The sequence below is a fragment of the Artibeus jamaicensis genome, unplaced genomic scaffold (assembly GCF_021234435.1).
Source record: "Artibeus jamaicensis isolate MK-2021 breed Jamaican fruit bat unplaced genomic scaffold, CSHL_Jam_final scaffold_474, whole genome shotgun sequence".
Classification (NCBI taxonomy): domain Eukaryota; kingdom Metazoa; phylum Chordata; class Mammalia; order Chiroptera; family Phyllostomidae; genus Artibeus; species Artibeus jamaicensis.
In genome coordinates, this window is record NW_026522046.1 from 418,790 (window position 1) to 562,968 (window position 144,179).

The 144,179-nt window shown below is 35.4% G+C and overlaps 1 protein-coding gene and 1 long non-coding RNA gene across 2 annotated transcripts; one reads left to right on the forward strand and one right to left on the reverse strand.

Moving 5' to 3' along the window:
- Positions 1–23,901: 23,901 nt before the first annotated feature.
- On the reverse strand, positions 23,902–82,403 carry OSTN (osteocrin). Its single transcript, XM_037131782.2, has 5 exons — positions 82,369–82,403; positions 60,692–60,790; positions 57,964–58,178; positions 28,774–28,870; positions 23,902–25,025 (listed from the first exon to the last, which is right to left on the reverse strand). Exons 1-4 carry the CDS (start codon positions 82,375–82,377, stop codon positions 28,786–28,788), a joined length of 408 nt encoding a protein of 135 aa, XP_036987677.1. The 5' UTR covers positions 82,378–82,403; the 3' UTR covers positions 23,902–25,025; positions 28,774–28,785.
- On the forward strand, positions 25,113–26,644 carry LOC119039120 (uncharacterized). Its single transcript, XR_005080555.2, has 2 exons — positions 25,113–25,348; positions 26,494–26,644. It is a non-coding gene; the product is annotated as an uncharacterized LOC119039120 (long non-coding RNA).
- Positions 82,404–144,179: the final 61,776 nt, after the last annotated feature.

Here is a 144,179-nt window from a genome sequence, read left to right on the forward strand (position 1 = left end):
CATGTATGTATTACTCTATTAGATCATTCTAAGAGAGTAAACTTTTCGATTCATCTGCAATCCAAATCCAGAGAGCACAGACAAAAGGCACTGAAGTTACAGGGAATATCATAGAAAAATGCTTTTTGCTCCTGAACACCTCTGGGAAGACCTTTGATTCAGACCCTAAGTGAATGTCTGGCTGCCTGCCAGTTTCCTGTTCTGATGTTTGGCTTCAGTACTGTCCTTCCTCGCAGATACTGACATTCTTTCTCAAGCACAGGAAGCATCCTTACAGTGTATTGCCTGGCCTATATACACACATAAAGGTGCTCACATATTATGAGTTAATTTGCCTTTTAAACAAAGTTATGTTTGGTTTCCTCTTCACCTCACTTGCTCAAGGTCAGTTAATTCCTCCACTTCAGAGAAAAAAATTATGCCAGTATCTGCTTTTTGTTGTTCTTTTTTCTCTGGGTACCAAAACTCTGAATTAGAAATCAGCCCTGCCTAGTTTTAGAGACACTTGTCCTTCTACTTTTCTTGAGAAGCTCTCTTCTGAATCTAGAATAGTCAGGAACCTTCTTTCCTCTAGCAGGTGGAATTTGAATTGGTCACAGTCATGGCAGGAACCCAAGCACAAATAGAACTACAATTCCATCCTACTTAGTTTTTTATTTGTTTAATAATTAGAGATTTTGCAAGGGGCTTTTAAGATCCAGGACCTCTTCTGGTTGCTGGGAATATTGTTGTGAATGAGGCCACCAAAAACCATTACATATTGAATCGAATAGTGCAATGGAGACAGACAATGCACAGAAACATATATAATCAATTGACTTTAGATTTGGGACATGAGCTCTTCAGGAAATGCACAAGGCAATGAGTGACAATGACAGGCAGACCCATCTAGTTTGGAAAAATCAGAGGAGATTTTCCTTAGGAAGTGATCATTTTAACTGAGGTGTAAGATAGATTGTTTGTGTGTGTACGTGCGTGTGTGTGCAGAGGGGAGTGTGCCTCCCTACAGGTGCAAAGTCCTTGGGGCAGAAAGTATCTTGACACTTTCGAAAAACTGAAAGGAGGTCAGTGTGGCTAAACTGTGGTCATGGAAAGATGGGTCTGGACAAAATTGCAGATGTAGCTGCAGGCAGATAATTCAGAACCTTATAGACCATGTTGTGACTTTCAACCTTTATCCCAAGTGTAACTGAAAAGAGTTGAAGGGCTTTAAATAAGAGTATTACAGACTGGTATGTACATTTCCAAAAGATTTCTCTAAAAGCTTTATGGAAAATGGATCTAAGGGAAAGAACAGTGGATGAGAAGAGATTTGGGGATATGGATATTTCAATAGTGCAGGTAATAGCTTCTTAATCTAGGGAGATGGCAAAACAGAAGTGAAACGATTAGAAAAATATTTGAGGATAATTGAAAGAACTTTGCAATTGGTTGGAAACAATGGGGAGTTAGGGAGAAAAGGGGGTTTCTTGAATGAATATCTGGGTGAACGGTCATGTTGCTTCCTCAGGTAGTAAATATTGAAAGTGAAGTGAAACATTAAAGGAAAAATGAGTAGCTTAAACTTGGACATGGTTGAGAAGCTAGTAAGTCATATGTGTATAGCTTTTGCCAGTGTGGCCCAGTTGGTTGAGCATCATCTTGTGAACCAAAAGGTCACCATTTTGATTCCTGGTCAAGGCACAGGCCTGGGTGGAAGTTTGGACCCCAATTGGGGCATGTGCAAAAGGCAGCCAATTGATGTTTTTCTCTCACATTGATGTTTCTTTCCCTCTTTCTCTCTTTTTCTCTCCTGTCCTCTCTCTCTAGACTCAATAAAATAAAAAAAGAAGTACACCCCTGGCTGGTGTAGCTCAGTGGATTGAGCGCGGGCCTGCGAACCACACGATCGTGGTTTGATTCCCAGTCAGGGCACATGTCTGGGTTGCAGGCCGGTTCCCTGCAGGCCAGTTCCCAGCAGAGGATGCACGAAAAGGCAACCATACATTGATGTTTCTCTCCCTCTCTCTTTCCCTTCCTCTCTAAAGATAAATAAATAAAATCTTTAAAAAAGAAAGAAGTACAGTATATATTCAGAAGAAGGGTGAGGACATAGGGACCATTTGGGAGTCACTGGCGTGTAGATAGTGATTAAAGTCACGCATTACCTAGAAAGAATTGAAATATGATATGAAAAGAGTATCTGGAACCAGATCTCAAGAAAGTTCATCTTCTAAAGGTCAGGAGGGGAGGCAATTTTAAAAGAAACCAAAAAAGAATGACTAGCAAAATAAAAAAAAACCAGGGGGGTTTTCAGTGAGACAAATGTGGTCAACCAAAGTGATTCATCAAGACATCTAGGAAAACGAGGACTGAAAAGTGTTCACTGGTTTTAGTGTCAAGGAGATTATTGAAAGGACTGTTTTGGTGGAGTTGGAAAGATGAAGGTGAAAATAACATTGAAACAGATAGAACTACATATGTGGTAAAGAATTGGAGGCAGGAAATTATTTCAAGAAATTTGGCCTTGGTGGGATGGAGAAGCTAGAGACAGCAGGAGGAAGACTTCATGGGTAGGTTAGAAAATATTTGTTGTTTTAAGAGAAAAAAGAAAAATGTTTGTTTAAGTGATAGTGGCACGAGGAGGTCTGGATCCTTGATAGAGTGCGGTATCATCTTTACAACCCCTAGCACCAGGGTAGCTGAAGGCAGAAGGTGAGTTCGGAGTCATTTATCACAACCAAGAGTCCCTGTTGGCCAAGGAGCCCATTCTTTAAACTAAGGCCTAAACCTCTTTTCTTTATAGTTTCTTCTTCTGTTCTGAATTCTAAGAGTCTGGCTTCCTGCTGCTTACAACAGCTTTAGACTTAGAGGATCTTTTTTTTCTTACACAGACACTGCTAATTTAATTTTGCATTATCTCTAATAGACACTGAATTTTGCAGCCAGTTTTTCCTCTCTTCCTATTTCCATAGAATGTATTTCAGTCAAATTTTTGCTTAGTGATTTCATATTAGTTATGATTCTGAAAGGTGTTTTGTTTTGTATCAGGTACTGTATGAGAAGAATGATATATTTGATCCTTGAAGTTCCCACTCTGGACCAGAATTAAAGCCACTACTCACTTATACCCAGGCACGTCCATGCTCTCAACCACTGTCAAAAATGTTGCTAGAAAACAGACTAAACTTCCACATTGTAGTGTATTTGTTGGGAATATTTGCTGTCATGCTCATTCACTGGAGTAAAGTTCTTTCTAGATGTCAATTCTTGTTGGTGTTCAATATTTGGTATATATGTTATTATTACTATACTTTACCCTGAATTCTGCCAAATAAGTCTTCCTATCTCATGGCTCTTCATAATAAAGATGTGATAAAATATCTCAGTGTCTTATTTCTAAATTTAAAAATACATGTAATCAAATTTCATGGGACAGGGACATTACTGCTAACCACACAGAAGTAAAAATACTTATAAAAGAATGCTATGGACAATCATATGCCAACAATTAGATAACCTAGGTAAAATGGACAAATTCCTAGAAAAACGCAAATTACCAAATCCAAATTAAGAAGTGGAATAGACCTATAAGAAGTAAGAATATTGAATTTGTATTTTAGAAAATTCCTGAAAATTTCAAGGCCAGACGAAATTACTTTTTACTTCAACCCAATTTTGAAAAACAACAGCAACAAAAAAACAAAACAGCAATTCTTCAGAAACTCTTGAAAAAAATAAAGGAGTAAAAAATGCTTTCTGTTGAGTTTTATGAAGCCAGTATTTGCTTGATACCAAAACTGGATGATGTCATAACAAGAAAGCTGCTGAACAATATTCATTATAGATTTAGATGCAAAAATTCTCAATAAAATACTAGCAAACTGAATTTAGTAACTTGTACAGAGGATCATATGCCATGACCAAATGGAACTAGTCTTAGAAATACAAGGTTTGTTTAACATACAAAAATCAATAAGTGTAATACATCATATTAACAGAATAAAAAACAAAACATTATCATCTCAATGGAGGAAGAAAAGCATTTGACAAATGCTTGTATTTGTCTAACACTCTTATAATAAAACACTCAACAAAGCAAGAGTTGAAGGGAATTTTCTAAACTTGGTAAAGGGCATCTACAAAAAATCCAGACCTAATATCATACCAAAAGGTGAAAAGCTGAAAGGTTTCCCTCCTGAGATCAGGAGCAAGACAAGTACATCTGTTGTCAACATTTCTGTTCAACATTGTGCTGAAAATAATAGACAAAACAATTAGGCTGGAAAAGACACACAGATAGGAAAGGAAAGAGTTAAACTATGTTTAGAGATGACATGGTCTTCCCTATAGAAAATCTTAAAGAATCTGTCTACAAGCAAGCAAACAAGCAAACAATAAAACCTTGGAGTTAATAAATGAATTCAGTGAGGATGCAAGATACAAGATCAATACATAAAAATAAATTGTATTTTTATATTCTAGCAACAAACAATGCAAAATTAAATTAAGAGACAATTTTGTTTATTACAGCATGAAAAGGTAAAATATTTAGGAGTAAATTAAATAAAATTAGAGTAACACTTGTTCACCAAAAACTAAAAAACAGCCTTGAAATGAAAACTTAATTAGAAAGACACCCTATGTTCATGGCTTGGAGGACTTAATATGTTTCACATGGCAGTACTTCCCAAACCCATCTTCAAATGTAGTGGAATCCCCATCAAAATACCAGTTGTCCCTTTTAACAGAAATTAGCAACCTTATCCTAAAATTTAAAGGAAAAAAAGGCAGATCCAAAATACTTTCCAATTTCAAATCTTATTTCAAAGTTAAATGAATCTTGAGTGTGTTACAGGCATAAGGATAAACAAATTAATCAATAGAATACAGAGATAAAAACATACCAGTTGAATTATATAAGATGTTGAGACCATTTAATAAAAAAAGTATTTTTTTTTCAACAAATGGTGCTGGGCCAAGTAAATATCCCCATGTGAAAGAATGAAGTTGGACACTTTCCTCACACCACATACAAAACAATACAAAGTACATCCAAGGCCTATCTTGTAGAGACAAAACTATCGAATTCTAAAAGAAAGCATAGGCATTAATATTTCTGCTTTGGATAAGGCAATCATTTTTTAAGTGTGATACTAAAAATGTATGAAGCAAAAGAAAAAATAGATAAATTGGACTTTATTCAAAGTAAATCTGTGCTTCAAGAAAATATAATCCATAGAAGTAGCGGGATCCAAAGTCAATATTCAGAAATTGATGTCATTTTCGTACACCAACAATGAAGTATCAGAAAGAGAAACTAGAAAAAAATCCCATTTAATATAGCAACAAGAAAAATAAAATATCTAGTAATTTAAACAAGGAGGTAAAAGACCTGTACTCAGAGTACTATAAAACACTCAGCCAAAAGTCTGAGAAGCAATTATTATTCATGGAATTTATTGAAGGAATCTAAAGTTAGTGAAAAGTTTAGTGATTGCACCTCTTTAACATCATCATGCACTTCAGTTTATACATTTGGAACTGAGTCAGCGTCACAGCTAATCCATCTAAAATATTTTGGTAGAAAAAGGAAATGCCAAGGTCAGAGGTCATTGGCACATCTTCAGAGCCATAAAATTAGAATTGGAGATATACTGAGGATTTGACTTAAAAAAGAAAACCATCACAATTAAAGCAATTATTAAAGAGAGTAATTGGTCATTTGCCAACCTTGAATTAATTGGATTTAGCTTTCATTTTTAAAAGTGCTGATTGCAGCAAAATAAAACCACCCTTCTCCAATATAGTGAGACATTAATGTTCCCATTATCACTCATTTCAAATTTGAGCTCTTCCCCACTCTAATCTATTTGGTTGTTTAAAATGAAGGGATGGCTGCAAATAACATCACAGTCAGGAAGACCTCCATCTGGCTCTAAATTAGTCAAATGAAAGGCATGGTTCCCATTTTCACCTGCCTTGCATTCGCTCAGTCTTAGTATTAATAGGTTTGAGGTTAATTACTCCTGGAATCAGGAAATTAAGCAACAAATTTTGAAAATCTAACCAAAAGATTCTACATTCCTAGCTTCTGCTTTATGCTTATGTTTGTGTCTGAGTGCATGGGCATGCATAGGAATGCCTGCTTTTAATAAAATGAGTGTGTATAATATAGATAGATATAGATATAGATATATAGATTAGGTTCTTCCTGTTGTTAATTGAGTAGTACTGTAACTTCTTCAAGTAACGAATCATGTTGACAGAATGCATTATATTTTACAAATGTTTTTTCTTTGTACAGATCATTGTGATTTTTTAATTTATTGTTGTTCAGTTATAGTTGTCCCACCTTTTTCCCCATTGCTCACCCCTACCCCATCACCCCCACTCCCAGAGTCAATCCCCTGCATTGTTGGTGTCCATGAGTCCTCTCTTCATGTTCCTTTGCCCCTTCAGCCCATGTTTGCTTGCCCCTTCTCCTTCTTCCCCCTGTTATGCCCCTTCAGCCTCCCCTCTGGCTACTGTCAGTTTGTTCTTTATTTCCATGTGTCTGGTTCTATTTTGTAATTTAAGCACACTAACCACCATTTAAAAGTGAGCTCTGCAAAATAATTTTTTATTAAAAAAAAAAGTGAGCTCTGCAACATTCCCCAGCCATTAACATATTCATCTTGACCTGGATAATAAATTTTGCTCTGTGTAACCATGAAGAAACTTTATTTCTTTAATATAAACTTTTCTCTTTTAATTGCTTTTGATTGAAACTGGCCTCATCTATCACCTTGCCTCATCTGCCTCCTTCTCCTTTGCATGTCCACTCCCTTAAATCATTGAGCCCTCAGGACTCAGCATCGAATAATTTTAGGAACAAACCCTCTGATCTGATGACCACAGAGACAAATTTTGGTCAAACTAGAGATAAAATCTAGGCCTCAGCAGTGTTTCAGCTCCATGCCCAGAAAAGCAGCAAAACCAGATGAAGTGGCACCAGGGCTAACATCAGAACCGGATGCAATGTTCAATGACCCTCTACCCTAGTGCCAGTCAATCAGTAGGGACCAATACCTGACTGTGACCCTAACTTCCTTAGTCACCCCAATGAATGATTTTTCCATCATGTAACCCATCCTCTGGAAGCCATTGGGAAGCTCACCTGTCTCCAGGTATGGTCCACTTGCTAAAAATAAACCCTTACTTTGTTGCAAACTCCTGTTCATGTCTTATTGGGCTTTGGTACTCACAGACAAATGGATTCTTTTAGTCCAGTAACATCTGCTAGCACAGAAGATGTTTAATATGAACAAGAGCCTTTCAACCACTCTTTGCTTTAGACTCCCAACCTTATTATCTGTAATAGTCTTTCAGAATCAGTGTGTGTATGGCCATATCTTACCCAAGGTACATACATATGAATTTAAAATCCTACAGGTGAGTAAATTAATCCTGATCTTCCTGTTTTCATCACTTTGATTTTTATGCCATTATTGCAATAATGTTTTAAGAAAGTATATAAATCAATCATCATGCCTCCCTTCAGTAGTTGCTGTTTTAAATTAAATGTAATTTGTGATGCTGATCTTTTCGAGTACATTAACTTTAACCAACATTGTGCTAAATCAATGTCAACTACAAGTTATTTTTTCTAATTAGGGGGAACTTGATTCTCATGTCTATTCCATGACCAAAGATGGGGGATGCATAAATAGTAATACAGTCAATTACACAATCTCTGAATATTTCAAAAGTACATCTTGGGGAAAAAAATAAAATTTTAATCCAATGAATGTATTAGTAAATTACTTGTGAAAGAAGAGTGGCTCAGAGACACACATCAAGATACAAACTTGTGTTTAAAGGAATTTGAGGCCAGTAATGCAAGGGCGTGTCTACTCAGCAGTTCCAGAAGGACGAGGAGAACATGCACATTATGCACTGACTGTATTTATCACATTTCTAATATGTGTAGTGGATTTAGGTAAAATGAAATAATTGAGTCCATGACATCTACAAATGTATACCTTGAAAGTCAGAGAAAATAAGTTTCTATTCTTGTACTATTATATTTATCTTTCTTTAAAATGTTCCATGCATTCTGTAGTAAAACTAACTCAATCAGATTCATTGGAGCTAGATTCATACAATACCTCCTCTTAGGCAAGTAACTTAACCTCATTAAAACTTGTATAGATTGCTTTACATTTAAAAAATAGTAACTTAAAATACTATTTACTCCAGTTTGAAATTTTAGAGCTATCTGTCATCTAACTGACCTACATCTTTGTCAGGAAGAGGGAGTTATCTTTTATTTTTGTGTTGTGGAGAACCAACATAGAATGTAATACTGTTTATATGCCACTGGGCTGAGAAAAGAGATCTAGTTTCTTGCTTTTGAATCTAATTCAACTTTACGAGACCATATTCTCTCAAGTGTGGCTTTAAAAGTCAATGAAAATTAAAGCAGTTCTTTTGGCAGTGGAAGTAATGTCCCTTGTTAGTCCCTTGTTACTTATTTATAGGGGTTTTCCTACTGGAAAACAAATTGTCTGAAAAACCTAAAAACCAGCTTGGGAATCAATCATTTTGGAGTTTATCCACGGCACTCACATTTTGTCTTTGACTAGTCAAAGTCATTGCTCTTGGTGGGTTTCTGTTGCTCTTCCTGTAAAATAATGAGATTTTTTCAATGTTCTTAACACAATGTAAGTGTGTGAGGAAATGTGGTCATTCACTGAGGGTTTTGCAAAACTGTGATGTTGATTAATGATAAGGTTAACTTCTGATTTCTGTGCATAGAAAATACATAAAAATCTAACTCCAAAGCATTTTGCTAGATTACAATTAAATAACGCTTCTGACCCAGAGAGGGCCACACATTGATATGCACACATCGCTGACAGCATATTGGGACCCCTTTGATCTCAGTTTTATTATATGTAAATGGGGAAGAATGAATTATTAGTAAGGTTAGTTTCTGATCTAAATTGTCCCAAATTAGTGTGAACCTCTCTCCATGTACACATATTTCAAAGTAAGCAAATGCTTGACTTATATTAGTCTTTAAGCATATTTTTAAATGTGAATTTGTCTACATGCCAACAACAGAGTTAGGGTCACCAGCTTCCTCTATGTTAGACAATACACAAGACAAGTGTACAATGTGCCAGCTTTTACTCGGCTGGATAATAGAAAAGAATGCCTCCGTGAATAATCTGGAAGGTGGGCAAGCTGCCTGCCACAAAATGTGGAAGAGCAAATATCACGACCAAGGTAACTATGGAAATTTTACTTTGTGGTGTATTATTGTTTAGGGGGGGGTTTGGGTATCTTTCTGGCAAAATTTCTTGTTTATATCCAGTAAAAACATCATATTTGAATGATAAGCAAGGAGACAACTATGTTTTTTAAGATTCAATACCTCAAGGAGTAACAAATTAGTATTTTTGGTGTGTATTTGCAAACGCAGTCACTCTTTGCTATCTCCTGTTCTAAAGGTGTTCCTACTATTTACTCCAGTTTGAAGTAAATTTACTATTTACTATTTACTCAGGTATTTTTTATTCAAATATTTTTAGCAATATTAACTTTTAGTTATAAGACAGAAACATATTTAAAATACATGTGGTCTTTTCTTTCAAAGAAAGAAAAGTATCTTTTTTAAAACTAGAAATGAAAACAAGAAAAGAAGACTTTTTCCATTACTTTAATTAACCAATGTCTTACTTTAGAAAACATACACTGATGTTAGAAAACATATTTATATTACATCATAATAATAAAGCACATCTATGTGGGGTGCTGTAAAAATAACCAATAGATTCTGAGTGTTTACATTTAAATGAAATATACTCCGTATCTAAAGCAGTTAGAGAAAATATTTTTAATTAATAAATGTCATCTTTGGTGAAAGAACAAATGCTGATATTTTACTAAAAAAAGGAACAAAAGATTTTAAAATTCTTTAAAAGACTTTTCTTCAGAGATTCCTATAAAAATGGTTTTCTTAAAAATAGTGATGAAAATTTCTGAGGAGAGTTATGTAAATGTAACTGGAAACAAAATGGTAATGAAAGGCATATGTACTAATTTGCTCTTTGAAAAATAATTCACTTAAATATGCAGAGAAGAGGACTATGAATTAAGTAAATAAAAGCTTCATATTGACATTTTCCTAATTACCTTCTTCCTAGTCTTATAAATTCAGGACAATAAATCTGTTTCTCTTGTAGAAGTTCTCTTTCTAAAACATATACTCATTAACATCTGGCAATAAAATGTACCTTATCATTTCAATGAAAACACTTTAAATATAATTTAACATTTTAATATGCAACTATAATAAAATTATATTATTGCATAGTCATATCTTTCTCTTAAAATGAATGGAGGGTCTTTGTATAATTGATTTTAAGTAAAAGTTGTACTGATATTCTATTAACATTAGAATTACTCAACAGAAGAAAAAACAGAATTTCACAGATAATTTCTATGTCTACAAAGTAAAAGGTACTGAAGAACTGAGAAACAATTCAGCGTGTTTGTTCAGTTTGGGGCAAATGCTGTCATCTGCCCCAAGTCACCCATTTTTTTTCTCAGCAACACTTTCATTACTTTAATTAGCTCCTTAAGTTCATTAAGTGACATTTGGTAGAGAAAGAGAAATGATTTAAGGGAAGACTCCAGTATAATTACAAGCCATTTCCCCAGCTGAAACCACAACATTCTCATTCCTAAACATCTATCTTCAGTTGGTACATGACACTCCATCAGTTGGTACAAGGAAATAAAAAGAGGGAAGAATGATTAGATAAACTTATATAATAAAAGTTTTATTTTTTTCAGGCCACTTCAAAAAGTTCATTTTGTTTGTAATAAACTAATTATCATTATTTGCATTATTTGTTCATAGATATCTTCCTGAATCTTCATGTTTTATAGCTTGGATAAAATCTATCGCTGTCATCTCTACTCCAGAATAAATATGTTCAGGAAAATTTGAGTGACGTTTTTGTTTTTAGAGTGCTAATAGAGTTTGGTATATGATCAATGAATGGGTTGTGAGGTAAATAGACACAGGTAGAAAAGATAGATATCCTACCTCCTCCAGAAGTTTTCCTTAGGTAGTGTAAAAGCCATTCCCAGAGGAGAAAATGGCCCATATTTAGATGTGTATATCAAATAAAATCTCAAAATCAAATGTTTTTGTTTTTCTATTAAAATAACATTCAATTTATATATTTTTATGTTAAAGATGGGTACATGCAGAAAAAATGAAACTAGACCACCAACATATACCATACACAAGAATAAACTCAAGAGGAATAAAAGACTTAAACATAAGCTGTGACACCATAAAGGTCCTGTAGGAGACAGAGGAAGGAAAATTTCAGATATTCCACACAGCAATATGTTCACCAATATTTCAACTAGACAAATAAAGGGAAAAATAAACAAATTCAACTACATCAAAATAAAAAGCTGCTGATGGCTAAAAAAATCATCAAAATGAAAAAGGACTCCAAAAATATGCAAAAACATATTTACCAATGATACCTCAGACAAGGGTTTGCCCTCCAAAATATATAAAAAATCACAGGACTCCACACCAGGAAGACAAACAATCGAATTAAAAAATGAGCAAAAGACTTGAACAGATCCTTCTCCAAGGAGGACATACAGAGAGCCCAGAGACATATGAAAAGATGCTCAGCATCACTAGCTATTAGAGAGATGCAAATTAAAATGACAAAGAGATACACCTCACACCAGTCAGAATGGCCATCATTAACAAATCAACAAACAGCAAATGCTGGAGAAAAAGGAACCCTAGTGCATTGTTGGTGGGAATGCAGACTGGTAGAGCCACTGTGGAAAACAATGGAATTACCTCAAAAATTTGAAAATGGAACTGCCTTATGACCCAGCAGTTCTACTGCTGGTATTATACCCTAAGAATACTGAAACACCAATTCAAAAGAGCATATGCATACAACCCTATATTCATGACAGTGTTATTTACGATAGCCAAGTGTTGTAAACAGCCTAAGTGCCCATCTGTAAATGAGTGGATCAAACTGTGGTACATTTACACAATGGAATACTACACGGGAATGAACGAAGGAGCTCTTACCTTTCACAATAGCATGGATGAAATTGAAAAAAAAATATGCTAAGTGAAATAAGCCAGGGGGTGAAAGACAAATACTATATGATTTGATCTCAGCTAAAAGTGGAACTTAATGAACAAAATAAATGAGCAAAATAGAACCAAGGGTGTGGAAATAAGGAACAGACTGACAGTGACCAGAGGGGAGAAGGAAGGAGGAGAAGGGGGGAAAGAAGGGGGGAAAGAAGGGGAAGGGACTAGTCAAAGAACATGTGCGAGTGACCCATGGACATGGACAACAGGGGCAGGGGAAACTAATGGGGAAAAATTGGGACAACTGCCATAGAACAGCAACAAAATATTCAATTAAAAAATATGATAGTAGAGAATTTTGAAAACACAGTTGAAAAAGAAGAAAGTAAAATTTATCTGCAACTTTACTACCCAGAAATCATCACACATTAGCTTTAAGGTATAACCTTCTAGGCATATTCTCTGTTTACATGTCTCTCCCTTACAATCTTTTTTTTAGTGTTTATATACATTCAATGATCTTTGAAACAGCCCATCTCTTTGCATTACACATCTCACTCTCAGCTCCTTTTATTGATGAGTATACAGATTAATAGGTACCTGTAAAGCCTATTTCATTAGAAACACTTCCAGTGACACACACTAAAAATGAAAGTTTCATTACATGAAGTTGATCATTACAGGAAGTGAATTGTTTCTAGACAAATAAGATACAAATCAACAGGAACTACCTCTGGCTCCATTGAGTAAACTTTTTGATCTTCAGAGACGTTCAACATCAGTAAGTTAAGAATGAAGTAAAACTTGAATTATTAGAGGAAATAATAGAATTTATTCTATCTTCTGAGCTGCTTTTTTCTAAACATTAATTTATATTAAATAAAAAATAACCACTCCCTTAATGCTGCATTGAAAGCACATGTGTTTTTGTTTTATATTCATGCTAAAAAATGCACTTATTAAAAATATTAATAGCCTATCTTTTTAGCTAGAAACTCCTAATACAATCAATAACCATCAGATTATAAATCAGTTATCTTTTCTCACATATAAAGCTCCCCACTGCTACAGTTAAATTTTTTTAACTAAATGCTTAAAATTTATTCATAGATTTCAACTACAAATTTCAAAAATTAACTGCAGTTTGTGAAAGCTAAATTAGCAACCTTTTAAATCAAACTTTTTTTCAATTTGGGAAATGGTTGGATTAGAGACCATTGGGAAGCGACGGCTACACAAACAGATGTTTCTTCTTTGAGGAACAGGAGAATCTCATGCATGATCGTGCATCAGATTGCTGCTCTCTAAGAAATGACAGATATTGTCAAAAACTTAGCAAATTTAGTCTAATACAAAATGTGCCAATAGGGCAACAGGGTACCCTTTCAGGAAACATCTGACGTCCTTTTAAAAATTGTCTATCAATTTTTAAATTGATATCAATTGTCCCAGTACACGGGACAATGTACTGATCAAAATAATACCTTAATAAATAGTTTTTAAAATACAGGGATTTAAAATTAAAAATAAGATATTCCCATTGAAGAAAGTGAATGAAATTATAAAAAAGAAAACTTCATACTCAAATTGTAAAATGCAGAAGTAGTTCCTATTTAATATTTTGGAGAATTTTCTTCTCAATTAAATTATCTCAATAAGAGTTGTCTCCTTTTTTTTTTGTCCACTTAATACATTTCATGAAAATGTCCCCATGTTAGTAAAATAGCTTATTTCTAAATAAGAGTTCCTGTTATTATTATGGCCTATTTTAGAAAACTTTGTGTTTATTGTTGGAAATTAGATATTTTCTCATGACCTAAGTGATTACATTTCAATATTATAGACATTAAAAAAATATTGGAGAGTTTATATTAGGGATGGGTGGGTGATCTCAAATCATACAAAAAGACCTCTCCTTTCACATAAGATCCTGACCATGTGTTCTGAAATGAGTTAAATGTTACTTGCAATTTTCATTTTCACTTGACAAATGTATCTTGCAGATAAAGAACTAGCTAACATCAGAAGATCCTAACCAGGTGAGAATGTGAAATACTGTGTGTTCAATTTTAGTAATAAGTATAAAGCAATTATTTTTAATGGCATTTTAAAAAATTATTAATACCATACTGTAAAACTTATAGCTGAAGTGATCATGAGGTAAAATGTCTAGAAATCTGGATTTTGCTCCTAGCTCTCCAATTACCTAACTATGCCACTGTGGCCAAATTAAAATTCTTTAGACCCGAGTATCCTCATTTGCAAAATAAAAAGCTAAAACAAGATTGGTGGTTTTCAAAAGGTATTATTATTTTTAAAAGTAGAAATACTTTTTTTCCAAACAAAATTTTATGTGGTCCTAGTCCATGAAACATTTGGAAGTGAAGCTGTTTGGCTTGAAGCAGCTGGTTTGGGGGACCTGAACTGCTTTGCTGCCTTCTTGACCCTTTTTTGGTCTCCTGACAGGGAGCCCCTCAGCAACCCCATGTCCCTAATTCTTGATAATGCTAAGAACATTTGAAAATCATTGGATTACATTAGTTCTAAACGCTTTCTAATACAACGGGCTTTTGAAATGGGAGAAAGAGTTGCAGCCCATCACTGCCTCTGAGCGTCAGGGCAGGGACACACGCAGCGGTAGCCCAGGCTGAACTCTCCTTCATTTGAGAAGTCTTCAGGTCATAGGCCATCAGAGATCTTACCAAAAGTTAACATAGATTGCATTCTGGGTAGAAACCCTAGGGCTTGAAAATACTTCTTCCTTCCTGTTAGAAAGGACAAATATTTCAGGAAATCCAAGCATTCACATTACCCTTAGCAGCTCCTTGAATAGGACTGCTCAGTATAAGTGACATACAATCAAGTCCAACGATACCAGTTGTGTTTCCAGGCTCCCATTATTTACGCCCAGCGCTGACTTCTTGCACCCTAACGCTGTTTCTTCTGATTTCCTGTTGAGTCGTACACCATTCCCAGATGGTCTCTAAATACAAGAAAAAAATTCTTTTTTTCTATTTAATTATTTTGTTTATTTTTTAAATTATTTTTCTTTCCTTTTCTGTTCATTTTTCTCCTTCCTTTCATCTTTTCTTCTCTTTATCTTGCTTTCACCTTCCCTTCTTCACTAGAAAACAGCATGGTTGCTATTAAAGACTGATAATTACTGTATTTAATTTTTAACAGCTGGAAAAGATAAAACAGCAAACCATAGAGGCAAAGGATGTTGAGATGGCCTGTGTTACAGACTGTCTAACGTCCTCTCATCCTAATAAATAAGGCAAGTTTTCATTTCAAAGTTTATAATTGACTTCTAAAAGATTACTTTTGCAATTATCTCTAAGAGGGAGGAAATTAAGTTGACATTTCTTAATCCTGTAGTGGTGATCAAGATCAAGGCTCATATTTTCAAAAAGGATTCCAGTGGAACTGCTCCTCTATGAGTGCATCCGAGCTCTGTTGTGCAAACAGTGGGCGGCGAGGTCATCTATTCCAGGTTAAAGTGAGACAGGCCCTCACCGTTTAAGACTGTGGCCTACTCTCGCTATTTTGGCATAAACAGTCCATGGATCTGGGTGGACACAAATAAAAATCACAAAGTTTTTAATTAATTTGGAATTTTAGAACATTTCATATAAATGAGGAGAAACCCCATTGCTTAATATTAGGACCAAAGTTTGATTCATCACATTTAACTTTGAAATGACTCATCTGTTGTATACCTCTAACATTTCATAACATTTCCTGGGAAATTTTTGTTTCTTGCTAAAGTCGTTCTCATGTTTGAAAAAAATGTATGTGTTTCTCTGTGTAATGAAGTGAGATTCCCTAAGGCATATTTTATTTTTACTTTTTCTTCTCCTCCCAGATTTGTGTATAACTTCTGCAAAAAGTTATTTTTACAATGCTACTAAGAGGATAGAGATGAGCTAATGTTATTTAAACACTTAGCATATACCAGACATTTTATATTTTAATATCTCAAAATGTCACAGTTCGGCATATAAACTCTAGAGCTAGACTACCTGGGTTAAAATCTTAAGTTAGTTATGTCCTATCTATGGGGCCTTGGGCAATTATATACCTTCTTGTGCTTCACTTTCTTTGCCTCCCCCAACTCAAAGGATAATAATAATAATGTTTATGAGAGTGCTGGGAGAATGTAGCTAATATATGAAAGTCATTTAGACTAGTACCTGACATACAGTAAGTAGTATGTAAGCTTAACTTTTTTTTATCACTTTAATCATTATTTCTATAATTATTATTTTATTCTCATACAGATACCAGAAAATAGCTATCACTAGGCCTATTTTATAGGTGAGAAAATTATGATTTAGAGAGGTTAAATTATATGCCGAAAATAGCCAAATTTCTAAGTGACTTAGCTAGTGCTTGAAGGAGAATGGAAGAAGATGGAGTGGAAGGTGGAAGGAAGGGAATCTTCAGGATGTTTAAAAGGACTTGAGCTTTCACTGGATATCATATGGGAATTCATCGGAAAGTTATGAGCAAGTGGATAATATAAAATAAGTTTTAATGGAATCATTCTTGATGCTTTGTGTAGAATACGGTATAAAATAGGGACAAAGGTGGAAGTAGAAAAATCTTAAATTAAGCAACGTTAATATTCCAGATGATAGATGGTGACTGTTTGGATTAGAGTGGCGGTAGTGAATTGATAAGTAGAAATCTGATTCTGGACTAAGTGTCCACCAAATGTTCTTTAATGTTACATTCAATGTAAAAAAAAAGCAAGGTTCCAAAATGACTCCAAGGTATGTGTTCTGGGCAACAAAGTAAGAAGGGCAATTTCTATTTATTGAGCCAGTTATAGCTGGAGCAGGAGACAGTTTGGTGTTGGGGAGAGTTGGAATAAAAATTTGTTATACCTTTCCACAGTCAGTTTGGCCTAGGCTATGACATACCAATTTTAATCCAAATTTCAGAGGCTTAATATAATAGAATCCAAACATTAAATTTAACTCATGTAGTACAACCCTCCACTATTTTGGCTACAACATCTGGATGTTGCTATACCTTGCTTGTTTCCAAAATTGCCAAGACTAAAGAGAGGGGCAGAAGGCACAGCCTAGTTCTCAACTGCCTCGGTTCACAAGTGATAAGCATCACCTCCACTGAAGTCCATTGGCCAGAATTAGTCACTTGTGCTGCCACCAAAATATTGGCAAAAAAGCCTGGATATTTAAATGTTAGGAAGTACAGATAGTACTTGGGGGGTGCTCCCTCTATCGAAGTCAATCCTTCAATCTCTTCCTAAACACATAGACTCTACTCAGCTGAGTCCCATTAGAGACAACGTTGAATCCCTTTCACTGACTGCATCCAGAACAGAACAGGCTCTCCAAGAGATACTGACTAGTCCTTATCAGATGTAGTGTGACTCCTTTTCATGCACAGACCTGTAACTTTAAAGGACAAGTCATTCATACCACACCAGTTCAATAATAGGCAGGGAAACAGGGTCATAATAACCATCATCAGTATTCCCACTGATAAATGAAAAGAACCAGAAACATACATCTAGAATGCTGACCTCCAGCAGTTCTGAAATCCCAGTGGGCAGATGTAATAAAGATCTTCTACCCTGGGGATGCAGAAGGGTTTCTTGATTAGGGCTATCAGGGTCTAGGCGGAGTCCTTTGCCCACTGTATTGTTTCTGCTGGCTCCACCATTTCTGAAGTTTTTGCTTTTTCATTATTATTCTTGGACACAGTTATGTACTACTTGGGTTATATTTCCTCCCTGAGGGTTGAATTTTTTTTTGAGATCTCATTCTACTCTCATAAAGTTGGAGGCTCAAAGTTCATTTTGTCTCAAAGTGTCAGGCTTTTTCAACCAGCGTTTCTTTGGCAATGATATGATTTTTAAAATCTAGAAAGCTTCTAAACTGTTTGCTACACACAGAGATTTTTAAAAAAACATTTTGATTATTTTGCATCCTCACTCCCCAACTTAGTAGCAATTGCCTTCAAGGTATCCGGAACATACCTTACAGACTACATACTGAATCTGATTTATGCCCTTTATTGCAAAATATTTACTGAGCCTCTCTTACTTAGGCATTTTAAATTTTATTTTATAGTGTTTGGGATCTAAAAGTAGACAGCTCTTTCAACAGTTCAAGACTTTCTACTTCTGAACCCTAGCCCTTTTGTTTGTTTGCCAAGATGCCATTTTCTTCCCACACTCATCAGTCTCTTGCAATACTTTGCTGACTGTGCCCTACATCAACATAACAATATTGCCAATATTCTATTTTCCAATCTTTTCCTCCATATGTTCAAGAGAAACACATCTACATCTGAACTGTGACAGATGTCAGTTGTATCACATATTTTGCTTCTTCATCAAATGTCTCTTTATTTTCACAGCCAATAATATCACAGTGAGTATCTGCCAGCTGCTGAAATTGTGCCATAATTTAGGATTTTCTTAGAGCAGCACTCTACTTCAAATTATCAAATTGTATTTTAGGATAAATTAGGCAAACTACATTAACAAAATAATGTTATAATCTTAGTGATGTAACTTGCTTTAAGACCTATTTTGTGTTTACATGAAGGCTTGTTTACATTAGCATTTTTCTCCTCTTTGTGCCAACACCATATGTCCCTGGGAACAGAATAAGAGAAATGGAGGTGAGCACACTCTTAAATGCCATCATTAGGCACATGATCTCAATCTAACTTAGCAGAGTCAGGGAAGTACCTGGGAAATGCAGAGACACACAGGGATTATTTGGAAAGTCCCATCCTTACCACAGATATTTTGGGCTTGTTATGACATGTGTAACAAAATCTTCCCAGCAGTGATTTGAGTAGACCACTAAATATGTAAATTTGGAGTTTAGAGAATCAGCCCAGGTTGGAAATATAAATTTAACAGTTTTCAGCAGATCCATATTGCTCAGTATTGTGATGACACGGTTTAGGGACCAGCTCTACATAAGAAAGAGAAAACATCCAAGGTTGAGACCCAGGTCACTCCAAGGTTAAAGAATGGGCAGATAAGAATCAGCAAAGGAGACTGTGTGGGAATAGCTACCAAGGAAGAGGGGACAAAGAAAGGAATGCTCCAGAACTCCAATAAAAAAAACTGTCTCCATGAAAAAGTAGTTCAACTGTATCTGAAGGGATCATCGGTCCACTGAGATGAGAACTGAGACTTTCCCGTTTCACTGAGAACATCAGTGAAAAGGTTATTAATGGCTTTGACAGGAACATTTTGATGGACTTTTGATTAAACAGAATGTGGTAAAGCAATAGAAACCACTGACAATAGACCACTATTTTGAGGAATTTTGTTCTGAAGGGAAGAAAAAACAACTTGGGATATGAGCTTGAGGAGCTTGAGGGGATCAGGGAAGATTTTGTTGTTTTTAAGCAAGGAGAAATTAAAACATATACAAAGTAAATATTTGTGGTGATAAACATATGAACCAGATGCCCAGATTAGGTCACAGAAACCATTCACATTACATCTGAAGTGTGGTTCTATTCACGTAACTGGAAACTGTCTAACAATGTATGAAGGTTAAATGGATCCAGAGATTGAGTTGAAAACAATAGTAACTTTTGCTTACTGTGAGATATTGTAAATTTATTTATTTAATATGTAGTTGATAAACACTTGCTAAATTCTTCCATTTGTTAAAAATATAGCTAACACCCAGTGTTACGCTAAAAATAGGAATTATGAGTGAACCAGACAGACACGAAGTGCCACCTCAACGCTCTCTAGGCTTTTCCTGCACGTAAACGATTGAGGAGCTGGCTCTACCGGTGATACTACTCAGGACAGCTCCCTTCATCCAGGTTTCAAATTTTTTCTAAACCGTATTTCATTGCGTACTTATCTGAGCTGCCAGACTGACATATTCAAAGATATCCAAAAGGAGGGAAAAGGCAGTGATGATAACTTTCCAGAGCACACTATAAAAAGAAGATTGGATAAAGGGGTGAAGCTCCTCAGTTTAATGTCTAAAAATAAAATTCTCCTTTTATAGAATTCAAATGTGGTTTTGTTTAAGGGAAACTGTGGCTCTTAAAAAAATGAAAAGTTGACCCTGAATGCTAGCATAACACTGTGTTCATGATGGCTACAAGCATGAAGGTGGAGTCTACAGAGTGAGCAGAGTTAGGGAGGGAAACCTGGGAAAGATAGCTACCTAATCATTCATTTCAGTGTGTTAACTGCACCATGAGTTTTCTTAACACTCTTCCATTGTGCATCCCATTAATCAATAGTGAATCAAACACCCATACCCCTGAGGTCTTAATTTCACAAGCCATTTAGATTAAAGAAAAATTTTAAAAATTATAATTAGTTAAATGAAGCTACAGTGTCAAGCAATTGATTGGGAATGACCTACAGAAGATTTAAAATGATTTACTCATGCATTTAAAGATTAAAACACTGTTAGAGTTGGTTTGAGGTTTCTGAAACATCATTTTATGATCAGAATGAGACTCAATGTGGCCAATTACTTAAATATCATTTGCTGGTTTGCAAAGGGAACTTTAAACTCTTTTAACTTCTCCGTTCCCTAATAAACAGAAGCGTGTATGTCACTGCTTACTCACGTGACTTTCTTTTGAGACTTCAGTTACCCCCAACTATAAAATGAAGGGTGCACCTAACAGGACAACCTACTGTATTTTCTGAACTGTATTACATGTAATACAATGCATATCACACTATTATTAGAATAAAACAGTGCTGTCCAGCAGAACTTTATGTGATTACGTGACCATTCTCTAATTTGCACTGCCTATTATGCTAGTCACTAGCTACAAGTCACCATTATGCCCTTGAAATGCAGCAAGTGTGATGGAGAAGCTGAATTTCCAAATTTTTTTCATTCTAATTAATTAAAAGACCCACATAAGGCTAACAAATACCATACCAAACATCTCTTTTATAAAACTTTCTCATACTCACGCACACATAAAACTATTTTATTCAAATTTAATGTTTTATCAAATAGCCTCCTAATGCAGAATTTGTTTTGTTTTGGTTTTTTTTTTAGTTTGTTTTGGAAATGCTATGTCTAAAATTTGTTCTCTAGATGCAAAAAAAAAGAACATTAGAACAAGACATATATCTCCTTATTCTACTGCTTAAAGATTATAGCTATTTAAGCATAAAGAAATTGTGACATTTATTTTACATATTATACACCTAAGGCTTATGTTGTGATTGGTGACAATCAATTGCAGTTTGAATGGCATGGGGCTATCAAAATGGCTTTGTATACCTGGGGTGGAGTGTGCTGTATCTCTGGTGTGTTTTCCATGAGTTCTTCAGCTGCACTCAGTGTTGTCTGGTGATGACTATACTGTTAAACTATCAATCAAAATATTTTTTTACAGCATCTTGGGAATTTAAAATGAATTATATTGTCTTAACTTGCATGAAAAATATTCTTTTTTTATGATTGTGCTGGATATTTGTATTATCTCTTTCCTGTCAATCTGGACAATTATCACTGAGACCACTACAAATAAATAAATACATTTTTGAGGAACAGGAATATATCATTTATTAAACTCTGAAGAGAGTAGTACTAGATGTCTCAGAGACAGATATTAAGACAACTTTCTTACAAAACAGTGCACTTTTTGGTTTAATACTCAACTCTGCCTCCTCCACAACATCAGAAAATACTTCAGACTGTTAGCAGGTATGTAAGAAGCTAGACTCCATGTGCCTAAAACAACACACAAAACAAAAACTCATTAGCTTTTCCTTGATTATTTATGTCTCCCCACAATTTTACATTAAACTTTTCCTGCTTACATCTGTACAAGATTATTTCATGAATCTAAGACTGGAAATTCAATTTCCATTTTGTCTGCCTCCTGTGCTGGCACAGAAACAGTGTCCAGATGACTATATAATGAAAGAATATCAATGACTAGAATAGATGAGCAGATGAGCTGATACACATTCCCTTACTTCATTAATCGTGTGTTGCTTAAAGGTAAACATATCCCATCATACAAAATGAACAAAGCATAGCATAGACCATGCTGAGTAATTTGTTTGTAGTGCTGTATATACTTGTTAGGAGCCACTCAAATTTACCTAAGGATTGGTTGCTCAGTACTGCCTGTTTATTTACACCAGTTGTGAACACAAACGTTTTATCAGAAAGAAAGACAAAACTCGTGTTTTCATCATCTCATGTTTATTAACTTTGGAGCAGTTGAACAACATTCATGCATTTTGAATCTTTGAGGTGATGCCATTCAAAAAGTATTTGCCACTTCTTCCTTTGAGAAGATTCCATTGTTATCTTTTAATAATTTGCTTTAAGAAATTTAATTTCCCAAAGCTATCTGTAGGTTATGGGTAGAACTTGCTAAACTTGTAGTGTAAATTGTAAGACAGTATAGCCAGGAATCAACATCCTATCATTAAAAATTGATTATGCAATTGATGCCAGAACCCAGAAATCTATATTCACAATTTGCTTTAATAAGACTTCACACAGGAACAAAGAGAGAAAAAAAAAGGTAATGTATTTCTTTGAAACTACATAAAAATTTCCTTCTAATGACTTTTCAATTCAGTATAGCCAGATTTAGTAACATACAATACACTGGACACATAAATGAGATGACTCGTCATATTCTTAACAGAAATTAATGTCTTAATTTTCTGCTACACTAACAGAATGCCCTATTTAAACTAGTATACTACTGACTTATTTTTCTGCTTTGTGTAAAGTAGGGGTAAAAATTAAAACATGAAATAAAATAGTTACGAGTGAAGAAAACATTTTTCTTTTTTCTTCATGGAAGTCTTACGTATATGTTATATTATGAGACAAATGCATTACACACTGGCATAGAGAGTATAAATCAATATATTGGGACCACATACATCAATTAAATTGGATGCCATAAGCATAATTTTGAATTAAAAAATAAAATAAAGATAGAAAAGCAATTGGTTTAATTGAACTTGAATCTTCACCATGAGAAATTTTTAGGCTAAATTAGGTTTGGAAACATTTTGTCAAAGCATGAAGCACTTGTAACCAGTTGGATTGGAAGTTTACGAATTCTCAAATGGGAGAAAGAGAGAATAAAGCACTTCCAAGAAACAGTATACATTTCTATAATGCTTTAGAAGGTTAAGGAAAGGTAGGCAAGAAAAACGATAACTTCTTAAATAATTCTTTCAAATAACGATTTCTGTGGGATATCAGCCCATGTAACACTGCTAATTCTCTAAGGCAAGTGTATGAAAACCGGAATTGGTGAGCTTTCTCAAAATTTGTTTTTCTTTGCTATAGCCCCTCTCTCACAATGAAAAGAATCATTCCTTTATTGTTTTCTTCCTAAACTTAAAGGCTTCAGCAGTTGGAAAATCATCTCTAAAACTAAGAAATTATATATAAAACCATTCTGTATTCTAAGTAACAGTATGTTCCCTTCTATGTTTCTCTTAGTTTGTTTTATATATCACACATTTATACATTTTTAGTGAAGATTGCCCATGTTCATTTTAGTGAACAATGACCCATTTCTCTCTTCTTTCAGTATGAATATGATGTCTTGTAACACTTTTTATCTTACACTAAAATAAACTCTGCTCTCCTGGCCAAACATCTTTCCTTCCTCATATCAGGTCTCTTTGGCAGTGATTACCAGAGTTTAAAGAAGTGTTTTCCAGAGAGTTTATAAACTTCTCCAAACTTACACTAAATCTATGGTCCATGAATAAGTTATATTTGTGTTCTGAAAGGATATCTAATGCACAATGCTTAAATTACAGTAACATATTGCTGAGAATTGAGTTTTCTAGAATACCAAACTTTATGCTTTGATGAGTCAATTAAGAAGAACTTGGATCATTTTAAAGAAACCACTCTCAAACCTATTACACACTTTAATGCCTTATTAAACACAGTGTATAAAATAGATGAAACAGTTTCTTGGGTGAGTTGGTAACATCAAAAAGATTGCTTATTGTACTATGTTAAAATTTACTGAGCTAAAACTATGTGCCTTTAACCAGTCCCAGACTGCTCTGGTGGCTACTACTTGACATTCTTTGGCTTCCCCAAACTTTGATCTCTTACTTCTGTGTGTAGTTTTTCTTTTCATAATCAGCCACTGTGGCTCTTAGTTAACAATCAGTTGTAATTGAGAACACGGAAAGTTATTAGAGGATATGGGACATACAAGCTCGACCAACGAATGCCATCTTTCACTTCCTACTCCAAGTCAATATGTCCTGACTTTCAGGTATTTTCTCAGTTTGGGGGAGGCTAAAATTTATGGACTTAATTACTGCTTTTTTTCTTGTTCAGAGATCTTTTTTCACTTAGTCCTAGAACTGGGGCTGAGTGTTTTTTTAATTGAAAATAACTGAAATTTGAATGTCAGAAGTTTAATTTCATAATTATTACCCAAGAGGCCCACAGACAAAGGATAAGAAATAAGTGAAAACATTTAAAAGAAACACACAGCATTGTCTTCTTCCTTGTTCCCAAATAATGAAGAGATTGTGCTTACATTTTTACAGAAACAAATTAGTCTTCAGTTATTCTCCAGCTGTATAAATGTAAAAGGTAACCACATATAGAAGGCATTTCACTGCATTGTGATTTTTGATTGCTTCTTTAAAAAAGTAAGGTTTGGGGCCAAATAACCATTCCTGAATAACTAGAATGTACTTTAAAAATATCCATGCATTGAAATGACCTGCAAAATTTTCTTGAAGCTGTAACAACACTGTGATGTGATGGCCCTAAGTTCAAGCTTCGGAAAGAATTCTCAGAAGGCCAGTTCCTTTACAGTTTAATCATTAAGGATGATTAAAGGAAGCATCTTCTATGTTTCTGTGACATTTCACCCAAGGAAGTCACATCTGTAAAAATGAAAGTTGAAATGGTTAAAGCTAAGGAGAACTCTGTAGATAGGGGAAATCCGTCAGTGGCAGTTGAGAACAGCTTAAACTCTACTTTCTTGATGTTTCATTATGGCTTTTACACATGTGGCGTATTTTTTACTTCAAAAGCAATATAAAATGATAATTCCTGATCAAATACATTAAAAAAGAGCATCTTTGATATGTAAGTTAGGCGTTTGCGCTCAAGTCACACTTCCTTTAGTTGGGTACCTGCTATAATCCATTCCTTTTGAGATTTTAATCTTGTTTCAGAGGATGCTACCGAGACAAACAAAAGAAAGGTAAGAAAATCTGACTCTCTGTCTACTTTCTGTTTATTGTTATGATAACATGTTGATATTTGTAGTACATTTTGCTCTGTGTTAAGAATCCAACCAAATAGTGGCATTATAACATATTTTTTTATTTGAGGTATGTTAATTTATTTGAATGATGACATATTGATATTGTTCTAAAACAAAAATTGCCAGTATAATACAGCAACATGTGCCTCACATTATTAAAAGTCTTAATGCATATGACAGCCAAGGGGAGCACAATTAATGGTCATATTTCTATGAAAGTTCATCAAGTAGCATCCTTATTTCAATGGCAAAAACCTAGAACTTGCTATTTGCATCTATAGAATTTATGAACCCAAGACAAATATACCTCTTTGAATTTGAGTTACTTAAAACTGAGGCCTATTAAACTTTTAAATCTTTAGTTTTATAAATTAATGATATGAGGAGAATATTGTATAAATATTAGGTTATTGTCCTTTCTAAAACACATATCAGGGAAGAGAGCAGCATTTTCTTTTCTGAAACCTAGATAACACATATGAGCTGTTTCTAGACTTGACCTCTAATGAGGCAAAATTCCACGATCAGTACTAGTTTCACTTTTAGTGTGAACGCTTACAGTGAAACCCAGAGGTGAAAACGCACAAATAAACCTGCTCTTAAATGGTATATATACATGTTCACCCACAGAAGTGAAGCCAAGATTTTCACAAAGTCTGAGTTAGTGTTTCCATTCGTTTTAGAAGTGTATAACCAGTGACATCAGCATAGCAATGACAATTTGGTGCCCACAAGACCTTATGGGTTGTAGAGAGAATGCTGGTCTAGAGGCCAGAGACCTGCTTCTGGATCTTGCTCTAAGTGTCTGTAAAATTTGTGGCAAGTCAATTTCCTCTCACAGTCCCTGTATTCTCATTTGTTAAAAAGGAAAAAAAAGGTTTAAAATTAGATTTATGTTCTTGAATCTCTAAGGACTTCATTTCACAACTAAGTCATTAGAGATTATTATAATGACTCTTATCTATTAGAAGATACATACATCTCCTATTTAATCCAAAAGAATATTGTGACAAAAGAAAGTGGTATACCAAAAAAATTAAATGGAAATTAGTAATATATATGTCATGTCTTTTATTATTCAGGAGCTATCAAACATGAAACTTCACATGAGGAAGTTAAACAATACCTGAGGAAGCTTGGTGAGAATGGCAGGAAATGAAGAATTGAAATGTAATGGTTGAGCAGCTGAACCCATGATGGTCGACAAAATGAAAATAAAACATACGATGTTCAGCTCTTTTCTGACCTTACTTTGCATGTTATTTCTGTCTTGAGATTTTATTAATAGAGACAGTGGTTGTCACAACACCCCACAAAGTCTGTTAAGTGAAGGATATAATATAGTAATTTGAATTTTACCCCAAAACAGTGAGTCTGTAAACACCCCTTTTCATAGTTTAGTAGCTATCTGGAGTTTTTAGGGCCTAAAACTTTACATGAAAATTGACATAAAAATTAATTCCCTGTATGATTTTTTTCTTATCCTAACCTGTTTCGGTTGAGCTCAGAAATACTAAAATGATCAAGTGTGGCTAAGGTGATAGGGTACATGTGGAAACCAATTAAACTTAATTATTTTAATTCCAAGTGTCATAACATTCTCAATATATCAAGAAACTGGAAGATGGTGGCTCTGATTTCAAGGAGTTACTTGATCTTTATTAACAATGAGTTCCTGCTCACATATGATGGGTGGATTTTAACAACCCTTGAAGAGTGACCATATTTCATATATTGCTAAATACAAAGTTCAACATGAGATTTGAAGATGGCCCTGCTCAGAAGTTAGTGTTCTTGGCCGTATTCACTAAGTCCTCGTGTATTTATGAAAGCATACAGTAACTTCATAATAATTTCACTGATCATTGATCCCATAAAATATTTTAACTCAGTCATTCTGAAAGCAAGAAAGTTGAGGTAAATACTGACTTATTGTGGTTTAGAGCATTTGATGCGAAAAACAATAGCATGATTTAAATTAGGTCAGGCCAAATGGGATGCTTCCTGGGCCTCTCTCTGCATCGTTGATCTGAGGATTTTCTTGAGAAAAGCAGAAAGCAGAGTTTTCTTTTCCGTAGCTCGAAGCTGTCAGAGCAGTTCCAGGTGGTCTCATCTGTTTGGGAGGGAAGATGCACCCTCTCTAAGCTCTGATGGCACAGAATTTTTAGACTAGATTTTATACTTCTCACATATTTAGTGTTTAAAACATATACTATGTACAATTAAATACACTGTTTAAAATAAAGCTCAGGATTTAAGATTTCTGGATTTGAATTCTACTTGTATCACTTACTAGCTATGCGGCATTGTGAGTTAATGTAATTAAGCTTTCCACTTATTTGTATAATAATAATTAATGATTATTTATGACTTAATACATGTCAGGCACTATTCTAAGTGGTTAATGTATATCAACTAATTTTGTCCTCAGGACAATGTAACATATTAGAAATTATTGTAATTCTCACTTTATGGAGGAAGACTTCAGAATTTAACAAGGTCTCACATCTAACTGATGACCTGGGATTCCATGGCCTGGAATTTAACCCATAAAGCTTGACCTTCTTACTTGGCACTTTACCCCTTTTATTGTACTACTACTCAATGTATTGGAGATAGTAATAGTACCTATGGAACAAGATGACTAAATGAAGCAATGCATGTCTAGCATTAAGTATAGGGTCCAGCACAAAGTAAATTTTCAGAACTGTTTTATAAGCTGTTACCATATGCGTGTATTATATGCCCAATACCTTCTAGCATCTAATTTAATTTTCACAACCACACTGTGTTATTATCTAAATTTTCAAGCTAAAGAGAAGTAAATTGTCTTAGTGGAAACAAGATAATGAATAAATGATAGAACCAGAATTTGGATTAAGTGCTCTGATTCCATGGCTAGTACTCTTTCTGCTATACCACTCTCTCTCCTATGTTCCGTGTTATCATAATTCTGGTGATGTTATTTGTAATAAATTGGTGTATGCCACTGGAATGTGTCTTTATAATAGAGGGGTTGGTAATTATTATGTACATTTGTGAAGGTAATTTATCATGCTAATTAGAACTTTAACCTTTGTTTGCATATTGACATGCAATAATTATATAGGAATGACAATTATATACTGTCATTCAATAATGACAATATCTAAATCATATTTCATGATGGAGGACATTCTTTTAATTTTGTAACATTATTTAAATTATTTAGCCTCAACATACTTAACTGAGTATGGAACTGTTTGAAAATGTTTATAAGCTAGGAAATCAAAAGAAGGATTTGTAAACTAAGATGGATCAATTAGTCCATTGTGGAATAGTAAAAGCTTGCATGTATTGTTACATATTCAAATTGTACTTACGATTGGAGACAATTAGCCTCTAGAGTTTGAAAGCCGATTTCCACCAATCCGATCAATGGGGATACCAAATCGCCTTTTTGGGTGATCTACTACTTTCCTGAAACAACCAAGGAGAACACTTTTAAGCTAAAGTCCAAGTTACCAATTGTAATTTTTGCTCCTTTATTTTATGCAGAGCTGGGTGCTTTTTCTTCAGAATTGGAATGACCATAATCGTTACCAGCCATTCACACCCACGCCGTGCCAGACACTGCCTCTTACTGTTTGGGCATCATGGAAGTACGTATTACTACATCCTTCTTACCTCTGAAGAAGCTGAGGCTAGGAGAATTTAAATAAATTATCCAAAATCAAGCAGCCCAGAAGAAAAGTTAGGGCTTATCAGCATACCAACTTTCTAATTGTTTAGTCTGGGTGAGATCCTTTCCAGCTCCGGATTTTGGTGTATTTTCTGTTAATTGAGGAAGACTGCACTAGGTCAGTGGTTTTCCCCAGCTTCTGCCTCAGACCGGTTCTTCAGGGAGATTTTGTCTAGATAAGCTTTGTATGTGATGGTCTACATTTGTCATATAGTCTCTGTGTCAAATATTGTTTAGGAAAAAATAACTTGATTAGTGAAATGAAGTTAAAAAACTCCCATAGAAGGCCTTATATAGTTTGTATATTCTATAAATTAGTTCTTTAAAAAAAAGACACATTTTAAGCTGATTTGTTATTACCATCATGTAGGACTATCAAATCAAAATTCTAACAGGAGAGGTCTCAGAACTTTGAGTGAATGATGTTCATTGACATGGAGTTAAGAGAAGTTTTACATTTACTTCATGAAGATAGAGATGGGTATAAAAAGCTAAGAAGCTTATGTAAACAACTGACCTGTCTCACAGATAAAGGTAATTGACTTATCGATTTGTTAGATTTTTTACTGAAATAATAGACATGCTAAAAAGAACACATGTTGTAAGTGAACTATATTGGACATAAGATTACAAGCGCGATAAGCACCCAGATCAAGAAACGAACATTGTCAGCAAATGGTTTTGAAATGGGAACATTAGAAGTTATTCTCCCACCAAATGTCAGAATTCTGCTTCAATTCTTGGACTAACAATGATACAGCTTATCACTTGAAAATATCAGAGACAAAAGGTCAATACCTCACAGGAAAACATGATTTTCAACAGTTTAAAGAGTTAAACAAGATTTGTTGCAGAACTTTTTCAATAGTTTTAGCTCTTTTCTAATCACTTGCATTATATTATCAATATATTCCACACGATATATTAAACACTAAACATGAATGGAAACCATAATACCTAAGATTTTTTCCTATTATCATTTACTATGCACCTATGTAAAGGGTATGTAACATTTACTATGCACCTATGTAATCGTGTGGCTGTACCTAATTGAAAAGAAGACTGAAAAAAGTTTTCTAGAGTGATGTACAGTGACTGGTGAGGATATACTGGACTTCTGGCCTACCCAATAATAAATTTGCACTGTTGTAAGTCTGGAGGTTTGTGGTAATTTAATACCATAGAAAAAAAATACATATGTCTATATGGTTTAAGGTTGATGTCTAAGTGTTATGTGGTTAATATGTAAAAAACCTGATGTGATTTTTATCCCTTGAACCCTTAAACTCCTTCCCTGACTACCACCATCCTAACTCCAGGGAAGGGTAGGACAGGAGTCACCTCAGGATGGGGGCGAGTACTCAGGGGAATCCCAGACCAACAGAGAGGAAGTGAGAAACCAGCCCCTTCCAGATGGTTAAATGACCGGGGAGAAGAGGAAGGCAAGGGCACCTGGAGAAAAGGGCAGCACTTCAAACATGTGCTCACAGCCCAGAGCTCCTGTAAAATGAGTGGTGCCGTGAAAAAGAATCTTTTTAGTGTATGAAAGAGAAGTAGGATGGCCCCACGCACATTATTAATTAGAACATAACATTTTTTAGTCCATACTGCCAATCCATTTTTGTTCAAAAATGAAGGCAAAATAAATGAAATTAACATTTTTCTTTCTTTACTATGGTTAATCCTTTTTTGCTCAAGTATATGAGAGGCAGTTGTAGAATAGAGAAAAACAAAATAAATTCTCTTTTTCTTTCCTTCTTTCCCTGTTCCCTGTTCTTTCCTTCTTTTCTTTTCCCCAATTTGATCCCCAAAGTATTAGGAACCAGGATGTGGTAATCTTGGATTATGTGTGTAAGTTTGTTGTCATTCTGAGCTTCTCTTTCTTTTTTGATAAAAACCAACTAATACCTGCTTTGCCTATCTTCTGGAGTTGTTTATTCATTTAAGACATGTGTTCATTATTTTAATTGTTTTATTGCAGAACCACATGCAATTTGTTCTCTGCTCTGGCTACAGTGGTGTAGAAGATGTGTATTAGCTAGTAGAGCTCACATTTTACTTGAAACTAGCTAATAAAGTAACACACTGGAAAATATTTTATAAACCTTAACTGATTTTACTATCCTGTCTAGGCTAGTGACATTCAAACTATTTGAAGCTTACTACGTCTATAAATAAAAGCTTTATAAAAGAAAGCAATATCTAAGAAGTTAAGTGAAGAAAGCAATATCTAAGAAGTTAAGTCTCAGTAAAGTACCCCACCTTCCCCAAATACTGTGACTGTGAAAGAGTTTCCAGGGACACTTAGGATCCTCAGAGCAGGGTTTAAAAACCACTGGTTAAGTGGACAGAAATCTAGGTCGTGAATACTGTTGGATCTTTTGTTTTAGCAATAAATCCATAATCAGTCTGAGTCATCAAATTTTGGATTGGTTGCAGATGCTTACATATATCTTGAAATCAAGTAAGAAAAATAAATAAAACAAATAGATATGAAAAAATCCATTCAATATTTAAAGTGTTAAGCACTAATAGAAAAAGGAAAACAATTATTGCCATAAAGCAGATAAACCAAAAAAAGATCATAGCTCAGTAAGGTAAATAGTTTCTGAACAGTCTTCTATCCATTAAGAATTAAAATGGCAAACTATTTTAAGGGAGTATTTATCTTAAAATTTTTGTTGATATAAAATATATATAGCAGTATTACGCTCTATAACATAATAAACTGACAAGAATACACAGTGTAAAACATAAATGTTAAGACAGAAATATTCTCGAGGCCAAAAGAGAAAATTGTACTTTCTGACTATGTAGTCCCTCTTGTGACAAATAATGGTATAACATGTTATATATGTGTATGTATATATATACATATATACACACAAATTCATATATATATATGAATACATATAGTTTATCCATTTAACCCAATCCATGTTTTCCATTCTAAAAATATTCTGAAAGTAATTTAAGGATAAAGAATATCTTCCAAACTAATAGAAGAGACTAGACTGTTTATTTTAAATATAACTTTAAACTTCACACTAAAATATAGACTTCCTTTTCCTAATATGATTTTTTAAACATTTATATTCTTTGATAATTTAATTACAAAAAATGTTTTATATCCAAAAACAAGTTATAAAAACTGTATTCATACTTCCAGAAGTAACCTGTAGACTGAATTTTGGCCTAAAAATTCCTTTGATTTTCCTTATAATCCATAGGTATTTTTCAAAACTCTGTAGTTGAGATCATTCCAATATTTAATTTTAAGGTATGTATTTAGAAGTATTCTTGACTTCTTTCAGTAAATATTATGAGATTAGTCTATATTGACATGCACAGCTGCTGTTACTTTAATTGTAAAATATTTTACTATATGAATATATAATAGTTTATGCATTCCATGGTGGATGAAAGTCTGAGGTATTTTTTGTTAAAATTGTTATGTGATGTTCAGCTGAAAATGTTGTTATACATACCTGCAAGTGCCCACTTAAGGATTTCTTCATAGTATATTTTTTTAGTAAAATTACTAGCTATGCCTATACAGAATTTTATTACATAGCACCAGACTTTTCCAAAGTTGTACCAATGTATGTGTCTAAGCATAGTATAACAGCATTCTTAATGTTTCAAATTTATGCCAACCCTTTTACTGTGGATTTTTAATTTTTCCAGTTTTGTGCTTCTATAATATCTCATTGTGGTTTTACTTTGTCTTTGCTCAATACGAATGAAGTTGCTCCCCTTTTTATTTGTTTAATGACCACTTGAATGTCCTCTTTTGGAAGTGCCTGTTCAAGTCTGTTGCTGTTGCTTTATTGTTCTGTTTTTTTTTAAATAGTAATTTTAGGAGGGTTTTATAAACTGTGAAAGTTAGACGGCCAGTTATATGCAAATATCCTTTCCCATTTGTGGTTAGTCTTCTTAATTGTATTTTTAAGATTTTCTTCTTAAAAAACATGAAAATCTTTAATATTGTTTTCATTTTATTTTTTTCATTTTATATTTGTTATTTTAAATTTACCAGGGTAGCACTGGTTAATAATATTATATAGGTTTCAAGTGTATGATTCTATCATGCATCATTTGTGCATTGTATTATATGTTCACCAACTGAAGTCAAGTCTCCTTCCATCACCACTTACTCTCCCCTTTGCCCTCATACTCCCTTTCTCTCTGGTAACCATCATATTATTGTCGGTCTCTGTGAGCTATTGTTTTTTGTTTTGGCTTAGTCCCTTCCCTTTGGTCACCCAGCACCTCAAATTTGTCACTATTGTGTTTATTAAGTCATTTCTACTCTAACATTGTGAAAATATTCTCTTATGTTATCCTAAAATATTTTTGTAGTTTTGTCTTTCACATATATATTTTTAATCCTTTTGAAGCTATTTTATTTTTTATTAATGGGATGAGATAGGTGACATATGTTTCTTTTCTTCCCTATATTCATACTTAATTACTTATAAATTTTAGATTACTTTGTCAAGATTTATGGAGCATCCTTTTTGTAGTTTTACCTGGAATTGTATTGAATCTAAAGTATAAGTCATTTTAGAGAGAACTGAAACCTTTATGGTATTGAATCTTACTACCCAAGATCATTTATTTAGGTTATATTTTAATTTCTCATGCATTTTAATAATTTTCCCCATAAATACCTTTCATAATTTCTTGGATTATTTTGTTGCAAGTGATACCATTTAATAGTATGTTGTAAGTTTTTCTAGTAAGTGTTCCTTACTAGGTTAAAAGTTTTTATTATTAGTTTACTGGTAATTTTGGTCATTAGCCAATGTTTAATATTATTGCATGCTTTTTCTGAATCTATTAAGATAATGTAAGGACTTCCAGCCAAGATGGAGGCATAGGTGCCTCCATCACGCTGCCTCCTCCATACTGTACCTCCTTACACAACCAAAATTAAGGACGACAAAAATTTAGAAACAAAAAAAGCACTCAGAACTGACAGAAAATCGAACTGTACAGAAGTCCAACAACTATTCATCCAGACCGGTAAGAGGGGAGGAGTCGGTGGCTGGTAGAGAGGGGTTGTGGCAGGTAAAAGCTGTTGCTCACAGACCAGGCCCACAGGTGGCAGATGGCAGACCCCGGGCACAGGGTGGCAACAAGCAGACCCAGTGAGGCATGCAAGGTGACTGGCTGACTACAGTCACACATTTGCATGCAGATAAACCAGCAAAAATGGGCAGCGAGACAGACCACACAAACCGGGGCCCCAGTGCCAGGAAATAAAGCTTAAAAGCACTGATTAAAAAAGCTTGTGGAGGGTGAGGTGCCTGGAGAGACTCCTAGCCTCACAGGAGAGTTCATGGGAGAGACCCTCAGGGTCCTAGAACATACACAAGCCCACCCACCTGGGAACCAGCATCAGAGGGGCCCAATTTGCTTGTGGGAAGCAGCAGAAGGGACTGAAATTTGAGAGAGAGAGCAGAACAAGCACCTCAGATGCACAGTTCAAAGCACTGGTGATCAGGATGCTCACAAAATTGGTTGACTTTAGTCACAAATTAGATGAAAAAATGAAGGCTACACTAAGTCAAATGAAGGAAAATGCACAGGGAACCAATAGTGATGGTCAGAAAACTGGGATTCAAATCAATGGAGTGGACCAGAAGGAAGAAAGAAATGACCAAACAGAAAAGAATGAAAAAACAAGAATTCAAAAAAATGAGGAGAGGCTTAGGAACCTCCAGGACGTCTTGAAATGTTCCAACATCCGAATTATAGGGGTACCACAAGGGGAAGAGGAAGAGCAACAAGTAGAAAACTTATTTGAACAAATAGTAAAGGAGAACTTCCCCATTCTGGCAAAAAAAAATAGACCTCCAGGAAGTCCAGGAAGCTCAGAGAGTCCCAAAGAAGTTCGACCCAAGAAGGAACAAACCAAGGCACATCATAATTATATTAGCCAAGATTAAAATGAAGGACAGAATCCTAGAAGCAGCAAGAGATAAGGGGACAGTCACCTACAAAGGAGTTTCCATGAGACTGTCCTCGGATTTCTCAAAAGAGACCTTACAGGCAACAAGGGGCTGGAAAGAAGAATTCCAAGTCATGAAAAGCAAGGACCTATGTCCAAGATTGTTCTATCCAGCAAAGCTTTCATTCAGAATGGAAGGGCAGACAAAGTACTTCTCAGATAAGACCAAATTCAAGGAGTTCATCATCACCAAGCCCTTATTATATGAAATGTTAAAGAGATTTATCTAAGAAAAAGAAGATAAAAAATATGAACAGTGAAAGGATAGCAAACTCACAATTATTAACAACCACACCTAAAACAAAAGCAAAGTAAGCAAACAACTAGAACAAGAACATAACCACAGAAATGGAGATCACATGGAGGGTTAGCAACCGGGGAGTGGGAGGAGGAAAAAGGGGGAAAAGGTAAAGAGAATAAGTAGCATAGACAATAGGTACCAAACAGACAGTGGGAGGGCAAGAATAGTATGGGAAATGTAGAAGCTAAATAATTTATGACACATGGACATTCCCCACATGGTGGGGAATGTGGTGGGAGGGGATGTGCAGAGTGGAGGGGAACGAAGGGAGGTAATGGGATAACTGTAATGGCATAATCAATAAAATATATTTAAAAAGATAATATAGTTTTATTTCTTTAATTTGTTATTCACTTTCTAAAAAGCAAGTCATCCTATACTCTATTTTTGTGTTAAACCCAATATTATAATGGTATATAATCTTTTTGATACATTACTGAAATTGTTCTACTAATTTTTTTGGTAGTAATTTATATCTATAGTTATTAATAAAGTTGTACAATAATTTTCTTGTTCTTTCTGTATATGGTTTTTGTGTCCAGACAATGCTATTCTAAGGAAATTAGTTAAGAATCATACCTTCTCTTCTGGTTCTGCTTTCTTTTATTTAATTACACCATGATGTGAGAATATGTAAATTTATATGATAATCAAGCATTTAAAAATTTTAAGGCTCCAGCATAGATTTATAATAAAAACTCTCAGCAAAGTGGTAATAGAGGAAACATACCTTGACAAACCCACTGCCAGAATTATACTCAATGGACAAAAAACTACAAGCATTCTTCCTAAGATTGGGAGCAATATAGGGATGTGTGCTTTCACCACTCTTATTAAACACAGCACTGGAAGTCCTAGCCATAGCAATCAGACAAGAAGAAGAAGTGAAAGGCATCCAACTTGGAAAGGAAGAAGTGAAACCATCTTTATTTGCAGATGACATGATACTGTGCATAGAGAATACCAGAGATTCCACCATGAATCACTAGAACTGATAATTCAGTAAAGTAGTGAATACAAAATTAATATCCAGAAATCAGTTTCATTTTTATATGCCAATAATGAACTATCAGAAAGGGAAATTAAGAAAACAATCTCATTCACAGGTGCTTCAGAAAGAATAAAATACCTAAGAATAAATGTAACAAAGGATGTAAAAGACCTGTACTCAGAAAATTATAAGACATTGAAGGAGGAAACTGAAGAATATACAAATAAATGGGAGCACATACCATGTTCATAGATAGGAAGAATTAACATTGTTAAAATGTCCACACCACCCAAAGCAATCTATAGATACAAAGCAATTCTTATCAAATTACCAATGACATAGTTCACAGAACTAGACCAAATATTTCAAAAATTTATATAGGATTACAAAAGACCCCCAACAGCAGCAGCAATCTTAAGAAAGAACAAAGTTGGAGGAATCATGCTAGTTAATATCAAACTATACCATATGCTGTTGTAATCAAAACAGCATGGCACTGGCTTAAAAACAGGCACATCAATCAATGGAACAGAATAGAGAGCCCAGAAATAAACTCAAGTGTTTATAGTCAGTTAATATTCAAAAGAGGAAGCCAGCACATACAATGGGCTTTAAATAGTTTGTTCAATGAATGGCATTGTGAAAATTGAACAGATAATGTTAAAAAATGAAAATAGACCCTTCTTATGCTACACAGAAGATTAAATTTAAAATTTAAATGTTAGACCTGAAACCATAAAAATAGTAGAAGAAAACACGGGCAGCAAAATCTCAGACTTTGCTTGTAGTGATATTTTTTCTGATAGATCTTCTCAGGCAAAGGAGACAAAAGAAAAAATAAATGGGACTATAAACTAAAAAGCTTTTGCACAGCAAAGGAAATCATTAACAAAATAAAAACACAACCCATGGAATGGGAGAACATATTTGCCAATGATAAAAATGATAAGGGGTTAACATCCAAAATTTATAAAAAACATAAAACCCAACACCAAAAAACAAAAATCCAATTAAAAAACAGGCAAAGGACCTGAATAGATACTTCTTCAAAGAGGACATACAGATGGTCAGTAGACATATGAAAGGAATAGTCAACATCACTAATCATCAAAGAAATGCAAATTACAACCACACTGAGAGATCATCTCACACCTTTCAGAATGGCTATCATCAATAAATCAACAGATAAGTGGAGGGTGTGGAGAAAGAGGAACCCTACCCTGGCTAATGTGGCTCAGTGGATTGAGTGCTGGCCTGTGAACCAAAGGATTCCCAGTCAGAGAACATGCCTGGGTTTAAGGCAAGGTCCCCAATAGGGGCACTCGAGAGACAACCAACCACGCATTGATGTTTCTCTCCCTCTCTTTCTCCCTCCCTTCCCCTCTCTCTAAAACTAAACAAGTTACACCTTTAAAAATAAGAAAGGGGAACACTTTTGCACTGTTGTTGGAAGTGCAGGTTGGTGCACTCACTGTGGAAAGCAGTATGGAGATAACTCAAAAAATTAAAAATGAAACTGCCTTAGGACCCAGAGATTTCACTTCTGAAAATTTATCCAAAGAAACCTGAAACACTAATTTGCAAGAATATAAGTACTTCTGTGTTCATTGCAGTGTTATTGACCTCAACAAAATTTGGAAGCAGTCCAAGTGTCTATCAGTAGGCGAGTGGATAAACCAAGTACGGTCATTTACACAGTGGAATACAACAGGGCCACAGAAAAGGAGAACATTTTACCCTTTGTGCCAGCATGGATGGACCTGGGAACACTACACAAAGTTAAATAAGTCAGAGAAAGACAAATACCATATGATTTCACATAAATGTGGAATCTAAGGAACAAACTGAACTAATAAGCAAAATAAAGCCAGACTCAGAGATGGAGAGCAGGCTGACAGCTGTTGTGGGGTGGGGGAGACTGGGTGAGGAGGTACAAGGATAGAGCAAAAAAAATTAAGGATTATTTGTGGTTAGGAACTTTATTAATTTTAATAAGTGTTTCATGTGAACTTAAGCACTTTCTTCCCAATGGTTGGATACACCCCAACTTTTATTTATCTTGCTGATAATTCTGAGTTTCAAGGAAAGAAATTAGGGTATGGAGAGTGTAACCTGAAACAAATAGTCTGTTTTGCTGTTACATCTTAACAGGGCAATATAATGCCTGCCTTTTTTAAAGAAAGGCATACAGCTTCATGAATAATGAGTTATATGCAAAAGGAGAGAATATGGTAATGGCAATGAAAGATATTCTTTTAAATAGTTTAGTAATTTAGATTAGTGAAATATGCAATTAAATTTGTATTCTATAAATCTTAGATAAGTGTAGTGGCTAAGCTCCAATACTTTTACCTTAATGCAGTCTCCTTTCACATTTAATCAGGGATGGTCTCTGTAACCAATAGTAAATTGTGGAATGAGGATGTATGACTTCCGAGCCTAAGTAATAAAATTTATTGCAGCTTCTGCCTTGCTTTTTGGATCAGCCACTCTAGGAGAACTCAGCTGTCATTTCCTAAAAACACTTTCACAGTCCTATGTAGTGGTTTACATGGCAGTGAACTAAGGCCTCCTGCCAACAGCTAGTGAGGAGCCGAGACTTCCTGCTGTGAGCCGTGAGTGGGCCATTTTGGGGATGGATGCCCTCAGCTCAGGTATTGCCTGCAGACGGCCACAGCCTTGGCCAACATTTCACTGTCGTGTTGGAAAGACCCTGAGCCAGAAGCACCCAGCAAGTTTTTTAATGGATTTCTGATGCACAGAAACCATGCGAGGACATTAAGTACTTATTATTGTCTTAGGCTCCTAATTTCTAGTCAACTTGTTTGCACAGCAGCAGATATTTAGCGCAGTGACATTCAAAGTGCTCTGGGATTCCACGGGAGAAGAGATCGCAGCCAACTTGGGGGTTCCAGGAAAATCTTATGGAGCAAGTGGAAATAAAACAAATGGGGACCCTGAATCCTGCAATTCTGATTGTCCTAATTTAAAATTAAATTATAGAATTAAGAAATGACTGTCAGAAGACAGAATATATGCTCTTGGAAGGACAGATGTGTGAGGACAGACTGAAAAGGACTCAGCATGGCCCTGTAAAGAGTGAAAAGGAGCCCTGGCTGGTGTGGCTCAGTGGATTGAGTGCGGGCTGTGCGTCAAGAGTTGCTGGTTTGATTCCCGGTCAGGGCACATGCCTGGGCTGTGGGCTGGGTCCCCAGTGGGGGGCGCATGAGAGGCCACCACATATTGATGTTTTGCTTTCTCTCTTTCTCCCTCCCTTCCCCTCTCTCTAAAAATAAATAAGTATAATTTTTTTTTAAAGCCCGTTCTTTAAAAAAGAAAAGAATGAAAAAGGAAATAATCAAAGTCCACAATCATGTTTAAATTCAAGTTCCAGAATGTTGGGATGAAGGACATACTTCATTAAGTCTGAGTGACAATGTAGTTTTTAGGGGCCAGTATATATTATCCTTCGATCTGAAGTTCACATTGAAAAACAATAGAGAAATAAAACATGAATGATCCATGTACAGAAATCAAAATGACATTTTGATCAAGCTGAGTATAGAGTATGACTTTAATGTGCATTTAAAAGGACTTCCTTACATTTCCACCCCTGGATTAGATAGATTTACAAAAAGTATTCATAGTTATCCAATAAAACAGGAAGAAAGGGGATGAGCTGGACATGTTTGGCTACTCCTCCCCAACTGGCCTACCAGATAAATGAGTACTTCTCCTTTGGGAAGCAGGGAATAAGAAGGTGGGGCAGAGTTCAGTCTTTCCCTAACTGCAGCTCCTTTACATGGAAGTATGAGGCTGGGAAATATGAGACTTAATAAATGGGATACATTTAGAATGAGGAAAGCACATGCTCCTTGATAAGGAGAAAGTTGACTTAGGACGTTGGGACTTCTATCTCAAAAGTGGTCATTCAATGTTAAAGAGATTCTATTAAGTGTATGATAATGGTGCTGACTAGGCACAACATCAGCTTCTAGAGTTTTATTCCAAGGAACGGGCCATACACACGGGCATTCTGAAGCAAACCATCAGCACGGGAATCGACCAATGAGACTGACAGGGTTTAGTGTAAAATCACCCCGGTTCAGTTAGCCTGAAAACTGCTGTAGAGCTGTAGGAGAGGGCAGAGGAAATCTTCATTTGCTTGGTTTGTAAACCTCTTTGAGGGCCTAATGAAATTTCTGAAACTTCTGTCCAGCAAAAGGATTTACACAAAAATGTCTTCTGGAATTTTTTTGGGGGGTGTGTGTGAGGGGAAGTGGATAACTCACATCTCAGAGCCTGTATATGGAATCAAGTATTATCCTTTTTAGGGGAAAGTTTAAAACCTTTATATATGAGTCAGGGAAGGGAGCAAAAGCAAAGGGACTTTCTTGTTCTGTGGTGGCATGCTGGAGTGCAGAGGGCTGTGCTGTGAAAAATGGCCCAAGATGGTTTTCCCCAAGTGAATTTCCTATGGTGCAGCCAGGGTTTTCAGAGAGGAGGAGGAAGGAACCATGGAAATAGGGCCCCGCACTGTGAATCCTTTCTCTGTACTTCATGCTCTGAAATGGGGCCCATTTTGAACTACTCCCTTTAGGTATTACCAAATAAGAACTGGAAAGAAATAGCAAACATCAGGAGATACCTAGGCTGGCCTTGGTCTGTGGCATTGCTTCACAATGAATTAGAAAGGAAAATGATATGTTAGGACTTTCGCCTTTACTCTTCGGGGCTGTCATCAAGAAGGGCAATCATAACTGACAAAGTAAAACTAGACCTGTTATTCCCAACTCTGTCTGAACTTCATGTCTGGCTTAGGATTGAAAGTCATACATCATTAGTACAGTTTTTCCAAAACTATTTATTCGATGCACACGTTGTCAGGAACCTCACTGCTCCTGGACTCAGACAAGTGCCTTATTCTCACAGAACTTTAATTTCTTTATCAGAGCAGCTCACTTAAATGTAAGCCATTGGAATTAGAGTTAAGAAACCTGACATTCTAGCTAGGGAAATAATTTTATCTCTCAAAACATACCAATAAAATGAGGTAAGAGTTTCCTAGGTTATTGTAGAGATTAAATAAAAGCTGTACCAAAATGTTAAAGTTGCATTCTTTCTACCTCTGTTTGGTTCTCTCAGTTTTGAGTGTGGCTCAAAAAAGTTGAAGGAAAAAAAAGTATTATTTCCTCTTGCATTCCAAAGTAAAGTGCTAGACTTACACAGTATTTGCAAAGGAGGTTGCTATGAACTGTTGTTTTTTTTCTAATTTTGATCCCATAAAAGAATTGGTGTCGAATAGGTAAAGAAAGAAAATTTCTCTGGAGTAAGTTGTTAGAAAACATCAGCATTTTCCTTCCTCTTTTATATAGAGGAAGGGCTTTAAGAAAACTATTCAGAGAGCTTCACATACGTACCTCTTGGAGCAAAACAGACCTGACGGAATGAAGTGTGTGAGATCTAAAAGGCAAGAAGCTGTGAGAATGGGCTGTCTGCCAGAGTGCAGAGATGGACATGTAAAAAGAACAGCTCACTTTCAGTGACCTTCCCACATCATGGATGTGGGTTTTCTGTGGAGCTGATGTCAAGCAAGCCTGTGGGAAGAGTTGACCTAGGTTAATGATAAAAAGAACCTTCCCCAAGGGCTTTCTGCCAGGGGTTATGCATAAGGCAACTTTAGCAGGATGCTGGTGGGGGTGACAAATGATTTTAGAGGGTGGGATGAGGATGAGAAGCAAAATTCCCCTGCTGAAATAGAAGCATGCCAGGGGGCAAGAAAATTGATCAATTTATATCAGGGTTTCCAAGGTGGTTATGCAGTGATCCTACGAAACATTCCATGATAAAGAGTCAGCTTTGAGCATTTCCTGAAGCCAGAAAGCACTAAAGGTCATGGTAGTATCAGTTAAGCAAGACTTTCTGTACCTCTCTGCACCCATCCCCAACATGGGAGGGTGCAGAGGCAGCTAGCTCACTGTGATAGGGGAAGGGAGGAGGGCAAACTGACTGCAGCCCCTTCCAACTGCAGCTCTCCAGTTTGAAAAGGAGAAACCTTCATAATATTTGTGATTTGGGCTATGACATAAGAATGATTATTTTAATTACTGAAATATGGTTGCTTTTCTAACAAAAGGGACCAAAGAGATATGTATTCTTTCAATGTGACCAATAGAGTTACATGGTACCTGCTTTTGTCTGTATGCAAGAGACAGGCAGAAAACAGTGACTACTGAATGGGTTTGAATGCCTCTGGGTGGGGCTTAGAACTGTGTTCTGATTTTGTCTGAACGAGTCCCCCTCTCTCAATTTAGTGGTGATAATAGCAGTGTTATGAAGCAAAGTGTTTATTGACCCGAATCTATGGAACGTGTTTACTTGTGCCAGGCATCTTCTATCAGCTTTCCAGATCCTCTTTTGGTTTTTTCTCACCCTGAGTTCGGACTGGGAAGGTGACCTCTCTGCATCACAGAAAAGTTCCTGTGCTTTCTGGCCTTGGTTTGGGGCAGGTAAACAGTGCCTTTGGCTGGAAAGACTAAAAGGAAAAAGGAAGTGAGGGTGAGAGCAGAATAAATTCCACCTAGCTCCCTCTTTGCAAGATCACGTCCCTCTGACTGAAGGTCACTGATCTGCTCAAGGCACCTGACTCTTCAGACCGGGCCCCACAACGTTGTGCCATTCACTAGCATTTGTCTGTACCCATTTCTCTCTTTTTTTTGCAAATAGTCTTGCTGTGAATAAACCCTCTCAAATTGGGGATGGGGTGGGCTGGGATGGGAGTAAAAAACAGAAAACTGTACTTGAACAATAATTAAATAAAAAATATATATATTTAAAAAGAAAATTTTTTCCACTTCAAATGGCTGCCTGTTTCCTCTAGGAATGCTAATTGACGAAAGGACATGATCTACTTTGCTGATCTCAAAATATTAATGAGAGGATTAAAGCAGTAACAGTTGTGAAATGTTTACAGTGATGAAATTCAAATATAGAATATTATTGTTATTGTTTTTGTAAGAGTATTTTTGGTATTGTGTGCAGGACTGAGGGAAACCATCCTATAGAAAAATTTCAGGCAAATCATTAATATCTTTTAATATTAAATAATCATCTAGAAATATTGCCAGAAATATCATCATAGCTGCTTTTTTTATTTGCTTAAATGAGTTAACCATTCATTTCCTCTTAGGTTTTAATCAAGTGAAGTGAATGGAGACAATGTTTTGGACTTCAAAGCATAAATGAGTTGATTTGCTCTGAGAATTAATTTGCATATCCATCTGAAATCAAAGCTAGTGTCAATACATATAAAACAAACAAACAAAAAAAAACCGATCAACTGTGGCCCCTTCCAAGAAGTTGCTTTTTGCTTCATTTTAATATCATGTGACATAGACTATGTATGCCCTGTTTAACCTTTTATGTTTGTTTTCACTTTTATTTTTCCCCAGCTTTATATTCCTTCTTCCATATCACCTCTTATGGAGCTTATCAAAAGCAGAGTTCAATATTTTTCTTTTCTGATTATTTTATAGTAATTGAAAATAAAATAATGTGTTTCTTATGCTTGAAACTCAGAGTTTTAAAATCTGGAGTCATGTACCATTATAATTCAGGCATCCATAAGTGTGGATGAGAAAATATTATATCTTTAGTTTAATTACTCTCTAATTGAAATATAACATTTGCTTCAATTATGAATGTACAGAACAAATCACAGTAGTGATACAGGGTGCAGCCAAAGGGGGCCCCCCAAAAAAAGATTTGGAATGGTGTCCAGAATTCAAAGTGTATGGGAATAATGGAGAGACATATAAGATGTCCTCACCCCACCCCCACAGGTGTGAGTTGGGGGGGGAAGGGACAGTTTTGCACAGCCACAGCCTTGCAGCTAATCCATGGCATTGTCTTTTAACATATCTATAGCCTCTGGCGGTCACTTGGATATGTTAAATGGCTGTGGCCAGGCTTGGAGCTAGGGGGATGAAGTCACTTCCCCCCAAGATGTAACTGGGGGCAGGTCCCCCCAAGTTACAGCACCTGCGTAGGGGCTTGGAGAAGATTGGCTCGAGGACATGGGATGATTACTGCCCAGACTAACGATGGCAGCCCAGTAAACTTGTATTAATACAGAATACTGGCAGGTGTAACTGATCTTGGGAGGAGTCGGAAATAGGGGTACAGAGGAAGATGGGTGCTGGGATTTAAGAGCCAGGCACGGCAGCCATTGAGAGAGAGCCACGCGGTTTCAGCAGAGTGAGGACCCCCTCTCGGTGAGGTGAAAGAGGGAGCCACGTGGTTTTGGCAGAGTGTGGAACCCCTCTTCCCCAGGTGAAAGGGAAAAACCACGCAGCTTTGCCAGAATGGAGATCCCTGCAGCCAGGTGAAGAAGACAGCCACATTTGGTGGAGTGCGGACTCCTGCAGCTTTGGTAGAAGAGGCCCACGCGGCTTTGGGGTGCCCCCTTTGGCCGCAGGGCCTGAAAAGCAAGAGAGACTTTGACTAGAACTGGGTACAAAGGACTCTTGCCAGTGGACCGTGAGAGGGTACCACAGTACTTTGGATTAACTCGAGATCCTGCCTGCACGGTGACACAGCTGACGGTGCCAGCGGCCTGAAAAAGGGACGTGTGCTCTTTTCCTGATTTACGGTACCCGGAGTTGGGACAGTGGGAGAAGGGAGCGCTGTGTGGGTGTAGGTGTACAACCTAAAGGACTGATATTTTAGTGGTGGCATTAGGCCTGAATAGCATTAAATAAACATTTTGTTTCCTTTTCACAAATCTCTGGCATTAAGAGATGTGTTTCCAATTGGCGGCGGACAGAAGGGCCCAGTAGATTTTAGTATTTTGGTTTTTGGGAGGGGCCCCTGTTGTATAGCAGTTTTGGGCATCCCTGGATGGGCCAAATATTGTATTGCCCCTCCCTCGGACCACCTCCTGTTGTTTGGTAACAGTAGTATTAGTAATACCCAGATCTTTGTCACTAATAAAAATCACATGTACATTTAGATCACATTTTAGTCATTGTAGATAGTTTGAAATTGTTTTCTAGTTCCATACTACTTGAAATTATAGTTTTTTTTTCAGATCCATTTTTTAGATATTGTTATTTCATGTTACTAAAGAAACATATATTGTTATAATCAATTTTAAAATATGTTAATAATTGATAATCCTTGAACTCTTATCTGTTTTATCCAGTTAAAAACAATATTCTATAAGGGATTCTAGGTTTCACCAAGTGCCAAAGCCATCCATGACACACATCGGAAAAGCTTATGAATCTCCAGATTTAGCGATGGATGAGATCTTTAGAGTTACAATATGGCAACTGGATCTGAGGCCAAAACCTTCTTGCGGTGAGTATGGGAAGACAGGAAGTGCATATCTGACAAGGAGAAAGATTGATGGCATGTACGCGAAAGTCACAGAGGTTTATAAGCAACAGAGAAAATATTTTGTACATTCATTCACATGAAGGTAACAAGAAAATTCCTGGCTATGTTAGAAATTCAAAAATAAATAAAGAAGAAGTAAAGCTTTGTAGACTAAATGATCAAAACTTCTGTCTCATGTGATATGATAATAAAGCAGCACATAACTTTGGGTCCAGCTTTCCAAAGCAAAACTACTATAATTTTTATGAAACTTCTTTTTATAAAATAATTGTAGAGCTCTAAACTGTACATTCTTCCTACTAAATATGTGAAATATTTTATTTTAGTTCTGTGATTTTATTAGATATTTAAACAGTGCTGAAATATCTTTTAATAGATAATAGAAAATTTAATCTTAAACTCTGAGTTACCATTATACTTTGAAAGATATCTAAAATCATTTTTCTACTAAAATGCAAAGATGTATATAAAATATTTTATGCAATAGTTATTTCTTATCTCTCACTGTTTTATAATATACAAAAATTTAACATTTGTTTTAAGACCAAGAACAGGAATACCTGTATAAAATATAAATCCTTAAAAAAACTTTTCCAGGAAATGCCCTTAGAATTTAATCTGAATGAGTAAAACATCAACTGTCATTTTTATTCCATGTTGTGTATCCCAGTTCTTACTAGCTCCAGAAATGACAAAATTACAATATCAAAAGCCCTGGCTGGTGTAGCTAACTAGATTGGACATGGGTCTGTGAAACAAAGGGTCACTGGTTAGATTCCCAGTCAGGGCACATGCCTGGGTTGCAGGCCAGGCCCCAGCAGGGGACACATGAGAGGCAACCACACATTGATGTTTCTCTCTCTCTTTCTCCCTCTCTTCCCCTTTCTAAAAATAATAAAATCTTTTAAAAAGTGCTTATTTGATTTTCTTACAAAACACCATCAGGCATCTTAGATAGCAAGACCCATAGTACCACCAACAATATCATTTCTCAAAAATAATTTTAAGGTTTGTTTCACCTACTTTTTTTTCTTCATTTATTTCACTAGGGATATATAGTCAAAGTATTTTATTTCACTACTTGCAATAATTCTTCATTGTACAGCAATACTGTTAACTAGAATACATTTTGTTGTTTCAGTTATTTTTATTACTTAGGTATAAAATGTTAATATTTGTTGTTATATAATATGTAAAATATTTAAATGGTTCCAAAGACAATACCAAGTGTATTCAAATAAGTCTAATTTTTACTTTTGATCCCTTTACACTGTTTCTATCTCTTATTATAAATAACCATTAAGATATTTTATATTTATTCTTTTACTTTTCTAATCTAAGTATTTTTGTTCTTGTATTGCCATTTTTAATAGTGACATACCACAGTCACATGCATGCATTTTTCCATTACTACTACCAATGTCATAAATCTCACTCTATGGTAGTACATAGAGATAGCCCTCATTCTTTTTTAAAGATGATAGTAATACTTCATTTTTGTGTCATAGTTGAATTAACCAATCCCTTATAGATTTGTGTATTGTGTTGTTACAGATAATTCTAAAATGAACAGCTTATACACAATATTTTTTTACTGTTTTTGCCTGTGAGATTTTTAGAAGTCGGAATGCTGGGCTAAATGCTAAGCACATATCTAATATCACTTGATGTTGCCGTAATCACCTCCGTCTGGGTTCCATTTTGTATTCTGATCAGAAACATATGGGAAGGTCTTTTCCTCATAGCCTCACTAATTATTTTTCCTTTCTTTTTTGGAGTTTTTCCATTTTAACCTACAAAAATCAGCGTATTGGTAAAGTTTAATATGCTTTTTTTCTCATTCTGAGAGTGGCTGGCATCTCACTCAATGCTCAAGAGTCATTTGCATTTCTTTTTTCGTAAGATATTCTTTACTTCATTTTTAATAGCTTTGTCCTTTTTCTCCTCTATTTTAAAAGTTCTTCATATATTAAAGATATAATTAATATTTAATCTTTTATATGCATTTCAAAGATTTTTCCAATTCATTCCTTTTTCTCTTTACTTTCTTACATGTTAGCATTTGCCATGGAAGCTTCTAACAAATGAAATTAATTTTTTCTTTTTTCTGAAAAGTGTTTGAAATTTGTATCACAACGTTTATCTATTTCTCTGTACAGAACTTCACCAATGTTTTCCTCTAGAGCCTACTTTTAATGATACATAAATAATTGAGTTTATTTATTATTTTATTTTGGTTTGCTCATGGGCTGATAATATATATTATAAACAAGGAAAAATAAAATATTTAAAAATATCTGGTAGGGCTATTCTGTCTTTTTTAAGGGTTTAATTAGCTACATTAGTTTTGATGTATTGCAGATGACCTTTATAATAACTTCTTTAGCCCAAAAAATGGTGTATTTTATTGGGATCATGTTGTTTGTAATTTAGTTTAGGAAGAACTGATGTCTTTCCATTTTTTTTATTGTTGTTCGACTACAGTTGTCCCCATTCCCCCCACAACTAACCTGCCCCACCATACCCACCCTCGCCTGCCACCTTCCACCCTCAATCCTACCTCCCCTTTGGCTTTGTCCATGGGTCCTTTTTACATGTTCCTTGATGACTGACCCTTCCCCTTCTTTCCCCAGTTATCCCCTTTGCCCCTCCCTCTGGTTACTGTCAGTTTGGTCTGTATTTCAATGTCTCTGGTTAGGTTTTGCTTGCTTGTTTGTTTTGTTGATTAGGTTCCTGTTAAAGGTGAGATCATATGGTATTTATCTTTCACCACTTGGCTTATTTCACTCAGCATAATGCTTTCCAGTTCCATCCATGCTGTTGCAAAGGGTGGGAGCTCCTTCTTTCTTTCTGCTGCATAGTACACCATTGTGTAAATGATGTCTTTCTGTTTTTGAATCAGATCCAAGATCATAATATGTGTATCCATTTGTTCAAGTCTACTTTTCTGTTTTAACATTATTTTTATAATTTTTCTCATATGTTGTTTGGACATTCTTTATTAGCTTTATGTATAGGTAGTTTTCCTTCTTTATGCTATTGTAAATGAGGTCCATTCTAGCTTCTACCTGATTTCTGTTTGTACATAGAAGGGCTATTAGCTTTATATGTTTATGGACTTCTTCGTATCCAAGGAGTTTTGTCATTTTAGTTTTTCCATTATCTTAGTTTTCCCACTTGTCTTTTGTAAATGAACATAACTACTTCTTATGTTTAAAATTTTTATATTATTGTGGTCTAAATGCATTTCTAAAATGTAATGTAAGTTCCTCATTTTAGTAAGACTTCCAGTCAATTTCACCATTGAGTAAAATACTGGCCTTTGAGCTGAGGTATACACACACATGCACACACACACAAACCATGTTAAGAAAGTATTTGTCACTTCTTACTTTGTTTACCTTTTTAAAAATGTGTAAATGTTAGACTTCATCAAATACTTTTCTAACCTCTATGGATATGATCATAGGCTTTTTCTCTATTGTTCTGTTAATATGATGGATTACATGAAAGAAATTCCTAGTATTGAATCATACTTACTTTCCTGGGAGAAAACCCACTGGTTGAGACATGTTATATCTTTAAAGTGTTGTGGTATTTCATTTGCTAACATCTTATATATGAATTAATGCATTGATGTTAATATATGAGATAAGTCTAAAGTTTTGTATTTAAAATGTAATAGTTTTAATTGGGGGAGCAGTGTTATATTTCTGGGAATAAACTTGGAAAGTTTACTTTTTTATTATGTTCTAAAATTTCAAATAATATTGAAATTATCTGATAAATTTTAGTAAAATGCTCCTGTGAAAATATCTTGATCTGTTGCTTTCCCCCAGACTGAAAAGAATTCTTCATGGCAATTGAACATTTTTTGTCTTTTTGGGGGAGTCAATGCTTATAAATTATATTGTTCCAAAAGTTACCTATTATTTTCTAGGTCTTCAATTGAGCAAAGTAGTTTCCTATTCTTTTAAAAAAAAGTTCTTTTGTTTTGATGGCTTATATGATTATTTCTGTCTTATCATTTCTAATTTTCTGAAATTGTTGTCTAATTTTTAAAAATTAAGCTAGATAGTGGCTTGCCTTTTTGTTATTTAAAAAACCGCTTAGCATTTATTTATTATATTCTGTTTTGCTTTACAAACTTTTACATTTCAGCTTTTATCATTGTTCAGCATCCCCCCACCCCTTTTCCTGGCTTTATTGTTCCTTCTCAATTTTTTGCTCTATAGTGTTAACTTTATTTTTATTACTAAAATGGTAATTTTTATCTGCCCCATCATATTGCACATATTTCATATCTCCCCCATCATTATTACTATTTTCAATAAAGTATGTAAATTATTCTGTATTCCTCTTTGACCTAACAGCTTATTTAATGACATGGTTTGTACTTCTAGGCAAAAGCGCCTTCTTGCTTTCTGGTTTTATTATGAAATTTTATTTTTATTACTTTTGTGATACATCTGTTTTTTTGAATTTTTTGAGGGTATTTATCACCTCAGATAAGGTGATACCCTCACCTTATTTGTAAACATTTTATATGCACTTGAGAAAAATTATATTTTCTGTTATTGAATTTCAGAGTTCAAAACAGATTATTAAATTCTGTTTTATGAATTATGTTGTGTGTCTTCTATAAATTTTCAATAGATAATCTGTCTTGGATTTTTTAAAATGAAGCAAAGTAACCTATCATTAATATCTTTCTATTTCCTAACATTCCCTGTAGCTTCTCTTTGAAATATATTTTGTACACTTTTTAATTTTTATTCTTTTTCCCTGCAAAATTTGTCCATCCTTTTATTGTCAACCTTTTAAAATCTTCTTATTTTTAGTTGTGTCTCACACACAGAAAAGTGTTACATTTTTCTTTGTGAGTCAATTTGAAATAACCTGTGGAATAACAGGTAAGTTACGTCCATCTACACTTGTTTATATAATCAATACTTTTGGACTTATTATGTTTTAAAAAAAAATATATATATATATATGAGTCTTTATATATAAAGTTTTTCACTGTTCTATTTTATTGTGCTTTCTGTTTTAAAAATTTATTTAATTATTGTTCAAGTACAGTTTTCTGTTTTTTACTCACATCCCAGCCCACCTCCCCTTGTGCTTTCTTTTTTAACAGAGGGATTTTTATTTCTATTCTTATGATTATTTTTATAGTAATTTTAATATCAAACCTTGGTTATCTCTCTTTTCACCTTTTCTCTTTTACTCTTTTGTAAAAGATTCATCAAATTTAGTTAGTAATCTACTTGGCAATCTTTTCTTTTTCTTCTGTATGTCCCCAAGAAACTGTTGCAAAATTCTTTGATTCTTAGTTAATAGCCATGAAGCAATAAAAAACTCATTTTAAATTTTATATGCTCTCATTATTGCCTCTGAATCATTTGAAACTTTCTTGTATCAAATCAGATAACACATGACACTGCTTTTCTTGCATCCATCATTTACTTTAATTCTAAAGTTATGCTCCCACCAATTCTTATAATGATATTTCTCCAGTCATTTTGTTTGCCCCAAAGAACTCATTTAGTAGCTTCCTTGGGAAGTACTCATGAGAACAATATTTTTATTTTTTATAATAGTTTATTTTTAGTCTTTATGTATAAGAATCTGCTTAAATAGTAATTAAATCCTTGCTAATTTCCCTTTATCTCTTGCAAGCTGAGCAATGTTACGTAGCTAGAGTCTATCTCCTAATAAAGTCTCTGTTTATGACACTTCTTAAAGAAATTACTATGATTAAAACTCAATGTAATATATTTATAATATATCATAAATATACTACTTATGCAATATATAGTATATATGCTATTATAAATTCACATATAAATATTTACATACAACATTTATGTATTAATCTTCAAATTATTTAGTAGTTGCAAGACCCAGGATTCAAAGAAATAATGTTTATTAGAAGGCATAATATTCTCTCCACTTACCCCTTGAACTTCCACGGCCTTCTTTATAAATTGCTCTTTACATATGTATTTTCTTGCTTTGTATTACAATTTGTTATAAATACTGCTACATTTCTTATTAGTATGTGGCTTCTTCGAGGGAAGAAGACTAGATTTTTCTCCTCCTTTCCACCATATACCAACACAGTGTCTAGAACATAAGTGGAGCTCATTCGTATTTGTTTCTTTAAAATAGGGTCCGAATTTCAAAGTGCAGATGTGGGATTATTTCTCAAGCATAGGTGGGGTAAATGAGAGTCCCAAAGAGATGATTTTATTTCCTAGCGTAGCTTTGAGAATCTTTCAGAACAGGAGTCTAACGAATTTCGTCCTGTATGCTGGGCATCACTGATCACACAAAGTCACGGAGCCACAAACAGGCGTGACACGTCCTAGAGCTCCAGGTAACCAGGAAAGACTGGAGCAAAAGATATGGAGGTGAGTGCGCAAAGAAATGAGGTGCCAGCCTGTGAAATCCTCTGTAGGATTTTATTAAGTAGTTTGTGTTTACCTTGCAAGCAATAGGGACGTTTCACAAAAAGATTTTTTTTGTGTGTGAAATGATCCCCCTACAGAAGAATAAAAAGTGCATGGGAGATAAATGGGTGGTGATGGTGGTGGAAGTGAAGATGAGAAATAAAAAATCTGAAAAAGATAATTTAGGCCAGAATTAATAAAGTCTTAGAGGATAAGAAATTTCTGGAGATATTTAACACATAAAACAAATATTATTTAGAGAATTTAGTGATAAATGGAGTGTTTAGAGTGAGCAAAATGAATCCTGTTGAGAAAAAGGAATTATTGCAAAGTCCCCAAATACTAGACCTTGAAAAGAAAAAGGAAAAAAAAAAAAGGAGAAAAAGAAAAAGAAAAGAAATATCAGACTTTGGTAATTGAGTGGTCTCTCGTGCCATTGTTCAATGAAATTTTTAGCAGGAGTAACAGATATTCAGGGGATAGAAATGAAGTGTTTGGGGTGACTGTTTTAAAGTACTGACAGTTATCGATGATTAAAGGGAGATTTAATTACTCTAATTCTGTTACGATAATTAACAGCTTAAAAAGTACACATCTGGCAGTCAAGATGGAGACATAGGTAAATGTGGCTCAGCTTCCTGCACAAGAACAGCAAAAATTACAACTAAACTACCAAATAAGTATCACCCAGAATTGTCAGAAAATGGAGATGTATGGAAGTCTGACAACCAAGGAATTAAAGAATTTTTATCATCCAGACAGGTAAGAGGTGTGGAGACACGGAGAGGTGGAATATGCATCCCCACTCCCACATGTGGTGGATAAAATCAGGAGAGATACCTCAGGAGTGAGGGATCCCAACCCCACACCCAGGCCAGGGTTTCAGTGCCAGGAAGATAAGTTCCCATAATTTCTAGCTATGATAATCAGTGGCAGTTGGAGTGGCGGAAGAAATTGCGAAATTCTCAGGCATTGCTTCTTCAAGAGCCTGCAATAGACTTAGGTCTTACTCAGACTCACTCCCTTTGGGCTTTAGAACTGGAGCGGGAGCTACAAGGGCACCAGTGGCATACAGGGGGAAACAGAAGTATCTGGCACCAGGGTGACAGCTGAGGGACAGCTTCTTCCCAGACAAAAGTCCACAGGCCAGGCAGTGGCCACAGGCCTCTTTCTGAGCCCTCTCCTACACAGAGCCCTGAAACAGAGGCACCATATCTGAGAACCCATCAACCTGGTTCACATGGGTTGCCCCACCCTGGTGATTACCTAAGGCTCTGCCCCATCCAACTTACAGGTGTGCTTTTCTACAGTAAGCCATGCTAGTAAGGTGGGAAGTCAAAGCATCTCTATCCAATACATAGAAGCAAACACAAGAAGGCTGCCAAAATAAGAAAAAGAAATATGGCCCAAATGAAAAAACAGAACAAAACTCCAAAAAAAAAAGAACTAAATAAAATGGAAGTAAGCAACCTATGAGCTGCAGAGTTCAAAACACTGGTTATTAGGGTGCCCAAAGAACTCATTGGACACTTCAGTAGCATAAAAAAAAAAAAAAAAAGACCCAGGCAGACATGAAAGATGCACTAAGTGAAATAAAGAAAAATTTACGAGGAATCAACAATGGAGTAGATAAAGCTGAGAATCAAATCAATTATTTGGAACATAAGAAAAATACATCAGAACAGCCAGAAGAGAAATGTATACAAAAAATGAGGATAAGATACAATCCTCAATCAGAACAGATTCATGAAAAGCAAGGACCTACATCCAAGATTATTCTATACAGCAAGGCTATTACTTAGAATAGAAAGGCAGATAAAGTTCTTCCCAGATAAGGGAAAGTTAAAGAAGGTCATCATCACCAAGTTCTTATTATATGAAATGTTAAAGGGACTTACCAAGAAAAAGGAGATCAAAATTCTGAACAGTAAAATTGATACAGGGTGCAGACAGGGGGGGCCCCCCGAGAAGATTTGGAAAGGTGTCCAGAGTCAAAGTGTATAGAAATATTGGAGAGACATATTAAGATGTCCTCACCACCCCCCCCCCCCCCCAGGGGGAAGGGATGAATGGAGCCAGGCCATTGAGAGCTACTTTGCATAGCAATAGTTTTGGAGCTAACCTCCGGAGGAATGGTTATTTAACATATCTATAACCTTTAACTGGTTTCATAGATATGTTAAATAGCAGTGGCCAAGTTTGGAGCAGAAGGCAGAAGGGAGTAGCAGGGCCAGAGAGAAGGTCTGCGCTCCTGAGTAAGGGACTGAGAATGGAACTTGGACTCAGAATGTAACTAAGGGCTGCCCTCCTGAGTGAGTGGACTGGGACTCAGGAGGATGTAACTAAAGTCTGGACTCCTGAGAGAGAAGGAACTAGCGAGGGACTCAGGATGGAGCTGGGACTCAAGATGGGAACTAGGAGCTGCGCTCCTGAGTGAGGAGGGCTTGGACTCAGGATGTAACTAAGGGCTGCTCCCCTGAGTGGAAGGGCCGCTGTGTGGGAGCTTGGAAAAGACTGGCTCCAGGACATGAAGGGTCCCTGCTTGGGCAGATGAGAGAGAGCCACGCGGTTTCAGCAGAGTGAGGACCCCCTGTTGGTGAGGTGAAAGAGGGAGCCACGTGGTTTTGGCAGAGTGTGGACCCCCTCTTTCCCAGGTGAAAGGGAAGAACCACGCAGCTTTGCCAGAAGGGAGATCCCTGCAGCCAGGTGAAGAAGAAAGCCACATGCTTTTGGTGGAGTGCGGACTCCTGCAGCTTTGGTAGAAGAGGCCCACTCGGCTTTGGGGTGTCCCCTTTGGCTGCGGGGCCTGAAAAAGCAGGAGAGACTTTGAATGGAACTGGGTACAAAGGACTCTTGCCAGTGGACCATGAGAGGGTACCACAGTACTTTGGATTAACTAGAGAGAGATCCTGCCTGCACGGTGACACAGCTGACGGTGCCAGTGGCCTGAAAAAGGGACGTGTGCTCTTTTCCTGATTTACGGTACCCGGAGTTGGGACAGTGGGAGAAGGGAGCGCTGTGTGGATGTAGGTGTATACCCTAAAGGACTTTGATATTTTAGTGGTGGCATTAGGCCTGAATAGCATTAAATAAACATTTTGTTTCCTTTTCACAAATCTCTGGCATTAAGAGATGTGTTTCCAATTGGCGGCGGACAGAAGGGCCCAGTAGATTTTAGTATTTTGGTTTTTGGGAGGGGCCCCTGTTGTACAGCAGTTTTGGGCATCCCTAGGTGGGCCAAATATTGTATTGCCCCTCCCTCGGACCTCCTCTTGTTCAGTAACAAAATGACAACAAACTCACAACTATGAACAACTAAACTTAGAAAACAAAAACACACCAAGCAAACAACTGGAACAGAAATGGAGATCACATGGAGAGCTATCAGTGGGTAGGGGGAAGGAGAAGAATGGGGGAAAAGCATAGGGAATAAGAAGCATAAATGGTGGGTACAAAATAGACAGGGGGAGGTTAAGAATAGTATGGAAAATGGAGAAGCCAAAGAACTTATATGTATGGCCCATGGACATGCATTAAGGGGGGATGCTGGAGGGAATGGGGGTACTGGGCAGAAGGGAATTAAGGGGAGAAAAATGAGACATCTGTAATAGCATAATCAATAAAGTATTCTTTAAAAAAAGAACAGCAAGAAGAGAAATAATACATAAAAATGGGGATAAGTTAAGGGAGCCTATGGACAGCATTGAACATACCAACATTTGAATCAGGGGTGCTGGAAGGAGAAAAGATAAAAAATTAAAAGTTTATTTGAAAAAATAATGAACAAAAACTTCCCTAATTTGGTGAAAGAAATAGACATAAAAGTCCAGAAAGCACAGAGAGTCCTAAACAAAATGGACCCAAAGAGGACCACACCAAGACACATCATAATTAAAATGCCAAAGATTTAAAGAGAAAGTCTTAAAAGTGTAGGAGAGCTCCCACTGGGAGATGCACAGGACCCATGCCCACGGATAGGTCCTCCTGTGGGGGATCGGGCCTGCAATGTGCCTAGGCCACTTTGAGTCTTGCTTTTAGCTTAAAATTCCCTCACCCAGATTTGTGGCAAACATTTACTGCAAAGTAACTTCCTGAAACTCAGGCTAAACCTTCCAAGGACCAGTGTAACCAGTTCAACCACTTTTGCCTTTTCATTTGCAAATATCCCTCTTCTGTGATGTGATTAGCAACATTGGCTCCTTTGTTTTCTGTAAAACGTAACCACCTAAAGCTACCTGTGCATAGTAAATGAGGACCATCACATAACAGTGCTGAGAAAACCAATAAAGGCCGGTCACAGCAAGGGCCAATGCTTTTGCTCCCCTCGAGAGAAAAGCCATGCTGTCCCTTTTCCTCTACAGGACTCGGTAGTCCTGTGAATGTCACATTTCATCCATAATGACTCGGACACATAAAAGTAGCAAATGAAAAGAAGATAGTTACCTGCGAAGAGTTCCCATAACAATGTCAGTTGATTTCTCAGAAACTCTGCAGGCTAGAAAGGACTAGGAAGAAGTATTCAAAGTGATGAAAATCAAGGATTTACAACCCAGATTACTCTATCAGGAAAGCTGTCATTTAGAATGGAAGGGCAGATAAAGTGCTTCCCAGACAAGTTAAAGCTAAAGCAGTTCATCATCACCAAGCTATTATTATATGAAATGTTAAAGGGGCTCATTTAATAAAAAGAAGATCAAAATTATGAACATTAAAAAAGCAATACATTCACAACTATCAACAACTGAATCTAAAAAACAAAGCACCAAGCAGAACAGATGTTATTGCTGTCTGTGGAGATCATTTGTGGGGTTTTCAGATGGGAGGGAGAATAGGGAAAATGGGGGAAAAGGTTCAGGAATTAAGAAGGACAAATTGGTTGGTACAGAATAGCCAAGGGGATATTAGGAATAGTACAGGAAATGGAGTAGCCAACGAATGTGTGACCCATGGACAAACTAAGGGGGGAATTGCCAGAGGGAATAGGGGTTCCGGGCAGAGGGGGGCAAAGAGGAAAAATTGGGACAACTGCAATAGCATAATAAATAATATATATAAGAATATTTAAAAAGGCATGCAAAAAATGCTCATTTGATTTTTTACAAAGGTAAATAATTCTCCCCATTTTATAGATAAATGAATTGAGGGTCAGAGGATAAGACTCCTATACAAGTTACATTGCTGGAAATGATCTGAAATTTGACTTAAATATACATGTTCTGACTCCAAGTCCTAAGAAATCACTACCTTTGTATATAGAAGAGTTGAATTATTCACATAACTTACAAAGATTAGTATCATTGGTTTAAAAAATGGTATTCTGGTTACCTCTAATAAATAGAAAACTCAATAAACAATATTTATCTCATATCTTGCTTTCTAAATGCTTTGATGTCTTACTGTAGGTATTTTATATCTGCAAGCAACGGAATCTTCCTCAGAAAACTTTATGGCAAAAGTGTGAGAGCATACATACGTATCAATCATTTTGCTCCTTCAACAATTATATCCAAAATCATACTATTAAACTCACAAGTTAGATAACATGCTGTCAAATCTGTTTATGTACAAGGGTTTCATTGTATTTTTCCCCCCTGTGGAACTCTGTTTTTCTGCACCCAGAGCAGATGAATTAGAAAATAAAAATGTTCCTTTTCCAGGTGTTCACTCACCTCTGTTTACCTTTGTGATCCATAGAGCCAGCTGAGAGTCGGTCCAGGGGAGACCCAAATCCAGAGAAGCTCCTTTTCTTCTTTGTTTCAATCACATCATTCTCCAGAGATACCAGTTCATCAAGAAGCATGAGTTTTGCTGCCAGGTCAGCTGCTGATTTCTCTTCCCTAACTGTGGGTGGTGACTGCACATCTCTGATTGCAGCATCCCAAGCCTGTTGGTCAAGAAAAGTGGTCCCATTCACCTCACATACGTACAATCCTTTGCATTTGGCTTTTGCTAAGTTTAGCTGACATGCTTGTCATGAAACTTGATTTCTTGAGGAGTTATGATACAGAGAGACTTTTGGGGATAAAACACATAGTGGTGATGTACGCTGAGCAGAAATTAAAGACAAAACACACACAAACGCACACACACACATACACACACACACACAAAACCAAAACAGAACTCCACGCCTGACTCCCAAATTTAGTTTATTAACTGATCATTCTTTCAGATTCATTCCCAGTAACAAGTGTATCCCTTCATTGTCATCCCATAGCATTGTACTTATGCTTCTTCAATCCTTACACTCATTGCATTTTCCTTTGTATTAGATTGATTACAATATATTTGTATTGCACATTATATCATACCTTGAGGGCAACAATGATACCTAATTAGTCTTTTATGTGCTCTATTAAATGTCTATCTCAGTATTTTGCTCATAGTTAGTACTCAACTCATTTCTGATAAATATTTACTGAATTAATTCTGAAAAATGCTAAACTCTATGCTATTGTTTTCACCATTCATTCATTTTTTATTGATTCAAGCCACTAGGCATTCATTATGTACTAGGTTCTGCATTAGACTTAAGGGATAAAATGACCAAAATCTAGCAGTCTTTGCCCTCAGGGTGCTTATCATCTTTATCCATGTGACTTATTAATAAATATGAATGCATGTCTGCAATGACTCAGATCTTTCTCAATGACTTTATTGCCCCATGTAAAATTTCTTATTTATTTGTCTGTTGCACACACTGCCCTTTTGTAGTTCATCCAAGTCATGCAGGTATGGGCTCCTGGTTTGTGAATTCTGTCTTTTCTCTTCCCAGGCCCAATCACAGCATTTTTAAAATGCTCCTGTTAATACTTTCAAGTCATTGTGTAGTCTAAAACATACTACTTCTTTTCCAAGAGCCTGAGAATATTTCCCTATGGGAAGAAATTTAGCTCCAAGAATCTCTGCCTTTTAATCACATTCTTTCATGTGTCAGATTCTTGATCTCAGCAAGACTTTTGTTCTTTCCTTCTCGTCCTTGTTGAGTTATTTTTTCCATTCTCTTTATTTTCTTCAATAGAAAAACAGAGTAGCATTTTCCAAGTCTTTCTATCCTTGACTTCAGCAACTGTCTTTGAAATTCTTATAGTCTGACACCCAGACTCAAAGCTCTTTGGTCTATCTTAACTGTTAGGTTTCTTAAGTCTGGTTCTTCCTGGAAAACCTCTCTTCCTTCTGCTCTTTATATGATTCCCATGTCAGGTCCTCTTCACTGCTTATCATCTTACAACTTTTTTCTTTTATCTCCCTCTTTTTTCTATTCTATCCTGAATTCTGCCATGAAGTTAATTATCTCCAACACTCTTCCATTGTATAAAGAATTAAAAATTGTTCAGAGCTCTTTATTACTTACAGTGCAGTCTGCAATATGGTTCCAATCTCCTCTTAAAATCTCAACTTCTATCATTTCCCTATATAAGTATGACAACATAGAAACTGGAGAGAAATTCTATAATCATGAGAAAGAAATTCTAAAGAGCAGGAGACAAATATTCAAAAAGGAAAAAAGTAGGAGATATTTTATTATCTCTGAACATCTTCCAAAATACATTTTTATTTTTCCAACCGACATATGTACAAAATAGTTTTGTTTATTTTTTAAAGATTTTTAAAAATATATATTTTATTTATTTAATTTTAGAGAGGAGAAGAGAGGGATAGAAGCATCAATGTGTGGTTGCCTCTCAAGTGCCCCCTACTGGGGACCAGGCCTGCAACCCAGGCATGTGCCCTGACTGGGAATTGAACGGGTGACCCTTTGGTTTGCAGGCCTGCACTCAAATCACTGAGCCATACCAGCCAGGGCAAAGATATTCTTCATCTTCAAAAAAATCATAGAACTCATACAAAACTTACTTTTTGGTAAATGCATTACAGACTCTTCATTTTATTTAAGTACAAAGAATATTTGTTTCTAATCAATTAAAACAAGTCAAATTAACTTGTTTTTCTGTGAAGATGTGTTCAGATTTTTTTCCTTTGTACTTCAGCAAGAAGAAAACATTTGTATAGTAATAACAAGTTTGGCCAAAACTAGTCAAATTTCACCATATAAAAAACAAATTTTACATAAAAGCACTTCAACTTTATGTTGTAATGTAATTATATATAAGGCTGAAATGATACATTTTCTGTCATGATTTCTGTTCAAGGAATACAAATATTGCTTATTCCAGTTTTTTTCTCTTTCACATTTAGATACCTGGCTTTCCCTGAATGGACAGCGAGGACAAGACATAGAAAAAACGCTAATAACCTTGATTTTGTGTTTTCAAGGCATTCCCCTGTTTGTCAGCATCCCCTGCTTCTGATATTAGTGGAATAGGCTTACATTCATATATATATATATATATATATATATATATATATATATTCCCTTAAGCTAGTTCCCATTACCTCTGTTGCTACATCCACTGAGAGCACCTCTCCTGAGCCCCACAGCATCAATGTCACGGCCAGGATAACATGCGCACTTGCCAATCTCCAGTCCAGCATCTAAGGGTCACACACACCAGGGTTAACATTGTTAGTCTGGCATATAAAGATAGAAAACAAAACTCCTATAAAGCTTATTATATATAGGTGACAAATCAAATTATTCAGCTTCTATATGTCGGAATACACCTTTGCAAAACTTAAATAATAGTTAATAGGAGCTGTCAATCTCCTGGAATGAATTCTATCAAGGTTTCATTTCCAAGGAAATGTAGATTGGAGTTCCACAACTATAATAATTTAATTCGAAATAAGCCAAGACTGAGAAATCACGTTTGTGTAACATTATTATTTGCCTAATTCAGGACTGCAGCCTCGTGGACCTGAGGAGAAATGTGTGAAACTGGTCAAATATGAAGGAATAAAATCTGATGAGGTCTATGGGCGAACCAGAGAGACTGTGCTGTGTCTAAAAGCATTTAAATCCAAAATGTCAAAACCACCACAGATCCATTAGGAGAATATCTTTATGTCCTTGTGATATATAAGGGTTTCTTCAGCAAGATTCAAAAGGTGTATCCCTTATAGAAAATTCTGTAAGAGTTTATTATTTTAAAATTAAAATATTCTGTATAAACAGGTAAAATAAACACAAACAAATTAAAAAGTGAAATATATATCCAATACATGTAAAACAAAAAGATAAGCACTTGAAAAATTTAAATAACTGGCAAAAGTTTTAAAACTAGATGCACAAGTAGAAATGGGCCTGAGTTTATACAGAGACATGTATCTAAAAGTTTATAGCCTCATTGTAATAGTAAAAAATCAGAATCAACCCCACTGTCCTACTCAAGAAGAAATGGATATATCATCTGAGGTATAGTCATACCATAGACAAAGCAAATGACTTAAATATATGTATATACTGTTAAAGCGAATGTCCTAAATGTTATATGTATTTATAAACATGGATTTTAAAAAACAGTTTTGGGGCAAATTATATTTTCTAGAGTACTACAGATACCATACTACCATTTACCTAAATTGGAAATACATAAAGCAATTCCATATATCTAAAAAATCTATACATATAATTAAAGTATACGGTACTTGGTCATATAAACCAGTGATACTCGATCATGACTCTGATTGTCTCTCTGAAAAGTGGGAAGCAAGTAAAATCATGGAGGAAAAATAAGGGTCTCTTTCTCATTCTCTCTCGCTTTCTCTCTTTATATGTGTATGTATACACACACACACACGCCAAATACATCAAAATCACATTTGTTAATTCAGTGTGGTAAGCAGAAAGATGGGTCATTCATACATTGCTTTTTTACATTGAAAACCATCACACGTCCACTTAAAGTTCATCTGTGTCCTATACCAGGCCCGCTGGCTGCCCGCCTGGCCACTGGTACAGGGGAGGGAGATCACACGCTGTGAGTTACGACGGTCATGCGTTCACCACCTAGTATGGCTTTGAGAAGTCCCCCAGTCACCTTTGATGAATGCAAGGTCTCAGTAAACTTCTATTTCCCTTAAAAAATCATTGGGAAGCCTGCTGGGAGCAAAAAGGAAGGGGTTCTAGGGTGGTCTTAGGAACTGGATTTGCGTCTCATTTTTGCTTCAGTGTTACTGTGACCTTGGTGCGTATGATTCAACCTGAATTTAGCTTTATTTTCCATATTTGCGAAGTGAGGCATAATTCTCACCTTGAAGGAGCTTTGAGAGGGTTGAGTTCATCTATGTATACCTTCTTTATCTCATATAGTACTTCTAATTTGTTAGTGAAAGAACATATATGAGACATTACCAAATATTTTTATGCTAATTATATTCTCTTTGGTGTGACCTAAGATTTTCTTTATAACACTTCCTTAAAATACTGTTATTTGAAACTTCAATGTAGATTTTAGTAATACATGCCAACTTCTAGAAAAATAGACAAGTAAGTATTTTATATAGACAAAGTATTTATAGATAAAATGAAGATAAAATGTTTTAACATTGCCTTTAATATTTACTTGTCATATATAATCTTAATTCTCATGCAATGTAATCTATACTAGTTCTCCATTATATCTCTAATTGATCTTTTGGGGATCCTGCTACATAATGTTGGTTACAGCTGCTCCTCTGTATTCTGCCGTTTCTGGAAGGGGTCAGTGAATTCTGTGGTGTTGGGAACCTTACACCTGGCTTCTAGCTAAAAACATTGCATTGATTACAGGAACCTGTGCGCTCCACAAAGCCAATCGGCTACAGGTACATGAGGTGTCCACGAGTACCAGTTGCACCCAAGTAATCAATAAGCGGGCCCTTCTTTGTCTCAAGCTAGCCAATAGCAAGCAACCTAATCTCCTTCCTCTCCCTCCCCCCTATATATATACCCAGTTCGGAAAAATAAAGTTTGCAGCTTGATCAGAATCTTTTGTCTTGCTGCCATTCTTCGCGCCTCTTGTCCCCCCAACTCATTTGTTCTAGGTAGGTGGTCGAGCCCCAGTTGATTGCTCCGCGGGCCGGAGCACTGTGGCTTCTTCCTGACAAGTGGATTTTTGAACTTAGTTTTTTGGTAAGTATCAAAAAACAATAAATTAAGCCCTGGCTGGTGTAGCTTAGTAGATTGAGCGCGGGCCTGGGAGCTAAGGGATCGCAGTTCGATTCCCAGTCAGGGCACATGCCTGGGTTGCAGGCCAGTTCCCAGCAGGGGACACACCAGAGGCAACCATATATTGATATTTCTCTCCCTCTCTCCTTCCCTTCCTCTCTAAAGATAAATGAATAAAATCTTAAAAAAAAACAATAAATTATAATTATGCCTTTATATTGACACAATAGAAAAATAAGAAAGAATGCAACATTATGTGTTAAAAAATACCAACCCCAAACTCCATAACCTATTCCTTGAGAAAATCAGCCACTGAATCATATTTTTCTATCTTATTTTGTTGATTTGTCTTTCATTTTCCTCAATAAAAAGGAAGATATATTAAGAACATTACTATTTAAGAACTGTTTTATATTTCTGGCATCTTTCTTTTAAAAATAGTTCTCTCAATCAAAGCTAAACCACAATTGTGATGTTTTCTTTCCTCATTTTTTATCATGTTAAAAACAGGTTACAAAGTATAAAATCCCCTATTTTATAAGTCTTTCCATGTGGATTTCCTTTAACTATTTTTATGCACATTTTCTTAAACCAGGTTTCTCCATCTCTGCGATCTTATAAATGGCACAGGATGATGGGTGTTTACAATATTGATGATTATGTCTGAGGCATATATTTTTGTACTTGGGTGTATATAGGAAAAAAGTCATAATGTATCATCTTACAGATAACCACATCCTGATTATTTGGAGAGGGAGATGTAAAAATAAATGCAGAGTTTAAATACACACATTTAATGGTTTAAAGCCATGCTCGTAGCCAGTTAACCAAAAGGCCAAGTTCCTAAATATGGCATTTGGTACACTAATGAAAACAAACACCCTGGCACCTGCCACACAAAAGACATTTGATTAACTAGTTGAAACTTGATTGCTACCAAATTAGAAACAGAGGAAATTATAGGGAGGGAAGGAAAAGACCAGGTTCAGCTCCATTTCCCTATTTTGTTGATAGTGGATAAATATAGCCCACAATTTAAAAATCTGCTCAGTCCCATGTACACTCTAGATTGCAGAATAAACACTCAAAGGATGTTCATTGTATGAATATACCACAGTGGAGGTGTTTGCAATTTTTTCAGTATGCCAATAATTTTTATTGAGTAATATTTGAATATTATTTCTTTGGATTGTGAGGATGTTCAAAACAGTGGAGTGTGCATGAGATCTCCCTTATAAAATATGGTGTGCACTTTATCAATTTTGTAAGCAATTGGTCTATGATCTGCATGCATTTTCATTTTTTAAATAATAATGCTGAATAAACAAACATCTTCCACTCTGTAACAATTTAACCTCTGTGTCAAAGATTTTTCACATTTAAGAACTCATTATACCCTGAAATGATCCTCCAAACTGTGAGTGGAATGGTGGTGCTGGAGGGAGCAAGGGGTGACGTTTGCTCATCTAAGTTCGGGAAGCAACATACATTGGATATTCCTCTAGAACCCTGATAGTGCATTGACACTGACTGACTCTAAAAATTCAGTGGCAAAGGAATTGATTCAATTTTATTTAATGCAGTGTTCATTGAGAGGTCTGTGAAAATGGAGAGAGATGTTTGCATTATTGAGAGTCAAGGGCTGCAAAGAGTCATTGTTTCGGTAAAAACAAATCTGTTAAGTAGGTTGGGATGAAAAATAAAAGGTTGAGAATCACTGATCTAAAAACAAAAGAACAAAGTGAGATGAGGGGAGTAAGGGTAAGAGAGGATTAAGCTAAAAAAGTGAAGCAGTATTAGCCAGTATATGATCCAATTTATTTTTAACTGAAAATATTCAACTATCTTCCTTTGAAGGCTGGTGCTGAAGAAAAACAAACTACTCAGGTGATTAAGGAAATTTCAACAGTATCTGACTTAAAGATAGATCTAACCATTAGACCCCCTCAAAAGAAGACTGACTTTAGGGGTGAATCTCGATAACTTCTGGAATTATTTTCCCTAATCTCTTAATCACAAATATTCAAAATGCAATCTACTCACTGCTATGTTCACCAAAAATTAAAAATAAAGGGCTTAACAATAAAAGACTTAAAACATAATTTAAAGTGTTCTTTTTAATCTCCTCTGCCCACTTTGGAGGAGCAGAGACCTTTAAGTGAGACGTGCTATTGATGGTTCCAAGTTCAGACCCGAGGGAACGACTGTGTGTGCCTGCCCACAACACTGTGCGCAGCCTTCTTTCTCCAAAAATGAGGGTGGCTTTCTACACAAGAGTTAAGTCAGATTGGCCCCAAGTAAATCTGTAAGACAAAGTATGTTCTTCAGTATACCCTTTACCCTGTTCCATAGGGTACAGCCACCCAGGGCCTTTTTGATAATAGGGAAAAGCTCCTATAAGAATAGTAGATAACAGGGCCATTGTAATCTTTTTATTTTAAAAGAGAGCTTTACAAGGGACCATCCTAAACACAAACTTGGTATGGGATTCTGTGATAGGAATAGAGCCAATCTAGGATTTGTGAGACTCAGGCTGTGCCCCGGCTTGGGGACTATGTCACTGTGTGCCTCTAGGCGAATTTTCTTCTGTGGACTCAGTAAAATGGGGCCGATCTAACTGGCCTATAAAGTTGTTTCTAGCTTTTTTATGGTCTGTTGGTATATCTGGCTCTTTTCTGTTTGAAGTTCAGACACCACAGGTAATGATAATCATAGGTGAATGTTGAGCTAGGAAAACCTTTCTGCTGTCCCTCATCAGCTCTGTCTATGTATAACAGTGCATCTAGGTTTTGACATAAATAGGTTCCTCTTGAATATTCCACCTGACAAGAAAGGACTTCCAAATCTTTAGTGTAAGATATCATTTTTGGGGTAAGAAAACTCACTTTACAAATACATTTAAGAAAAGAAGAAAGTGTTGCCAATTAAATTATGACATGCTATCAAGTGTAAGTCTCTATTGGATTCATTCTAATTTCAGAAATATTAAATATGCATAAGAATAAATGAAATATGGTATATCTATTTCCAAATGTTTATTCACTCCTTTTTATGTGTTTTTGTCATCATGCTTAAGTCATTGTGCTCAATCTTCCTGCGGTGTCGAAGCAAAATTTGTTGCAGCTGAGAAGCCAGAAGCCATAGCGTGCAGTCGCACCCCTCAGAGAGAAAAAGAATGGCACAGTAACTAATATATCATCACGTAAAGATTTGAGAAGAACATAGTAACATTAAAATTTGTAAGGATTTGGTGGAGTTGCTATTCCCCTGCACTTAGAGTCAACAGTCTGTCTATCAAGGTAAGATAACCATTGAAATATTTGTACAGTAATCACAAACAATAGTATTAGTAGATATAGTTCATACAAAATAGGAATTTTTGATAAAAGGAAATTTCAGCTACCTGAAACCTCCATCGCTATTGCATGTGTACCTACATAAGTACACACATTTTACAGATGATATTACTCCAAAAACTTCTTTAGATGAACTAATAACTACTAAAAAAATAGAGTCCCTTCAGTCAATGAATAGGTATTCAACATAAGAAAATTATTTCTGGGATGGTGAAAGCAACTCAGACTTGAGTGGAAGGATAGGGACAAGTGTCTTTGCTGTGCTATTTATTGGTCTGGTGACCTTGAAAAAGAGGCAAAAGCTGTGTAAAATATGTAATAAAACTCACTTTATGAATTCACAAAATTATAGCTAATTAATTATAGTTAATTAAAATTATGTGATTAATTTTCAATTAGCACAAGTTATTATGGCTTTGGCTTAGGCTTTATAAATAAGAGCAATAAAAATATTTAATTTATATTTAATATTGTTTACTAAAATATATAAAGATATACATCATCAGTATAAACATACTACATTATATATTTTTCTTATTTTATCATAGGTAAAACTTTTCCGTGTGAATTCTAAATTGTGCATGAAAACATTTTGTAAACTATAAGGCAATGTGGAAAGATTAATGACATGTTGTAAAAGTAATTATTACTGAGCTGAAGACTGGTCTTTGGAGCCAAGTCCTTCCAGGGAACATAAAGCTTATACTCGACAACCATCTAGGGAATCTGGGACCATTTATAGAGACAATTTGCAAAAGCTATGTTAAACAACCAAGAGGCTACATTACAATTTGACATTATACAGACAGTCTTGGTATTTCAATGAATGGCATTTAAACTAGGTGTGAAAGACAGTTGTCTCTAGTTTTCTTTGATGAGTGCAACACCAGGGGCCGGAGACACTTGCCTGCTGGGAAGCAGAGGCCAGGGTTTCTCGGTCTCTTCTTTATTGGCACTGCTATTCCACAGCTTTAGTGAACAGTTCCACCAACAAGAGAACTCAGTGTGGCTGTGGCACTTAGAACTTTAGAAGTGGGGAATTAGTTTCAGATCCTTATGAACTCAAATAAGAAATTTAAAATCACTGAAGATTTCATCAAAGAGCAATTGAATTACAACTTGTATCTTCTGTCACTAACATGTACATCACCTCTATCATCCTCACAAAAATATATCTGAGAAATAATTGTGGGGCTTAGTAATTTATTTAAAAATCCCTGTAAAGTGTGTTATTTTCTGTAAATTCTGTGATAGTCATCTTGCTTTATGTTTTGACTATGATACTGAATGGAAAGTCCAAATTGACACTGATAAATTTAACATTTCCCATTTAAAAAAAATTAAAAGATCAGGGATTTCTTTCCCATTTCTCATTACTCTTCAATTGGCAGTAGTCAATTTTCCAAAGTCACAAAGCCAGTTGGAAGAAGAGCCAGAACAACAATTTACGTTCGCAGACACTCGGTTTCATGCCCCTTCAAGTATAACCTATTTGTGGAAGTATAAAACATTTTTCCATCTCAAAAACAAATTGCTTATAAAGTAAAATATTTATGGATGAGGTGTTCCTAATGTGGAAGACACCTGCATTTTAAAATGACTTTCCCTGAATGCTACAAATCAGGAAAAATGATAATTTACTGTTATATATGAGTTAACTGATTTTATTCTATTTGGCACCATTTTCACTCTATTTTGGACAATATACCTTCCAGAATTGTAAAATTTTATGTGCATTTTTTTCTATTTGGAATTTTTAATCATACTACTAGTATCTTTCTTGCAAAAAAATTAAGAAGGCAGAAAGTTACATGATGCTGTAAAGGAAGATCCCATTATTAAAAAGCTTAGGTATGTATGTTTAACAAAGTATTTAGCTGTCACTGTAAACTCCTTGAGGGTAGGGAATATGCCATGTTTATCAGTGTACCTCAGCAATGAACAGAATGCATTTAGGTTCAACATTATGTGTTAAAATGAATGAAGCGGTCTATGTAGCAATAAATAGAAATGCAAGGCAGATATTACCATTCAAGTTTTATTGAGATGGAAACTAAAGCCTAAAGAAGGGGAAAGATTTGCCCAAGTTTTACATTGACAACAATATCCGCCAAAGATCATGTAAAATTCCAGTATGTCCAGTAATGTTTCACATTGCAGATTCTCATTGTAAAGCGAGGGACTTGCATCAATATTCTCCAATAATTATTGCAGTATAGTTTAAGATTAATCCTCATCAAACACTAATTTATGTTGATCCCTGAATTATTACTGTCACCTAGATGTAGAAAAGAACTTTGTGATATGATTGTATAAACTCTGGTAAGGGCATTTATAATTTAATTCTAATATTTAATAATGAGTTCGAATGTTTAAAATTATGAACAGGAAAAAGCTGGCAGAGCTGAACCTGACAGGCTGTTTGGTCATTTAATACACAGGCAATTTTTAGGTAGTATTAAAAGGATTTCAAAAGGTCAAAGTTGGAAAAATGCAGTTAAATACAGCATTGTATGCTTCAGGATAATGTAGAATATCATCACTTCCTTCACCCATTATCCCACTTTGTACTTATATATAATATTTAATTAAATATTGACTTAAATTTTAATTATGCTAAACAGGCCAATATCATCAATGAAAAATACTCTCTAAAATATAAACAAAGGGCCAAAAATATAAATTTAATAGTAATAGCAGCAGGACGCATTCATCAGGCAGACATCGTACATCGGATACCAGTGATGTAAAGGTAGGTAAGACCCTCTTCCTGCCCTCAGCGCTCACGGCCTGGTGGGGAGGAAGGCCCCTCAGCCATTGCCGGCTCAGGAGCTCTCTCCACCAACACCACACTCTTTGTGGAATGCTTTCATCTGCTTCAAGTACAATTTTGTATATAACCTTTTATTTTAACATTTGCAAGTACTTTTATTATTATGAAGTTCATTCCATCTGTCTCCTTTCACCCTAATGACAGTTGTGTTGGATCTACATGGGAAATATTCTAATTCTATTGATTGAACAGATTAACTGACACAACCTGGGGTACTTTAAAACTCTGGTCTCCTAACTTGAGGCAGTGTGTGAGCACTTTCTAAGAAAACAAATTGAATTAGCGGAAAGAATTTGGTTGGCCCTTAAGTTACAGGGACCTAGGTAGCATTCCTGACTGAGCATGTCACTGAGCCTCCCTGGTTTAATATCTCTATTGGGAAAATGGGGCAAAGATTTAGTTTGTAGGTTTATTATAAGGATTATAAATAATATAGGTAAAGTGACTGGTGCAAAATACTCAATAAATAATTGCTATTATCCTGCATTGCCTTCTAAATATGGCAATTTTTTCAAAATATTATTTTTATTTTTTATTTTTATGAAAAAAAACCCATGTTATCCTTGTTCATTGAAAGGAGAAAAATTAGTCCTTAGAATCTGGAATTATAGCAGAGTGGTAGAAATTTAAATTTAATAAAGTAATATTGAGTTAGAGAAGGAAATTTCACTAAAAAAATCTTATAAGTGACAATCACTCTAATATTTGATATTTCCATATGCTACATATTATCATTAATTTCAGCCATAATATTTCCCTGAAAATATTGCATACAACTCTAAAGAATATCATAGTTGTATGATATTCTTATAATATCATAAAGAGAAGAAAACAAAGGGAAGAAACCTTAATTATACTCAAACATAATTATTCTTCAAGTTTTAATTAACAAAATGAATATTTAGTTGAATTTTAATATAATATAATATGAAAAATTTTTTGTTTTATAGTTCATTATATGATATCTTTATTGACCTCATTTTTAAGTCACTACTTTTGTTGTTAAGATCATGATTTTTTCACATAATTTTTGTAATACTGACAGTATGGCATAGTCAGGTGTGGTTCATGGAAGCAGAGCCACCATGGATGTCATGAACATTAAGGGCCTTGTGACAGAAGCTACACTTGACAGAAACAAGGAGGCAGCTGGGAAGGGATGGGCTATGAAGAAAGCCAGGGAAGAGATGACATCACTTCCCAATTTTTTAGAAAATTGGATGAAGAAGCCAGAGCTGGCAGGGAAATGCAGCCACCACCATGGGGCCCGTGGAAGCCCATGGAGAGGTCCACAGGAAGCCACAGCTATGACTTGACTGGTCAGCGGCCAGGGTGCCAGTGGTGAGCTGGATGAACTTTTAAAAATGTACTTTTTTCACATTTATAGAGACTTATGTGTTATAGGAATATAGAATTTTAGAAAGAAAGGGGAGCCCATTAGAAATTGTCAAATTAAAACTCTCATTGGATAAAGAGAGTGAGGCTCAGAGGCAATGAACTTGCCCAAGGGAGAGGAAGAGATGAAGGGTAGATAAAAAATGGATGAAGAGCAGAGGGAAAAGGGGAGTTGGTACTTGGTGCTGAAGCTTGTGTTGGTGAGGTTGACATAGGGGAGAAGCCATAGAATGGGCCACAGCCAGTTCCAGCCAATCAAGGAACCAGCAATTACTGGAAGGTGATGCTAACCCCTGCTTCTGAGAGGGACTCGGATGGTTATTTGGGGAAAGGAGAAGAGGTCTCAGCTTTAAAATGACTCTCATCACAGAGATTGTCAGGCACATGGGAGCTGGCCTGGGTAGGGATGTGCCCAAGGCTAGGGGAGAACTTGTGGCTCACCCCTGGTACCCTACCCTACCGAGGGAGAAAGGAATCCCTCCTGGGCTGAGTGAACTCTGCCCAAGTCAGAACTGAGGTTAGAAGTCTGGTGTCCTGACTCCAAAGCCTGTGCTCTCTGATGGCACCATTGAATCTAAGCAAAAGTTGTCTGGTGGGTAAGGGTCAATGAAGATGAAATATTGGCAAGGAGGTTAAATTAGAGGATGTTTGAAGATGAACCACAAGATACTCTTACACTGGGTGCTCATTTTGTAATACAGGGAAAGTTGCTGAAATGGAGCTTCCCTAGATCAGTCACACACTCAGACTCCCTGGCACTTCTGGTTCTTTTTCTCTCTCTCAATAATAACAGAATATCATTGAACCCCACTCTATGCTTAACACTTGCCTGAAGTTGCACAGAAACATAGCGACAGAGTTGGAGTAATATTTTGGGACTGCCTACTTTGAGTCTATTCCTTTAAGACAGGCTCAATTAATCTAACTTTATTATATACAAATGTTCAAATCATTGAAAGTACTTGACCAAAAAGTTAAAATTATAGCTCTGATGTCCCAAACAAACTCTACTAAACATATCTGCTTCTCTACTGCTTCTTTTCTTTCTAATGACTCATTATAGAAGAATCAATTCAAAATCCTGAGAAATAAATGGAAGAAAGCAAATGTCATCCTTAAATACCTTAAGTAACTTATTGAATGAAACCTTAGTGCAATTCACTTATAAAGAGGAGACTTGAATTCATAGCTACAGGATAAAATTAACTTGCCCAAGGGAGAGGAGATGAAAGAGATACAAAATGGTTGAAGAGGAGGAGGGAGCAGGGGGAGCTGGTGCTTGGTGCTGAGGTCTGAGCCGATGAGGCTGCCATGAGGTAGCAGGCATAAGGCAATCAGAGAAAAGTTCTGATTGCTGAAGGGTAAGCACCAAAACAAAGAAGAGACACAAATATGCCTGGTTTGGCGGGAGAAAATTAATACAGCCTAAATGGGTATTAAAACAATTATAAATCATTGTTAAAATGATTTAATTTCTAGGAAAATAACACAGAAAAAATATTCACAGTTCTAAATCTATAGAATTTATTATTGTAATTCAGAGGAACAGTATTTGCCTTGCTAAACTGGATTTATTGAGTATACACTATTTCCACAGAAAAAACCTAAAACAAAATATTATATTTGTTCTTAAATAGAACTCAAATGTATGTTGCAGATTAACTTTCAATTCAATCACTTAACAGCAAAAGCACTTCATTAAATACCAGAGAATAAATATGATCTGTCTACTCTAAACTGTTATTAATATCATACTCTCATATTTGACTTTCATAAGAAGAAAAACAGGATAATTTAGATTTAAAGAATGTAGCATTTGATTGATTTAGGATGTTCTTTGGCTCCAATTTTGATACAAATAAAGATAAGAGAAAAACTTTCCTTCCTACCTAGGTTGTTATAAGTAGATCTCTTTCATACATTAAAATTTTTTTTCACATTGATCATCTTTGATGGAAGTAAACTAATGCTAATAATACACATACAGAATGTTCACCTTTGTTTTGGAATGAAAAATAAAAGCTAAAAAAGAATGTAATAAATATGAAGTATCCAAGTAAACAATTAGCCGCACCCATAGTTTGCATTACAAAATTATCTTCCAAGGTTTTCTATTCATTTTAGAGATGGAAATATTACCCCCCCAAAAGAATTGCTAATTTTAACAAAGTCAAAATACAACCAAAACATTAAAAGTATGTAAAAATTTATAAAAATAGTTAAAAGGAAAAACACTAAATTGTTATCAGCTTTTATATTTAACTTACCTTGTGAAAAACCAGGAGATTCTAACTTTAGAGTCCTGTCTGTGCAGTTTCTCCCAAACCCAGCCCTGATGGTGAGTTTTCTCTCTGAGCTTTTATAGTCTCAGTTATACACCCCTTACTCCAATCCCTGCTTTGCTCTCTCTTACATCATTTCTACAGATTTTCCACTGAACTTTTCCCCAAGCCTCTCTTCAATATTCCTCTCTCTCTCTCTCCCTCTCCCATTCTTTCCTTTCATATTTACTGTATCTATTGCTTTGATCATGGCATTTTAGTAAAAACAGGACCTTTTGGCTCTGGGAAATTTAAGTAAACATTTAATATTGTGTTGAGCCTTAGATCCATCACCTCTTTCTCAGGTTTTAATCCATCTCAGATCATTACAAATCATGTTAAGGAAATAAAAGGTACTGAGATTTGTTTTAAAAAATCACTAGGGTATTTCAAAGTAAGGTTTTGTGATATTATAATGGGAAACCCAAACTGATGTACTGTTGTATATTTTGGACCCTTAAATTAAATGATCATCTATAGAAGTGGTGAGTAGTTCCAGCCTCGGTCAGGTGAACAGCTCTGTGTCAGTAGCGCCGACAGCTCCTTCATAATTACCAGTGCTATCCTGGGAAGGCTGTCACTAACAACCCTATAAATACTGAAGAGCGACATGCGGGCTATAAATGCAGACGTTGTAATCGTTCTTATCTTGCTCTTGTTCTCCACTATTTTAATTTCCTTTTAATCAAAATATTCCTGCCTCTACCTGAAAGTTTTTTCATCCTCATTTTTCTACTAATCATAATGGCAACTTTGCGTACAAAGTTGTAAAATGGTGCCCTGAAGGTAGTATGCTAATTTGTTAGATCATTATTAGCTCATTTGTTTCATGAAAGCTCCCCATTTGCCAGATAAAGAAACTGAGGCTAGATAAAATAAGTGACTTTATGAGATCAAACAGCCAGAAGTAGTAGCAGAGCCAGATTTCAAATACAGATCTTAATTCCACATCCAGTTCTTTTCCCACGACTTCATTCTGTCTCAGTATTTAAAAAGCTAGAAAAGAGAATCCAAACCATATTGTGTTTTTGCACAAATAGAAATAAATTTCTTCTCTTTGGTTTTGCTTTAAAAGCCATTTAAAATAGTACTCAGTAGTATAGGAACGATTACATGGTTAATTTGGATCTAGATGGGGAACTGACCAGAGCACACTTGAATTGGTGGGACAGTAAATGCTTCATTTTTATGAAGGGTTTCCAGGGATAACATATGTCTCAACAAGCTTGAAATTTGAGTAGTTGGCAGCGATAGTTCACAAGTCAAGATAAAAATACAGCCTAATTGTGGACTCTTGTTTAGACATTACTGCCATAAAATGATTATGTTAGCTTGAATCCACATGATGGAAAACTCTCAATATAGATTTAACGGATGCATCATAATGCTACCAGAAGCCAATATTCTTGACGTACCTTCTAACCTTATTTGAAATGCCTCCCTCAGCATGCTGACAAGTGATATCTGTGGCTGATTTATTCCAGATCTGTCCCTGCCTAGACAGTCCAAAGATTCCACCCTATTTGTGGATTTCGTTGACCTAATTCAAAAGTTTGACTTAACTGTTCTGTAGCAGTAGAAATAGCAACAGTTTATTCCAGGAACATAACCATGGTACATTTAAGCCATTTATACAGGCTTCTGCACATTATATACTTCTATGTAAATTACTTAGGCATTTGTATATAATAGAGAAACTCTGCTATCTAAAAAAAGAGTAGAAAAGGAACCGTGTGAAGAAGTAGAGAAACAACAGTAATGGATGGGAGAGAATGAGATGAGAAAGGGAGAAAAGATTAAGGAAAAGTTTTTCACTTAGTATAGCATTATTTCACTCCCATAACAATCTTGCCAAGAGCGTATTATTATTCACATACAACAGATAAGAAAACTAAAGCTCAAATATGAGAAATGGATAGTCTAGGTGCTCACAGCTTAAAAATGATGGGACCGGGTGTTGGATGTTATTCTATCAGTCGGGATTCTGGGAGGAAAGACATGGCACACTCAAACTGAGTAATTTGGGGAGAATTTAATGTGGGGAGCATGTAGAGGAACCCAGAAGGATAGTGCAGTCCTCTGAACCAATACTAGCCCATTATACCTAATTCTGAAGGGCGAAAGCTGGTTACAGGATGTGGAGACAGAGGTGTGCGTGCAGAGAAAGTTGGCTGGCAGAAGCGTGACCTTTCAGGGAGGAACACAGCCAATCAAGAACCATCTAAAGGGGAGGGACCCTAAACACTGAGGTTTCCCCCTGCCTCCTTGCTGCAGTTTCCTTTCAGGTTTACCTTTGGTCAAATCCAACTAACAAAGGGATTCAAAGGGAGGAGAAAAAAGACCCAGTGCATTTTGTTTACTCAAAATTGTGCTAAGACCAACATGTCTGGGTGTCATTATCTGTATTATTATCTCATACTTACTAACATTTTTTTCCCAGCAAGGTTTATTGAGGTATTTTTACATACACAAAATTCACCCTTTTAAGGTGTATAGTTTCATAAGTTTTGACAAATGTAGAAAGCATGTAGCCTCCACTACAATCAAGATATAGAACATGTTTATAATAGCCCTCCCCCCCAATTTCCTTCATGTCCCTTTGCAATCAAACTCCTACCGTACCCTCTAGGTTCTGGTAACCACCTATCCGATTTCTTTCCCTGTAATTTTGTTTTATTCAGAAAGAAGGCTGTAGGAAATTCTACAGCATGTGGTCTTTGGTGTCTGGATTCTTTTACTTAGATTGCTGCTTCTGAGATTTATTTCTGTTGCTAGAAGTATCAGCACCCTGTTTCTTTTTTAATGAGTGTGTTCTATGGGAAGGATGTACAACAATGTGCTTACTCATTCACCAGTTGATGGAAACGTGTGTTTTTCCCACTGTTTGGTCATTATGAATAAAGCTGCTGTAAACACTAATGTAGAGGTCTTTGGTGGATATATGTTTCCATTTCACTGGGACAAAGTACATAGATTTGGGATTCTTAGATCATGTGGTGAAGTATGTTAACTTAATAGGAATAGCAAAACTGATTTCTAGAATGGCTCCACCATTTTGCATTCCCACCCAAAATGAATGGGAGTTCAGCATCTTTGTTAGCATTTGACATTAACTACCATTTTCAAAAATGTTGCCATTCTAAGAAATGAATATTAGTATTTTGCTGTGTTTTGATTTGCTTTTTCCTAATGATTAACAATGTTCAGGATCAATTTGTGTACTTGTTTCCCATCCTATATCATCTCTGGTGAAGTGTCTGTTCAGATCTTTCTCCAATATCCAGTAGTGAGAGTTCTTCCTTTATATATTCTGGATAAAAGACTTTTATAAGACTTGTGTTTTGCAACTTTTTCCACTCTGGTGTGTCTTTTCATTCTCATAACAGTTTCTTTCCAGAATAGGCATTTTTAATTTTGATGAAGTCCTGTTACCCATTTTCTAAAAAGTGGACCATGATTTCTGTGTCCTCAGAAAAAGGATACAAAAATCATTCCCTCACCGAAGTTTGCAGAAATGTTCTCCTATGTTCCCTTCTATGAGCTTTGCAAAATTCTTTTGGCCATACATAAAATTTAGAATTAGCTTGTCACTGTACACAAAAGAGCTTACTGAGATTTTATTGAAATCTCAGTAAATCTAAAGATCGATTTTGAGAAAATTGACATCAGGAGTACTGAGTCTTCTGGTGTGCAAACATGGGATATTTATTTCTCTTTATTTAGATCTTTGGTTTCTATTTACAATGTTTGTGTTTTCAAAAGCATATGAATCTTGCCTATATTTTTTAAAATTTATACTTAATTATTTTTTGATGCTGTGATAAATTGTATTTTTTAAAACTTAAATTCCTGAGTGAACATCTGAGTATATAAAAGTAAATTGATTATTGTATATTCAGCTTGTATTCTGTGATCTTGGTAAGCTCATTTATTACTTCTAGTCAGTTTTTATAGATCACACAGGATTTTCTAAAGTGTATAAAATCCTCTTACTTGGTAGTAAAACTGTTTTTTATCTTCTGTTTCAATCTGTATGTCTTTTATTTCTTTGTAATTGTCTATTTCCTTTACTTGCTCCTCCAGGGAAATAGTGAATACAAGTAGAAAGTGAACCTCCTTGGCTTGATCTTGACCTCGGGGTGGGGAGGCCATTCATTTTTTTTCACTGTTAAATATGATAATGTAGGGTTTTTATAAGTCTTTTATTAGGCAGAGGAAGTTCCTTCCTACTGTTAGTTTTGTCAAAGCTTTTAAAAAAATCATAAACATTGAATTTGTAAATTAAAATTTTTTCTGCATTTGTTGAGATAATTCTATTTTTAGTCTATTGATATGGTAAATTATAATCTTACCTTCTAAGATAAACTCTCCTTGATCATGATTATTATCCTTTCATATATTCTATTAAAGTACTGGTAGTTTTTAAGAATCCTTATTTAAGAGAGCTATAGGCCTTTTATTTGTTTAAAATATATTTGAGGTTTTGGTATCAGAGTTATGCTGGTCTCATATTATGACTGAGGGGAATTTCATCCTTGTCTTTATCTATTCAGGCTGCTATAACAAAAATGACCATATACTAAGTGACTGAAACAACAAGCATTTATTCCTCATGTTCTAGAGGCTGGGAAATCCAAGATCAATGGGCCTGCAGATTGGTCACTGATGGGGCCCTACTCCCTCTTTCAGAGACAAGAAAAGTGAGACAACTTTCTGGGACTATTTTTAAAGTATATTTTATTGATTATGCTGTTACATTTGTCCCAATTTCTCCCCTTTGCCCCCTTCTGCCCAGTACCCTCCTTCCTTCCTTCAATCCCCCCCTTAGTCTCTGTCCATGGGTTGTGCCTATAAATTCTTTGGCTTCTCCCTTTTGTACACTATCCTTAACATCCCCCTGTCTATTTCGTTCCTACCAATTATGCTACTTAATCCCTGCACCGTTTCCCCCATTGTCTCCTCCCCGTCCCAGCTGATAACCCTCCAAATGATCTCCATACCTGTGATTCTGTTCCTGCTCTGGTAGTTTGCTTAGTTTGTTTTTTTGTTTTTGTTTTTGTTTTTGTTTGATTCAGTTGATAGTTGTGAGTTTGTTGTCACAAATCCAATTCTCCAGAGCTCTGTCTTCATGATCTGGTCAACTCTCAAAGCCCCTACCTCCTAACACCACCACATTTAGGAGTAGAATTTCAACACATTAATTTGGTGGGCACAAACATTCAATCTATAACCCCATCTATTTTGTCAAGAATTTGTGTGGAATTTGTATTATTTCCTCCTGAAATGTTTGGTAGAATTTACCAGTGAAATCACCTGTTCCATTAATTGCCATAATGGAACTGCCATAATTATGGAATTGCCATAATGGGGAGGTTTTTAACTAAAACCTCAAATTCTTTTATAGAGATAAGATTAATCATTTTAGTTATTTTCCCAAGTGAATTCTAATAGCTTGCATCTTTCAAATAATATGTCCATTTCACTAAATTATTAAATTAAAGTTATATTACTCTCTCTGTTCCTTTTTAATATTTGTATGATCTGTGATGACAATCCCTATTTGTCACCAATTTTGTTATTCTTTTTATTCAATCTTTTTTCTTGGTCAGTCATGCTAGACTTTTATCAACTTTATCTGTTCAAATAATTAACAGCTGGTTTCATTGATTTTCTCTACTATTTTTGTCATTTTATTTTACTGATTTTTGGTTTGTATTGTTTCCTTTCATGATTTGGATTTAATTTGTTCATATTTTTCAATTTTTTAAAAAGATGTTTAGATGATTTTAATAGATGTTTAGATTATTGATTAGAGATATTTCTTTTCTTCTCAATAAGCATACAGTGCTACCTATTTTCCCTCAAGCAGTGCTCTAACTATTTCCTATGCATTTTAACATGCTCTGTTTTCATGTTTTATATAATTTGGAACATTTTCTGAATTTCTTGGAAATATTTGACTATGGGTTATTTGGAAATATGCCATTTAATTTTCAAATTTTTGCTAATTTTCTATATATTTCTCTATTGTTGATTTCTAATTTAATTATTTTATAGTTAAGAAACATACTTTGGATTATTTCAACTGAAATAATCTGTCAGGATTATCTGTCAAGATTTGTTTTAGAGAAGACAATATAGTTGTCTACTTTGGTGAAATTTCATGTAGACTTTAAAAATAATGTGCATTCTTATTATTATTAAGTGGAGTGAGCTATAAATATCAAAGAAGTTAAACTGGCTGATAATGTTCAAATATATTTTAATGACTTACGTCTATTTGTTCTCTCAATTACTGAGGGAGAATTGCTGATGTCTTCAAGAACAATTGTTAATTTCTTTATTTCTGCTTTTAGTTCTGTTAGTGTTTGCTTTATTTAGTTTAAGCTCTTTATATAGCCCTCTACCACTATGTAATTTATCTTTTTATTCCTAAAAATTTTGTTTTGAAGTTTGCTTTTTCTCACATTAACACATTTATTATAGCTTTCCTTTGATTTGTGTTGGCATGGTACATATTTTCCCCACATCCTTTTAATCAGCTTGTGCCATTATATTAAAAATGGGCTCCTATAGAGAGCATAGAACTGGTTCTGCTTTTATTCCCCAATCTGTTAACCTTAAATTTCAATTAGTATATCTTGGCCATTTGCATTTACTGCAATTATTCATTTATTTAAGACTACCATCTTAATTTTCTTTCATTCTCAGCTGTTCCTCTGTTTCATTTCCTCTCACTGTACTTTATTTTGGATTATTATTTATCTTTAAGATAATACTACAGGTTCATAGTAAGCATTGTTATATTGCCAACCTTCCTTCAAACAGTATTTTCTCACTTCACATGAAATGTAACAGTGTTTCAGCAATTTGCGTTTGTTTAACCCTTCTCATCCTTTATGGTATTATTGCCACATATTTAAATTTTACCTGGTATAAATCCCACAGTTTTTTTTCTATTTTTGATTTACACGGTCATTTTTAATGACATAAGAGCTCTTTAAAACTTACAGTTTCCTGCATGTACCATTGCTGATGCTGCTCTTTGTGTTTGTTTCAATTTACTTTTCCATGTGATACCATTTTCCTTTTGCTAAAAACCTCCCTTAACATTTTTTAATGTTTTGTCTAAAGTGTTTAATTCACCTTTATTTTTGAGTGTTTAGAATTATGAGATAGCAGCTTTTCTTCTTTGACTCTTTAATGTGAATGTTCTATTTTCTTTCAGATTGCATAGTGTCTGGTGGGAAGTCAGCCATCTCTGTTTTCTATAATGTGCTTTGTTGTCGTTTGCTTTATGTTTACACTGAGGGTCTCTGAGTTTCCTGGTTGTTTTCATCAATTTTTGGTGAAAAAGTCTATTATATCTTCAATTTTTGTATCATTCTGTCCCTTTTTTCTTTCTGTTACCCCAGGTACATGTATGTTAGATTATTTGACTCTGCCCCCCACCTCTTGGAAGGTGTGATTTTCTTTACACTTTTATCCTCTTTGTATTTCAGTTAGAATACTTTCAATTGAGCTAGCTTTAAATTAGTTTATTGTTTTCTGTTCTGAATCCAGTCACTGTTATTGTGTGTGTTTATTTTTAATTTTTATTTTTAGTGTATTATAGGCCTGCCTAATGAATGTGAATTTCACCTATGCTTGGGGCTTCCAGGAGTTCTAACTTCTGGTGCAACCTACCCTTTTACTTTAGAAATTTGTTAAAAATTTAACTTTTTATTTTCTTAATTAATTTTATGGTGGACTCCTTCTTAAATGTTCTACCAAAGGTGAAACAATCTGTGTGCCCTCTTTCCCCTGAGATAAACTGTAACCATTTGGATTTTACTGTCCCTGGTTGTTTATTGACTTCAATTCCCTGATGGGTTAAAAAAAAAGGCTTTCATGCCTTTGTGACAGTGACATTGTCTTGCAACTTACATGCCAGGTGGAAACACAGATCTCCTTTCTTACATTTGTATGCTATTTTTATAGTATAAAAATATTTCAATAATCCCTTTCCATTTATTTTTTCTGAAAATATTGTTTTTATTATGATTTCTATTTTATAGATGTGAAAAACATTTGAAAGCACTTACTATTGTAGAAATGAGGTGTAAAGTATGCCTCTTATCTAAGTTCTGCCTTTCCATTGAATTTTTCCTTTAATAACAAAATATAGAGGTATGAGGATGGCGTAAATTATTCCTTTAATAATAGAATTTAGAGGTGCAAGAACAGCAATCATGAACCTTCTCATATTTTCCCCTGTATTTATGCTGAAGTGAACTCTGAAAGGCTACATTTTCATTTCATCTTGACCTCCCAGGTCAGAAAACTGATTTATACCTCTGGACTTCTATAGACCTCTGGTTTTGTCTGTGTTTTTGATGTGTTCAATGGTTAGGGCACATTGAGCCTGGGTAGTTGCTTGGAACAGGCTTTCATAGCACAATGGAGGTTTCCAGGTCACCTTTGAACCAAAGCGTGTTAGCTTTCATTTTTACTTTATAGGGCCAGCACTGGCCTTATTTCAAGAACTGTTTTCACAGCCACACCTTTTGCTAACCCTGATAGAATGTCTTTGCCATTAGATACCTCCAACCTTTAAACCTTCCCTCATTAAGATTGCCATTATTGGTTACATTGGGTACAGGATTCTAGCTGCTACATTCTAACAGTTTAAATCACTGACTTTATCAGTTTAAAACATGGAAATGCTGGGACAGCAGAAGGCACACTAGAAGATCAACAGCCATATCTATCTATCTATCTATCTATCTATCTATCTATCTATCTATCTATCTATCTATCATCTATCTGTCTATCTATCTATCTACACATATATATCCATATCCTCAATTTTCTCTGTTCCTCTCTCCCTCTTCCATAAACACATACACACACAAACATACATGACCCTCTAAGAAAATATTACTTGCCCAAAATGAAATACTAATCTAATAATAACCTATGCATGTATAGCACTTCCAAATTTACAAATGCCTTTATAATTTAGAGAACTGCTACAGTAATTGTTCTCTTGACACAATAGTGTCCATAAATAACAGAGCAACTATTAATAACACCATTATACAAAGGAAAAAAACTGATGTTTAAAGAATGATATTTACCTGTCCCATTTGATGAACAAGAAATTTTGCTGGGTCTCTGGAAGTTGTGACTCTGCATTCTAGGAGCCTATATTGTAATAGCAAAGACAAAGTTGAAATGCAAGTAAGTCCAGGATGGTCTCCACATTATTCTGTGAAGAAAACACCCCCAATGTTTGGCTTTTATTTTACATCATTTTTATAGGGTTTGTTTTCCTAATGGATAACTGATACTCTGGAAAATTTTCTACCAATTATTGTTATCGAGTATGTTTTTCTCTCATGTTGAGTCAGGAACTATTTGTTTTGAGTTAAAGTTAGAGGACATTTTAGGGGAAGACCCTGGATAATGAAAATATTTATTGATTATCTTCTATGAGACATGTACTACATTATGTTTCCTTACAGCCATAATAATCAATATAATGCATAGCAAGTTTATAATGTGACAGCATTATTATTAAATCCTTACTTCTATACAGTGGCAGAGAAATTATAATTACTATGTTCATTTTACAGAAGAAACAATTAAAACTTAGCTAAAGACAATAAACTAGTGGATGGTAAAGCCAAGATTTCAGTCAGATTTTTCTGAACTTAAAGCATATGTTTTTAACAACAACACACACTCTCTCTCCATCTAATCCTACAAACATCTACAAGGTAGGTCTTACTCGAAATTAAATCACAGGGAAACTAGGTTTGGAATGCATGTGTAAACATGAGAGCTAGGATCTGTGTGCACAAAAAACGATCCAAAACCTTTTTGTTCAAGCCTTCCTCAGCACTGCTTTCCACTGTTCCACGCCAATGACACTGAGAAGTCACCCTGACAACGCCAGTGTCCCTGATACTTCTGTCAGGTGTTCAAACCATGAATTGCCATCATGAAGGAGAAGTAGTGTCTGAATTATGCATCCCTTAAATTCACCTCTATGAATTCACACTTCCAAGGATCTTCAGGCTTAACAAAATAAATGAAAATAAACAAATATGCTGTTGTAACTAAACTACAAACCCTCCGGCAACTAGGAGATGCCACTGACAAGGCTATTAAATACTTTAGGCATCTAGTGAAATAAGGCTTCACCTTCAGTAAACATACCTGGTGCAAATCAGCTGTGCTATGGATGCCTACAAATGTTGACAGTACATTTAAACACAGACAAGATATGGAAAGGATGGAGCTAATAAGCCTACTCTATGCTGGTCAGGTTTTGTCACATCTTAGGAGAGATACAGACATGCTGGAGTCTCCCAAAATGGGGGCCCAGCGTAAGGTGAGGTCTGGAAATCTATTAAATCAAGGGTTATTTAGAGGTATGGGCATGTTTAATTCAAAGGAAAAATTATCTATTGAAAATCCTAATAATTATCTTGGATTATAAAATACAGGAAGAGTATTTAAATTCAATTGGAACAAAAGACAATTGATCAGTAACATTTTGTATTAAGGACATTTTGTTAAAAGAATTCTTTTTTTCAAAGAACAGTTAGTCCCCAGGTCAAAAGGTACTTACACAAAAGTGGATCTGTCAGGGGTGCTGGAGAAAGGGTTGTTACATCGAGAGGGAGGTCAGATTAGGGATTAGTGAGGTCTTTCTAAACTTTGTGATTCTATAAAAAAACAAACAAACAAAAAAAGAAATGTAGATGTACACTTATATTTGAATAGAGTGGTTTATTTTGATAATATTCCATATATTAATCAAAGTTACATAGGAAAGTTTTAAAATATAAATTAAATAACCTAGTGTAACTGCCAAACATATTGAGCACATCAAAATAAATTTTCATTTGATAATACTAGCCTTTGTCATATAGTCAATTTACATCTGGTTATCCAACTATACCAATATACTGGTTGAATAAAACACAGAGATAATATGTGATATTATCATCAATCCTACCTGCTTTAGAATTAGTTCTCTTATTATGTCATATTTGCTCAAAAAGTTATAATATTTTCATTTTAATAACTGTATATAGATGTAGGCATAAATGTAAGTCCTGGGCATTAATATTCCTTTTTAAAATTTTATTCATTTCTCTTTTACCTCTATATATTAAATAATAGTATTTAACCTGAACCATGGGCAAATAGTTCTATAGTTATAAGCATTTTGCATTATAATTTGTTGTTTTGTCAAGCAAAAAAAGTGTTTAAGCATAGTTTTCTGTTTAATAATGAATTCAAATTGGAAAAGGAAATGGACTGACTTGCACGTGATTTGGATGATCTTTTTAAATTTTTTTATTCTTTTACCATTGTTCCATTACAGTTTTCTCTATTTTTCCCATTGCTCTCCTCTGCCCTGCCCATCCTTCTCTCTCACAGTCAATCCCTACCCTGTGGTCAATGTCCATAAGTCATTCATACATGTTCCTTAACTACTTTCTTCCCCTTCATGTGCCCTTCTTCCCTTCCCTTCTACCTTCTAGTCACTGTCAGTCTGTTCCTTGTTTCCAAGCTGTTGGTTATTTTTTTGCTCATTTTTTTGTTTTGTTCATTAGGTTCCTGTTACAGGTGAGATCATATGGTATTTGTCTTTCACCTCTTGGTTTATTTTAGTTAGTATAATACTCTCCAGTTCCAACCATGCTGTCATGAAAGGTTGGAGTTCCTTCTTTGTTTCTGCTGCATAGTATTCCACTGTGTAAGTGTACCACAGTTTTTGATCCACTCATTTACTCATGGGCACTTAGGCTGTTTCAAACTCTGAATTTCCTTTCAAATTTCAGGTTAGGAGCCACATTGAGGAATTCATAAGTCAATATTTAGGAAGTGAAATAATAACATTTATGAAGCATTCACTTTGAATGACATATTGCTCTAAGATATTTTATATACACCAGTTTATATAAGCACTGAAATAGTCCTATGAGGTGAGTCCTTTTATTCCATTAATTTTGCAAATAAGAAAACTGAGATTTACAGAGGTTAGTCAATAGGTTCAGTTAGAATTACAGGTCAAACGCCTGACCTTTACTCTTTATTGATAGAGAAAAGCCTCCTACAAAGGCAGTGACAAATGTCAATCATAGCTGGAATAGCAATAGATTGTAGTCAGAAAAAATAGTCAGGAATTAGTAAAAATAATGTTTTTCTTTTACTTTTTAAAGTAAATATTTATATATAAACATTTCTATATTTTTATATAGTTAATATAGTTTGTGTAGGAATTTTTTTATTCAAAGCTCATTCTATTTCTCTCTCGCAACCATGCAAACACACACACACTAGCATTTTTTAAATGTTTTATGACTTTGTGCACTACAGGTTGATAGTCAATACATAGCAGAGGCAAGCATTTTGCCCTTAAGAAGAATTGTCACATCCCACAGCCTTCTGAAAAACTGGATTTTTGGCTGCCAGCCCTGATTTAATTTGGAAATATTCCACATTTTTTCTTTTTGCAGATTAGAAGTAAGATACTCATTGTAATAATGACTCAGAGGTATCATTTGATCCTCCATGGACTGGGGTACTCAGGTTCCAGAAGTAAGACTGAATCTCCTTCCCTGTGCTGGTCCTGGACAAGTGTCAGGTTTTTTAGGGTCTGGTTCCTCATCTGTGAAATAAGGAGCTTTTGCCAGTGATCCATAAGGTCATTTCCAGTTTTCAAGTGTCTTTGACTTACTAATTTGTGTAACTGCTTATTTGGGAATATGCTACAGCAACTACACTGTTGTGTGTTTTATTTTTTTAGAGTCTTCTGTATACCAGGTCCTGAGCAAGTTAAGGTATAAGATAAAGATTTTGTAAGGGATAGCCACCGATATCCTCCCGTAACTTAAGGTCTTACAGAAGAGTAGATTAATTTGAAACATAATGATACTTTAATGTGACGAGTGCTATACAAATGGCATGAAAAGTAGTGTTATGGAAGCATATTTTAAACATGCTTTGAGAGATTTATATTCTGTCATAATATTTACTTTCCAGGGTGACTGAAGGGCTGACAGATCTCACCCCAACAGTAAGTGTGTGCACACGTGTTGTTTGAATAAGGAGGTATCTTACCACACAGAGGCCAAGACTAGAAGAGGCCTTTAAGGTCCACAAAACTACAATCATAAATGAACAAAAGTAACAATTTTTTTACTCATTTAAGATCCTCTTTCAGCTTTCGTGGATGTAAAAACAACCAGAAGCTATAAATTAGTGTCTACACTAATTTTACATTATTTTAACTACAATTATCAACATAAACTATTATTTGAATAGAAATCATACATGCTTAGCATTGATCTCCTATATTTCTTAGAATATAAAAAATACTGTTTCTTTTTTTTTAATTTAAAAATTTTTTATTTAATTATTTTTCAACTACAGTATTCTGTCTTTTACTCCCATCCCAGGCCACCCCCCGGGCCCCCTCCCCTTTCCACCCCCCTTAGTTGTTGTCCACGTGTCCTTTATACTAGTTCCTGTAAACCCTTCCCCTTTTTCCCCTGAAATTCCCTCCCCTCTCCCCTCTGGTCACTGTCCCCCTGTTTATTTCTCTTCACATTGTGCCTTTGTGTTAGCATTTGTACTGATCTCCCTTCTTACCAAAAATAAACTCACTCATTATCTGTGAAGTTACTAGAATTCGTTGACCTCCAAAGTGACACAAAACTATATATCCCTCATTAACATGTATATGGTAGTCTTACATCTGATGATAAATGTGGAGGCAGTAATATGAAGTTAAATGTAAAGCTAGAATTCAACTTTGTACAGAATTGACGGGTGGAAGAGTGTGTGGCTGGGTGAGCAAGGCCATCCTCTCCCCAGGCTGTCCCTAGTTCCTTCCCGCTCCACCCAGTCCAGTCTCAGAAGCACTGGGGAGCTATTCATCTTGTTTCCCTGTTTTACTTGTGCTTAAAGGCTATCAAAACATAACAACAAAAATAGGTTAAATAATTAGAAGAAAAATTCATTTTATTATTGGCATAAAACAACTGATGAAGTAAAAATCACCCACAGTGATAAACATTGAAGTGTATGCTTAAATTGAAGAGCATAGAATGTAAGTTTAAAGTTGAAAATCAGCACATTTTTTTATTGTCACCCTATCTGATTTAGACCATCTTAAAAATTAGTTTTTGTTTTCTCAAGGGCCTTGTTTTTCTTTTCTATATCAACATACCTTTACTAGGCCACAAAAATAAACTTAAATTCTCCAAGTGTTTGTATCCCCTACAGGAAGAGATTTGCTTTTTAGGAATCCTGTGGACACACCAGGTAGACTTAAGCTTATACATGGAAACTGAAAATAAAAAGGTTGCTTGCTTTCTGGCATTTATTGTTCATAGCTTTTTGTACAAAGGGATGAACATTTTTTTCTTTTCTTCTCAGACTCTGCAGATACTCCTGACTCACAAAACTCTTACCTGGTTGGGTTTGGCTGCTGGAGCCATTCTTACCCCGTTTCATGAACATTCCCAGATCACTTCTTTTTTTGTCCTTTCCACAACTTTCTATCCTCAGTTTTAATGGTTTCTCAAGTCATTGGTTGGGTACTTCACTATTCACTTTGACTATTTGACTTTTCAATTACCTTTGGATTTTACTCTTTGGTGCATGGCTGCTGGCATCTGTTCTCTATTTTTAAATTATCAGGGTGCAAGATCCTCACTTCTTAGGCTCTATTTTAGTCCTATGGGACATAGACTCACTGGAACTGCTTTTCACTCATAACACTCCATCTTCAAGTGCATAAATATCATGGTTTTCCTTTACCAAGACAGAGAAAATAGAGGGGAGGTGATTGGAAAAAGAAGTATCCATAGATTTGGAGTCAGAAACTTCATTTACTCACTACTTATTGAATTAGAATTACAAATTTAGTGATTAGACTTATGGAACTTCATTTAATTCTATTATTAATTTGTATTCAAAGACACAATTCTTATTTCCTATTTCATAGATCCTATGGAAAGAGAAACAAATTATAGTTGTTTTCTATTACAAGTTTGGATGCATTTCAGTAACAAGTCAAAACTTGAGATAAATTCATATCTCTCCAGATTTCACTGCTTTCTAGGGATGTGCTTTTTAGATAAATTATGAAACAGCATTTTATCTTATTGTTTAAATTCCATTGATTAATATGTGTTTTGGTAACATGATAACAAACATCTAAACTTGCCCAGAATTTAGATTCCAGGTTTGGGATACATCCTTTTGATGCACATTAACTACAATACAGCATCTCACAGTTTTCCAAGTAGACTGGATCCTCAAGGTGATATTTCTAAGTATTAATAGAAAATGATAACCTTATGTTTAACATCATTAATTCACCAGCTATCAACTATTACTTAGAATTTATTTATGGGGTCTATTCTCAAAGACACCCTAAATATTATATCTCTTCTGTAAATCCTTTCCTAGTCTTTTCACTTGTTCTTTCTTTCTCTGGTATTTCATAAAACAAGCACTTTTATTCCTTGTTATTCTTAAATTAAAACTTCTGCTACATCTCTGAGTCTTCTATTAGATTATAACACCCTTCACAAAAATTATAGTTTACCTACAAATATTATAGCAGTTTCAGGTATATACCCTAGTGATTACACAACATATAACTTACTGGTGATCATCCTGATAAATCTTGTACTCATCTGACACCACAAATAGTTATTAGAATATTATTGGCTATATTCCCTTTTCTGTACTTTACATCCCCATAACTACTATGTACCAATGAATTTGTACTTCTTAATCCCTTCATCTTTTTTTCATCCATCCTCCTAACCCCTCTCCCACCTGATGGCTGTTAAAATGTTCTCTGTATATATCAGCTCTTACTTAAAAGCTTATTTCTGGTTTATTGTCTTAATCTTATTATTACATTTAATAAAATGTTATAGTGACTGAATTATCTTCCTATTCCAGCTTTCCACTCATTATACAACGAACACTGACCAGCTTACTATACTAGATATATTCTTAATACACATAGACACATGTATACATATCTTTGGGCAAATTTCCTGGAGGAGGTGGATACTAATACTGATCCTGTACTGCTGCATAGATAATTAACTTTAATGATGTATATAAAGCAAATGTAAATGCTTACTATGTATTCAATAATAGTATCAGGTATTCACAACATTCAACTGAATTTTATAAAATAGATTACAATGTTTTGCAAGGTGGTTACAATTATTATCACAATTTTTTAAGTTGAGGTTGTGAGACAAAGTAATTAAGTGCTAGGCTCCAAATCACAAATCCAGTACATTTCTGAGTCTATATTGGACCTTGGACAAATTGTGTACGCGTATGTGTATGTGTATGTGTATGTGTATTTATATATATAGTTACTGGGGTGAAGTATTATGGAAGATAAAATCCAGATGGAAAATTGGCTTATTTAAATAGCATTTTTCTTAATTATGTTCCAGAACTAGCTGAACAATAGAGACATAAAGTGGCAAGACTGTGCTTGAGAAACTCATTATGGGAGAAGGAAGGAAAAAAACAGGCATCTTATTATAAAAAGTGCAATGGTCCCTGTTAGTTCAATGGAAGCGTGAAGGAAGTGTGAAGCTGTCTAACTGCCTCTGGCTGGAGGAGTGGAGGATGGTTTTATAAAGTAGGAGATGTTGAGTTAAGATTTAAAAAGAGTGTAAAAATACTAAGTGATGGGGAAACACTATGTGCAAAAGCATTCATGGATTGAAGTTCATGTTCTAGAAGTATTATATTTGCTGCAAAATATACAATAGTTGTGGATGTGAACTCAACCTTGGAAATGGAAAATTTTTTAAAAATCAATAAATAAGATGATTGCCTTATATTTAAGATAAATTTAATGTAGCTCTCCTACCAAGTTCAGATTTAACTCACCTCATGCCTATTATTAGAGCATTTTACCATGGACTTGCGTTTTTAAACCAACACATTAACTAGTTAATAATCACAACTTGCTTATTTTCAATGATCCATTAAATATACTCCATTCTGAAGCAAGGAGATTAGAGAAGTATGAACTATATATAGTTGGAAAGACTAAAAACCTCAGTAAGTAGAACAGACATTTGCTTATTGGCATAGGTACACCGAAGGATGTCCTCTCCTCACATTGCCAACATGTCAGTATTTTTAACAGATGTTATTAGGACACCACAGCAATGCAGAGATGCATGTAAGCTGAGAGCATAATCACTATGAGGACTGAAGGCTGATGATTTGACTGTGTTGAAATTACTCCGGTGTCCCTCTAATTTGTCACATGACTTAGTGTTTAACTCTGTTATATGGTTTTAAAATCTGGGTTCTTGGTGATTTCTTTTTCTTTTTCTTTTCATGAAGTGGATGACGATTTGTAAACTGATTCTTCATGTTCCTAAACCACTGAGCATTTTAAAAATTAGTTTCCATGAAATAGACGTGGTTTCAAAGGAAGTCTTGGCTCAAATAGCTTCTGCTTGGGGACTTTGACTGCCAGGATATCCATTCAAAGAAAGATGGTGATTTCTAAATTATTCTATTTTTACTTTGATATCCTCCCTGTAACTCTACAGTTTTCTCCATGTTGCTTCCCAGGATCTCCTTCCTGTTTGTCTTCAAGATATGTTACCATTAGCAACTGCTATTACTGGTCCTCCTTGCTCCATTAACTACCAAATCTTAGTGGAAAAGTGAAAACATGTTGCAGATATAATAGTCTAAGAAAATATTTTCTTAAATATTTAACATTCTTTTTTAACATGTTCAGACATGAAAAGCAAGTAAGAATTAAGAAAATGATTTAGCATAAAATAAGTCAAAATGATTTTTATTTTTGTATTTTTAATTTTTTACAGATTTCATTTATTTTTTAGAGAGAAGGGAAGGGAGAGAGAAAGAGAGGGAGAGAAACACTGATGTGTGAGAGAAACACCAATCAGTTGTCTTTCTCCACCTCCAAATGGGGACCTGGCCCTCAACCCAGGCATGTGCCCTGACCAGAAATGAAACCAGCACCTTGTAGTTTGCAGTCCAACTCTCCACTCACTGAGCCACACCAGCCAGGGCAAAAATGATTGACTTTAACAATATGGACAAATCCTTGGATTTTTATGTTGCTCTTTTGACTTAATTCACTTCATTTTCATGTACTCTTGAACAACAAACATTAACTGAATGCTTATTTTTTCTAGGCACTGTGTGGTTGGGAAATAATTTTTAAAAATCAGAAAAAAAAATCTGCTCTTGAGAAATTCACCAACTAGAGAGAGTGAGAAATATATATTAAAAATAACTTTATCTAAGGCCACTAGAAGAATTTACACGATGCAATGTTAAATCTCTATTTTGGGGGTGAAAAAACAAACTTCATTTTTATGTATTAGGGACACACACATTTTAGCAGAAACCATCACTAGAGGATTTAAATGTGTTTGGACATGTTTGGTGGTTCAGCAAGAGCGACTCCTCTGGAATTTTTTTGTACAAAAAATCAGTTTTATGATTTCCTTTCACAGGAAAGAACTCAAAGTAGCAGAGCAGGTTGAAATGCATTAAAAATCAGTTTATATCTCATTGGAAGAAAGTATTTTTCTACAGCCCTTCTCTTGTGGATGTGAGAGGGGTGAAGAAAAAAGAAAGATCTGAATCTAACTTTCTGGTAAAGCTATAGGTGCTTTATGATGCATAGCCCAAGGACATAGTCAACAATGTGATGAAGGCTTTGGGGGTGGGGCTGGGGGACTAGGTAGAGGAGGTAAAGAGGGGGAAAATGAGGGGGAAAATGACACTATCTGTAATAGTGTCAACAATTATATATATTTCATATACATATATGTATATGGTGTACAGCATATGTGTAAGTTATGGTGGTGGTGAATATAGTAGACCAAGTAGGTAACGCTGTCCAGAAAATGGGCCAGAATAAATGTAGGGGAAGATGTCATGCTTTGGCATTCACTGGCAAATCTGACAACAGGAGAGACATCATGTCATCTTCTTCATAGGCAATTTTGGCCTTGGCATTGGAAGCGCTGGTTGCTTTGGTAATGCCTTTGTGGCTTATGATGATTTTAGCATTCTCAGCAGCTAACTTCTTCCCATTTATCTAGAGCAGCGGAGAAGCAAAATGGAAGGTAATGCATGACCACTGAAACAAATTATTTGTGAACAACTGTGTAATATCTTTTAGGGACACAAAGAACTAGCTTGATAGGGTTTGAAGGGATCTAGAAGTATAACACTGAGTAAAACCAGGACAGAGAGCACTGTTTGATATTGTTGTTTTAATACCACATAGGCCTCCTTTTTAATTTCTCCTTTTAGGTTTGATTTTTCTTTAGAGGGAAATAACCTACAACTAAAACTATAATTATTTTTAGCAATATGCTTACAACTCGCTGTTCTATATCTTCTAAACACTACCATGTTATCCACTTAGATTAGTAAGAAGCAGCTAGCTGGTACCTCAGAAATTTAGCCCTCTGCCAAAAAATAATTTAATCTAATCTTCTGATTTATTGAGTCCATTTTTAAAAGAGCCAGATGAGACATTAATGTAGGCTCTGTAAACTTGTTCTTCCCCGTGAGTACCAGTTATCAACTCCCTGTTTCTCAGCTCCATATCTGTCCTTTGTGATACTGAGGCTGAATCTTGTGGACCTTACCAGTTGGTAAAATGTAAGCCCTCATCAATAAGGAGTGAAACTACAAGTTGATGGACGCAGGAAAAATCTTCCCTACTGAGTCCCAATCAGTCCTCCACTATTTTATTCAGCAAGAAAGTTTCATGTACATCAGTAGACTATAAATTTGCAGAATAAACTGCTTCCAAGTAGCTCACTGTTAAATAGGCCAAGTCTAGCCTCTTCAGACCCTTCCCAACGGCAGGGCTTTTCCACAGACCAGCTCTAGGCAGAACTCTGTCAAGTTTCTTGGCCACGCGCAGACTTGTGTGTTTCTGTGGTTGCCATGCTCATTCCAGAGAAGTTTAAATTCCAGTCTTGAGGGCAAGGCCTTTCTCCTGATTCTTCGTTCCTTCATTGTGTGCTCCCTCTTCAGCTAGTTGTAGTAGTTGCTGTTTTTGTACCTGTTACTCGTGGATCTCATGAGTTCTATATATGCTTCTTATAGTAATTAACTACTTTATAATATTTAAAGATTCTTTATATTCATTTGTAGTCATTCAAATGACTGATGAATTTTTTATATCTTGATTGAACCCTGATTAATATATCCCATTTTCTGTTATGCTATTCACACTAACATATAAATATTCAAAAGATAAATTTAGCATTAGTTTTTAAAAAAGCATTACTTCTTTTATTATGTAATGAAAACCTATTGTTTTACTTTTTATTTTGGTGTCCAGGAGACACAGAATGCACAAATATATATTATTGGAAAAATAGTAAACTTCTTATTCTAGGGTTAGCAAATATTTTCTATAAAGAGCCAGATAGTAAAGAGTTTAGGTTTTACAGGTCATATGTTCTCTATTGCAAGTATTTGCCTCTCCTGTTATAGTATTAAAGCAGCCAAAATAATACAAAGATGAAGGAGAGTGACTTTAGTTGAATAAAACTTTATCCACAAAATCAGACATGCAGCCAGATTTGACCTTCAGGCCACAGTTTTCCAGCTCCTGCATTAGATAATAATCTCATTACACAGATACATAGTAAAAATACCACATATAGAAAATATAACTTGTAATATATGATTATGATTTTAAAGCCATTAAATTATAGAAAATGTGTAAGGAGTTGAATGGATTTTCAAGTCAGACATTTTAATCTGTGGGTCTTGGTAGGCAGAGCCTTAGCTATGGAATCAGACTTTGAATACGGATTCTGACATTTCTCACTGATATGGTTATGGATGGTCCGGTTTATGTGCCTAAACTTTGTTTTCTTCTTATTCAACATAGAGCTTTTAAGACTTTACCTCAAATGTGTAACACAATGCCTAGTATTCACAGAAAATTAAGTAATGCCTAGTTTGTAGAGTATATTATTTTAGGCAGAGGAAACAAAAAAGGAAAAATTAGATACAAAGTTTGCACTCAAGGGAAATGATATTCGGAATAGCATAGGTACATAAAGATAGTTTATATATAGGCCTAACCGAATCACACAGGTATATGATGAAGCCTGTTATTTTAGCACTGCTTAAATATTATATACTTTAAATATTTGTTCAATATTAATTTAGAGCAGATGCTGACCACTGCACCAGGGGAGGAATGTAGGCCAAAAAGTTAAGAGAATTAGTGCTATATCCAGTCTAAGTAGCCAACACAGACAATTTTTATAAAGATGAGACTGAGATACCTTTATATGTCAAGGTCAAGAACTATTATCAGTTGTCATAGGGGCTTGATAGTAATTTGATTCAATTAGAGAAAGTAATGTTTTCTCATTATTTCTGAATATATACACACATATTTGTATGTATATATGCAATGATATATTCTCATACAATTATCGTGTATAATACATATATGAAAAAGAATTAAAAACATGTTTACAGAGTTCTGTTAAGCTTCACAACAAACCTACCCATGTAATCATCACTCAGTTCAAGAGGATTATTGACAGCACCCATTCCCCTCCTACACACTATTTATTCCTTCTGAACAAATGTGACTATAGTACCCAATTGTACAATGATACAACTTTTTCACTTTTCCTTCCTTATCCTTTAGTTTTTGAATTTAATGTAAATGGAAACATGCAGTATATATCATCCTTGAATGGGTTCTTTTATTCAATATTAGGTGAGTGACATTCAATACTCAATAAAATATTGGCAAATTGCATCCATCAATACATTAAAAGATCATACACCATGATCAAGTGGGATTCATCCCAGGGATGCAAGGATAGTGCAATATTCACAAATCAATAAATGTAATATATCGCATAAACAAAAGGAAAGACAAAAATCACATGATCATATCAATAGATGCTGAACAAGCATTTGATAAGGTATAGCACCCATTTATGATAAAAACACTCAGCAAAGTGGGAATAGAGGGAGCATTCCTCAACATAATAAACACCATATGTGAGAGACATGTATAATTTGTCTCTTGTACACCCCCAACTGGGGACCTGGCTTGCAACCTGGGCGTGTGCCTTGATTGGGAATCAAACCAGTAACATTTTGGTTTGTGGGATCATACTCAGCGCACTGAGCCACACCAGTCAGGGCACCTCAGTCTAGTTTTTTGAAAGTATTTTATTGTTGTTCAATTACAGTTTTCTGCATTTCCCCCCCACCATCCATCTAGTTTTTTAACACATCCATAACCTCACATATTTACCTTGAGGGCATTACGCTGAGTGGAATAAGCCAGGTAGACAAAGACAAATACTGCACAGTATCACTTATATGTAGAATTAAAAAAAAAAACCCTTTGATCTTATAGAATTTAAATGATAAATTTGTTGTTTTTTTTTGTTTAGTAACCTTTAAAAACTTTTATTTTTATTTTATTTTGATTTTATAGAGAGGGGAAGGAGAGAAACAATCATGTGAGAGAGAAACATCAGTTGGCTGCCTTCCATACACACTTTGACTGGGGACCAAACCTGCAACCCAGGCACGTGCCCTGACCAGGAATTGAACTGGTGATCTTTCGGTTTGTGGGACAACACCCCAAAAACTGAGCCACACTGCGGGGCAGTTCTTTTTTTTTCCAGTTCTTTTTTTTTTTCTTCTTTTTCTTAACCAGTGAGATTATTACTGATCATGTATATGTTGAAAGTTGTTAACAGTTTTTTTTACAACTTTTATTTTACCTTTATTTAAGTAAAAAAAAAAGAATTCACCTTCTTTTTTATAACTGATATACCAGAACTAGAGATTTGCATTCTATGAATGAAATTTTACATTTTGGACACAAACACATTTTGTATAGTTAGGCTTAGTATGACTTGGGGTGCAGTTGGAAGAACTCTGGGTATGGGAAAATTGTGTTTATTCTTAGCTCTGTGGTAAATGTCTGTACATCAGCCACTTTCCCCCTCTAGGCCACAGTTTTCTCAAATGAAAATAGAGAATGGGTCAGGTGGTATTAAAATCCATTCTTGCTCTTATTTCTATGGATCTATAGGCTTAAGGTATAAACACAGCATAGAATACATGCAGAAAATTAAAAAAAATATTTTTCTTGCAGATTTAGTGGCCATAATTTTTATATTGCGTGTACCAGATTTCAAGTTAGCAGACAATTGCCTGGAACATTTAACATGCTGTTTTAGCTATCAAACTTACATGATGAGATTTTCCTGGAATAAAGTCTACTTAAATTCATTTCCAAGGCACTCTATGGGATTCTAATCTGATGTCTATAAATTATTATACAGACCTAAGTGTTTAAGAGTCCAAGTTATTTTTACAAGTTGAATTGACATTCAAAAGCATGTCATGCTTACAAGCCAGTCAGCTCGATGAACATTGTTATTAACCCTTTTAACTCACTGTTTAGACCACCAAAACACTTGTACTCTGAATGTGATGTTTGAAATTGTAAGCCAAGTTAGAAATCTTTTCCTAATAGAAATAATGACTACCCTACCGAGGACATAAAAGTTAAATGGGTTGCATCATAAAATCCCATTCCAGGGTTGACACATTCTTCTGGCACCCAGAGGCTTCTCATTGAAACTGACAAGCAAGACTAACTAGGTATGAGGGATTGGTCCAAAAAGATTTTCAGCCCAAACACTCTAGCTAATTGAAGAACAAGAACAAGGCAACTTCTCTGCTGATTCTAAAATTACTGCTTTATTGTTTGAAAGCTTATACAGGATCTGTAATATGCATCTGGTACAACCATTTTAAAGTCACCTGAGGGGAACAGGAAATAGTGAGTGTAATACCAGGTACTCTTCTGGATTCTCAAACACAGGAAAAACAATAATAAGGTGAAAAAACTTAGAATAGCCTAATTACTGGCCCCCTTTCCAAGGGAATTTCCAGTTCATGTTGCTGTAAGTGATAACAAAAACAGCATAACTGAAAAAAGAAGTTTTGTCAAGAACTTGAGCTTTGTAGAATTTCTGGGCACTCACAAAGTCTTTGAAATTATCACTTTAACTAATGATATGTGTTAGGATTAAGATCTACCACAAATTTGAATAGTTAGAGTTGTGATATAATTTGATTTTGCCGGGAGGCATTCCTGGCCCTTGTAATGGAATAATACTGCCTAAGACCTGCACAGACTTAGGCAACTGAATAGTGTTTTGTTATTCCTTCCAGGCAATTGTTCTGGCGCTTGCAGGTCACCGGCTGGTATCTGCATTGCTTGTTGGATGGAACTCAAGTATTCAAATTTGAGAACCAGTACCACTTACTCATGCCCTTCCCAAAATTTCCTCCAGGTTGACTCTTCCCATTTAGGTCCCCACAGACAAAAGGAATCTTTCAGCTTATTTTCTGCCATCAGGAAGAGGCCCAGCTTGACACCTCATAAAAACTATTGGCCTTCACTCTAAAGTCAGGAGGTCTCATGTTAAAAACACAACAGTGTGCCTCTTCTCTGTGGACAAAAGGAAAATAACTTCTTTCCTGAGCCCTCTGCAAATATACAACTGGGCTGAGATATGATGAGAAGAAATTAGCAAAAAATAGAGAACAGTTCTGCAAGCTTACAGCATGGTATATGTAAATATTGTAAGATGAGAGTTCAGAGTGTGCAGGGGAAAAAGAAATCTACAAGGGCTAGATGAAAGGAAGTGAGGGAAAGGTGGAAGTAAGTAAGTCTGGAGGAACAGTGTGCATGGTCTACATCCTTTGGGGCCTGTTAGAAGAGGGTGAGGATTCATATTTTAGCTGAATTGAAATGGAAAAATTTTGAGGATAGAGGGTGGTGATATGAGATCACTTACAATTTTTAAGGATAACCCTGCTGTGTGAACTTGATAAGGAAGATGAAACAGGAGAAAAGAGAACAATCTTCAAGAGGCTGTCATACAACCTAGTAAAAGGGGTGGTTATGTTCAGAAGACAGAAATGATGGGGCTGAAAAAATGGAGCAAAGTACATATTTAAATTTTTTTTACATATATTGAATGATTGTAGAGAAATAAGAGGGAGAGAGAGAAAGAAAAAAAAACATTGATTAGTTACCTCCCATATGTGTCCTGACTAGGGATTGAACATGCAACCTAAGTATATGCCCTGACCAGAAGACAAACCCCCAACCTTTTTGTATGGGATGATACTCCAACCAACTAAGCCACACTGGCAAAAGCTATACATATGTTTCTATATATAAATGCATCTCATTATAACACTGGAGAATAGAAAACAAATAATTAACTAGTTATAGAAGTTGTGAATTATGGGAAGAGAAAACAGATGCATTCAGAATTAAGACCAAAGAAAACCACAATCCAAAACACACATAAAAGACTACTTTTGAAGAGATAGACAGTGGGGTGTACTCTGGTGAATAAGACATTCACTAGTTTTATAGAATGCTCACTTTAATCTACATTTACTAAAACTGCAGCAATACAAAACAATCATTGTACTTCATGCAAGCATAGTTTGTTTACTTTGTCTGGTAGCAAAATCTGTTGAAAAAACTCTTAAGAAAATCTGTTTATAAAATAGTGGAATACCATATAGTATTTAAAACAACAGAACTACATAAAATAACTAGATATTAAAAATTCAGTATTAAGTTAAAAAGCAAGATGCAAGAGAATATATAGTAAAATGACAGATGGATTTAAAACAAACTCTGTATTGCTTAAGGATACATACCTAGATAAAAGTGACTAAAGATGGCTTCAGGTGATACGCACCTTCCACAGTAGCATTTACCTCAGCAACTGAGGAAAGGACAGATAACTAAAAAGATGGTGATTAGAAGGGACTCCAGGTGTATCATTAATTTATGACTGCAAGTCAACATGACAAAATATTTAATGCTTGATGGGAATATTTGTGTTAGTTATACTTTCCTTTGAACATTTATATATTTATATTCTTGACCCAAAAAACATAGGCTGATTTTTAGAATAGACATAGACTAAGAACAATAAATGACCACAATATAGCCCTCAATGCTAAAAGCTATAGATATGGAAAATATGAGGGAAAAATTAGGAAACATGTACCATAGATCCTGAAACTGCAACATTAGTCAAATGGAACTTTAAAAAGAGATAATAGAGGTAGTGTAGAAAAGGTAATCATTCATTAATAGGGAGAAAAAGAAAAAAAACAGCTGATGACACAAAATGTCAAGTGCCTGGCATAATAAATGACATAAGAATGATGATAGTGAAATCATCATTAAAGTTCAGGGAGCTTAAATGTATGTGCAAACCCACCACAATAATAAATGAAGATGCTAACAATAGGTTACCTACAAAAGAAGCAGATTGGCAGTAGATTTTTTAATGGCAACAATCATTGTTAAGAGAACATGGAAGAATGAGAAGAATGATTTTGAAGTTGGGAGTATTCAGTCAAACTAACATCCTAGAGAAAAAGTAAAGCAAACACATTTCCAGATAATGAAGTGTTCAGAACATTAAAAAAGCCTTGATTGAAATTATGTTTAAGAACATAAAAAGTGAATGCAAGAAAGGGAAGATGTAGGTATAGAAAATGTGATGAAAAACTCAGTAAAATCAAAGTTTGCATATTGCTGATGAAAAAATGTAAATATAAATAGACTCCTGTAATTCAATTTCCAGATTCTCTACAATGAGAGATAACTAAGACAGGAATAAAGGAAAGAAGGAAAATAAAATTGGGCTACATTTTCTTTTGCTCATTAAATGTATACTAAGTAAATCTAGATAACAATAGAAAAAGTTGAAATGCAACCGTAATGACTGAAAAATTAAAACAGGATATATAAATTTTAAATCACCAGAAGTACAAATGTTGACAAAATTCTGTAAATGTTACCATCATACTTAAAAGGAAAAAACAGCCCAGAAACCACAATCCCCATCTCGAAACATTTAGCATATAATTAGGGCAAAAGATGACAGAAATAAGACCAAAAGATAAGGATCACAATAAATACAAAAGGGTTTATTCTCCCCCTGAAAAGATAGATACTTTACTATTGGGTAAAATCAAAGTAACTAATAAGCATATGAACACTGTTTTCGTGAGATACTAACAACAAATCTTTTGAAAAAGTTGAAATACAGTCAAAATATAATATATTCCAGGCAAACTCTAATACACTTTTAACAATTTATAATAAAACATAAAAATATCAAGTGAGGCAAAGATGATATTCTTACTGTATTCTTGGGACAATTCTATTTTTTTCAGGATATATTGCTCTTTAAGTTCGTTGCCTGCCAGATTTTAAAATATATAATTTGAGAGGTTTTGCCTCTGCTTTGTAAAGAGGACTTCGTTTAGTTTGTGTGTGTGTGCATGTCCATATGGATGGGTTCAGTATATAGTTTCTTATAATGACTTGAGTTTTTCATCTACTTTTTATGCTTTAGGAAAGCTTACATAACATAGGGAATATTTGTTTCTCTGGGTCAGAATATGTGTTTGAATATATTTTTCTATTTATTCTATAGTATTGTATTAGATTTTCAGTTTTTCAGCCTTTTCTTGTGTAAACATAGCTCCTTTAAATATAGGTGCATATACCTACATAGATATATATTTTAATAAATATATGTAAAGAATAAATGTTTATATATTTCTCAAGCACCTATTTTTTAGATTTTAAATATATTATAGTTTCTTAGTTGCCCATTTGAAATTTCTATAGAACCAATATTTTAAAGACCAAATCGTGACTCTCTTTTCTTTAGATATATTATAGGATAATAATTTACACATTTTAACTTGTATCTTTAGTTGTATTTCATTTGCATTTCTGTAGGCTTGGGATTTGGAATTCTACAAAAATAAACTGATTCATGAAGTCTTTATTCAGGAGGCATTTGATCTCTGCAACTCAATTTTTGTCTTATGGAAGTAAGGTTCTACTTCTTTTGCTGCATCTCTCATTTAGAGATTAATTAATAAATATAAGTTGTAGTTCTATGCTTGTCTTCTAAGTATTCTGGAATTGTTGTTATGTAAACCCCTTTAAGTAAATTTTTATTTTTATAATCTCAGAGTCTATGCCAGTATGGAACCTGGCACATGTCAGGTGATCAATACATGTTTACTATTCAGACTATAACACGTTGAAGTGTAGAATTCAGTTCTGACTGATATTTGTTGAAGAATAGTGAATCTAAGTAAGCGATGATAAGGATACTCACTAAAATCATAAATCTAGAGAATGGAAAGGTCACTGTAGAAGAGATGAGAGTCCAAATTAGTAAATATTAATCCTTGCTCCTGAAGACCTCACGTGACCTCTCCTAATGCTGGCGTACCTCACTTATACCAGTGAGTATTGCCAACCTTGATATTTACTTAAATCTGTTAATTTATTGAGTGATTAGGTATGAAAGCCAGTAACCCTTAGGGGAAGTCAGGAAATCCAACACTTGTGAGCTATTTAGGAGTTTGGGTTAGAGAGTGTTTGAGAACCCAACAACATCCTGAATACCTCACAATATGGCTTCCAGGATGTGAGCAAGAAGGCTGACTCATTGAGGGATATTTGGGCTATGCTTAGATGTCCTAATTCCATGCCATGCCCTGTAAGGCCCTTAAATTTTTCATGAGAGGAAACAATTATTTTGTTCTTCTTTTCAGTACTTTTTTTTACCAATTAGGACCCTAAAAAAGAATTTATCACCACTGTAGAGAGGAGATTGATGAGATGGTAGCAGATCCTTGGCCTGGGAAACTGAATCTATTGGCATTGCTAATAATATTTGTGGTTGGAAAAGGAATAACATTGGTCTTTGACCTGGAACACATTTGTTTCTGAATTTGGCTTTAATCTGGATTATCCTGCAGAAATTTTTTACTTTTCTGAGTTTTAGTTATTGGTTTATATGATATGTGAATATACATATGTACATACACACATTATTATTATTATTATTATTATTATTATTATTATAAAATTTTAGGCTACTAGACTATTTTCTCTCCTAGGTCACTACTGGATTCCAAGTGACTTAACCTATTTTGAAATTTTCGTTTATGTCCAGTGAACAATAAAACTGATCCTTCAATTCTTAGGTTGAATATTGGTAAGAAGGCATTGGATTGCTTCTTGGTCTTTTGGCTAACATCAATTATAGAAATTAGAAAACTTAGGGTATTTGAATATCATAAAAAAGTATTATATGATGCAATAGAAAAGAACCAATCAGGATTCTTAGGGTATAGTCCCAGCAGTGGAATTGCCAGGCCAAAAGGCAGTTCCATTTTTAGTTTTTTGAGGAAATTCCACAGTGGCTGCCTTTTCTCACCAATGGTGTACCAGGGTTTCATTTTCTCTGCATCCTTGTCAGCACTTGGTGTTTGCTGATTTGGGTATGATAGCCATTCTTACCAGTGTGAAGTGGTATCTCATTGTGGTTTTAATTTGCATTTCTGATGGCTAGTGATGCTGAGAATCCTTTCTAAGAATCTTGAAACACCATTTCAAAAGAACCTATGCACACCAATGTTCATAGCAGCACTATTTACAATAGCCAAGTGCAGGAAACAGCCTAAGTGCCCATTAATAAATGAGTGGTCAAAAAGCTGTGGTACATTTACACAATGGGATACTATGTAGAAGAAAGAAAGAAGGAACTTCTATCCTTTGCAACAGCATGGATGTACCTGGAGAGCATTGTGCTAAGTGAAATAAGCCAGGTGGTAAAATACAAATACCATATGATCTCACCTATAAGTGGAACCTAATCAACAAAACAAACAAGTGAGCAAAATACAACCAGAGCAATGTAAATAAATAACAAACTGACAATAACCAGAGGGGACAGGGGAGGGGGTTAATGGGAGAAAGAAAGGGAAGGGTCAAGTAACATGTATAAGACCAATGGACAAAGATAATGGGGTGGGGGACTGAATGTGGGAGGTGGAGTGAGAGGTGGGGGTAGGTGAGTAAGGCAGAGGAGAGCAGTGGGGGAAAATGGGGACAACTGTAATTAAACAACAGTGAAAAAGAAAAGAACTTGTTAAACGAAAGTGCTAGTTTCAGATATTGGGACACTTTAAAGATGTTAAAAGAGTAGTGCTGCTCCCTCCCATATTTCTGGATCTATGAGTAAAGCTCCAACATGGAGAATAGGTTGTGGCACTCAGGGACCATTTCTCACATCCTAGAATTTTCAACAGGTCGATCTCCCAATATTCAACATAGGATTACATTGTTCACAACAGGATGTTCACAGACTAGGAGGTACGCTTTTCCAGTTACGATAAATTATAATTGTGTTCCAAATTCAACTTAGAAACTTAGAAGAATTATAAACATCAAGTAACCAGCATGCTTTTAATAAATCTTTTAATCCCTGAAATATATTTTCCTATTTATAAAATAAGGGGATTAGATGATCTTTAAAGAAAGAGTATTTATGGAAAGTATTATTTTGCAAATGAATTTAAGCTGGATCATTTGTGACAGGCCACGATGAAACTGATAAGGGGACAAGAGGAGAGTAGTTTGGGGATATAACAGAAGCATTATACTAAAATGGGTATGAGTATGGTGTTCGTAGAACAGTGAGAATACCTCAACATGATGAACCAGCAGGCTCTGTGACTTTGGGCAACAGTGAACTGTGTCCTCTGAAGTCTATGGTGCGAATATTTCATTCAGATCCCTGGATGATTTAATTTTCAGCTGGTCTTGGATTAAATCCTAATTCTCAATGAAGAGAAGTTTCATTCAGACCTTTGCTGATCCTCGAAACACATCATTTTGGTGTTTTGCAGGGATGAAGACACTGAGCAGTGGTTTTGTTTGGGTTTTGTAACACGACATTTGGTCACTTCACCAGTTTCCACATCTGCTTCCAGTTTGAGATGAAACCACTGAAACCACATGCACCCACTGAAAGCTATGGTTTTGTCACAACATTTCGTCACAAAAATTACAGAAACACATCAACAGAGGAAAACTTGCTGCCTTTGTTTTAAACGTTTGGTTTCTTCTTCTGAAATCAATTCAGAACTGAACCTTAACAAAATTAAAGCTAACCAGACCAGACAGTGATGTTTCTTGCTGCCCTTGAAAATCAGTATAGATGTACTAGCATTCACTGCAATTGTTCACCTTCTAGATGTTGGCCTACTAGCATTTTGACCAACTTTTGTTTTGAGCAACTAGACATTATCATTTTATTCCCGAGTTGGAAAGAGAATATAGCCACTTTTACTTTTTGATATGTGGATGTCCACAGTAAAATTTTAGTTATAGTTTGTCTTTTTTCTTAACACAGAATCATCACATTTTCAGACATGAAATGTACTTTAGAGTTACGAAATATATTCATCCTCTGCCCCTGCCATCATACAGGTGTGTCGCTGGATTTAAAGGGAATCGAAACCCCCTGATGATATGGGACAGGCTGTGGTTTTCTCCTGTCACATAGTTGTCAATCGTGTTCAGTTGGTAAAGTGTAATAGTAACGAGGCCAATGTTTTCCAATTCAATTGCTAGACAGGAAGGTGAGCTTTATTCTGTTCATTGGGCAAATATTACAGCTTCCATACATTTATATGTTGCGACTCATTTCATAGAGGAGCAAAATGGGACCAAATCAGTTCAGAGTTCCTGGTGGGAAGAGACATCAGGAACTGTTTTAAACAAACACATGCTCACGGATGAAACCTCTCAAAGTATGCACTTAAAACTTTTAGTGAATTCTCATTATATTGAGAAAAAAAAGTCCAAATCCTTTAGCTTGACATTTAAAGTTCTTCATAACTGGCTTTAACTTCTAAGTCTGGCCCGTTTCCCATGCTATCCCCTCTGGCATCCATGCTCAAGTTAATTCAAAACAACACTATAGTCTTGCTATGGCATGATCTTTATGCTCCTTAGACTTGATTTTACCCTTTTCTTTACCTAGCATACTGTTTCCCCTACTCTACCGGGAAAGTTACCACTCATCTTCAGGTAACAATTTATGGCTTCAATTAAGTTTTTTCTTTTTCCCTAATCTTTGCCCATTGCAGAATCACTGGAATTAATTCAATCCTTTCTGCCTATCTTGTTCAGACCCGTGGCACAGCATTTAATTATTTATCTAATTAAATACCTATCTACTTAGTTTGAATGTCGAATCCCTAAGACAGTGCGTCAAGTTTGTTTTACACTGAGAATAGAGCACAACCCAGTCTTTCCTGTTCTTGTCTCCATCTTTTTTCTCTGAATTACGCCAGCAGAAAAAGTTTTTCTCCTGCCTTCAATCTCTACCTACTTCTATTCACCTTCCATGCTCCATTATGATTACTTGTTTCAAAGTATTGATTGTGAAACTTTCCTCCTTAAAAATTTCAGAGCATCTCACATATTTAAAGTTAACTCTGTGGTCCTTCTATTTTAATACTGGCAATTAATTATTTTACTCTCATTACTTTCCCTCCTCATCAAATGATCTTGTTTTCTATCTTACTTTGAGTACTCAGTTTGATGAACAATAAAAACTAGATTTTATCAGATACTATTTACTGCAACATCTTCATGCTCACAGACTCCAAATCTCATTCTCCTTGTATCCAAACTCTAACAATACTCCATAAACTGCTGTTTGGGGATATTAAGGGCATGTACTTATATCCCCCATGTCCTTACCTTGCTTAGAACCTAGCTATGCATCATTCTGCCCCCACATCTTACTAATTTTATAAAATTAATTAAATTAATTGTTCCTTATGCACTGACCTTGCAACCATATTGGAGAAAGGTATACATACTTTATTTAAAGATATCACTTTTAAATGCCTGTCTGCTAATTTCAAACAGACATTTTGTCCTGATCCACAAACCACTTAAGGGACGTGAACTTTTTTTCTACTAATCATTAAAAGAACTCTTGCAAGTCTTCCCTCTTCTTTAACCACTATAGCCACCTCCTTCCCAGCCTCATTCTCAGATGATGCAATTACTTTCTGTTTCACAGAGAAGAAAAAAGCAATTAGAAAATGATTTATACAAGCTTCTACCACATTTACTTACATGTAAACAGTAGCAGTACTGCCTGCTTTCTCTACTTACCCATTGGTGCATTAGATTCCAACTCTCTCGACCACTCGGAAACGCCCCTTCTACGATCCTTTTTCTCTCTCTCCTATCTCACCCATTTCTCTCATTTCAAACAGGTCAGCAATATATAATTAGACTAATCTGTCTCCCATTTCGGGCAAATCTTTTGTTGATTTTATCTTTTATTCCAGCTACTGACCCTTTTATTTCCACCTTTGACGACAAAACTTCTCAGAGAAGTTAACCTTCACTAATCCACTTTCATCTTTTTCCTCTTGATCCTATTTTGCTGAGGTTTTCATTATTACCAGTTCACTCTTACTGCTCTTGTAAAGAGCAGTAATTGCTTCCCAATGCCAAGACCAATGGTCCCTTTTCAGTTCTCAAGTGACTTAAAAAGTATTTGTCACAGGTGACTACTCTTTCCATGCTTCATTTAGTTATTGGGACACTAATTCCTTTGGCTCTTTTATTACTTCCTCATTAGCACTCCTCTCCTTTTTTAGTTCTTTCTCCCTCTCCCTGGCCTCTTAATTTTGTAGGACCTCAGGGCTCAATCCTAGGCCTATTTTTTCTCTGTATAGACTTATCTAGTCACAGTTCATTAAATATCATGCATCTCCTAATGAGTCCCAAGAAATGAAGGGAGAGGCACCAAAGAAACCCTGCTGAATTAATAAACTGTGGAATGTTGCTATTAATGAGGAATAAATAAGCCAATATAGTAGTTATTTGAAAAGTCAAGTAAAACTATCATCATTAAAACAATAACACATGTTCATTTATCTCCTATATGACACAGCTTTAGGCCTGATGAACACAGTAGTGAGAAAAGCAAACCAGGTTCATGCTCTTCATGCTCTTCATTCATCTCATGTTCCAGATATGTGAACCATGGGTTAAGGGACTAGGGGAGGCCCAGGTAGGACAGGGAGCCTTCTCCCCTTTTTTCTAGCCCATTTTCCCTGAAGTCTATCTAGGATCATACATTTAACTGCCTGTTTAAAACTATGGCACATTTACACAATGGAATACTACAGCTGAAAGAAAGAAGGCACTCCTACCCTTTGTGACAACATAGATGGAACTGGAGAGCACTGTGCTAAGTGAAATAAGCCAAGTAGTGAAAGACAAATACCATATGATCTCACCTGTAAGTGGAACCTAATCAACAAAATAAACAAGTGAGCAAAATAGAACCAGAGGCATGGAAACAAGGAACAGACTGACAGTTACCAGAGGGAAGAAAGTAAAAAGAAAGGGGCAAAAGAAGGGGAAGGGTCTAGTTAAGGAACATGTATGCATGACCTATGAGCATGGACAGCAGGGTGGGGATTGACTGTGGAAGCAGGGTGGGAGTGAGCATAGCAGAGGAGAGCAACCTGGAATAATGTGGGGCAACTGTAATTTAACAACAGTAAAAAATAAATAAAATGACTGGTTTTATTTTAAAAATATCTGTTTAGTTACAAACGCCAAACCTATGATTTCTACAAGGGACATCTGGGTTGTCTAAGAAATACTTGTTCTTCCTGGAGTCTTCCTCATCTAAATAGCAACTCTGTTTTTCCTGTGGCTTGGGCAAAAAACTATGGTGTCCATCTGACTTTGCTCTTATCCAATATTCGATCAACTACAAAATCCTATCAGTTCAAAGTATTTCCCATATTTGACCATTCTCATCACTTTACCCAACTCCAGGCCACCATCACTTCTCACCGGGATAACTTCTATAGCCTACTTGGTTTATCTGCTTCTGTCCATCCTCTTTGGTCTTTTTTAACATAGTATTCATAGTGCCCCTTGACAGTAGAAGTCAAATTGTTCTGCTATTGTGTTCATTGCCTCCCACTGGCTTCTCAACTTGCTATAACTTACAAAGTGTTATATGTCTATATCCCCTCTCTCCACCTCATCCTTTGACCTCATCTCCTATTGCTTTCCAGTTCACCCTAATATTTCACTTATAACAGTATCTATACTTTCTCTTGAATATCCCTAGAATGTTTCCACTTCAGGGCATTTCCATCTACTATATTCTCTGCTTTGATGACTCTTCCCCAGACCTTTGCATGAGTCACTTGCTCATGTCCTTCTGGTCTCTGTCATAATGCCAATTATTAGAGGAGTCTTCTTTGGTCACTCTTTATAAAAGTGTAACCACTACAACCTGCCTTCCCTTCCTCTGTGTTATTTTTCAAGGCACTTATCACCACCTTGCACACTGTATTTAGTTACAGAATAAGTGTATTCATGTATTGTCTGTCTCCCCCTGCTGGACTGCTACATAATTAGAACAAAGGCTTTTTCGGGTATCACCCTCTCTTCACTGACAATTAGGATATCGCTTACTAGATAGTACTTGCTCAATAAATATTCACTAAATGAATGAATTGATTATTTTCTCTTCACTGTCTCACATGTATGGACTCTATCAGCAGCACTTGGCTAAATGTTGTTCCCTGAATTGCATAAAAGGCCCTGTATTTTACTTCCTACCTTAATCAATTTTTCAGCATTCCTCATCCTCAATTCCATATCCTCAATTTATACCTATATTCCAGGGCTCAGCTTACACACTGTATTATATGCAAAGATCTTCCAATCTAGAAGTTATATATGTCCTTAGGATGTGCATAGCACTTTATAAATATAATTACTTGTGGCTTTTAGTCCTCTATCATTCTATAAATTCTTAGAGAGTAAGTACCAGATTTCTTCTCCTGTCTACCTTCCCCAACTCTAGGCCATAGCACATGGGAGTTACTCAATAATTGCTTTTTGATAAGTATAAAATAAACAAATATATTTTAAATAAATATAAAAATGAAAGTTTCATTTCACTGATGTATACAAGAATACACAGAAGTTCTTCCCATAGCCTTAAATCAGGGTTTTGGGAAAGAAAATTCAAACCACTTACATATAGTACACAAACTTACGTGGTCTTCCTTACATGGTCTTTCAGGATCTTACCAAACCCTTCAGTTTCACTCTGTGGCATCCCCTACCTCATTCATCATGCTTCTGTTATGCTAGCCTTGATTTTTCTAGCATCTTCTAAGCTGTTTTCCACCTTAGAGCCTTTGCCTTTACTGCTTTTTACGCTTGCATATTTGCAGGGCTTGTCGTTCTATTAATGGATAACCTAGGTATCAGTTCAAATAACCACTTCTTGTATGTATCTCCCTTCCTTGCCCACCTAATTTAAGGTCCCTGCCAATTCTCTTTATCAACTTACCCTACATTATTGTCTTAATAGCAACAATCACTATTTGAAATTGTGTTTATAAATTTTTTTACTTGTTAATCATATGTATTTTATCCCATCTCTGCTCTGCCCTTGCCTCCCCCAGCCCCGTACACCATAGTCCTTATATCTGGAACATGAGATCATGAAGGACATGAACCCAATTTGCCTGTTTACTACTGGGTTCATGATACCTAAAACTATGTCCCATATAGAAAACAAATAGGCATTTGTTATTTTTTAAAATCTATTGTTTCAGTTGAGTTTTCAAATAATTGCTATATCAGTTTATTTATCCTTCATTAATAGCGACATTCCTGAGTTTATTAATTGAGCAGGATTTCTTTGTTGCTTCTTCCTTCATCACGGGAATCCATATATTCAAAATGGAAGGGAAGCACATTTCGGGGGGGTTTGTCTTTTCAGAGAAACACCCCAAGAGAAGTCCTGAGATGAACTGTAGTTGACAAAGCGCCTCTTCACATTTGTGAAGGACAATACTTAGTTCCTGAAATAAGCACTTTCCTTCTTACTCATGAAACTGTTTTGTGCTGATGAAGTTATACAGCATCAGTAGTTTCTAAGGAGGGATAGTCTAAAAATAATTCCTCAAATCTCCAAAAGCTAGTCCAGATTGAAAATATACATAGTAATGTTCCAAATTACTAATATTTAAGAACTTTGGTGTTTTGTGGCAAATGTGGCTTTCAATGCTTTTGTGTGCAAAGATTTATTAAATTTTTTTCAGGAGACCAAGAAAGGAATCAATATAAACATATAGGATTGACACCATGGAAACAGATTCATGTTGAAGGGTTTTATACTTAGCTCTCTTAATGTTTTTCCATTGTGGTTGACATTTGCCGAAGACAAATGGAAACATCTTGTTTCAACATGAAACTTTCTGGGATCCTCCCAAGTAGGCACAATCTCTTTTCTTTTTAACTCCAAAACCCCCTCTGTCTCTCTGTTTTACAATTTGTCACTTTTGACCTTGTGTTAAGTGGCCTCATTACTCCTGAATAATTAAATTCTCACTAAGTATGCCTTTTTAGCACTTCCCATTGTCTTTTACAATTTGAAGTGTTTAATAAATGTTTGTGGAATATGCAAATAATGGTATTTGCATATACAGTTTCTTTTTTACTCTTTGAGGGTCAAAATTTTAAGAGGAACATGCTGACAATGATTAATTTTTTTCATTGAACTTCTTTCTTCCAGAAAGATAAACTCACATAGAATCATGTAGAACATAGATTTTTAGATTCCCCTAGGAAGCCAAAATGATTGTCTAGCTCTTCATTTGTAAGCTTTTAATAAAAACCATAGAGGATGTAGTATAAATTTATAAACAAATGGTGTAAAGGCTATGAGGATATGTAGATCTCTTTCCTGTATCTAGTACAATGCTGAGCAAGATGACTCCAATGCATTTAGATGTAGAAGAGTAGAGTTTGGACACGGAGCTGCATTACAGAGAAGCAGAAAAAAAAATAGGTCCAGGGGTTTGCTCAGGAATGGAAGGTTGCCTGTTGTATTTACAGAGGGAGATGAATAAAGAAAAGTAGTACGTGAAAGTTTGAGAAGGAAGTTGAAGACTGTATAGGCCCTGGACTGTTTGAGGTTTGGGGCTTAAATTGGCAGGCAAGAGGGAGCTCTTGAAGGTTTCAGTGCAAGGCAATGGTAGGATAAAAGCTGTGCTTTAGGAAGAATAATCAGGAAGCATATGCTTGATAAGTTGGTTAGACACAACTGAAAAAATTAACTCTTTTCAGAACTTTTTGCAATATTCTAGGTAATTATTTTTTTTCTATGGGTAAACACATAAACTAAAATTTTGTGCTTTTTGAAATCTAAAGGGAAAAATATCAGATAATGAATGGGTTACATATGTGTAATTTTTCTCTATGTATTCATGTGTTCATATGTTCATGTCAGAAATATTGCTATTTAGATTTATAGACTAGAGCATTTGAAAGTTTGTCAGAATACATTTCAGGTATAAATATTGGCATTTAAAAAATTAGATTGTATAACTCAGAGCTCTTATGACAAATTCAATTTTAAATTTCATTGAATTTTTTAAGAAACTTCTATTATAAAGGTATCAATAGCAATTGATGTAGAATAACTTTTAACTGAGCATTTTGTGACTATATCAAATGTGATATCCACTCTCAGGGTAAAGGATTTTCATATATTTTTGGAGAACTTTGAAGAAAGCAGGCAGTAAGCAAGAAGATACAGTTAATAATTCAAGTTAATTCTACCATATATAGGATGGTAATATTTAAATATTTTTTGGAAGAACTGATTATAGACAGTAGATTGTAGTTATTTTATAGCACACATACACACACAGACACGGGTACAGGGAAAAGGTTTTCTTATTAAACTGTTACTAAATTACTAGTACAGTCTGATCCCTTTTTGGATATAAAATGTAATAAGTCTGACTCAAACATAACTCTGACTCTTTACATGTTTCCCTTCCTAAAAAGTCACCTCTTTCATGTTTTTCCAGCACCACTGAGTAATTAAACCAGACTTCTTTGATTCATATCTCAGCTACTTTCTGACTCTTGAGCTTAGGCAAATTACTAACCCCCTTTTTTATATTGGTTAAGTTTTCTCAATTATAAAATGGGGTCAAAAGCAATAGGATTTTAGGGAGTTATCATGTGAAAGTTAAATTGTTAATACACTAAAATACTATAAATAGTGCATGCATATAGTAGGCACTTATAAAATATTAGTGATTGTTAAATCTCATTACTTTTTCAAAGAACTTTATGATTAGAATGCCCCTCCCCAAAGTTTCCTTTTCATATTAGGCAAACCACAGTTAGAATACTTAAAAAGTTCTAACCATTGACTGACATGTTAGTGTTCCACAATGAACTATAAACTGCTTGAGGAAATATGTTTTGTTTATATTTTTATATTTCTACTGCCTACAACATCTGGTACACAGGAATCAGATGCAGGAAGGACTGAAGGAAGGAAAGAAGGATGGAAGGAAAGGCGAGAAGGAGACTAAACATTAATTAGACATGAGTGTTGTGTCAGTTCATTATTGCTTCATGACCAAACACCCAAGCGCTAAGGGCTCAACACAACAACAGTCATTCATTCTGCGGAATAAAATTTACAATTTGGGAAGATATCTTGGAAATGGCTTGCTTTTTTTCTTTATGTGACTCTAGCTAGCTGGATTGGCTGGTTCAAGATGGCTCACCCCTATTTCTGGTAACTTGGCATTGACTGTCAGCTGGGAGCTCATCCAGGACTAGACTGGGGGCTCATCTACATTCCATGTGGATCTTCTGAATCTGTGTGAACTTCCTTGGACACGATGTCCCAAGAGAACCAGGGAGAAGCTATACTGTCTCTCGTGACCTCACCTTGGAAGTTAGATAGCAATTCTTTTGCCATAGTTGCGGACATACCCCACATCTCAAAGGAAGAAGAGTCAAAGTCACATTGTAAAAAGAGTGAGTGGACCAGGAGAGCCTACTGAAACCATTTTTGTAAAATGCAATCTGCCATAGGTGTGGTGATGATGATGGTAGTTTCTTGAGGTTTGTAAAATAACAATAGCAATGACAACAATGACACAAGACAGCTGAGTATCATTGGAAGGAAGTAACAAAGTAATTAAAATAAATAAGGGTCAACATAGTAAGAAACCTAAAGATCAAATTCCTGGGGATGGCGATGAAATTAGGGTAATCTTCTCTTTTTCTCCTTTAACCACATGAATTCTACCTTAAAGTTGCAAACAATGTTCATGCCAGGTGTCTGTGGGGAGTTTTGTTGTACAACTGCGAACTAAAAGGAAGAGTACCAGAGGATTATGACCATGCTGATATTAACCACGTTTCTTTTAGATTGTTACGTTCATTCTTACACATTTGTCTTACCTGAATCTCACCTAAGTAATAAAACAAAGGAACCAATCTAAACAAGTAAATAAATGTGGAAGAGTTTCTTATATTTTATGTAAAAAATAAGGTAATCGAAACTCAGATTGCTAGTCAGAGATTTAGTCTTTGATAAATATCTTGATTTCCAATCTGTCTTTACCACATCACTCAAGCGTTATGATTCTTTGTTTATGATTTTAAGACCCCAAATCCTGTACTCTTAATTCAAACAAATACCTGAGATAAATCAAATGCCTGTGAACCTGTTGTCCACTACTTCTAACACTGACCTCTGCCCAATACCAGAACAGGTTTCTCTATTATGGCATTTATTTCAGTGCTTGTACACACCTGCCTCTGGTGATTGACTGTACATTCTGTGTCGTGGGTATGGTTCCTTATCTACCACTATCACATTCTCAAAGTGCTAAACATAGTGTTCAGCATATGTATATATTTATTGAATTGATTTGCTGGAGCTCAAGTTAAAGAGATATTATTAACTTATTTCAGAAGTTTCAGAGATATACTCTGTTTTCTAAGATGTTAAGTATCTATCACAATTATTTCCTTTATAGCATAAGTGGTTAAGAGAACAGACTTGGCACCGACATGCCTGAGTTTGTATCCAGACACTGCTGTTTACCAGCTGTGCGAGACCTTTGAATAGGTACAAAAATTTTGCTTCAGTTTTGTTGCTTTAAAAAAGGGGTAGTAATAAATAGCACTTCCTCATATGTTATGAAGAGCAAAAACTTGATATTTATAAAGTTATTAGAATATCATGTGGCACATAGCTGAGCACTATGTACTGCTGTTACAATTGCTGATTTCCCTTGGCATCTTTAAAAACGTCACAATGTCTCCAATGCAGATTTTACCAATGTTTTTTTTCCATGGCAAGAATGCTGCTTATGTATTTGTAATTTACATTTCAAAAATAAGCCCAACTCCTGAGTCTCCTACTTGGGGGGGAATATCTATGCAGTTCCTTATTGTTTTATATTTCCATGGCTGGCAGATGCATGCCTGTCCCAACAAAATGCTGCTAATTGATGGCAAAGTATTTGCATTGAGATGTTGATTTTGAACTACTTTGTCCTCAGATAACATGCTGCTCTCTCTACAGCAGAGAATAATAAGTTACATGGGACAAATAATTACCTACATTTTCCACCATTTGCTGCTTTTGATTGCTTTCCCTTTTGCTTTTTTTGCTGGAAGAGTAAGTTTGCAAACTACTCTGGCAACTTTCTTCCCCTTGTTTAATGGAGTGTTAAACACAGTGTGAGTGAGTTGAGGCTTTGGAAAAAGATAAATTCCTTATATAAACTAAAAAAAGTAGAAGCTGGCTCATATTTTGGTGAGGAATTGATTAGTTCATTCATTCAGTCAGTCTTTTAACAAGCATGTTTTGAATGTTTGCTCTGGACCTCTCTTGGGTAAAAAGTTGAGATGATGAATAGAAGAATTTGTTTTGGTATAGGAGTTGGGTTTTGCTGTTTTTTTAAAAAAATTCTGTAATGTATTCTAGTTGATATCTAGTTTCTAAAATGCATTAACATCCAGAGTCAGACAAAACACTTGAGGATTTCAATGTGGTGCAAAAACAAAGTAAGGAGTTGTGATAGGCTATTATGTGCTCACTGGTCAATTACTCCACATTTACATGGGGCTACCTGCTACCTACCTGTGACCAAATAGAAATATGTCACAGTATCTCAGGACCGAAAGAAAACCTAAAGACATTATTGAGTCCAACCTGATATACTTTATTTTTTAAAAAATCAGTCTCTATCCTCTGAAAGCCCCTTTATCCAACCATTTCCTCCTTACCACCTTTCCCAGTCCCTCTCACTCCCCTCACTGGGAACCACATCTCATGGGATTTGCCTAACTCCTAATGAGCAGGCTCATCCGTTGTTACCAGGGTCCCAGTCATTAAGGAAATAAACATCATTACTAAAACTGTAACATCTAGAAAAAATGGGTTAATTAGAAAGAGTAATGTTTATTGTCTGGCGGGACACGGAATACTGGATATAAGAGTGAAGGGAAGGATCCCAATGAGTAAAGCCCCACAGCAACAGAGTTCTAGATTTCCTTCCAAAGACGGTGAGTGCAGGCAAATGCAAGGAGTATAATTTGTGTATGGGATATGAGAATGTAGGCACACAGCTGGATTGTGCAGGGCGAGAAAAGTGGTTGGAAGCTTCTGTGAGCATTCCACAGAGCGTACCCAGCCACCTTCTGAAATAAATAACCACCTACAATGAGCACTTAGTATGTAGCAGGAACTGTTCTGTGTTGTCACATGTATTAACCTTGGTAATCCTAGCCCCCTGAGGTAGGGGCTAGTATTGTAATCCCCATTTTTACAGATGAGGAAACTGAATTCCATAGAGCTTAAGTAACTTTTCCAAAGCCACACAGGAAGTAGAGCAGGCTCAGAATTGAAGTTGGGAAATCGGAAACCAGAGTCATGCCCTTAGACACTTGGTAATTTGGCTATCAAATATTTAAAGACTATTAGCTTAAAGTTGGCATTCAACTTAGTAACTTATTCTGGGGACCAACTTCTATTTCCACCCTAAGCATGAGCCGAGAGCTTTCCTTCTTGGAGGTGTCTCCCAGGACCCTTTAAGGCTATGTTGCATGTGCCCCTTTATCTTGGCCACAATATCTGCAACTTCGAATCCCCAAAGCTTGACATAGTATGGGGAGCTAAAGAGGAGATTTTAAAATGGCATATTGCAGAAGTAAGGATATTTAAACTGAAGCAATAGAAATCCAAAGAAATTAGAGTGCAATTTAATAGTTTATACTTTATGACCATCCAGAAAAGCAGTTGTGTATGTAATAAATTTATATTTAATGATCATGTACCCTATTCTTCAAAGTCTTTGTTAGAATTTAGAAAACTGTCAAATAATAATGCTATTTATTATTCTGTTAACATTCTAGCATTAGATACAAAAACCAGAGAAAGGTTGTTGCCAGAGTTATCTGTTTCATTACTCACATAAATCTCTTCTGCTATCCCTTTGTAGAGGAAGCAATCTATCTATCCATTTATGTACGTGTTGTTTAACTAGTTCCTGTAACCCATAATACAGATCTAAATGTGTCCTTTCTTCTCATCAAAATTAATACTGAATCCTCTTTTCTCACAGTCAGCTGTCACCTTGATCAATAGAATTATGATCATCAATAAAGGCTCAATGCACATATTTCAACACTGGGATCCAATGTATTTGAAAAGGGTAATTTTTTAAAAGTTCAGAATTATATCCAAGATTATTAATTGTTAAAGCTACAATCACTTTCCAACAGGCAGTGTTTTGAGTATGGGGGCCCTAACTATGTCTTAGAATGAGCACAATATGAAATAATTATGTATTCAATATTTCTCTATTGCTGTTGGGCCAAAGCCCAAGTTAAATACCCATTTCCCAGGTAGAAGCTGAAAGCCTTTATTGATCCTCTTTAAAATCTTATAAAAAATTTTTAAAGAATATCAACTACTATCAGTTTTGCATCATAGCTAATTGTGCATGTAACTGTCTTCCTTTACTGTACAGGAAGAGAACTAGTTGAATTAGTTAGAATTGACTTTACACTAACTATCTGTATGACCAGCAAACACCTTTAAAAGCTTTTTCCAGTTACTCTTCACTTCATTTTTTCTCTATTATGATTCCTTAGCTCACATAAAATTTTTGGGATAGCAATGATGTTGCTTTTCTTATTTTCCATGATCAGAACTTTATTGAAGAAAAAGATTTACCAGATGAAATATTTTCTTCAGTACTTCTTTCAATGCTTTTAACACCACCTCTCTCCCTCTCTCTCTCTTTTGCTCTCATACATCCAAACATGTACACACACTAATCTTAGTCTTTATAATATGATGATCCTGAATTAATTTACTTCATTAAATAAACAGTCATTGTGAAGAGTACTATGTGAGAAGTAGTACATAGGTTTGTAGGGATGGAAAACCGGAAAACAAGATTCTTCATCCTGTAGGTGAGGGTTTAGTCTAGAATTAAAGTTCTTGAAGAATATCAGCCCTGAATTTTAAAAAGGCAACTGTCCCAGCAGTGTGTGGAAGTGGTTAAATCACAGATGAACAAGGAGCAAGAGAGGCAGCAATGGGACCAGGTAGGAGTTAATGGGAACAGACTAGGTCAGAAAACAGTGGGGCCCTGAGCTATATGGCTAAAAAATGGAGAAGAGGGACGACTGCAAGAATTTCAGAGTTGGATGAATATTATTCCTACTTTTCAAAATCCTTATGCTCATACATCTAAGGTATATTTCTTGTAAGCATTAAAGATTTGCCTGTTTTAAACAAAACTTTAATGTAAACACTCATATATTTGAACTTGAAATTATTGTATTTCTCTGTTTTCTATTTGTCTCACTATTCTTTTTTTCTCCTTTTCCCCTATATTTTGTTAATTCAAGTTATTACTTCCCTTGTATCTTCATCATCCATCAATGACTGGAACAAAAAGTACAGATCCTTTAAAACATTTAAGCAACCTCTTTTTGAAGTATAATGGATGCATAGAAACATGTACAAATAATAAAGGAACTACTTGATTTATCAGTGATTTTAATCTGTCTCATTGTCTTCAATGTTTCGCTCCTTAATTACATTGTATTTAGTCATGATTTTTCTCAAATGTAAATCTATCACATTGTTCTTTTTTTCTTATATTTCATTGTCTTGTTTCTTATTTTTAAACAGCTTCACTGAGATACCATCAACATATAAAATTGTATATATACATTATGTACAACTTGACTTTTAAAAAATCTTTACTACTTTGAGTTGTTTCAGGGCACTGAGGGGGAAGCTACAGAAATTTCCTGTCCATCAGTTGCCCCAAGCACAGCCTTCCCCATCACCAACATTCCCCACCAGAGTGGCACAGTTGTTACATACAATCCATGATCCCACATTGACAGAATAATCATTCAAAGTTCATCATTTACATCACAGCTCACTTTCGGTGTTACACCTTCTATGGTTCCGACTAAATATATAATGGCATGAGGTCATCATTATGATAATATACAGAGTATTTTAAAAATCTCAAAAATCCTCTGTGCTCTTTCTATTCATCATCTACTCTCACCCGCCCCAACCATTGGCAGCCAGTGAACTTTTTGCCCTCTCCATAGTTCCCTTTTTCCGGAATGCCTTAAGGTTGGAATTTAGGGTGTGTGGCCCTTTCACATTGGCTTTTTCCACATAATGATATGCATTTCAGTTTCCTCCATATATTTTCATGGCTTGCTAGCTGATATTTTAGTACTGAAGACTCTTTTATTGTCTGGATAAACCACAGTTTATTCATCCACTCACCTGCTGAAGGAAATCTCAGTTGATTCAAGTTTGGCAGTTATGACCAAAGTTGCTGTGAACAACTGTATGCAGGTTTTCATGTGGACATACTTTGTAACTACTTTAGGGACAAGTTAAGGAGTGAAATAGTTGGATCATGCAGTAGAGTGTGGGCAGGTTTGTAAGAAATAATAAGACTTTTGTAAAAAGTCTTCGTAAGTGCTGGCTCATTTTTCATTATGACACGATTACATAGCACATGATGGGGAGGGAGTTCCAGTCACCACGCATCATCACCGGCATCTGGTGTTGTCGGTGTCTCAGCGTTTAGACATTCTAAGGGATGTGCAGTACTATTTCATTGCCATTTTACTTTGACTTCTTCTGATGACATGTAATGTGGAGCATCTTTTTATATTGCTTGTTAGTCGTCTATATATCTTCTTTGGTGAAGGGTCTGTTAAAGGTTTTGGTCCATTTTCTCATCGGGTACCTCATTGCCTTTTCTATCATTTCTGACACAAAGTTTGATTTTTGTAATGCTGCTTAAAAGGCATTTCAAGATATGATGTGCCTCTACAATCTCAAATTTATCTACATATTTCTGTTTTATATGAATAATGAGATTTTAATACATTTTTTCAGCCAACATTCTCCCAAATCTGAACCTTTGAATTCATTGTTCTCTCATTGTAGATGGATGTTTTTCACTGTGGAAGAATATTTATTAATATTTACTCCATCAACACCAACAATTAATTTAAAAGGAAAGGCATAGTATAGTAATACTATAATTAAAACATTTTGACTTATATTAATTGGTAAAATTTTAAAAGTTTGATAGTACTCATTGATGAATTTGTTCTGATTCAGAAATTCTACTTTTAGAAATTTATCACATAAACACATTCACAGACAAATATATGTGTATAAAATGTTTACTGTACCAATATTGTACTAGAAAGAGTAGCTGAAAGCAGCACAAATGTTTTGCAGTAGAACATTAACGAGGACATTTGTCATCCCACCAGGCAATGTTTTAGCCGAGATCGGTGCGTTCAGGGTGGTATGGCCGTAGACCCGCCATGCGATGTTTTAAACAGACGAAGCAGTGATGGTTTTGTGAATGCTCACATGGAAAAATATCCAAAACATGTTTAAAATACAGAAAGCAAGTTTTAAAATTGCATCTTTTGATTACCTTTAATGTATATGTGTGTAAATACATACCCCCCAGATATGTGTGTGTGTGTGTAGATATGCAAATAGAGCTGGAGCAAAACGGAGCGTCTCAAATAGGTGTCGATCTCCAAGAAGTGGGATAACAAGTTTACATGGTGGTACTTTTACTTTTCACTTTATGGCTTTTCAAATTGTGTTAAAATATGTCATGACTAAATCTTTCTTTCAGATGAGAATTAAAATGTCAAATACTGCTTTGATCTGCTTGCTACATTAATTTCCTTCTATTAGCCTTGGAGCCAGGAAATGCCGAGGTCTTCAAAGTGTTGGAAGTAAGTGCCTCCTGACAGTATATATATTCTAGCAGCTGCAGCAGTGACCCGGAGGACAAAGGGTAGCTGATCTTTGAGATTTCTAGCTCCCTGAGTTTCTTTTATTAGTAGTATCCCATTTTGTCTCTGCCACTTTCAATGATCCTTTATAGTTGTGCCAAAAATTTTGCTTCTTTACACCACCTCCTAAAGTCTGTTGCCACAGGAGGAGACATGCCTACACTTCCCTGTAAGGAATGCTTTAGAAAACCAAAGCAATTGTTTCCATGTGCCACCAGACCTCACTCCCACTTGAGGACAGCTCATAAAACTTACCTTATAAACTCATACAAATGCTATAACCATGACTGCCACACTGTAAATGCTCAAAAAAGTCAGTTGTTTTATTATCATTATCATTGTCATTATCTTCATTCCTATTATGTCCACTGTGTTGAGAGGCAAAATGTTACAGTGAGCTAGTAACAGATCCTGGAAAATCACCACAATATTCTGATTCTCTGGTTTTAGGATTTCAAGGTACATAGAGATTTGAAGGAGTCCCTAAAAAGTTATGTCAATTGGTCATTAAGCAGCTATTCTGTGTCATATATGCTCTGGGCTTAGGGATATGGAAGTACAGATAATTACTACTTTTGCACAAGAATCCTAGATCCTAGAGATCACTTCTTAAATGTAACCACTTCAAGATGGAATGATTCAGATACATTGTGTCTTTGTTTTGAGATCAGAGGAAATAGTTATTCATGGGTATGAGTAGCAAACAGGTTCATGTGGATCCTGATGATAAAACGCTGTATAAGAAGTAGCCAACTGAAAACTGCAAAACAAAACAAGGTGAAGGTATTAAGACCAGATATATATATGTACATATATATATATCTGGTCTTAATATGTACACATATATGTACATATGTCTATTCATACACACACATGAACATTATATCTATCTATCTATCTACACATATATATTATAGACACAGACAATAGTATGCTGATTACCAGAGGGAAGGTAGGGTGGGGGAAAATAAAAGAGGGTGAAGGGGGAATAAGTGGTGATGGGAGGAGACTTGACTTGGGGCGGTCAACACACAATACAATATACAGACGATGTATTGTGGAATTGTACAGCTGAAACACATATAATTCTGTTAACCAATGTCATGCCAATAAGTTCAATATAAATAAATTAAAAAATTTGAAAAACCCTGCAAAACAGTGTTACTGCTACTATAAACTGGTATTTGTTAATGATTCAATTTTTTTCCAGCAAGAAGAAAATTTTTAACTTAAAATATTTTTTAACTCCTGAATAAAAGCATATTTTAGCCTCTATTATTTTTAAAATACACAATTAAACACATTGCTAAACACACAGCAATGCTTTAAATTCATTTTATTAATTATAGTAGCATCCAAATACATTGAAAGTAATGCACAAAAGCATGATCTGTATATGTATATGTATGTATATGTGTGCGTATGTATAGATAATTATTTCTATCTACAGAAAAATCTTAGCAAGCACTTTGAACATTTTGCATTGGTAATTTTGGAATTATTCATACAGTAGAAAGAATCCAGGACTTTGAGTCAGAAAACCTAGAGTCAGAAAACCTGTGTCAATACCTAGATCAACAGTGAGTGCATTCTTTTTTAAGCAGGGACATCTACTTGTCAGAATGTTGCTTGATTACATAAAGCCAAGTGTAGAGAAGATTGTTTTAAAGGAAGCTATCAATAGCACTGACACTTAATGAGGAAAGATTTATCATGGCTCTATGTCCTGTGATTCTGATCTATTCTCACTCTTGGTCATTCTTTGATCTAATTGTCACAGAACAGGGACTTCTACTATGATAGCTGCTCCCTCCCACCGAGACTTTGGAGATAAGAAAACTAAAGTAGTTCTCTAGCTTAAACTCATTAATCATTTACTGAATAAGGAAAATCTGTCTCCTATCCTTAATCAGTATAATTAAAAACTGTAAAGGGATAATTCAATACTGCACTAACCTAAGATCCAGGGGTAACACAATAGAGTAATATCTAGAGGAGCAAATTTTATGAGGCTGCGACAGCACCGTTGGCAGGAAAAGGGTGGGAGAACCAAAGACAGACTGAACTACATGTGTGTGCCTGTTGCATTTGAGCACCAGTATCTACCTCCCTGCCCACAGAGAAAGCAGATGCCTTGAACAGGTTAAGATTAATTCAGCATAGTATAAAATCTAGTCTTGAGTTTAAATAGACACAACTCTTCAAAATGCTTTACCACAAATTATACTATTTATTAATCTGTTGGTCAACCTTATGCATTTAGTTAATAAGAGTTTTCACGAAGACTTTGATGATCTATTAATTATTAAGTCCAAAGTAATAAATAATACCTTTATCAGTCATCTCTGATGATGCTTTTTAAATATGTGTTCCAAATTCTTATTCAGTGTTTTGAATCTTGCCACTTCTAAAAAGCAAACTCCAAGAGCAATATATTTTTTTAAGTGAAAAATAAATATTTCATACTTTTTCAGTGAGATTGAAGACAATGGTTACAAAATATTCTGTAGAATTTATGATTTCTGTGCAAATAAATGTGGGCTTGAAGCCCTAAATTCAGTTGTGGGGAAAAAGGACTAGATCATCTGATGAGTCTTCCCCATTTTTAATTCCAATTAATCTGGTATGTTTCTTTTTTTTTTTCTTTTAACAGGTGCTTTTAGCCCCCAGTGCATACTTCAGGAAATTTATATAGAAGAGAATCATGTTATAACTAAGAACATTTCCCAAAGCCCTAACTTCCTGCTGAGGAAATAAAAAGAAATATTTGCAACACAATTTACAATAGCCAAGTGCTAAAAGCAACCTAGGTGCCCATCAGTAAATGAATGGATCAAAAACCTGTGGTACCTTTACACAGTGGAATTCTATGCAGCAGAAAGAAAGAAGGAGCTCCTACCCTTTGCAAAAGCATGGATGGAACTGGAAAGCATTATGCTAAGCGAAATAAGACAGGCAGTGAAAAACAAATAGCATATGACCTCACCTTTAACAGGAATTTAATCAACAAAACAAACAAGCAAAATATAATCAAAGACACTGAAATAGAGAACAGGCTGATAGTGACCAGAGGGGAGAGGGGAGGGAATTTCAGGGAAAAAGGAAAAGGGTTTACAGGAACAAATATAAAGGACACATGGACAAAAACAAAGGGGGTGGAAACTGTAGGGAGGTGAGGAGGGCTTGGGGGGGTGGGCTGGGATGAAAGTAAAAGGCCAAAAACTGTACTTGAACAACTACTGAATTTTTTTTAAAGGCCACTCTATATTTTGGGAAAAAAAAAAAGAAATACTTGCTACTTTTGTTTTAGAAAATATTTTCAGTGCAGGGCCACTGCATGTCTGATGTATTAGTTTTGCTAAAAGTTGACCCATGTGGTCCAAGGTAAGAAAGGCCATGTTGCCCTAGCAGTGCCCTTGGCTGTTCCTGGAAGGTTAGCTGCACACAGTGCTGCTGAAACTCTCTCAGGACTACGGGCAGTGCCTCACTGCCTTTGCCGCTTTTTCTGTTTCGACTGTGGTTGTTCCAGTTGAATCATCTGATTCTAGCCATACCATTATGGCCCGTGAAACTCATCATTGTCATATTTTTAGATTTCTGGTTCTTTTGCAAATCTGACCATGTGTGCCTTTTGTTGCAAAAGCCACTGAAAGTGGGCCAGTATTCAAGAGAATCGATATATCTGTCTTCCCATGCTCCCTATGTTCCATTCACAGGCATCTGCTATTGTTGAGCATGGGAGCAGCCTCCTCAAAGGCAGGCTTAAAAACATTTCTGACTGTTCCTGAACTCCTCGTGTTTTATGCACATTAAGTAAGGCAGTTCAGTCACAAAATATGGCTATTTCTCAGAAAGAAACCATCCCTTGTTCACTTGCTATTTTGAAAAATTCTGGATTGCACCCTCTCTATTCTGGGCATGACACATCTTTCTGCTCCCAAACAGAAAGCGTGCTGTATAGTTTGGTACACTCCTCCAGTGGCCACCCAGACAGAAAGGGGGCAGTCTCTGTGTTCAAACTGAATTGTGGTTCAGCCATCTGTATCCTTTCGTTGATTGACATAAATTAAATCATAAGGATAATTACTATTTGAGTGCACATGTTGCTCACTGAATAGCCCTGAGCAGCACACAAGAGCCAAAATGGGGGACAAAATGAGTCTCTGTGAATTTCATGAAAATGCTTTTGTCCCTTTTGAACTTGAATGTTCTAGACAATAGGTCTGGCATGAGCAGGGGTTGGTCGAAAAAAGTTTTTAAACATACAGGAGTGGACTACACCAATTCTCTGGCAGTGGAGGTAAACTAATAACCTAGGCACCTGTGAAAGGAACAATGTAAACCCCCAGAAATAGGGCAGAAAGAAATACATTAATAATTTTTTTGTTTATGATCCACCACTAGAATCTTCCTCATGAAAAAAATAAGTCCCCATATGGCTTTTTCCCCCTAATTATGGCAAGCACCTTAAATTCAATTGAAAAAGGCAGTAAGAAATCTGTCCCTGTCTCTAGCTGAAGTGACTGATGATAGCTTTGGAGCTCCGTTATTCTGCTTATTACAAAGTGAAGGAAGTCAGACACACAGACATGCTGTGTGATTTTATTTTAATAAACTTCAAGAACCACTGAAACAAATCTATAATGCTGTAAGGCAGAGTAAGGGTTACCCCAGGGGTGGGGGCTGTACCGCTGGGCAGGGACATGAGTTTATTTGTGGGGTGGAAATGTTCCTTAATCTCATCTCTATTGTGGTTCAATGAAACCTTCAAATATCTGTACATTTTAGATTTGTTAACTTTAATACATGCAAGTCGTCCTCAGTTAAAAGTATTTTAAAAAATATTTCTGGGGGAGATCACTTTTTCTCCTCTTCTACCTGGTGTCAGAGCTAAGAAAGTTACATTCTTATTCTTGTGTATGACATGCACTTATTTCTGATTCATGCTGACGCTCTGCGTAGTCCTTTTTTGGTCCCAGCTTTATCTAAGGGATGTCAGCTGGGCGTTGCCTGAACATCATCTTCTGCCTCTACCTCATGTGCAGTCATCAAAATGTTTTCCCCAAGGTTTGGCAGACATCCTCAGAATAAAGGCTGTCTGTGTGATCCTATATTTCCCAGGGTTCTTGTTTTATTTTTTGTTTATTGTGCTCATCATATTCCTATTTAAGTGTCACTTTACAAGGAGTTTTAAAAGAGCGTGTGTACAATAGAACACTATGGAAACATAATAAAGAAGGAAATCTTACCTTTTCTGACAGCCTGGATAGTGAAATAAGCCAGTCAGAAAAGACAAATACCGCATGATTTCACTTATGTATAGAATCTAATGAAGAAAGTAAACTGACAAACAAAATAGAAACAAAGGCATGGATACATGGAAGAGACTGACAGCTTTCAGAGGCGGGAGTAGGGGGACTGGAAGAAGTTGGTGCAGGGACTATCCAAAGAACACAGGCATGTGCATCATCCATAGACACAGACAAGTGTTGTGATGGCCAGAGGAAAGGGCGCCAGGGGAAGGTTGGAGGTGGGCAAAGGGGCGACAGAAAGGACATCTGTAATAGTGTCAACAATAAAAATAAAGAAAAAAATGAGCATATGTAAGTGCACAAGTGAGTGCATATGCATTTCAGACATCTTTTATTCAGCATTTGTCTTGTTTCAGTCAAGAGAGTCACTCTGGTCTGACTCTCTTGACTCTATAGTGTAGTGATGTACTCTACACTATACATCAGAGAAGGAGTAATCCTTAGTTTTAATTTTCCTTCTGTGCGCTAGTCCTATTTTTTTTGCAGGCTAATTTTGAATGAGAAATATTTGATTGGTGTTTGTTATTTTTCTCTCTCATCTCTGTATTTCTTGGTTCCAGAACAACTGTTTTGCAAATGTACTACATTCTCATCACCCCTTCCAAAAGCAGATCTAATATTTAAAACTGGGTGCTACTTTCCTGTGACAAAACTATGAAAAGACTTATTTATTCACTGATCCCCTGTGAAGAAAACTTTTAATTCTTTCACCTGTGTGTATGGCTTTGCATTCTTTCTCTTACCATCTCAGATATACAATTCTACATAAGAAGTAATCACAAGTAGTCATAGCTTTTTAGAGCTCTCTCACAGGTCGGAATATCCCACCCTGGCTTCTTCTGATTTGATGTAGTAAACATGGAACAGTCTGACAGATCTCAGAGGGGAGAGGGGTGAAAGGGGACTGGAAGAGAGTAGCCAAAGGACATATTTGCATACATACATAGCCCACAGACACAGACAACAATGTGATGGGGAGATTTTGGGTGGAGGGGGACAAAGGGAGAAATATGGGACATCTGTAATAGTGTCAACAATAAAAACTAAAATAAAATAATAAATATGTTAGAATATAATAATAAACATGGCTTGTTCACCTGACATGCATGTAAAACCTCCAGTAGATTAAACAGATTCCATCAATCTGTCTAGTACCAGAGCCTAGAAGACATTGGCTGAAGTCCACAGTTGCTCCTGAAAATTTTTGTTCAGGTCAAAACCAAAACTCGTTTCTCTCTTCAATTTCATTTTTAAAAATAGTTTGTACCTGTCATTTTAATGTTTAGAGAGAAGGGAGTGGGGAAGAAGCATTATCTTATGGTGTGCTATCTGAATTAACATGCATACTTCTGGATTTTTCTTACCGTTGACTCGTCCACATGCAATGCACAACAAACCCCCACTTGGTCTTCACGCACAGACTAATTGAAACCTGTTTTGTCAAGTCCTCCCCCTCCCCTTTTCCCAGGAAGACTGAATAAGCCTGTCCTGTAGGTCCTCAATGCATTTCATACATGCCTCTTTTGTAGCTCCCATCATACTGTGCTGCATTGTTTTCATGCATCTTTTCCCGGAAAATTCTGACTAGGTATTATCATATCTTGTTTCAGTTTCAATCATTAGTACATAGCAATGCACATCAAGTACCCAATAAATTATTATAATTAATTAACTAATTAAACAACTCAATTTAATTTCCAGGACCTTATAATATGACTTCACACAAGTTCGGCTTTTTTTTTCCCTACTAATTTGTAACAACCACCCATTGCACAAGTTCGGCGTATTGCTTCTTATTTCCCAGACCTGCTGTGACATGCTCATTCTTGTCTCTGGGCTTTTCTCACACTTGGGAAGTTGTCTCCTTGCTTTGAAAATTGGTGGTGTATGTATGGTTTATTTAACAAATCTCTATGGCAGTATTTTTAAATCATGAAGTACAATGACTAATGTATGTATTTATAAAAGACATATAAATGAAAAGCCTCGGAAAAATTGTAGGGGATTCCGGGGAAAGTGATTAAAACCTAGGTGACATTAAACACAAGTTCAAGTTTCATTCTGATTGCATTGGTCTGAATTTCACTTAACTGTCTGATAAATGCCAGCATTTTGATGGGCAATAGAGAAATATAACTTATGTCTGATGTACATCATGTTATAGTTTACTTTCTGGAGGTTAGAGGGCTAAAGAGCTTATTTGGACTTGACTGTTGCAGAACCACACAAATATTATGCTGACGTTAGGGCCTACAATTTCCCTGAAATGTGTATTTAAAAAACCATATATGTGTTCCATCCAAACATTATATTAGATAAAACAAGTAGCACCAAAGCTACTTGTGTTTGAAGAGGAAACCATTATAGTGCTTGTATTAACCCCATGGGGTTTTCAATCCACATTTTAAGAGTGTAGCAGGACATAACCAAAAATAGAATATTGAAAGCTGAATCTATTATTGGCATGTTTTGTGAGTGACAGCTTTCATATAAAATAGGAATGTTCTCTTTTTTCTTTAAATACATCACATAGGAAATTCAAAGTGATTGATCAAGTTTATTTCTCTTACTAATTTTAATAGCTAAATTTATGAAAGCCAATATATGAAATTAGGTAATTTCTTTTCATTTAAGCTTGGTTAGTAAGATATGTCTCAAAACATGGGAAATATATAAATTATTATTTATCATTTAAATGTCTGTTAATTATATGCTTAATAAATCTTTTTAATTCATTGTTAAGTAATCTAACCAAAAAAGTCTTTATGGATGGAAACAGCATAATAGTTTAAATTTACAGATTTTGGATAAGTCTACCTGGATTTAAAACCCAGCTTTACCATTTTTGGCCAAGATAGTTAAGTACTCTGCTTCAGATACTTTTTCTATAAAATTGGTGTCTACCTCACCGTGCTTTTAAGTAAATTTAGTATAGAATATGTAAACTAATTTTTCCCATAGATGCATTTTCTAGCAACACTGTACATATACATTAAAATACATACATAGTATTACTGGAAAATAAAATTTTTTTAATATAAATGTATGTATATGAGTTCATATACAGGTCCTGCACAAATAACACCCCTTTTTATCACAAAATCTTCTATTACAAAATCATAAGCATGTAATTCTGTAATATAACAACATCACACTCAAGCACACCATATGGCATTTTAGGTGAAATGTTCAAATTATAACTATAAATTGTTATACTTATATTATTACCCAACCAACTACAATCAACCAGGCACTACTTCGGCTGGACCCTATATATTTACACAAACAATATACACCAGCATATATATAGTCATATGTACATGTGTGTCTGTATGTGTGAAGTGCTTTGAACAGTAAGTATCTGATTGTTCATGGTAAATAATGTTACCAATTATTATTACTAATATTGGTATTATAATAATTGTCTATGCTTTTAGCTAAGGTTACACCCCCATTCGTATTTTATTTTACATACATGGTATCATGCCCCAGTTTATCCTGTCTTCTTTTTCCCACATCATTAGTTTCCCCCACTTTGCTGAATTTTCCTATCAATGTTCAAACTCGCCGAAAGTTTACCCTTCTTTATTTTCAGAAGTTTTATTTATTTATTCTTAGAGAGAGGGGAAGGGAGGGAGACATGAGGAAGAGAAGCATCCATGTGTGGTTGCCTCTCACACACCTCTTACTGGGGACCTGGCCCACAACCCAGGCATGTGCCCTGACTGGCAATCAAACTGGCGATGCTTTGGTTCTCAGGCTGGCACTCAGTGCACTGAACCACACGGGCCAGAATGTTTTCTTATTTTTTTTACACAGAAATCACAAAATGCCACAGAAATGGGGACAAGGTGCACCCCCACCAATAAACAAAGCTGGGTCAATTGGATATGTATCTAGAAGTAACTTTGACCTGCACCTCATACTTCTCAATTGCAAATGGATTGCAGACATAAATATGAAAGTTAAAACAGTACATATTTTGTAGGAAAACAGAAGGGTATCTTCATTACTCTGGAATAGGTGAAGATTAATAAAGTAGGACACAATAAAGCTTTCACCATAAAACAAAAAAAATGGAAAAACAGGACTTGATTAAATTGTAGGACTTCTGTTAATGAAAACACATTCATAGTATTGGCTGGTGTGGCTCAGGGGATTGAGAAACAGCCTACGAACCAAAGGGTCACTAGTTTGATTCCCAGTCAGGGAACATGCTTGGGTTGTGGGCCAGGTCCCCTGTGAGAGGGGAGGTGTGTGAAAGCAACCACACATTTACACTTGTCTTCCTCTCTTTCTCTTTCTCTATCCCTTCCCCTCTAAAAATAAATATATAAACATTTTTAAAAAGAAAAATAGATTAATAGAGTGAAAAGGAATGTTAAAGTTGGGTGTTTGCAACTTGTGTAACATAATTTGTATTCAGAATATATGATTAACTTTTATAATTTAGTAAGAAAAAACAAGACATCAAATAAAAATATTTAGTAATCACTATTCAGCAGGATATCCAAATAGCTGAAGAAGTCAAATAGTAGTGATATCAATGAAAGTTAAAGTCAGAATAAAATACTACCCCACACTGATGAAAATGGCTAAAAATAAAAAAAAATAGACACTATTATCTGTTGGCAAGTGTATGGAGCCACTGGAATTTTCTGCTGGGAGTATAAAGTTGTAACTGCGCTAACAACTCATTGTCAGAATAATCTAAAGCTAAACATATACAAGATCTGTCCAGAAGGTATCCAGCTCTATAATATGAAAAATAAAGACATTTACTGAAGAAGATACAAGATAAAAAAACATTGTACATAGAACAATGACACCTCAGTCTCCTTCAAAGTAGGCACCTTGGGACCTGACACAGTTCTCCCAATTGCCATCAGCTGCCCCATCATATTTTTCTGAATCTCATTGGTTTTCTGAAACTTCTTTCCTTTCAAAGGTGATTTTAATTTTGGGAAAAGCCAGAAGTCCCAGGGTACCAAACCTGGGATATAAGTCACTTGGGTGATTTAATGTTTTGCCAAAGAACTCCACACAAAACGTGATGCGTGAGTGGGTATATTATCCTAATGAAGCTGCCAATCATCAGTTGCCCATAGCTGCAGACTTCTGAATCATCTGAATAGTTTCAGTGGAGAAATGTTAAAGTTTAACACAAAACTTGATGCAGGTTCATTGCTCTTCTTGCTCATTTTGAATGCAATGGCCTCACAGCACACATGTTCACTCTATGGCATCTACTGCCCCCACTGATTAGCACAGTGAAGTTGTCAATGTTTACACATGTGCATTCCAGTCCAATCTTCTTGGTTGGAAGGTTACATCAATGTTGTGCAAACTGTACTCATGTTAGCAATTGGACTTTTTCTGGACAGATCTGTATATACCCTATGTTCAGTGATTCTAAAATATAACCTGATTTATGTATTTAACTTGTGAATGTCTATTTCCTCCAACAGCACTAGAGGAGGACAGGGGATTTTATCTGCTATGCTTGCTACTGAAACCTAGGTTCCTCGAACATAGTTTGGCTTAACATAAATGCTTCATAAATGACTTTCAATTCCTTTGGTAATAATTGTAGGGAAGTTGTAGGATGGAAAGCTTTTCATTTGGTATGCATTGCATTTTGCTCTTATGATTTTTCTTTTCTAATTTGTCAGAACAAAAATGTTAGTTATATCTAAAATTATAACTTTATAACAGTATAAAATGAATTACTACAATAATCTATTATAATTCTGATTTAAATAAGCTTAGTCTATTAAAATAAAAATGGTAAAACATAGCATTTTAAACTCTCAATTCTTTTTAAAAAATTTTATTTAGTTATTTTTCAAGTACAGTTTGTCTATTTCTCCCATCCCAGCCCCCCCTGCCCCATGCTCCCCACCTCCCTCCCATTTCCTCCCCTCAGTCCTCATCCCTGTGTCTTTCATACTTGTTCCTCAAAATCCCTCCTCTTCTTCCCCCTTAAATTCCCTTCCCTCTCCCCTCTGGTTTTGAACTCTCAATTCTTTTTAAAGCAACTCTCTGTTATAATTTTATTTTATACCACCTCAGTGATATAAAGTGAACAGTGAAATCTGTTTAATTCAAATGTAAGCTAGGTAATTGATTCTGAGAAAATTTTAAACTGAGGTAAGATTATTACAAAAATGGTCCTGGGAAGATTGATTGATTTACTTTTTTAGTGTCAGAAAGGAGATGCTAAAACTGAAGAGAGATTTCTATCAGAAATTAGAAAGCTCTGAAGCAATTAAGCCCTCAGGTAGACATTTTTGTTATGGATATAAGTTTTTCTGAGAGTTTAAAAAGAAAAAACAGCAAACAACAAATATTTGTACAACAGTTACAGTGTAAATGGCTTACAATTTAAGTTCCCCTCCCTCATTTGGAGTTAAGAAAATATAAATGTTGGAGTTTCTTTGGTTTAGAATTTTATTATTTTTTAAAGATTATATTTATTTTATTTTTAGAGAGGGAAGGGGTGTGAGAAAAACATCAATGTGTGGTTGCTTCTCTTGTACCCCTTACTGGGGACCAGCCCACAACCCAGACATGTACCCTGACTGGGAATTGAACCAGTAATTCTTTGGTTCACTGTCTGGTGCTCAATCCACCAAGCTACACCAGCCAGGGCTAGAATTTTATTATTTTATATCTGTCATAGCAAACAGTTCTTTGTACAAGTTGAGTGAGAAATTTATCTATTCAATTTTCATGAACTAACACAAAAAATAAAAACTTCTTCAGTGTTTGGCAATATCCAAATGCAAGTGTGTTTAGTATTAGCTTAATTATGAATTTAATTTTGGCATGTAATTGCATATATTTTAAGGTGCAATTACATGCTAATTTTTAGCCCTAATTTTAGTAAAATGTTTGCCACACTTGTGAGGTAGAGTATCTATAATCAGTAGGCAAATATATTTATTACTGAGCAACATAACGAGGTTATTTATAGCTGTCTAAGCCTAGATAGCATGGGCAATGGCAGTGACCATCTCATAGGTTGTTTTGGTGATTATATGAGATCACACTGGCACGGTTTTTAGTGTGAGGTCTGGTTTATTGTAGCATCACAATAAGTGTTAGTTTTGCGGGAAATATTTACAGTCAGTATTTTAGAAACTCCCCTTAATGACCAGGGCAACATCTACTGTGCATACAACTATTTATGCTTGGCTATATATATATATATATAGTCTTAAAAATAATGAAATGAAAGCATCCTTTCAATAGATTTTACTGATTGCCCTAGGCATACTGAAAATGTGAGTGTGTATAGTGTGTTTCTTTCTCCCTCAGGGAGCATTTTTTACTTCAGATACATAGAGATTTTTAACAATCACCTGAAAATTGACTAAAGTGACTAGAAATTAAATTGAGACCATATGACAGAAAAATACTCATTTTTCTAAATACATACATAATATATTTTGAAGGCTGAGTTTTAAAAACAATAAAAATTCAAGGACACTGTAGATGTAGCATAAAATTTAAAACCAATTTATAACTAACCATGTACCTATACTTATGGCCAAAAGTGACTATATAATATTAAATAAATAAAATGACCTAAGCATTACTGTGTTATTGCTTTCATTTGCTCATGAATTGTTTTCACATTAGCTATAGGATATTTAACTATCTGATATTAAAAACAAGCACAATAAAGCCATTTGAAAATTGCATTTGATTTTTTTTTATTTAAAAGCAATGTTTCCTTCACTCTCATTTTCACTAATTCACATTAATTTGGAGAGAAGGTAGTTATAATGCATCACTATCATGTGAGCTATGGCGTTTTCTAGGTATAAGAGACAATCCAATCATAAATAATGTTGATGGACAAAGTTGCAGTTTTTTAGCAATTAGTTGGATGGGCATAGGAAAGGGAATTATTTGCACAGAAGTCAAACGTAGTTTTCAAATTTAAGATTTTGAAAGTAAGCAAGAACAGAAAAAATTTAAATAGTTACTGGGGGGTTATGGAAACTGAATAAATGGTTTAAGTTGGAAGCTAACTATGCCCTGGAGGGTATAGCTCAATTGGTTAGAGCAACATCCTGATATGGCTGGGTGTGGGTTTGATCTCAGATCAGGGCTCATACAAGAAGCAACCAATGAATGCATGCATAAGTGGAACAACAAATCAATCAGTCTCTTTCTTTTCTCTCTCCTCTCTCTCTCTAAAATCAATCAATAAAAATATAAAATAAATGGGAAACTAAATGTGAGTATAAAAAGATTATATTAAAAGATTATACTAGCAGAAAACTGTCAGATATTGAAGTAATATATTTTAATATAAAGATATCCATTCTTAAAAAACAATGACAAAGCCAATCAAAAATGATTTCCTGATTCTGAAGCCTCTCCAGAATTTTAAGACATTGCTTCTCTATTGCTCATTTTTTTCATCTTTAGTTTGATATTCAACTTTATAGAAAGTATAGAAGAAATGCTGTTACTTCTTTAGAATCTTCTGTGTTCTTTTATTATTAAAATATAATTTAAAATCTTAAATATTTAGGCAGCTCCTTCTCTCTATAAATTATGTACTTCAATAAATTATGCTTTAAGAGTATGTAGTAATTTTATTTTTATTTAGTTTGATTTATTTAAATAACAAATTATTTGTTCAGTGTCTATGTGATAGTCACTATATTAGGTGCTATGAAAGTATAGAATAATCAGATAGAGTCACTGCCCTAAAAAACTTACAATTAAAGGGAAAATTAAGAGAAAGATAGATTTCATACATAAAATATCTGAATATATAGTATATATACATAAATATGTGAATATACTCATATATACATACACAAAATTGCGATGAAAGAAAAAAGAAAATAGTAAAGTTGAAAGAATGTTATTAAGGAACAGAACTTTAAAATGGTGTCCTCTAAAACATAGAAATAAACTAAAGGAAGCATCAGAATTCTGGGAAATGTGACCAACTCTGGGAATAGGAGATCTTACACTACGCCGGCACAGAAAAAGGTATGAGAGGTGAAGAGAAGGTCAGCACTGGTGGAAAGCTATTTGAAGGATGCATACAATCCACTAGGAAATGCAGAGGAAAAGAAACTTCTGGAAAATAGAATAGCAAGAGGATTTTCTTTAAGAAAATGAAGGCATATAAGAAAAACCCTAGTACTATACAATTTTCTGGATTTTCACAACTTCAAAAGTGTAAGCATACATTATTAGAAGAGTGATGACTATTTTTTAAAAGCTGAATGTTGTAAAAAGTTATTTGATTTTTTTTCAGTGATACCTACAGGTTGAAAGGAAGCTTTCTTTAACACCTGAAGGGCCCAGGGACATAGTACAAATGGAGGTCACATACCATATAGAGAAATATTCTCCTTCAATGAACTAGAAGACCAGGTAGAAGCTTAGAGTTATCTAATTGTTGGAAAGGTGGCAATGCATGGAGGACTGGACCCTACCCCTCAATAGCAGACCACTCCCTTCTATTCCCACCCCTAATCCCATTGAGTTGTATTTTGATGAGCTATATACAATGTAGACACTCCAGCCCACATAACCATATTCTCTTTATATGTATTTGTATAAACCAGACTCATTTTATATATAAAAAGGCACCCACTGGTGTGGTTGATCTTTGTGAGAATGGATTGCGGGAGGAGGCCCAAGTAAGCTTAGGTAGTTGGGGCAAAATATTCTAAGTTCTTGTGTGCTGAAACTAAGGTCTAGTTACGGGTGTGTTCAACCCACAGCCCACAGGCCACATGAAACCTAGAATGGCTATGAAAGTGGCCCGACACAAAATTGTAAATTTACTTAAAACCTCTTCTCTTTTGCTCATTACTTTTTGTTAGTGTTTGTGTATTTAACATGTGGCCCAAGACAACTCTACTTCTAGTGTGACCCAGAGATGCCAAAAGGTTGGACACTCCTAGTAGAAGTTGGGGTGTGGTTCTACTTAGGCATGTGTCCTAGGTTGCTCATGACCTTCAGCCTGTGGGAAGGGCATGGCTGGAGAAGGACCTCTAAAGCAATGCTACTTCAAGACTGGTGCTCCAACCAAAGCCATGGACTACTTGTCACTGGTCCATGATGACATAAGGAACATCCCCAGATTGTAAATTAACTATATTATTAAGTATGCTGTTTATTTTAGATGCCATTTTTTATTTATTCCTATAGATATTGCCTAAACTCTGTCAATGGAAGCTTTTATTGTGGTACTATAGAAGAGATTGGGTTGGAATTCTAACAGATTGTCCAATGTCTTCCACTTTAAAGAGATCAGAAATATTAATATTCAACTTTAAAGTTTAATTAGGAGTTATTTCCCAGAAACTTAAAAAAATCACCTTAAAAATCACTCCAAGGGAAGACATTTAATATATTTGTTTCTGTGTTTTAAAAGACGTGTTTAACAGAGAGGCTGGCTATCAAAGAAACTTTAACTTCAATATATTGACTATTAGGAATAAAAATGATTTAATCTCAGAAACTGTGATGTAGTTTTATTACAAAATGAATATAATTTATACATATTTATTTTATGCACTTTTTAGAATTCAGTGATTCACAATACAGAATACTATTGAAATTTTTGTTTTAATATAGTATTATTGACAAAAAGATTTTCATCAGTAGAGTAAATGTAAGGAGATCATTTCAAAGAAGTTAAGTTGTATTCAACTGATATAGAATATAATTTCATTCTTACATAGGCTCACATGTACAGATCCTGGAAAGAGCAATTAAGATCTCTTCAAATAGGAGTTCCACCAAGATGGAGGTGTAGGTGGAAACACTTTGCCTCCTCGCACAACCGAATCTAAAAAAATAAAGTTTTAACAACAGCAAACGCAGCCAAGCCACAGGAAAATCGAACAATATGGAGTCCTACAACAACGAACCACTCAGCTAAACCGGTGAGAGGGGCGGAGCAGGTGGGGAGTGGGGCGAGCGGTGAGGCAGACCGGGTGGGAGGGAGCAGAGAGGACCACTATTGCTCCCTCTCTGACCCCACCCCCACGTATAGCGTCACAAACCAGCGACCTGGGTAGCCCCGCCCTGGTGAACATCTAAGGCGCCTCTCCTCAAACATAACAGGCACAAACAGAAAAAAACATGGCTCAAGAACTCAGAGCCCCAGAGCTGGTAAATTTAAGTGAACAAGAAATTGCCAACCTATCAGAGGCACAATTCAAAACACTGGTGATCAGGATGCTCACAGATTGGTTGATTTTAGCCACAAATTAGAGGAACATATGAAGGGTAAACTAATTGAAATAAAGGGAAATACACAGGAAACCAATAGTAATGGAAAGAAAACCGGGAATCAAATCAAAGGAGTGGACCAGAAGGAGAAAAAAATGACCAAACAGAAAAGGATGAAGAAACAAGAATTCAAAAAAATGAGGAGAGGCTTAGGAACTTCCAGGACATCTTTAAACGCTCCAACATCTGAATTATAGGGGTACCAGAAAGGGAAGAGGAACAGTCACGAGTGGAAACCTTATTTGAACAAATAATAAAGGAGAACTTCCCCATTCTGGCAAAGGAAATAGACTTCCGGGAAATCCAGGAAGCTCAGAGAGTTCCAAAGAAGTTGGACCCAAGAAGGAACATACCAAGGCACATCATCATTACATTAGCCAAGATTAAAATAAAGGACAGAATCCTAGAAGCAGCAAGAGATAAGGGGACAGTCACCTACAAAGGAGTTCCCAAAAGACTGTCATCGGATTTCTCAAAAGAGACCTTACAGGCAACAAGGGGCTGGAAAGAAGTATTCCAAGTCATGAAATCCAAAGTCCTACATCCAACATTTCTCTATCCAGCAAAGCTTTCATTTAGAATGGAAGGACAGATAAAGTGCTTCTCAGATAAGACCAAATTCAAGGAGTTCATCATCACCAAGCCCTTATTACATGAAATGTTAAAGGGACTTATCTATGAAAAAGAAGATAAAAAAGATGAACAGTGAAAGGACAGCAAACTCACAGTTATTAAGAACCACACCTAAAACAAAAGCAAACTCAGAGGACAGCTAGATCAGGAGCAGAAACATAGAAATGAAGATCACATGGAAGGTTAGCAACAGGGGAGTGGGAGAAGGAGGAGGGGGGAGAAGGTACAGAAAATAAGTAGCATAGACTGTAGGTAGAAAATAGATAGGGGGAGGGTAAAAATAGTATGGGAAATATAGAATCTAAAGAACTTGAGACATGTGGTCATGAACTAAAGGGGGGAATAGTGGGGGAGGGGTGTGCAGGGTAGAAAGGAAATGAAGGGGGGAATAGAACAAACATAATGGCATAATCAATAAAATAAAAAATATTTTTTAAAAAAGATCTCTTTAAATACAATTTTCATCTGCTGGTTCTAAATCTCATTTGACTCCAGAGATGATCCATAAGTTCAGGTTCATTTTAGGTCCAGGCTGAATGAAACCGAAGAATGTAATTTAAGAATTCCCCTAAGACAAGAGGTCATGAATACTGGCCTGTTGATTGCTTTGTGTTTGTAGTTATGGAAACTGAGATCTGGAGAGGGTAGGTGAATTTCTAGGACTCACAGAAAAATGAAACCATGATTTTTCTTTCATAAATCAGAATGTACCTTATACCACTGCTGCCCCTAAAACTAATTTTATTAATTACCTTCCTTTAGCCATCCTAGCTTACTAAAAATAAATTGTGATTGATCAAGAAGCTTATTAGTTTAGGATGGATCATCTAATCTTTGATACATATACACATCATTTATCCATCTATTCAGCCAAATGTATGCTCAGTAACTTCTATGTGCAAAGTGCAGCTGGGCATGATGAATCAGGCAGATGATTAAAGCATCTTCAGTACCCTTACTGTTATGAAAATCTCACCATTTAGTAGGGATGATAAGAAGTAGATACAAATACTAGATGTGATATTTATTCTAATACAAAAAATGGTACATGATGAAAGTTTCATTTATAGGTAATTATAGAAAGTAAGGAGCATATCCAATGGTGGATGAAGATCAAAGCTTCAAACATAACATTATGACCGAAATTCAAAAAGCTTTCCTGCGAAAGAGTGGAAATGGTTTGCAAGTTGCCAAGGAAAGCTGGCAGCTAAAGGATGGGGCAGAGCTGATTATAGGATGCAGATACCAGAGCCCGGCAGAGAAGGAAATTTGATAAGGAACCTAAACAAGAGAAGGAAAAGAAAAGGAAACAGCTCACCACTGCTATAGTCCTGGAGTGTCAGAATGAAATATCTTCTTTGCCTAAACTGTGTTTATTTAGAAATGATTAGCAAGCTCAATATTCTGGGTGTATATGTTTAAAGTGAGGATGCAGCATTAATGATTGTCATAAAGATCTAAACTTCTACTTTCCTTCTGACAAAGGTCACATGTATCGTGCCTACCAAGTCCAACTGATAATAAGTATAGACACACCTCACTTGGGTCCTGTTCTATTGAGATTTGTTTTGGTGAGGTACTCAAAGAATTTTATTATAATATGATCTTAAAGAATAAACTCTAAAAACAGTAATATTATAGTATGTAATTTTACACGTTCATCTTAATCACAGGAAAAATTTGAAAACATAGGATAAAAATTTTAATCATCCATAATTTACCAAAAAGGACCCAAAGTAACTACAGCTAAAAGTTTGGTCTTTCATATGAGTGTATATGTATATATATATATCTGTAATATACACATATGTATGAGGTGATTAAATGCCTACTTTCAGAAAAATGTTATTGTATGCCTTGGAAATACAAGAAAATAAATATCATTAGTAATTTAAAGAATTAAAAAGTGTAAGAAACTATTTTATATTTGCCCTGGCTGGTGTAGCTCAGTGGATTGAGCACAGGCCTGCGAACCAGAGCATTGTGGTTAGATTCCCAGTCAGGGCACATGCCTGGGTTGCAGGCCAGTTCCCTGCAGGCCAGTTCCCAGCAGGGGATGCACTAGAGGCAACCACACAGTGATGTTTCTTTCCCTCTCTCTTTCCCCTCTAAAGATAAATAAATAAAATCTTTAAAAAAAGTGTAAGAAACTATTTTATATTTAACAAATTAGAAATGACTAAGAATTAATGACAATACGCAGTGTTGACAAAGGCTTAAGGATATGGGCAAACATTGTTAGAAGTGAAATTAATATTTTGTAGAGTAATACAGCTATATAAGTCAAAGCTTTTGAGGTAGTTTTTTCTGTGACCTAGGTGTAAAAGAATGGATGTGACATGAATATATACAAAGCTTTTTAAATATGTATGTTCACTAAAGTAGTATTTTAATACTGTTATTATAAACAATTAATTTTCAATATAATTAAATAAAAGATGATATGCCTGCATGATGTAATAACATTGAAAATCCAGAAGTAGAGTGTGATATAATTATGTAGAAAATGTTCATGAAATATCTTTCATTTTAATGGTTCTAAAACTGATGTGTGTGTTGTCTCAAATCTTTTAGGTCATACATGTGTGTTGAAACAATTTTGTTAAACTGAGAAGAATTAAAGTTTTATATATGGAAAAATTTTCATACTCTTTAAAGATGCACCAAGATCACAATTTTATCTTAAGTGCCTAGTTAGGGTTTATATCAACTCTTAATTGAATAAAATTAAATGGCAATATTAATAGAAATTAAATTTCTAATCTGAAGTTTCTTGATAGGAGTATCCCTTGGCATTATGTAATAAGTGCACAACTAAATATCTGTGTTTTCATTTCTCTGGAATATCTTTCAACCTTGATGACCTAAACTCTTATCTCAAGGTTGCCAGAAGCTACACAATTGAAGAATTGCCAATATAGTGAACAAATAATATGATGGCATGTATATATTCCATAGTTATAAATGTACTAAGATCCTATTGAAGTTAATAAAACACTAATTCATTCTAAAAAGTAATTGCAGTCATAGTGGTAATTTATCACTGAACAGTCCTCCATCAAAGAGATAAAGTGCTGCTTTTAGTAATGTGAAAATTACAATTTGATTTGAAACTACTCTTAGTGATGAAAAAGACACTTTGCATCTAATACCCTAGTCCTGTATTTTCTGTGTGTGTGTATTTATATTTGTTTTGATATAAGTGGTTGAGGTTTTTTTAAGAATAGTTTTATCTTGGTGGCAAATTCACAGCAGGCAGTACATAAATTACTTGCTGTACAGAGTTTCCATCCCTGTTTACATAAACTATAACCCCACTGAAAGCTAGATTCTGTTTCCCCACTCACTGAATCTGGGTTGGACTTGCCACTCGCATTGACCAATAGATTTCAGTGGAATTGACTGTTTAAGATTCCTGAGCCCTGGTCTTAAGAGTTGTTGAGTCTTTTCAACTTTTCAGTTCTTTCCTCCAGCTTTTCATCAGGGAGAACACAGAGACAAGATGTCAAAGCTGCATCTGTGAATTGAGAGAGAGGCCAAACAGGGAAGAACTGAGGCCTCAGATATACATGAGAGCCCTGCTAACACTGTAAGAAGAGGGGCCTAGTCATCCAGCCACCCCCAGGTATCCAAGCCATCCCGGTTGAGGAGCCAAACCTGAGTCAGACAATCTTGAACATTCCAACTGAGCTGATAGCCTAGCGGAATGAAACTGAAGAGGGACCTATCACCATGTGGAAGAGATAAGCTGTACTCCGTGAGGATGACCAAATTTCTGACCAGCAGAGGAAACAAATCATTATTATGTAATCATTTGTTAACCACTAAGCTTTGAGTTGTTAATTATGCAGCCTAGTTAAAACAGGAGTCCCTAGTGTGCAATAAGGAACATAAGTAGTACCTAGTTAACTAGTTCTAAACTTGGTAACTAGCATCTAGAAATATAATCCAGTACCTAGAAATCATTGTCAAAGTGCCCTTTCAAAGGCAAATTCTCCTGACATGAGCATGAATTGACATTTTCTATGTGTATTATTGCTATATATGTTACTTCTTATAATAGGATCCTGCCCATAAGCTAATGGCCTACATGCTACTTTGTGTAACATTTTACTTACATGGTATTGTCATATTTGTTAATAAAAGATAAAGTGTGTTTTATGTTTTGTTATGTCCTATTCTCTGCATGGGATATAAAGTAAGCCATTTAATAAACTAAGGCAATATTTGCATCTAATTGAAATTAATGGCAGACTGGACATAAAGTGTCAGTGAGAAAGAAGTCTGGATTGGAGAATGAATTCCAGTTGCCCCAGTGATCTGAGGTTGTCATCAAGTTCTTGAGCAAAAAAACAATCCTCTGAGGCTCTGACTCCTCATCTCTAAAGAGACCTGCTGATATCTCAATTCCCTTCTAATCAAATATTAAGTTTGGACTCAAGTACTAAGGTAGAAATTTTAGATTGAACTATTACAATTTATCTGATGTGTTTCATAACATAATGAAGTATTACATAGTTTTTACATTTTTAAGAGTTAACTTGTTCGATGACATATGATAATGGGGAGAAGACTGTTATAACAAGGTTAGATAAGTGATATTCTTTTTATCTAGAAATTCTTCCTAAACCCTAGAAATGAGCCAGAGTTATATAGGAAAACCCACTTTATAGGGCATCAACATTTTGCTTTATTTATAGAAGTATTTCAATGCAACCTAGACAAAATTTTTTTAAATTACAATAAGTGCTTTGAAAAGACAAAAAGTAAGCTGGACAAAAACAAAATGATTAAGATGGTGAAGTATTTGAAACTATGCTGTTAGAAGAAATAATTGAAATACTTGGTCTGAAGAAAAAAAGAGATTGGGAGAGGATGTATATAGCAAAAAAAAAAAAAAAAGGATTAATCAATGCTTGTGGCCCTAGGAGGACAAGAATAGATGACTGCAACTGAAGAGAGATGCATTTGACTCTGTTATATGGAAGAACTTAAGGGTCAATAAAGCAGAGATGATATAATCACTTGAGAGAAATTCTTCCAAGTTAATTCAAGAAGTAGTTTTATTTTCTGGTTATTCTAAGACTCTAGGTGACTGGTTCAAGTGCATAAAAATACTTCTGACTTTGGAAAGCAGTTTGGGCACACATTGTTCCTCTTGGGCCTAGGTCAGTGGGAAGGGCAAAGGCTCAAGATGGCACTTCGAGATGGTTAATAGTGCAAATCCCTTCAGGGACAGTAGAACGGACTCCCAGGCTAATAGTCCCATTACAGGTCTGAAGCATTCCCAAGGTTAGCCAGCCTTCAAAGACAAACACATTTCTCTAAATGCTCCGGCACCAAAATTACATCAATGTGTTCTTTAATTCTGGTATTGTAAAACCCATGATTTTCTTGTGGTGAGTGCCTCAGAGCCATTGGAGACCTCGAGGATGAAGGCTTGCCAAAGCCAATTGCGGCCCAGGCACATGTGCCAGCTGGATGGTCGTGCTTGACTTTGGGTTTTTTATTTTCCTTCTTCTTGCAGCTTTGAGTAAAGGACCCTTTCTTGGCTTTCTCAGGTCCCAAATACTGGATTCTGGACTAAAGTCCCCTTTAGGACTCGGCTGTCATAGGGTCCCCCTGAGGGAAAGTAAAATTTGTTTCTTCCCCAAAGGATTCGACTGAGACCATTTCTACCTCAGAGCTTCTGTTGAGGAATTCAGAGCTCCCTTTCTGATCCTTCACAGTTTTAAGAAAATAAATAAGTAAAAGCTTGTCTTAGCATACTTCATAGTTCAAATATATGTCCTTGTTAATGCTACAGACCCCTGAATGTCCGTGTGCTTTCAGATTTCTGGAAAAACTGCTGATGTGCTGAAAATACAAGTTACGATTGCACATTGTAATGAAATGACCAGTATCAAAGTTTTACTAGTATCCTGGCTTTTCAGCTGGAATTTTAGTTTCACTGACTTTCCTATATTCCCAGTCAAACAATGGTAGAGATAAGAGCCAAAGGATTTAGCTCTATAGAATTTTTCCACTTCACCTAGAATCAGAACTTAAGACAGGAAGAACAAATCTTTGAAGTCACATATTAAAAATCTCCCAATTAGTAACTGCAGAAGCATTTGCCCTAAGATGTTGAATGATTAAGCATAGAAGGCAAATATCTTCATTCCTTGCCCAGGGCTCTTCCAACCACACCCTGCTTATTCATAAGACATGCTCTCAGCCTCCACAGAGCTCCTAAAAGGCTGTGTGGGACTAAGTGTCTGGCTGCTATACTAAGAAAGTCTCTTACTGCAGAAAGAGCTCAAAAATCAAACTTATCAATTGAACTAGGTACCAAATATAGTGTTATATATTAAATATTCAAATATAAGCTTCTTTTCCTTCTGAAATCCCACATGGAAAAAAATATCAGTAAGAC

Bases quoted from the DNA above. Each gene is read 5' to 3' on its own strand.
- OSTN (XM_037131782.2), bottom strand. The intron at 58,179-60,691 runs GTAATGGGAACT...CTTGACCAACAG, and splicing joins CAGTGGATGTAGCAACAGAG to GCTTGGGATGCTGCAATCAG. The intron at 28,871-57,963 runs GTGAGTGAACAC...TGGTTGTTTCAG, and splicing joins GATCACAAAGGTAAACAGAG to GAAAGTAGTAGATCACCCAA.